Genomic DNA, 129,917 nt, shown 5'->3' with positions numbered 1-129,917 from the left:
CTCCCACATGGCCTGTGTCTCCCATGTGGCCTGTGTCTCCCACATGGCCTTTGTCTCCACATGACCTGTGTCTCCCATATTTCCTCCTCTCCTGCATGGCTTCGTCTCCCACCCTGCTTGGGCAGGCCATCCTGGGTCAGGGCTGAGGACCTCGCCCCCTGCTGTGGTGCCCGGCTGGGAGGTGGCAGCACTGGGGAGACGGATCTCACGCGCGTGGACTGCGACGTGTAGCTCTTTCTCCCGTGCTGCTGGGGGCTGCACCTGCTCTGCTCTGGAGTTCCAAAACAAGGGATTCAGGCAGCTCCCCCGGATTCGGTAGCTGTTCTGGGGGAGGGACTGAGTCCTCTCCTGTCCCCTCCCCACTTGAGTTTTAACGTATAAATGAAGTCACATTACAACACTAAAGGTCTTAGTGGGCCAGATGAGGCACATCCAGGCCTAGCCCAGTTGTGGACTGGGTCGTGAGGAGGACGGCGGGGGGATGGCACTCAGTGGGGACGGCAGGAGAACCACAGGCCTGTGCCCTGCCCTGCTGGGGCCAGTGTTTGGTGTTGTAGGGTCAGGATGAGGGGAAGGACTGGCTCCGAGGGCCCTGGGGGTGGGTGGGCTGCAGCCCCTGAGCCGTGGGGAGGGTCTCTAGGCAGCGGGGTGGCCGGCAGGATGCCCAGGGTGAGGGTGGGGCTTTCTGAGGGGCGGAGGGTCCTGTACTCAGGCAGAAAGGTCAGATAAAGCAGATGCTGTTTTTAAATTAAAACTTTGTACTGAGTGTCATCCCGTGTTATCTGTTGCAACGTGGCTGCACGTTGCCCCGCAGTGCAGTGGCTGGAGTAAGTGACCAGGCAGCCACTGCTTCGGGGTCTCTGGGGCGCCGCCGTGGGTGGGCCAGGCCTCAGGGGCTTCCTGTTGGTTGGAGCCCCCCAAGCTCCTGCCAAATGGGCCCCTCCCCCTAGCAGCTGCATCACCTTGGGGGGGGTACAGGGGGGCAGGTGTGCCAGCAGGACAGAAGAGATGACCTCCGTGACTTGGTCCCAGCAGTAGCAGAAGAGTCACTGGGTCCAGCCCACAGCCTGGCAGGGGTTACCCCAGGGTAAGCACCTGGGCGGGTGTCATTGGGGCACCGCTGGATACGGCCTCCCTCTGCCACCCCCGGCCCCCTCTGCCATGCACCTACCCGCCCATACCTACCCACTCCTACGCTGCATACCTACCCCCCACCCCTGCATCTCAGGGTCTCAGGACAAGGCGTCCGCAGGGCAGAGGTCAAGAGGTTGGCAGGGCGGAGGTCAAGGGGTCGGCAGGGCGGAGGTCAAGGGGTCGGCAGGGCAGAGGTCAAGAGGTCAGCAGGGCTGGTCCTCTGGAGGCTCCAGGGGGAGTGCGTTTCCCCCCTCTTCAGGCTTCTGGAGCTTTCCTTGACCTGTGGCCCCGTCCCCGCCATGGAGCAGCAGCATCTTCCCTTCCCTGGCCGGCCTGACGCCTCTCTTCTGACGCCTGCCTCCCTCTGAAAGACCTCGCGACCACGGAGGGCCACAGGTGATGATGACCATTCCCATTTCAGAGGCCTTCATCCCTCACCTGCTACAAGGTGGCCCGGCCGCAGACTGGGCACGACCTGCCCGTCTTTGCCTTCCGTGGTCACTGAGAGGCAATGGGGTTGGTGTGTGTTGCGCAGGGACAGCAGCGGTGGTTAGCGGCTGCCCCTGGGGGTGGAAGGTGGGACCGCCTGTGGGGTGGGCAGGGCTGGGCAGAGGGCACGGCTCTGGCGAAGGCCACAGGCCGCAGGAGCGAGGCTCTGGCCGGGGCGGAGACCCAGGAAGACCCTGGGAAGGCCGGGTTCTGTGGAAGCAGCCAGGGAGGGCCCTGAGAGCCCTGCTGGCCCCGCCCCCTGATGTCCCCTCCCCTCTCCTGCTGGCCCCGCCCCTACTGGCCCCTCCCTTCCCCTGCTGGCCCTGCCCCCTGCTGGCCCCTCCCTTCTCCTGCTGGCCCCACCCCTCCCCTGCTGGCCCCTCCCCTCCCCTGTTGGCCCTGCCCCTCCCCTGCTGGCCCCTCCCCTCCCCTGCTGGCCCTGCCCCTCCCCTGCTGGCCCCTCCCCTCCCCTGTTGGCCCTGTCCCTCCCCTGTTGGCCCCCCTCCCCTGCTGGCCCAGCCCCCTCCCTGCTGGCCCCACTCCTCCCTGCTGGCCCCACCCTTCCCCTGCTGGCCCCACCCCTCCCCTGCTGGCCCCACCCCTCCCTGCTGGCCCTGCCCCACTGCTAGCAGCAGAGTCCGCTGGGGGAGGGGGCAGCGGGGCAGGGCACAGCCTTGGTGGTGGACCTCCAGGCCTGCTGGGCGGCCACAGAGGGGCTCTGCCATCATGGGTCTGGCCCATGTGCTGTGGACCCCTCCACCGTGGCCCCTCCAGCAGTGTCATTGACCTCGGGCTGCAGCAGGGACTTCTCTCAGGAGTTGGTTCTAGGGAAGCAGACCCCAATCCCTTTGACTGCTAGTGTCGACGATGGATCCTTGGGTGCAGGAGCCAAGGATGGAAATGGGAGTGGTACCGCTCAGTATTGCCCCTGGTGATCCACTAGGAAAATTTTTGCTTCCTGTCCCTGCAACTGTGAACTCTGCTGGTCTACAGCTCTTAGTTCCAGAGGGAGGAGGGCTCCTACCAGGAGAAACAACAATGATTCCTTTGAACTGGAATCTAAAACTGCCAGCTGGTCACTTGAGGCTCCTCATGCCTCTGAATCAACACACAGGGAAGGGGGAACTACTGTACCGGCTGGGGTGATCGATCCAAGGGTAATAAGACTTCTACTACCTAATGGAGGTAAAGGAGGGTTTCCCTGGAATACAGGAGATCCTCTAGGGCATCTGGTAGTGCTACCATACCCTGTGATTAGAGTCAATGGGAAACTGCAACAACCCAATCCAGGCAGGACTCCCAATGGCCCAGAAACGTCAGGAGTGAAGGTCTGGGTCACCCCACCAGGCGAGGAGCCTGGTCAGCTGCAGAGCTTGCCGAGGGCGTGAGGAAACGGAAAGGGTAGTGGAGGAGGGTGGTGGTGGGTATGGGCCTCGCCCACGTGGCCAGTTGCATAAATGAGGACTGTGATGCAGCTACAGGGAGTTCGTCCTTGTTCTCTTACCGATGTGTGCGTGTGTGTTTATACACGTATAGTAGATAAAAGGCAAACATTTGTTCTTCCCTATCTTATCCTATTATCTAAGGTGTGTTAACTCTGTGTCATAGTATTTAAGTTACAGGATGTCAAATTAAGAGTGGCCTGTCACCCATGGACTTGCATTCTCTTTCTGAGGGAAGGGTTATTGTTTCCTGTTGATTGCCGGACACCTGAGTTATGTTAGGCAAAAGTATGACTGTTGCTGTTTTTATTTAGAGGTTATGTATGATGAGATGTGTGTGGGTGCCAAGTTGACAAGGGGCAGACTGTGATGGCTAAAGTTCATGTGTCAACTTGGGTAAGTTTTGGTGCCCAGTTGTTTGGCCAAGCAAGCAAGCACTGTCCTGATTGTCACTATGAGGGTATTTTGTGGACTTGCGTGTGTGGCTGATTGCATCTACAACCAACAGAGGAGATTGCCTTCAGCTATCAGGAGGTCTCATCCAGTCAGTTGAAGAGAACTAATGATTTTAGCAGTCAGAAAGAAGAATTTCTATTTCTACTTCTGCTAGCTTCTCCTGGGGCATTCATCCAAACTTTCTTCTGAGTTCCCAACTCGCAGCCTGCCCTGTGGAATTCAGACCTGCAATCGCCCACAGTCCCTTGGGCCAATTCCTTTAACAAATCTCTTGGTTCTGTTTCCCTGCTGAGCCCTGATAGAGCCACCTCTCCCCAGCCCCCAGCAACCACTATCTGCCCCCCATTTCTGAGATGTTGCCATTTCAGAAATGTTCTGTAGATGGAATCACACAGCTGCTGCTTCTTAGGACTGGCTTTTTCTGCCCGCCTAATCCCTGGGGATTCACCTGGGCTGTCGTGTGAAGCAGGCACCTGCGTGTGTTTGCCCATTGAGAGGCACCCAGCCGGGGTCCTGGGGTGGCCCCGAGGGCTGAGGTGGCCCAGGCGGGAGAGGACACCAGTCGGAGGACGGCATGAGTGCGGGTGTGGTGCCGCCGAGGGGCCCTGGGCCCGCTGGGCAGGGGGCACCTGCTGGAGTCTCTGCACCTGCACAGCCAAGTGGGGGCACGTGGTGGCCAAGGCTTGGCCAGGGTGGGACTGAAATGAGGGACTAGTGAGGTGCTCCCTCCAGGGCAGCCTTGAGTCCATTCGACAGGACCCCCGTCCTGTGTCCCGGCCTCCTTCCTGCTCTCTGGCACAGGGTTGCGTGGCTGGGAGTGGGGGTCCTTGGCTTGGGAAGGGATGCCCCCCATCGTGGTCTCACACCCTTCCAGGTGCCAGGAGGGCTGCAGGTCAAGGTCGGGCCTTGCCGTGCAGCCTCCCACACCCAGCTCTGGCCTGGCCCCTGTGGTGCAAGCTGCAGGCTGGCAGCTCCGGGCCTCCTCTGGTGGAGCGTGTGGGGCCGTCTGCTGCTTCCACCCCCTGCCTCGCTTTGCCCTAGTGGCCTGTCTGCTCCGGGATGACAGCTGCCCGTCTGAGGGGTGTTGGCTCCTCCAGGAGGCCTTTGGGGAAGCCCAGGGACCCGTGGATTAGGTTAGCTTTTGTTTCCCAGCTGGTCAGCCCTGCGTTCAGTCCTCTTCCCCAGGGGCCAGTCCGCTCCTTGGTGCAGCGCGAGCCGAGTCTGCCCCCGCAGGTGGGGGTCTGCGGGCGGGGTCTGCGGGTGGGGCTGCACGGGTGAAGCGGGAGGACGAGCCCCCCCCCCACCGCGTGTGCGCTGAGGGCGCCACCGGGACGCTGTCCAGCTGAGGCTGTGGCCATGCATGGGCGCCCAGACCCACCCCCCGCCGGGTGCCTGCTCACTGAACCCGTGGCGCCCTCGCTGTCTATGCGGGTGAGGTCTCCTGCAGTGCCCGCTCAAGCCAGCGCGTCAGCCTGCCCTTTCGGGTCGGGCACTTCACTCAGCATCAGCCTTCAGGGCTCATCCTGCTGTTGCAGGTACCAGAACATTCCTACACTGATGAGCCCCGTGTTCACACCGCGCTGTGTTCATCTTGGATGGACGTGTGGGCTGCCCCATCTTCGGATTACTGTGCAAAAAGCTGCTGTGAACGCTGGCACACAAGTGTCTTTTCAGTTTTGCTCAGCATATACCTCTGCATGGAACTGCCAGGTCGTATGTTAATTCTAACTTGATTTTTTGAGGCACTGACACTGCTTTCCATACGGGCTGCACTGTTTTACGTCCGGTCCATAATGTAGGACTGTTTCAGTTTCTTTGCATCCCCTCCAGCTCTTGTTCTGATATTTAAATAGCCCTTCTGGTGGGTGCGAGGTGGCATCTCATTGTGGTTTTGGTTTGCTTTTCCCTAGTGGCTAATAATATTGAGCATCTTTTCATGTGCTATCGGCCATTTGTACATCTTTTCAAAAATGTCTGTTCAGGTCCCTGACCCTTTTTTTTTTTTTTTACTGTATACCACAATTTATTACAATCCTTTCTTCCGAGGCTTTCAACTGGAACTGAAAACACAATTACTGATTAAATTAGATGGCAGGAGGTATCATTTTCCAAATGGAACCCTAGTGATCTGAGTTATTGCAGTTTCTTAAATTTCTCACTGTCGCCCAGAAGGGATTAGTCAGTTGGGATTCATAATATGCATTTGTTCTTTTTTTTTCAATCTATTAAATTTATTCTAACATTTGTTCCCTCTATTATTTATTTATTTTTAATCCATGTTTTACTCATCTGTCCATACCATAGATAGAAGGAACATCAGACACAAGGTTTTCACAACCACACAGTCACATTGTGAAAACTATATCATTATACAGTCATCTAAGAGACATGGCTACTGGAACACAGCTCCACATTTTCAGGCAGTTCCCTCCAGCCTCTCCATAATATCTTGACTAACAAGGTGATATCTATTTAATGTGTAAGAATAACCTCCAGGATAACCTCTTAACTCTGTTTGAAATCTTTCAGCCACTGACACTTTATTTTGTCTCATTTCTCTCTTTCCCCTTTCGGTCAAGAAGGTTTTCTCAGTCCCTTGGTGCTGAGTCCCAGTTCATTCTAGGATTTCTGTCCCATGTTGCCAGGAAAGTCCACACCCCTGGGAGTCATGTCCACATAGAGAGGGGGAGGGCAGTGAGTTTGCTTGTCGAGTTGGCTGAGAGAGAGGCCACATCTGAGCAACAAAAGCGGTTCTCTGGGGGTGACTCTTAGGCCTAATTTTAAGTAGACTTAGCCTATCCTTTGTGGGGTTAAGTTTCATATGAATAAACCCTAACTAAGATTGGGGGCTCATACTATAGCTTTGGTTGTCCACACTGCTTGTGAGAATATCAAGAATTCTCTACTTGGGGAAGTTGAATTTTCCCCCTTTCTCACCATTCCCCCAAGGGGAATTTGCAAATACTTTTTTATTCACTGTTCAAATCCTTCTGGGATTTATCGAGGCATCACTCTGGACAAACCTACAAAATCTCATGCTCTGCTCAAGGTTCCATGTACTTATGGTATTCAATTAAGCTGTCCACGTAAGTTATATTAGGAAATGCACTAGGCAAATTATAAATTTATACCAAATATTTTTTGCTTTAGTCTCACACATAGGTTAAAGTTTTAAAATATTAATTACCATCTATTTTCAACACCCTGCATTATTGACATTCGTTTGTTCTTCCTCATGCAAAACATTTTAAAATTTGTACATTTAGTCACTATCATTATACACTCTAGGCACTCCTAGATTATACCATCTCAGTCTTTATCATCTATCTTTCTTTCTGATTTCATTTGTGCCCCCAGGCCTCCTCCCTCTATCATTCTCACATGTAGCTTCATTCAGTGTACTAACATTATTGTATTACAGTTAGGTAGTATTGTGCTATCCATTTCTGAATTTTTACAATCAGTCTTGTTGCACAATCTGTATCCCTTCAGCTCCAATTACCCAATATCTACCCTATTTCTATCTCCTGATGATCTCTGTTCTTAGCTGAAATTATCCAAGTTCATTCACTAATGTCAGTTCTTATCAGTGAGACCATACAGTATTTGTCCTCTCGTTTCTGGCTAATCTCACTCAGCATAATGTCCTTAAGGTCCATCCATGTTGTTACATACTTCGTAACTTTATTCTGTCTTACAGCTGCATAGTATTCCATCGTATATATATACTACAGCATGTTTAGCCACTCTTCTGCTGATTTGGGCTGTTTCCATCTCTTGGCAATTGTAAATAATGCTGCTGTAAACATTGGTGTGCAAATGTCCGTTTGTGTCCTTGCCCTCAAGTCCTCTGAGTAGATACCTAGCAATGGTATGGCCGGGTCATCTGGCAATTCTATACTTAGCTTCCTGAGGAACCGCCAAACTACCTTCCACAGTAGTTGTACCATTTAACGTTCCCACCAACAGTGGATAAGTGTGCTTCTTTCTGCACATCCTCTCCAGTATTGTTGTTTTCTGTTTTATTGATAATGGCCATTCTGGTGGGTGTGAGATGATATCTCATTGTGGTTTTGATTTGCATTTCCCTAATAGCCAGGGAAGTTGAGCATCTTTTCATGTGCCTTTTGGCAATTTGTATTTCCTCCTCTGAGAAGTGTCTGTTCATGTCTTTTGCCCATTTTGTAATTGGGTTGTCTGTCTTTTTGTTGTTGAGTCAAACAATCACTTTATATATTCTGGATACTAGACCTTTATCTGATATATGGTTTTCAATATTGTGTCCCATTGTGTAGGCTGTCTTTTTACTTTCTTGACAAAGTTCTTTGATGCACAAAAGTGTTTAATTTTGAGGAGTTCCCAGTTCTTTATATCTTCAGTGCTCGGGCTTTGGGTGTAAGGTCTAGGAAACTGCCTCCTATTATAAGATTAATAAGCTATTTCCCTACATTTTCATCTAACAGTTTTATAGTCTTAGAGCTAATGTTTAGATCTTTGATCCATCTTGAGTTAATTTTTGTATAGGGTGTGAGATATGGATCCTCTTTCATTCTTTTCCATGTGGATATCCAGTTCTCTAGGCACCATTTATTGAAGAGACTGTTCTGTCCCAGGTGAGTTGGCTTGACTGCCTTATCAAAGATCAATTGTCCATAGATGAGAGGGTCTATATCTGACCCATTTTTAAACTGGGTTTTTGTCTTTTTGTGTTGAGTTGTAACACTTCTTTACACAGTCTGGATATTAAGCCCTTATCAGATGTTTGATTTGCAACTGTTTTCTCCCATTCTGTAGTTTGACTTTTCACCTTCTTGGTAATGTCCTTTGATGCATAAATCATTTATTTATTTTTCTGTTGTGATGATATTTATTTAGATTCACACACCATGCGATCCATTTGAAGTAAGAAATAAGGATGATAGTATCATCACATCATTCTGCCTTCATCACCACAGTAATTTTTGGAACATTTCCATCATTTGCCAAATGAAAAACAGAACCTGAAATTTCCTATAAAACTTATATCCCCCATTCTTGATCCCTAGTCATGGTGTGGTATATTTGCTACGGTTGATGAAAGAGTATTAAGATACTACTGTTAATCACACTCTGGAGTTTGTAATAGGAGAAATTTTCCCATATACCACTCTATTATTAACTGCTTGCAATACTGTCATGCATCTGTTCTAGAAAAAGTATTTTTCCAAAGGTTTACTTCATTGTAAATCATTTTTTATTTTTAGTATTTTTATTGATATCTTCATGCACATAAATTCCACCCAGAGTATGCAATCAACTCCTCACAATGAATTATTTATTTTTAAGTGGCTTTCTCTTTTGGAAAATCTCAGATTTGCAGGAAACTCCCAAAGACAGCACCGAGAGCTGCCAGTCGTTACCCTCTTCCCCCGGCCGGCGCCTGTGGCTGAGGCCCGACTTTGCTGTCCCAGCAGCCACTGCCTCACTCGGTGTGACTGTGGGCAATGAAAACGGCCATGGAGGCTGGCGAAGGGGCTCAGGCCCAGCACGCCAGGGGTCCCGCATGGCTGCTGGTCCAGCCTCCCCGACTGTGGGTCCTCCGTTTTAGAAGCCGCCCCGCGAGGGCGAGGTGGGCCCTGCCTCCTTCGGCAGAAGTACCCCAGGAATAATCGGGTCCGAACGAGGAGCTGGAGGTCACCACTGGGTCTGGATGCTAGCGCCGACCCGGTCCTCTTTGCGCCCTGAGCGGGTCCTGAGAGTGCAGAGACGAGCTGTGCTCTTTTGCGTCACAGAGCACCGTGGCTCATGGTCAGGGGTCGGGATGAAGTGGCAGGTCATGGTCCAGCGTGCTCCCTTTGGTGCTCCCCTCACTGCTCCCTAGCATGCTCCCCGCAGTGCTCCCCTCACTGCTCCCCAACTTACTCCCCAGCATGGGCTCCCCGGACCCCAGGATGGCCCATCCTCAGGAGGAATGGGGTAGCAGCCCCCACTCTGTGGAGGATCTCAGATCGCACCCACTGCCTGGGTGCCATGTGACTTTAGCAGCAGCTCCTTCCCTTTCCAGCTGGGTCTGGAGGCAGCGCCGTCGGGGTGAGTGGGGTGCCAAGTGGCCTGCTGTGGGCCCTTCCAGGAGCTGGTGCGGGCTGGGGTGGCCACCCACCCATAGGGCTCCCCTGGAGTCACGGTGCCTGCCCCCCACCCCCGGCACCGTCTCTGCACAGGGAGTCAGCTCTGTGGCACACCTGGAGCACAGAACTTAGAGCCAGGCCAGCCCCACCTGGTTCTCACCTGGAATCCCCCCAGCTCCCCTTGTTCCCCCCGACCCCCCGTCTGTTCTCTACCTGCTCTTCCTAAAGCACATGTCTGCCATCTCACACCCTCTGGCTTCCAGCTTCCGTGGCTCCCAGTGCCCTCAGGATGTTGTCTTCTGCGTGGTCTCCTGGGGCCTCCGTGGCCCTGGGTTATGGTGTGTCCATATGCTGCCCTCAGCCCCCCAAGCCCACCACATGCTGCTATGCACACCCTGTCCCTCAGGCTGGAGCACCCCTCCCGCTGCCCCGACTCCCCCTTCTGGGGGCGAGTTCCCGCAGGTGCCTGAAGTCCTCGGGGGCTGTGCCTGGAGATGTCCTGGCCCCTCTGCTGGGTTCCCCGCATGAGCCCTGTGCCCACGCGATGGTGAGCCCTGAGGGGCTGGGACTGCCGTGTGTCCACAGTGGTGTCCTCGGGGTGCACAGTGAAGCCACATGGCAGGGCAGGCAGCCCAGGGGTGCTTGCCTGGAGGGTGCGTGGCTTGGGCCACACCACTTCCTTGAGCCTCGGTTTCCACACGTCTGCACTGGGGCTGATGGATGTGGTGCTGCTGTGGGCAGCAGGTGCAGGGGTAGGAGTGAGCGAGCACATGGCACGGTGTGTTGTGAGCTGGAGACAAGAGGCTCCACTCCTGCCCTGGTGCCCGGGACTGAGTGGGCTGGTGGGAGCTGCAGAGGAGGGGGGCCTGCAGGGAGGGAGCGCTGCCACAGGGGCTTGGCCTGCAATGGGCCTTGGAGCAGGAGCGGCCAGAGTGACCAGGGCATCCATGGTCTAGGGAGTGGTGGGGGAAATGGGGGCTGCTCTGTCCGCACCCAATGAGCCAACGGGCTGCCCGCCTGGGCCAGGCCTGCCATCCTTACCCCCAAGTGGGGCTGCAGTGGAATCTGCAGGAACCATCTGGGGAGGCTTCTACATGCTGCAGTGCCAGGCCGCACCCAGGCCACTGCCATGAGGCCCTCTGGGAAGGGACCTGGGGTCCACTTTGGAAAGCTTCCTCGGGGACTCTAAAGTGTGCACAGGCTCGAGAACCTGTTGTCAGTAGGTCTCTGTAGACTGGTTTTGCTGGGTGTGCTGGTCTGAGCGGATGATGCACCCTAGGAAAGCCGAGTTGTTTGTTTGTTTGTATGTAAGTATGTATATATGTATGTATGTATTTTTGCATGGGCAGGCACCAGGAATCGAACCCCGGTCTCCAGCACAGCAGGCAAGAACTCTGCCACTGAGCCTCCATTGCCCACCCAAAACCGAATTTTAATCCTGACCCACCTCCTGGAGGCAGTCGTTTCTGTTAATCCCTAGTCAGCGTCGTAGGTTGGAGACTTGATTAGATCATCTCCATGGAGATGTGACGCACCTGATTGTGGGTACCAACCTTTGATTACAGGGAGGTGTGACTCCACCCATTTCAGGAGGGTCTTGATTAGTTTACTGGAATCCTTTAAAAGAGGAAACATTTTGGAGAGAATGACAGAGCTTCAGAGCCACAAGAACCACAGAGCCCAGGCAGCCAGAGACCTCTGGAAATAAAAGAATTAAAACGCCCTGGGGGAGCTTCACAAAACAGGAGGCCTGGTGAGAAAGCCAGCAGATGTCACCATGTGCGCCATGTGCCTTTTCAGCTGGGAGAGAAACCCTGAACATCATCAGCCTTTCTTGAGTGAAGGTAACCTCTGTTGGTGCCTCAATTTGGATAGTTCTATAGCCTTGCTTTAATTTGGACAATTTCACAGACTTAGAACTGTAAACGTGCAGCATAATAAACCCCACCTTGTGAAGCCATCAGTTTCTGGGGTACCATACCCCGGCAGTTAGCAACCAGAATACGGGGCTGTATGGGGACCTGCAGGCACCCCAGGGCCCAGGAGGGCTGCTCAGTAGAAATCCTCTCCTTCCTCACCCTCCTCAACAAAAACCCAAACCAGGAGCAACAAAGCACTTCTTAAAATGGCTTTGTTATTTGTGAAAGTAACACGTGCATACGGCAGAAGTCTCAGTACAGGTGTGTGCGCAGTGTGAGGAGCACGTCCTTCAAGGGGCTGGCTGAGACCCCAGACCACCAGCTCTGCAAATTATCTCAGTAAAGGCATCACAGGTCACGCGTGTCTGGGTGTGAGCTCACAGCATCTCCCGTGTCTGGGTGTGGGCTCTCCTGGGAAGGTATCCCTGAGGGCTGCTCCTGCTGCTCCCTCTGCCTGGCTGAACCTCTGGGGCTGCCTCACCTGGGACCCCTGGCTGGAGGGCACCAGCGCAGGCAGGGGGCTGAGGGTGCTGTGGCATCCAGGTGCGCTGATCTTACTTTCTTCTCAGGCAGAGATGAGCTTCCTGTTTGCGTCCTGAGACTCGGTTCCAGCTGTGATGGCTATTTCTGTTTTTTTCCCCCCCCCCTGGAAATCCTTTCACAGCTAAGAAAATGCACGGACACACCTAATCTGTAGAAATGCATTAGAATTCCAGGGAAATCTAAAATAATGAATCAGGCGAGATAGTAGTAGGAAAGCAAGGGAAAAGTTGAGGCTTGTCAATTTGGGCATGACTTTTGGAATAAAAAGATATTAGGGGACCCCAGATTCAGAAAGTGTCAGCATTTTTCTGTTGAGGTCATTTTTTAAAAACTTGATTGGATAGTTTTCATACAGACTGATTTCTACTAACTGAACACATCTCTTTACCCTCACCCAGACCCAGGGAGAAGCAGACGGCCTGGTGCTCCCTTCCAGGTGCTGCCCTCCAGGCGCTCCCTTGCAGGTGCTCCCCCTCCCCTCCAGGCGCTCCCTTCCAGGTGCTCCCTTCCAGGTACTCCCCTCCAGGTACTCCCCTTCAGGCGCTCCCCTCCAGGCACTCCCCGCCAGGTTCCCTTCCAGGTACTTCCCCTCAGGCGCTCCCCTCCGGGTACTCCCCATCCAGGTACTCCCCTTCAGGCGCTTCCCTCCGGGTACTCCCCTCCAGGTACTCCCCTTCAGGCGGTCCCCTCCAGGTTCCCTTCCAGGTACTCCCCTTCAGGCACTCCCCTCCAGGCACTCCCCTCCGGGCTCCCTTCCAGGCACTCCCCTCCAGGTACTCCCCTTCAGGCGCTCCCCTCCAGGTTCCCTTCCAGGCACTGCCTTCCAGGTGCTCCCCTCCAGGTACTCCCCTCCAGGTATTCCCCTCCAGGTACTCCCCTTCAGGCACTCCTCTCCAGGCGTTCCCTTCCAGGCGCTCCCCTCTGGGTACTCCCCTCCAGGCTCCCTTCCAGGTGCTCCCCTTCAGGCGCTCCCCTCCGGGTACTCCCCTCCAGGCACTCCCCTCCTGGCACTCCTCGCCCGGTGCCCCCTACCAGGTGCTGCCCCACCGGGCTGGTATCGCCCTGACATTTGCTGACTTCTCACTTGATCCATGGGTGTGGGTGGTGTCTACCTGCAGGTCCCCGGTCAGACCTGCACCCCTGGGAGGTGCTGCTGGCCGCAGGCACTGTGGGTCCCTGTTCTCTGGCCGTGCAGTGTTGACCAGGACCTCTTCGTGGAGACTGACATCCACACCTGGCCGTTCGCTCAGGGGCAGCAGAGATGTGATGCAGAGTTAATCTGACAGATGGCTGAGGTCGCTGACGTCCTGAGGGCCACAGGCGCATGGACTGCTGGGGACCCCTAGGCTGCTTTCTTCTTCTAGGGCCTCAGCCAGGGGCTACAGGGGGCCACACGGGGATGTCGTGTGGCCAGAGCCCAGTGGCAGCTGCCAAGGCCCCTTGCAGGGAAAGGAGCTCTCCCGATGCCTTTCATGGCCGCTGACCACTCTGACGAGAGGGAGGCTTGTTACCAGTCCCTCTCCTGCTCTCCCCATGGGCGTCTGACAGGTGACTGTCAAAGCAAGAGGTTTCAAACAGTGAAACAGAGATCTGGTTGGCAGAAGGGTTTGGTTTGGCCTAACCTAGGCTTTAAACTGTTTTCATGTTGAGACAACTGGGTAACCATCTGGAAAAAATAAAGTGAGATCCATCCCTCACACTGTACACCTGGAACAATTCCAAGATTCCAGATGGAACAAAGATTTAAATGCATAAGATGGATCTATAGAAGTAGGGAAAAATACTGGTGAATAATACAGAATGTAGAGGCCATAAAAGATAACTGGTTATATATGAAAAATTAAATCTCTGCCTGGCAAAAGCAAGCAAAGCAAGTAAGCAAACAAAACATCTCCAAACAAAACAACAAAATGCTAAGCCAATTCAGAAGACAAATGGAAATAAAAAGAAAAGGACAAATGGCTCACAACTTGTATCACAGAGGGATTATCTCCCTCATATAGAAACAGCTCCTACAACCAGATGAGGGGAAAACTAATAGAAAATGGGCAAAGGATATGAATAGACATTTCACAGAAAAGGAAATGCAAAAGACATGAAAAAATACTCAGACTTGTATACCAATAAAGTATAAAATTAATACTGATTTTGAGATTTTTTTTTCTTATCAAGCTAGCAAAAATTGAGAACTTCAACCAAGTGTTGGTGGAATTTCAAAGAAACAGGCATTGTTATGCACTGATTTTGAGTGTAAACTGGTGAATTCCTTATGTTCAATCTGGCAGTCCATGTCAAGATGAGAAATGCACAAGCCCGTGGACCCAATAATTCCACCTCTGGGCGTGGAACCCCGTTTACATGCACCCAGAGAAACGACGGGCACAGGTCCTGCACACTGCACTCGGCAGTCGTAAAAGCCGAATCCACGTGCCCATCGATGTGGGACTGGTTCAACCATAACACAGGCATACGATGCAGCACTACAAAGTTGTAAGTATTAAGAGTTCTTTAGGAATTGGTGTGGAAATATTGCCAAGATATGAAAACCAAAGTGCAGAAAAATGGACATGGTATGCTACTAATTGTGTAAAAAAAGGCATTAAAATTCTCTGGAAGGCTAAACAAGTATTTGGGAACAGTGAATATGTGTTTTGGTTGGGAGGTAGACTTTTTATGTTTATCTTTTTATACTTTTCATTTGTTAAAAATTTCAATTAAAATAAGTTGTCAGAATTTAAAACCTTTGAGACTTCATGTAAAGAAGTTTGTCTTGAAAACTGGAATCCCTCGCAATACTGGGCCCAGGTTCCTGCAGGGCCCGAGCTCCAGCTGTCACTGTGGAGGGCCCATGTGCCCTCCAGTTTCTTTTTTGTATCCAAATTCACTGATTTATGTCACCTGCCTGCCCCCTGTGAGCACCTGCATTGGAGACTCTAAACCCAGAGGCTCATCCAACCAGGGGAGATTAGTCCAAGGATGCAGGTGTAGGAAGAAGGCGGCTGGACCTCAGCTTTCATGGGGGAACAACAGCAGCTGCAATGGTTCCCCGAGTTTACACTGTTCATTCAAGCAACCCACAGTCTAGCTAGTATCTCTGTGCCCCGATTCCAGATCCCCTGGGGCTGGGGTGGGGTGGGGTGTGCGCTTTCTAAGGCTCTCCTAGTGGGGTGACTGACAACAAGCAGCAAAGAGATTGCAAGGGAAGGAGACTTCAGACCAACATCCTTTGTGAATTTAGATACAAAAATCCTCCACAAAATATTTGAAAACTGAATCTAGTATCATTTAAAAAGGATTATATATCATAACAAAGTAGGATCTCTCCTAGGAATGCAAGGTTGGCTTAACATCCAAAAAACAATGTAGAATACCGTATTAATAAAGGGCAAAAGCCACGTGATTATCTCAGTAGATGCAGGAAAAAAGCGTGTGACCGACCCAACATCCACTCACTGTGAAAACTCTCACGTTAACGGTGAGGAAGGTGTTCTCAGTGGTCAGGCAGACGACAGAGGTGTTACTTACAGGGATTGCCAAGGTCCTTGCTGACCCAGCACCTGCAGGCATCGAGGAATCCACCCCATACACCCACCTTAAAGCAAAATCCCACTGTAGATTCACCAGTGATCACCGAGGGGTGCGTTTCAACCCTGCAAGCGGACGGGGTGTCCTGCCAGGTGTGCTTCGGGCTACACAGGAGGCCGTCTGAGGAAGCAGTTAAGGGGACAGACACACCTGGGCAGGATGAACGATCCAGAGGTCACCTCTCCCCGGAAGATCAAACCAGCTAAGCCCCCCCCTGGGAGGGGTCCCTAACTGGACCTTCCAGGGCGAGTCCCTTGCTGTGCAACCTCAGGCTTGGCCTGTGAAGGCAGAGACATGCAGGTGGCCAAGCAACCAAGGCCCTCTCTCCTTCTGCTGAACACGGCAAGCCTGTGTTCGCTTGTGGGTCTCTTTAAAACACTGGTTTGCAGTCGTGGCTGAAGCTGGGATCAGCTGGCAATGCCCCAGGCCTTACAACACCCCCTCCCTGGGGGTGCGGCTGAGGCTAATGGCACTCGTTTTTAAGGCTCCCCGAGGGGTTTCAATGTGCAGCCGGGTCTGGGAATTGTTGCTTTCAAAGACTACCAGACAAGAGACTTTCAAGGAATTGCTACATTTCTGCCGTTGAACTTGTTTATCTTTCACATCCTGCACGTGGTTCCACTTGAAGAGTGTAGTGCCCTCAATGCCCATCCGTGCCTTCCTAAGGTATCTTCTCTGGGGTGAGTTGAACTGAGTCCATCCCAGGTCCACAGGTAGGTACCGGGTGGTCTGAGTTGGTCAGGGAGACCCCAGACGTGGTGCCTGGCAGAGGCAGCTCTGGCCTGGCCTCAGCTACAAGGGCCAGTTCAGGAATGGTCCAGCTGGCCCGGCACTCGGAGCTCTTGCTCAACAGTGAGGGAAGGGAAGCACCCTATTAACACCATGGTGCCTGCCCAGGATGCAGGTGACAACCATGTGGGTGGAAGGCAGAATCAGAGCCCTTGTCCATGCGGTCGAGCAGCCTGCCCTCCCTGCCTTACCCACGCGCAGCCAGCTACCCCAACGTCCCCTTTATGAAGCCTAGGCTGAGCTGGGTTTCTTACAAGTGGATGTAAAAGGGGCCTAAGGCCTTGTAAAGCAAGGTGGGTCCTCACTGATGGGCAGATGTTTTCCTGAGCTCACGCTGCGCTGGAGCCTAAGCTGCCGTGCGCTAAGCTATCAATCCACCTGCCTCTTGCTTGAGCCAAGGAGGAAGTCTCATTTGGTGCTCGGATGCCCTGAACACCACTCTAATTTTCTTTTTTCACAGAACAGGTCTCAGACTCAGCCCTCAGCAGGCAATAATAGGCAGCAAAATTTAGTAAAGTTTGTTAATGGTTATCTTCTACAAATGGCAAATTATAGTGGTTTTCCTTTTTTTGCAGTGAAAGTTTTCCTTTTATAAAAAGGGGAGTTGAAACCTACTAAGCAAATGATACAATCGGTGGGTAGATGTGGCACAAATCCTGAAGATGGCTGTGTGAACGAGCTTCGTTTGGAAACGTGAAAGTACAATGTTTTGGTCTGAGACCAGGGCTCATGGCTTTGCATTCACGGTAGTTTTCCTCACCTTTAGCCAAGGCGAGAGGATGCACGGTGGAGTCATCAGTAACAGTGGCTATGGAATCTCAAGTCAGCCTTTCCTCTTGCCGTCTGGGATCTTGGACGAGGCACTTGGCATCTCCAAGCCTTCGCGCATGCACCTTAAGCCTAAATTCCTTTAGGAGTTCCTTTAGGGGGGTAGGATACCGCAGGACTGCTTTGAGACATCTTGGAATCCAGTGCTCTATAACTAATCTCAGGAGCTACATTTCAGTGATGTTCTGAAAATACTTGAGTGTAATGATGTTTTCACGATGTGCCTCGAGCTTTAGAAGTTTTTAGGAACAATATTGCACTCAAAAAGAGGGTGTAGTCCCTTGCCTGAAGCCTCCTCTATTAAGGACAGAGCTTGTGCAGCTCCTTTCTCCAGAGGTGATGATGTAGCTTTGCTGACACACTGAGTGGCAACATGCAAGGCATGCAGCTGTCTCCTCCTCCTCCTTGGGTGACTCCAAGGCAGGGTTTAACTTTTAATTCCTAGACTCCCAGATGGCTGCTTCACAGATGTCACATTCTGCTCATCTAGATGACAGCCGGTATAGTGCTTACATCAAGTACATTGGAAAAACCCTTTTATTTCCAGTAGGAAGCTTGCTGCCTGTTTGGTCAGTTTTCAAAAGGTGGCCAATTTGCTTAAGATATTTTGTTTCCATGGTAGTGACAGACATCAGCAAAGGAACAGCATAGTCAAAACCACTACTTTAGGTTTCAATGGCCTTGCACCTTTTTTTTTTTTATGAGGCCAGATGGTGCCCTGGGGTGGGTCTGCATCAGAGCCACAGGACACTGGACTCAAAAGCACACACACACATAACAAAAAACCTCATTTCAGTAGTGCAGAAGAATCTTTCCGTAATTCCCTTCATAGAGTATCTGTCCTGGAGATGACTGTGGTTCTGTCCTCCTCTTAGTTGGAGCACAATGAAATCATGACTTAACGGATCTTCTGGGGATAATTTTGACTACATGCAACTTTCACTCTATATGCAGTCTTTCAAACATAATTTCCACCTAAACTGCAAGTTTATTATACTCTAGTTTTAGTGAATATTCAAGCTATACTATTATTTAAAATGGTTAAGTTTCTGGAGAGCAGCAGGTTGAAAAGAATTACAAAATGGTGACCCTCCATTGGTGCAAGTTTGAATCCATTTTCAACCAACCTAGAAGCTATTGATAGAAATACCTTTACAAAGACAAGTTTCCTTGTCTCACCTACGTTGTATTTCTAAATTACCTCTTGGTGACCAAGTGATGTTTGAATGTTGTTTCAAAATGCAGGAAGTGTCTTCATCTTGTTTCCAGTCTTCTGGGAGTTTATCGGTTTGAGATGTTCCTATATGAAGGTGACACAGGTGAAACATGCCTGCAGTTGGTACCAGCCCAATGAGCAGGCTGGGGTTAGAAATAAGGGTTGCGATGGGTAGAAAAAGCCGTTGCCTATAGCAGGGGCAGAAGACTAACTCAATGCTCTGTAAGACCCATATATTCAATATGCAATACTGAATTTCTTCAAGCAGAAGAGATTTTCTGTCACTCAGACTTTAGTGGAATAGAATCCCGTGGAGATGACTTCTGGGTCCCATTTTGAGAGTTCAAAGGTGATGGTCTGAGGTCAAGGTTGAGGAACAATACTACTCAGGTTTAATCCCTTCTACTGTAGTATTTTAGAGCATTTATTTTTCAGTCTTTCATGGATCTCAGGAGTTTTTTAATCTGGCACGTTTTATTTCTGAAGTGGCGTGCATCTTTCCAAATGGGCAGGCACTTGGACCAGACAGAAACACAAATGTAGGGCAATAAAAAGGGGCAGATCCTTTTCTTTTTCTTGGATCTTAAGAGGTGACAAACAGCTGTTTGAGAAAAAGATGTTTCCCTTTACCTCTCAATGACAGGAGCTGAAGACGGGGGGAGATGTTTCTGTGCTAAAAAGGAAAAGAAACCACAGTACTAGCCAGGCTGGCTCTGGAATCCATTGCCACAAGAACATGTGAAAGGCAAAAAGAAACGCTCTCTGGAAAAAGTAATTATACTTTGTCATGTTAGAACCAAGATCTACAGAACTGCTCAGTCTACAGTTAGACATTCTCCAATTAGAAGGTGGCAAATTGCCACAGCTTTTAAGTGATTTCCAGATTATTCCAAAAGCAAAGAGTAGCAACAACATTCTTTTAAAATGGCTTTTATTGAGACACTTTTAGGGCTTTCGCAACATTTCCAGTTGGGAATCTCTTATATTTCCAACTCTTAAATGGCTTAACCCTTTTTTGAATGTCAAAAAAGCACATTCCTGCCACCTTAGCAAAGTGGTGAGGAAGTGTACTCATGTGTCTCTGCTCAAATACCCAACCAGGAATGTACTGTAACCCTGCTACTTTGCACAAGTCTTATTAGCCCTCCATGGAGGAATTCTAAATGCCGAAGCTAAGCTTTTCCTACCTGACATAATTAAAGGCAGAGTAAACAATGTGAGATGGTTTAAATTGAGCTATTACTATCATAAAGCAAGAGAAACAGACCTCTCAATGCCATAGTTTTTTCCTTACTTGGTAATATGTAACATCTTAATATGGGGACATCCTGTCCCCCCAAATCAGCTGATCTCCATAGAATTTATATTCTACCTGTATAAGACTTAAAATAGCTCCATGTGAGTCCCAGGTACCCTAAAGATTCTAGTCTATTCTATGCACTTTCTCTTGTTTTGTTTCTGAGATGTGTAACTTAATATTTTAGGGGAAATTGGTGAGACCTGTACTTTCAGGTAACAAGCATTAACAGGTCTTCTGGAAAGGGTCTTATATATTGAAATCTACCACCTCAGAATTCTTTGGGGCAGTGTCCCTGAGAGGTGACTCATCATCCTCTGCATGGATTATAGCATCCCACTGTTATCAGAATTGCTGAAAATGATGGCCCAACTCTTCCTTCTTATTATTTCCTGCTCTTTGGTACTAGTTGCTCTTGGGAATCCATGGAGTAAATACACCATCTCCTTCCATCTTGAAAACCTTCAAATGTATGCCCTCCAAAGCCTCTTTTTATTAATAGCAAGATGGTCAAGAGAGTTATAACAAAGGCAGTGAGTGGTTGCCTAATTTTGTACAATTGTCCCATTAGGTAAAAACTAACATTTACTTCATTTAGAGGAAAGAACACCAGGGTATTAAGATTCTGCTGGCAAATTAATGCTAACTTATGTTTACATCCTTTGAACATTGAGACATTTACATATATAACCAGGCAGACTCTTCTCCTGAACAAAAGAGGAACGGAAAAACTCAAGAATGTCTTATTTAGCAGTTTGGTGATAGACCAAAAGAATTCCTAAACAGGTGCCTTGAGAGAAAGCACTTTTTCTGCAAATGGCAGGTCTTGCTTTTGCACAAGTTTCTTTGTAGAATGGCTTCCAAAGAGAGCCATGACATCAGATGGACACACAGGACTATCATATGCAATAAGGCAAATATTTACATTAAGCACAATACAGCGATTTATTTAGATGCTTAAAATGAATACAAAGGGAAATAAAGATCACAAAATTATACATACTACAACAGTGTGTCATATATTAGATGGTATAAATGAATCACCAGGTGGTGTTTAACTAAAGATCAAACTAAATATTCCAAACGCAGCATTTGCTGAAGGTTTGCTGCTTTAACACAACACACTTTTATACAGATTTAAAAGGTGTCAAAATTAGTAGCTGCAAAGTCAATTCTTGCATGTGATTTTAGCTTAAAAGATTTCAGAAAACAGAATCTGAAATACCAGTTTGTTTTTGTCAGCTGTAACGTCAAGGATATTCAGAACAAGAAAAATTCTATAATACAGGAGAGTCCAGATATATATTTTACGTGGCTGGCCTCTGTTGCAAGATTGTACAAGGTTATGTGCAAAAACTAAGTCTGTCCAAAAGTCCATACTAGCGCAGTTTCAAGCTTTTGCTAGGTAAAACTAGATATAGCGTTTCTTACACAGCAAGGGCAACACTAAAAAAAGAAAGAAACCTATGATGGATACACAATAACGATATCATAAGCATCACTTGAATAGGTCTAAAAGACTGTACAAATATACATTTCAACTATTCAGAATGAATACATGAAAAAAAAAAATCAGTTTTCCCAAAGTCTACTATACAGATTGAACCGGTAGCTTGGATGTTGGCCCTATACTACCAAGTGAGAGGGTAACGGTTCTCAAAGACATCCAACCAAACATTTACAGAGGGAAAGAAATGCTGAAAAGGCAGATAAAATAAACCTCTGCTTTTCCTTGTGTGCGTTTGTGAGCCACCAGCTTATTGGTTTTTCACATTTAGTTACTGTGTTTGTTACGACAAGTTCTGAAGCAGTATCAATGTGTCACATACTTAGAAATAACCACTGGGCTTGCAGTGGCCACATGTCCACACAAGTCTTACGACCCAGCGCTCAAAAGGCGGTACCAGTTAAGGATATAGCTTTGCAGTCACATGAAAGGAGAAAAAGAGTTCCAGGCTGTGGCATGTCACCAGTGCTGGGGAGCCTGGACCTTATGCCTGCTGACTGCTCAGCTTGACTCCAGTTAAGCTGCCGTGCATTGGTTCAGCTACCCCATCAGTCATGTTGTCAAAATGCTCCCCATCTTCACTGTCAATTGTGCTATTCTGCCACTCAATCTGTGGGGTGGCTAAGCGCTCATCATTTTCAGATGCATTTTTCCACTGTGACTGGTCCTTTGACCAAAACCCTTCAACTTTTCCATAGGAACTATTCTTCCATTTCAACTGCTCTCTGTTACCTTGCCTGGTAGCCTTTTTTTTGGCAGCTGGCTTACTGCTCCTTGCATCTTCACTCTGGGAAGACTCATCAGACCAGGTTCCTGGTTTCATTTCGCACGTATTATCCTCAAAGTCTGATACTTGCTGGGAACCAGGCCCACTCTCAGATGGAGAAGCACCATCTTTCCATTCAACAACATCATCTTGGCCAACATCACTATCTGAAGCATCATGCATTAGTTTGGTTGGTTCCTCAGTCAAATGAATAGCTTCATATTTTGAACCATCCTCCTTTTTTTGGTCTAATTTCTCCTCAGGTTCTAAAGCATCCTCAGGTTCTAAAGCATCCTCAGGAACTACCTTCGGTCTGTGTTCCTCTGGGTTATCATTAGGGATTTTAGGCTCAACTTCAAAAACAGGGTCAAAAGGGCTACCACTTTCATTGGATTCTTCTTCCAAATTTTCAAAACCGTCTGAGGAACTGTCATCTTCCTTCCCAAGGTTAAGCTTTTTGTCAGAAGTTTTGCTAGCGTTGACTCTGGAATCCTTCTCATCATGATTTTCAAATAGCCATTCAGCATCAAAATCCATCTCGTGCTTGACTTTATTTAATTCTTTCATGTTGAAGCCCAGCAACACACCAGGCTTGTACTTTTCACAATCTCGGACACACTTCTTCCTTTTGTTACTAAAATGAGAAGCAATGTCACTCTTCCACAACCATAAACTGGCTGCCAGTTTCTCAATTTCTCTCCTGGTGGGATAGGGCTGTTTGTTGAAATACTTTGTTAGAAAGCTTTTCCTGGCTTCATAGGAATCATCTTCATGACCCTTGGGGTCTAAAGCTAAAACAACAGGCTCTTCAGGCTTCTCTTCAAAGAAGGTAGGTGAATCATTATCATCATCTAACTTTCGCTTTTTCAGTAGAGGAAATTCCACTTGCTCATAAGTGCGCTTCACAGGTGCCAGACCTGGGGACTGATTAAGCCGAGAGGGTGCATTTGTCTTATCCTGGCCATTTTGGGTCTTTCCAACACCCCTGCAGTGAACCAGGTGCAGTGTGATAGTCGAGGCGGTCATGTTGCTGGTATACACACCAAGGCAATGGATGCATTTGTAGGTCAGCTTTTTCTCAACTGGATGAACCGTCTGGATAACTTGGTGTCTCTCGCGTAAATGATGTGCAAGTGCATCAGATATGGGTCCTTTTAGGATTGAAAAGCAAAGAGGGCAAAGGGTTTTCCCAACATCTTTTTTATAGGGCACTGCAGCTTGAGGTGAACTTTTAACAGGGATATCGGCCTTCTCTTGGACTTTTGGTTGTGGCTTTGAAGGGACTGGAGGATTATTTTGGGCATGGTAAGCTACAGATTCAGCTGGGGCATCTCTTAGGTTGTATGTGGTTACAAGGAGATGGATGTTAGTGTGACTACCCTGCTGCAATGTCAAATCAAAACTCAAAGTAGAATCTGTCTTAGGTCCCATCTCTTCATCAATGTGAACCATTCGCATGTGTGCTGCCATCTTTTCCACATCGTTGAAAGTTGAACGGCAGTATGGACAAGAGAGACCGTGAATTAACATGTGGTTAAGTAGGGTATCTGTAGGCAAATAGCGATTACAGTAGAGGCATTTGCTAGTAAAATTGTGTATTTTCATAATATAGTTGGCTACTGCTGGGACCTTCTCAGCTTTGTGTTCTTTTTCGAAATGTACACTATAGACATTTTCAGGAAAAAGCTCATTACAGATTGTACATATTTTCCACTTTTGGGTTGAAGAAGTATTGATTGGGGGAGGGCCTGTGGCAGCTGCAGGTTTGGAACTGGACTGACTTAATACTCTGGATGCTTGTGACTGGGAGAGGGAAGGAGACTTCAATTGGCCTGATGAGAGTGAAGAGGCGTTAGCAGACTGAAGTGAGTATCGTGCTGGTGCCTGAGACCTCTGCTCTGACCCAAGCCCATACGATCTTCCGTTTCCACTTGGAAGTAACTGCTTCACAGACTGAGACTGCTGAGGGATGGAAACTGGTGCATTGCCACCTAGACCCAGTCTCATTGACTGACTAACACCATAGCCCTGGCCTACAGATTTGACTCCATAGTTGTTCTGCTGTAGGTGAACACTGGACATCATGTTGACTCCTGTAGAATTTAAATTAGGCTTTGGTATTGAGAGTCGATTCACCATCTGCTGGGATGGTAAAGACCGGACATTTCCAGAAGCCAGGGAACCAATTCTTGGTGGGAGTCCCATGCCCTTCTTCTCTTGAGGTTTGGGAGCAATTAGCATCAAGGGTTTGGATCGGGGGACCACCACATTTGTGTGCCCAATCATGGCAGTGACCTGATAGCCTATGCGCTCGTGGTCTTCGATGACATGTTGTACCAAAGCTTCATAGGACTTCGGCATGAAAAGGCATCGCTTGCAGTGAATACTGCCCTCCTCCCGGGCATTTGAGCCTAAAGGGACTGCACCGTTGAGTGATTTTTCACCTGCCTTTGCTATGTAAGGTGCTGCCACATGTTGAAAATGTTCCCTGTAAATGTGCTTCCTAACTATTTCATAAAGAGGATCACGGTAAGTGCACTTTTTACAGTAATAAACAGCTTGCTCTACACTGTCAGCCTGCTTAGGTTTAAGGCCATCGTTTTTGTTTTTATCTTTGAAAGTGCTGAGGCTGCTACTTGGTGCGCTGGCATTTGGAGCATGAAATATTTTAATGTGTGTTTCCAAAGTCTTTTTGTCTGCATTGAAGGTACAGTAGGGACAATTAAGGAGAATCCTATTTTCAAAGTCTTCACTATGGACATTCCGGAAATGACTTTTGTAGGCAGAGAAAAATTTTGAGGAAAATGGACAAGCACTGCAGCAGAACGGTTTTGTCCGATAGTCCTAAAGAAAACACAAAAATTGGAATCAGAATGCCACTTCAGATAGGAAAATAACAGGTTCTAGATTTTTTCCCCAATTGCAGAATGCTAGTTCTAGAGCTGAATCTCTGTAATGCATTGATTTCAGTATATGCATTTTTTGCAGTAGAATAAACTTATGAAAATGGAAACTGTTTTAAATACTCTTTATTTAGGTTCCACAATGTAAAACAAAACTCAAAGCTAAAATTTCCCCTAATATTGAGAAAAGATGAGAGTCACATTTGTTGATTGGCCTTAGACAAAACAAAGACAAATGGCTTCAAGATAAAGGTTTTACAGTTAGAAATGACAAGAATAATCTATGTGAAATCATTTTCACTCATTGAATCAAGGAGTTGCTAAAGGCTTCAGAGATTCACTATATAAAGAGAACTCAGGGCCCAGACTGTTTTAGTGCAGTCAGACAGTTATAAAGATACAACATGATACAACCATCTTATCCTTACTGTGGAAAAAAAAATGCATAGAAAAAGCACATCTTCAAAATCTCAAATATTTTTTCTATGCTGAAAGTACAGTGTAGTATCATTCACATTTCACTGCTGATGAAGAAACCACTGGTTTATAAAGTTGGCTTTCTTCTAGAAGCCTTGCTGTTCTTTCTCAAACAAGAACAGCTTCAAAACAACTCACGAAGGGACAGCTGCTTCGAATTAAGAAGTTAAATAAAAATTCCCTACAGGACTGCAAGGAATGCATGGTGTTAAAAAGCTAATAATACATTCACAAGGATGACTTCCCAAAAACCTACAACCTCCAGATGGATTCCTAGACCAGGTAAGTCCTGAAATGCAGAGGGGCCAGCGTCTCCAGAATGTGAACTAGTTCCATCCCCCTACTCCAATATTATCTACAACTTCTTCCAACATGAAAAAGTTAGAATGGCATAGCCCAGATACCCCTAAAGAGTGGGAGAAAGATCAAAGGAGATGGTGGAGTTACACAGAGAAGGTAGGGTTTAACAAATGAGTTTGACTGCTGAAATATTATATTGATATCTTTTTTAGTCTCCAGTGTCTTGGAGCAGCTAGAATTGTGGAATTGTAACCCATACCAAACTCTGAAATCTGCTCTACAACTAATTGTTGCAGTGTGCTTTGAATTTTGTTTTGTATATTTTTCACACACACACACAAAAGTCAACTGTGATGATAAATGCACAGCTATATGATGATACTATGAGCCACTGATTGTACACTTTGATTACATGGTATGTGAATATCAATAAAACTGCACTACAATAAAAAAAGCTAATGCACTGTAGAATATATCAGTACTCTATACCAGCAATTATGTTCTTTAACACTTAAGCAGTCGAGTCCTTTGAAGAGAAATGAAACATGCTTGGAGAATTATATTCCACCCTCCCAAAACCCTCTTTGTTTTCAGGTACTGGTTTACCAAAATTAAACATTCTGCTTTTCCTTAAAGTTTAGCCTTTCTTTAGTGTTAGGATACGAAGCTCTGGAATTCTTAAAACCAAATTAACTAAATGATATGTCACACTGGAAAGCTTTCATTTTAAAATTACTGGCCAATATCTTTTTTAACTTTATGGAGTACTAATAAGAAAGAGCTAGATGTACTAACCTAATTGGCAGGGAATTAAATAGATGAAGAGACCATCACTTCTCCCCATGGTAAAGAGACCCCACCTATAACTTCCTCTGACTATTTAAATGTAAGTAAGTTGCAATTCTCTGCCATTTGCCATCCTTGAGTCACCTCCACCCACCCCCCTCCTGTGGGGAATTAGAACCTCTCAATAGAGGTAGGGTGCCATCCACACAGAAAAGTAAGAAAGGCTTAAAATGGAAGGAAGAATGTTTTTCCTCTCTCTAAAAAAGCAAGGCTGGCAACATATAGAATAACAGAAAAAAAATAGCAGATCCTGGATAAATAAAATAATTGGAGAGAAATTCTAAAAATGGAAGAGCCAAAGAACTTTCGGAATAGAGGGGGAATGCTGATGTACAATGGGCTTCAGAACTTTTAAGTAGCAAAACTTCCTCTTGAAGTTTCAGTCTAATGACAAAAAATTCAAAGTTTTTTCTACCTTTTCATATCATTTAGGAAAATATGAAATACGCAGTTTTGCCACTTTAGGCTGTTGGCTACAAACACTGCCTCACTATGAAAGGCCTAGAGCTGGAAAGGGGGTATACCAAGAAGGCTGCCATCTGGGTTAGTCTCCTGTGCCACTTACCTGATTTTTTGTAAGTGAAGGGTCCCACAGTCCTACATCCTCCCAAGTAGTGTTTTTCAAATAAAAGTCATTAGGTTCAAACTGTTTAAAATCCTAGAAAATAGTGAAAGAAGTTTACAAAAGCATAGTGTTGTCCAACCTGACCTATAAATCCTATCACTTAACTAGGGTTGGGGAGGGGCACAGGAAAACCAACCCCATTAGAAACTAAACTAGGAGTGAAAAGGCTTTTAGGAAATATAAAAAAAGGCACGTGAAAATTGCATTGAACATTTTATTTCAACCCAGCACTCCCTTGATGATCAGCCAGGAATCTAAGGAAACCACTGGAAGTTCTAATTAAGTAAAAAATTCAGCCACATATCAGTATCAAAGCATGTTTCATCAGGTACCATAACTTATCAGCCACAGTACAGGAACGTAGTACGAAATAGCAATATTTGCATATATGATTAGAGACACGATATCCCAGTTCTGTGCAAAAAAAGAAAAAAAAAAGTTTTTGAATTTTTTTTTTGGTGGGGCTGAGGGGGATTGAGTTGACAGGAAGAAAACCCAGGGTTTCTGAACCTCAGACGGAGACAAAACAAACTCTTCAAAGAAAGTAACAGTATGACATTAAATTTATACACGCTTATATAAAAATTTAATTTCCCACCCCTCCCCAGGTTAGGAAGTTAAGAAGTCTTAGAGTAAAATTTCTCCTGCTTGGAAAGGGTTCACAGTCCAGTGTGGACCACTGCACTGGCTATTCCTACAGGGCTTTATGGCACAGAACAAACATAAAGAAGCTAGAAAAAAGTTTTGTAAAGTCCAATCTGTTATACATGGAGAAGATGATGGATCAATAAAGCCCAGAAGTGCTCAAATCCTAAAGAAAGAAACAACAGGCACCCAGACAACAGGAACTCAAGAACCAGAACATTCCAGCACATCAGAATGAAGACAGGCCCTGGGCCGTGACAGCCCCTACCGCCTGCTCAGTTGTACAAGCTAGACCTATTTCTTTACCCATTCCTTCATCTGTAAAATGGATACAAGAATTCCTATACCCCTCCAGAAGCTGTTTCAGGATTAGATTTAGAGACCTAGTAGGATGCCTGACACACCTTAGTTGCTTTCGCTTTGGGATGCAAAGATAAAAAGTCCCATTAAAAGGTAACAAGTTAGGATAACTGAAAAGTTTTGGTCAGGCTAATGCTGTGGGTTAGAATTCAGAATACACCTAAAATTAACTATGTTGGTTGCCAATAGAAAGAAATGGATCAGAGACTGAGACATGTTAAAATTAAAAAAACAACATGCTACTTACTTCTATATGTTCTTTACAGTATTCCAACCCAATGTCACTAAGTATTTTTTTCACAGTTTTCCGGGCTTTTCTTAAACTGCCAAGATTGTTGACAGGAAGTTGGAACATAGTTTCTATTGGAAAAAAAAAGGTTAAGTCAAGTCAAAGCATTTACAACTTGTAATATTTACTAATTCCACTGATGGCAGGATCACAAACCCTGGCCCAGTCTGACAAAAAACGTGGGCAGATATCCTTATCTAGTATTTTGTGAATTCTTAAAGCAGGCAGGCAAAACAAGTACTCTCAAATCTTTTCTGTTTTTTAACAGGAAATTTTTAAACTTTTTCTTTTATCGTAACAGGAAATTTTATGCTACAGATTGACTGAGTCTAAATAATCCGCACATTTCTGGTGATGAGACATACAAAAAATCAATTCAGCAATGAAATAAAAGTTGAGAACTGGGGAAATAATACTCGCCAATTATTTTTAAATTCTAAGTGTGAGTGCTCTTCTCCTTGTGATGCTGAACCTCTGAAAATAGAAAAATGCTCACCAAAACAGCACCATTACCACAGAATTTGAGGTGCCAGGGAAAAGAGGTTTTCATTGTCTTAGTATGGTCCTGCATATTGTTACTGTATTTTTAAGGAAACACCCTTAAAGTTTCCATACACTCCCGAACTGAAGACACTAATGGGTCTATTCTCCCCCAAAACAGTACCACACCTGAACAAGGGCACTCGCTTATGGCCATGGAATGAAGGCTGAGGCAGGAAAGCTGAGCACTCGGTATCATAGAAAATGGTAACAACTATTATAAACTTTATTAAAACAAAAATTAGAGTGATCCTTTTGAAAAATGAATAGCCTAAAATTTTAAGGAAATTGAAAAACTGTTTAAAGGGCCTAATACGTTAAAACAGTAATTTCAATCCATTCTCCAAAGTTCTTTAAAAACAAAGGTTTGTATTTAAGGAAATACAATTAGTAAAACTTGGGCAGCTATGAATGCGTATAGTCTCCAATGTGACCAATAAGTGCTTCCTATAAAAATATGGTTTAAGAACTGTAGTATATACTTTAATCATCTAAATACAAAACAATTTTGTAGAACATAGAGCAGTTCTAAAATCCACCCCCCACCCCAAAAACAGAGGCAGAAATAAAAGTCAAAGCCCTAGGAATTAAAGTTTAATATATACAAGCCTGGTTTTCTAATTGTTAGCCTACACCACTACCATCTGTGAACTGCAATCACAAAGTTAACTAATTCAACTGACCAAACACAGTAAAATCTCAGCTTACTTCATTCATTATTCCAATCCAAAAACCAAAGCCAAGTATGAAATGTAAGAGGGAGAAATAAAAGAATGAAGCCTACTAAAGCAAGCATACCTTCTGAAAATTCTGAATTTTCATTTTATTTATTTATTTTGCATAGGCAGGAACCAGGAATTGAACCTGGGTTTTCAGCATGGCAGGTGAGAACTCTGCCTGCTGAGAGCCACCGTGGCCTGCCGTTTATTTTATTTTTTGAGATCTTAGAAGTCTCAAAATATCATAACTGAAATACCAAAGTTTAATAGGGCCAAAAGAGATGAATTCCATTGAAAAAGTTATGAGCCTTGTTGTACTCAAGACTTGGAAAGCAGCTATGAGGCGTGACCAGTGTCCTCTGACATGCCGACAACTTGCATAGTTAAGCCAACAGCAGGCTTAGAGATCATTTTTGATATAAAAGGCCAAATCCATTATTATTCTTTGTGAAAATTTTATTTCTAAATCGTTTTAAAACATCTTTTTGATAGTTAAAAACCAAAAATTCCATTATCAGTTACTTAATAACTTCCCACAAGCCACCAGAGAACCATCTGACAGAAAATGTTTCAGAAACAGAAGAGTGCTGTTACAGGCTGGTCCTGGAGAGGACAGGCATCAGAAAGAATGTCCACAGACACTGAAGCCTGAGAAGAGGCAATGTGCTTTCCTGTGCATTTCACAAACTCCCTGTGGGCCATATTCAGTAGCTCTTTTGGAACTTCCCGAGTTAATCCTGCTTCGCTTCAGAAGCAGAGATGGATCCGGAAGACTGCTGTTAGTGGGTTTCCCTGCCTGCTGGATAAACAGCTCAACAGCTCGGCAAAACACACACGCAAAGATCTGGAAATGTAGTCCACCACTGAGGCCACCAGACCGCAGGACATACAAGGGAGTCACAGACAGTCAGGATAAAGGAAAACCCATTTTCCTATGAAAAACACCAGGAATTCTAATGCCCACCCACAACTAGCAAAGGCATTTTATCAAGACCTCAGACAAAGTAACTCTCTGAATGCAAGAGAGGCTCCTAATTTAGCTACCCATAGTTCTGAAAAAGGGAGTATGCTCACAAGGGAAGTTAGGTACAAGAAATTCAAAATTTGCAAAAAGTGGTATATTTCACCTGAAGAATCAGTTTCTTGAGTTTACTTTTGTTAGGCTGAATTAAACAGTTTCATACATAAAATGACACTGCTTATTAGGAAATGCCGCACAAAAATGATTCTTTGTTCTATGCTTAGCTACTAGAGGTCACTGTTTACACTGAAAGACATGGTTCTGAGTTAAGATTATAACTGTCACCAAAAGCAGATTCTGACATTTCTACATGACCACGGGAATTCTTTAATTCCCCACTGATGGAGGGGGACCTGCATGCATTTGCTTATGGGGGCCACTTCCGAGATTCTGACCATTTCGAGCCAGAATAACATTCATATGTGCGTTCACACAAAGATTCTTTGATTTAAATCAAACACTTTTCTTTTCTCAACAGATAAAACAGGTGCCCAATACAGGAATGTAAGTAGAGGCCCACTTCTACTTCTATCCTCCAGCCATGAAGCTCTGCTCCAGGAGGGGCCAGTTATCTAGCTCTTGTGTATACTTCTTGTGCTCTTCTATGCCTATAATAAGGTGAAGATTTATTGAAAGAAAGTCTTGACTGAACTCTATCATTCATCTTAGAATTACTATGGGTGGTATAAAAAAGGAACTCAAGGGAAGCTTTTCCAGCCTGCTGCTTGCTGTTCAGAAAAAAGTAACTCAAGCCAGCAGCTAGCTCCAGGGTTCATGAATGTTACCTGTTTGATTGTTTAAAAACTTTTACAAGAATTATTCCTGGTCTCCACCCCACCCTCTAAACCCCCTTGCATTTGAAATCCAGACAAGAGGCCCTTACCTAAAGTGACTGAGTGAGGAGGGGTGAGAACAGAACAAATAAGAAATTGATTCTGCTTGAGATATAAGGATCTTTCCTCACTTTTGAGTGGAAAGGAAGCTAAAAATAAAATATTAACAATCATTACTCTTAGGAAGGAAAATGCTTAACATAACATCAAAGAACAGCCCTAGAGATGGACTTAAAGTATTGTAAAGGATTGGGGCTTACTTTCTCCCCAAATTTGTCCTTCGGTGGCTTTGCCTTGCTTCTTTAGCCTCCTTGGCTAACAGGTTGGTCATTTTTACCAGGTCAGCATCATTATCTCAACACGAAGGAGAGTGCCCTTCAGCCAAACCTTGAACTTCTTAGCTCATAGCATAAAAAAGGCAAAATTATCATTTTCATAGGAAATGAAGGATAACTGTGCCAGTGTTCATCTGCTCAATCATTCTGAGCACCTGCACTCTGCAAGTCACTGTGCTACAGAGGGACAGAGATGAGCAAGGCCCAATTCTTTCATCACTTCTAGAGCAAAAAGGTACCTGGTCAGTAAAAGGTCATGTGTTTTTTTTGCCTGCTTAGTTTCCTCTTGGAACTGCCCCGGCTGCAACTGGTATGCTGTCAGGAGGCCCCTCTTCATGACAGCAGAGTGTACCTGACTCAGGTTAATCAGTCAGAGTACTCTATGTCTTCAGACACTGTGGTTAGTACAGGGTTGGACAGGCGACCTGAGTAAGGATAACATGATGCTGGAAAAGGAGTCGGTGGAGCTGCCCCTTCGAGAGCAGAGAGACGTAAAGAGCCTGGGAACTCTGCTTAAGGTCCTCAGTCCCGCTGTGCCTGATGGATGCCTCTGGAGACATTTTAGACACACAACCAACCACAAGATCATTTTTCCTCAAGCACTTCGGTTCAAGTCATTTGCAACCAAAAGTTTTGGCAGACCCACTCAGCAATGGTGACATAAAGGAAGCGAACAGCTGAGAGGATGGGGAATTTTATGCTAAATAATTACACTTGTGAATTGGGTCTAGTAGGAAGAATGAGTTTGCCAGGAAGAGTTAGTTATTCTAAAGGATGCTTTTGCCCCTGGTTTCATTAATCAACCCACCAACCAATTAATCAGTAAAAGAAAAACAAAACACTACATTTGAGTGAAACGTTTTCTAAATTCTGAAAGAATCTGGGGAAAGCTCATGACCTATTAAGGATATGGCCAGCAATTCCAAGTGTTTCATTCACAAAGATAACTAGCTTTTGGTAAGCATATGCCATCTGATGAACTAGACTTAAACCATCAATTTTTGAGAATGATCTAAGTTTATTGTTGATGACTTATCTACACTCTTTCCTCCCAATTTTTGCAAAATACAGTCACACCTACTGATCAGGGCCCAAACATGAAAAAATGTTTTGCTAATCCTGGCCAAACTTTTTCTCATGTACTTTCTCAGAAAGCAAGAGTCAGATGGTTGAAATAAAAATCTGAGATCTGTAGTCCTAGGCTACAACTGTATTCAATATGAATATAGACTGATCAAATACATGCCCCGCCCCACCCCAAAGCAAAAACACTCCTTTATTCTAAGGACTGAGATGGTAAGTAAAGGCAGAAAAGAACCGATCTCATGAAGAAATAACCTATCTGCAGGCTGAATCAGAATGGGAAGTGGAGGGATGATGGTACAACAGTAATGATTATGAACTTCATTTAAGCAGAGAGGTCATGAACTGAGAACCTTAATTATAATTATTTATGAAACAATAGCTCTTACAAAAGCCCTGGAGCTAGTCAGCTGGTATACTGAGGCTCTTCAGGGTTAGGAAGATGGAAGGGTTGTCTATGGATGGCCATACCAGATCAAGGACAGCACACATAGTCCTTGCTTTTACAGGTAGAAGAAAAGCAGAAAAGCATTTACTTAAACAAGGGGCAGTAAAACTGTGCTACCGGAAAGCTGGGGGTGGGGGTGGGATAAAAAAACCAACCTTGAAACTTTATTTTTTTGGCATGGACAGGGTCCAGGAATCGAACTCAGGTCTCTGGCATGGCAGGTGAGAATTCTGCCACTGAGCCACCGTTGCACTGCCCCCAACCTTAAAACTTTTGACTAGACACTGATAAAACAAGAGAAAAAAGGTCTCCAAATCAAAGACTGCAGGTGTAGATCCAGCATGTCATTTTTCCAAGATCTAAATCTTCAGATTTTTATATGCATTATCATCTGACATTTCATAAATTCCTAATAAGAGCATACATCACTAATATAACATGTCACACAAAAAACCAGTAAATAGGATAGTGTGTCCTACTTTCCAAGTATACTTTTTTTTTTTTTGGCATGGGCTCAGGGAAATGAACCCGGGTCTCCAGCATGGTAGTTGAGAATTCTGCCACCGCACTACTCTCCATCAAACACAAGTATAACCCTGCTCCTCTCTAACATTTGGGAGCTAAAATCTGAACATATACCCGAGCGACTAAAATTGTATCAGGCTAGTGAACTATTAACCTACTTAAAAGACATACATTTCCAACACCACAGAGTTAGACAGTGACGGCTACTTCTTCCTGGCAACATCTAAACATAAGCTGCTAGGTTTAAACCATTCATTTTCAAAACCCTCACCACCCCTTTTAAAGCAGTGAAACCCTTAATTCTTGCTTCCAAAGGAATATGGGGTGAAGCCCAATATATAAAAATGACAAAAAGTGGCTATGCTTAGGTTAAAAGAGAGAGAGAGGTACCCTTGAAATCTCGAAATCACCAGTCTAAACTAAGACCAAGATGCAAATTTATGCTATGGTGGTATCTACTGAAATGTAGAATGTAGATTCTGGGACTCTTGGACAATCAAACAAAGCACAAAATTAGATGGCCATACCAAAATTCCAATAAAGAGTTTACTAAAAATCTCTCCTAAATGAAAGTATGGTCTGACCAGAATATGAAGTCACAGGAACCCCCAGGAAACCTAAGGATCAGAACATAAAGTTTATATCTCAGTGTTATCTTTATAACATTTCTATATTAAAGATGTAAAAAAAATAGTTTCTCTGGGAATATCTTTTACTCAGGGAGAAAAAAAAAGGCTGGAAATGATGTCACTACTACTGAAGAAAATGGCAGCTGTATTTTCTAAGTTAACAAAAATCAGGAGAACATTCCTGGTAATATCATCAACCCAACTTAATACGTAAGGAATTCAGACACTAATGTTTAGCCCTTGACATTTAACTCAAAATACAGTACTCTAGACTTCTGAAGTGTTTTTACACCACCAATCTAATTAAAGAATGTTAGGTTATGCTGGCAATTTTCTAAGTAGGACAAGGCACCTTAAGAAGATTCTCATGAAAAGAATCTAAGTGTCAGTCAGTTACTTCACTGCTACTTGTGACTACAGGTTTTCTTTTTTTTTTCCAACAGTGCCATGATGATTAACTTCTCCATACCTCTGGATCACTGTCATTAAGAAAGAGATCTTGTGATGACTCTGTAGAAACATTTAGGACCTGCTAAGCTCAAAAGTATTTGGGCAGAAAACATCATCCACTCCTACCTTCGCCCCAGCAACATACTTAATACCTGTCTATTTCACTCATGGAGTGAAACTGTGGGTATTGTAAAACGTGCCCCCACCCCCCTTAAATAACCAGTAATCCCTTATCTTTGGTCATTATTCTGGGATCTGCATCCAAGTGGATGTAAAATATTATTTGCTGTAACGGTGTCACTAAAGTCTTAGAGTAAAATAAAGTCAGCTGTGGCTGTATGTTGATTGGTTTTTAGTAACAAACATTAAAAAAAAAAAGTTAAAAAAAAATCAGTTGTAAACAGATTTACATATTTATATTTTTTAAAAAATGAATCTCTCCTAAAAGCTTAGGTAAAAGACCTTTTAGATGCCAGAAGCCCTTCACAGAAAGCAGCTCTACTGTCTCCTTTTCACTCCCAAATACAGAGAACAAACAATCATCAGGGCAGGCCTGGGCAGAAGACTCTTCTGGATTAGGAAGTGTAATTATGCAGCCTGATAGAGGTAAGAAAAGGAAGCTTTGTCTCCTCTCTTTCTAAACACACTGGAAAATGTGTTGAGGGTATTCGGAAAATGAAGAAGATCAGAAAGATAAACCACTTTGCAAATGACGACATGTTTTCACTAAGCTAAATTTGAACAATCAACATCAATTATAGCTTAGGATAGTCTTATTAGAATACTGTTAATGAAGACAAAGAATCAAGCAGAAAATGTAACAAATTTCTGTTTTCTTTCATACTTAACTATTAGGTGTCAAATAATACTTTTACTGTTCTCCCAATGTGATAATAAAATAAACCCAATTAATATAATAAAGCTTCAATTACAAAATTACTTCCACATAAGGAAAAAAATTTTTCTCTAAATTTTTAACCACATCAATTAAATTCCTTGTAATTAAGCCTTCATAACTATTTATTTAATAGGTAACTTGAATTTATGCAAGGCAAAAAAAGTATATTTATTTAAATATAGCATCCTGTACCAAAATGTTGGTCACAGAAATACTTTTTGCCACTTTTCTATTAATGATGTGAATCCCTTCTACAAACAAGCCTGATGTAAGAGACTCCCTACCTCTGTCTAACCATCTTGAGCTGTAGGGGCACAGAACCCCTGGCAGCAGTTCATCCACACAAGTTTACTCTTTACAACCCCTAGTTCAGCTACCATAAATTGAATTCCTTTGCCAAAAGGTTTTAAGACATGTCTTCCCTCCCAAGATTTCCTCCTCCTCCAAGTTAATCCATTCTTTTCACCACCACAGGCTAGTCTCTAGATGGGCTGGGATGACGGGGCACAATCAGGAGAAAGTAAAATGGGATAACTTCTTTAATTTCAGATATTTTTTTAAATTAATGCTCCTGAAGAGTGCATTTGTATTGAGGGCAGCCACTTGATATTACCTATACTCAACTAAAACATTTTTAAAAAACAGAATATGTGTGTTTTCAGTATTAGCCAGTTTATCTGGTAGGAAAATAAAATGACTTTTTAATTAATTCACCTCTCCTTAGAAGAAAGTAACCACCCACCAGGCTTTTAGTCCCTTCTCCTTCAGCAGGCATTATCATTCTGATTCTAAAACGAAAAAGAACAAACATCCTGTACAGATCTTAGGAGAGACAGAATACTGAGAGTCATATTCTTAACCACAATATAAACTGCAATCAGGTAGGAAAGAGCAGCACCTTGAGTCACGAAAATAATCTAGGGGTAGCCTAATCTAAATTTTTCTAATCTGAGAGATTAGCAGCTGAGATGAAACAACTGCCTAAGGATGATGAGCACATCAGTAGCAGCACCGAGTCTCAGGGCCACACCTCCAGATCTAGGTAGGACGCAGTTCTCCTTCCATTAGAGGAAGTAACAATCTCTGACATGAAAAAACAAACAGCAGCATTTATATATATACATCTGAGTCAGAAAGAGCCAGAACTCTGATACCCAAGGTTGAAATGACCTTAAAAAGCCTGGCCAAACCAGCTCAAGTGGTGATAGAGAGATGAAGAATAAACACACATCCCAGGTCAGATGTTCTACCACATCAGAAACAAGAATTCAACTCAGAATTTGTGCCCTAAAGCGCTCTTACCCTCAACGAGCATGCCAACAGTCACTAGTCACATCTAAAGAATATCTTTCTATCCAAGTTGTAATTGCAATATCTTGCAAAATGAAATCTACACTCTAGTATCCGTAATAATATAGCTTTACTTTTATCATCTCCCCATTGTTTGTAACATTCTAAGTATGTTCTTCTGAAAAACTGCTTGGGAAAGCAAAGGCTTTGATGATTTTTCTTTTTTTCCTGGAATGTAAGAAGCTATCTGGCTGTCAACCTCTAGGCTCTTCCAGATGACAGTCCTTTTGCTTTTATTATAAAAAGCAATTAGGAAAGGAAAACATTACGCCTGCACGAAAACTCGTACATGCCCATTCATAGTGTTATTCTCAATAGCCAGTAACTGGAAACAACCCAAATATCCATCAATTGATGAATGGATGAACAAAATGTGGTACATACCCATACAATGGAATATTATTCGACCATAAAAAGGAATGATAATGGAACATGGGTGAATTTTGAAAAAAATTATGCTAAGTGAAAGAAGCAAGACACAAAAGGCCACATTATTGCATGATTTCATGTCCAGAACAGGCAAATCTACAGACAGAAAGGAGGTTTGTGATTCCTAAGGTGTGTGTGTCGGGAGGGGGAGGGGGAGGAATTGAAGGGGAAAATGGTAAGTGAATGCTAATGGATAGGGCTTTTGGGGGCAGTGAAAATGTTCTAAAATTGATTGTGGGGATGGCTGCACAAACTCTAGATATACTAAAAAATACTGAATTATACACTTTACAAGGTGAAAAGAAATGTAGCATGCAATTTTTATCTCAATGAAGCTGTTACCAAAACTAAAGCAAATAAAAACAAGCAATGAGGCCCAGTATAAAACTATAAAACATGGATAAGGTAAAGAACAAATGTAATTCATATAATTTTACCCGAAGACAAGACAACTGTGAGCACCAGGTATATTCACCCTTCCAGATCTTATGCACACACGAAATGGAATTATTCTATATAGTTCAGTGTTTACTCATGCAGTTAAGTTCATCAATTTAGCTACAAAATTTTACGAGGATTCTTGAAGGGGGAGGGGAAAAAGTAAAGATAAAGAAGAGTTCCACAAAATTCAGTGAACAGATTTAAAGAACTGTGCTTTCCAATAAGGACACTAGCCACATGGCTACTGAGCACTTGAAATGTGGCTAGTTTGCACTGAGATATGCTTTAAGTATAAAATACACTCTAGATTCAAGACAATACAAAAAAATTATGAAAAGTATGCCATAAATACCTTTAAAAATAGCAATTACATGTTGAAACAACAATACTCTGTATATCCTGGGTTAAATAAAGTGTGTCACTAAATTTAATTTCACTTCTTTTCCCTTTTTAAAATATTGTTACTGGAAAGTTTAAGGCAGCAGTACTGAATATAGAGCAAGATAAGGCTGACTTGAAATTTTATCAGCAGGGTAGTCTAGGTTCAAAATCTGAGGCATTTATGATTGATGGGAGGGTCTCTTTGCCAAAATTATGAATATGGAGTATCTGTTAAGATTCCCTGTTTCCATACCACATTAGACACTACTAAATGAGTGACACTAGGCTAGTAATAGAAGCTGGTGTTACCACCAGCTTTTTTAAGTACCAACATGTTAAGTACTTAATAAAAAAAAAAGCTTAGAGAATCCATTTTCCTGGCAGATCTGCTCTGCTCCAAGAGGGCAATAGTGCAATGGATCACTTTTGGCAATGTCAAAGGCCCGGACTCACTCTGTCTTATCTAACAGATGTAATCCAGTTGGGATTACATCAACAAAGAAGTTCAACTATTTTTTACTTTTCAAATTAACAATGATGCTAGAACAGGTGGCAGTACAGAAAGGTCACAGAATCCCCACACGTTAAATTTTCAAATTGCCTTAAATTTTTCAAACAAAAGGGGAGAAATGCAAGGGGAAAATAATTGGAACTTTTGAAAGAAATGGTGGAAACTTTAATTTGAGCACTTTAAGTTTTATCTTCTTTCATGTTAGTGTAGCTCATTAATAACAAATCAAAATCTAATGGTAAATAACCTGGCTCATCACTTTATCAATCACCAAAATTATATTCAGTGTGACTTAAAAGCTCATCACAGGTGATTTCAAGAGATTCAATAAACTATTACTTGAAATTGTAATTGATACACAGCTGGTAAGAGGTTTTTATGTCTTTATATAACAATCACTATGTATCACTTTTCAGCAGAGATCGATTTTCGTGACATCAAGTGATGGACCAAACCCTTAAAGTAAGTAGGACAAAGGTTCCATTTTGCTGTTAAGGACAAAGAAGGTAGGCTCCCTAAAAGTAAGGACCTTGCCTGTCCTTTCCCCTGCTACATCCCGAGCATCTAGATTAGTGTCTGGCACATAGCAGGCATTCAATAAATGTACATCAAATGAACAATCCCTGCCTAGAAAGGGCTTGCAAAGATGACACCCATAAATATTTACAGGCATGTCAGACATGTCAAGAACTTTGAGGCTTAAGGGAGGGCCAGTTCATCGCAGTGTGGGAGGGCAGAAGAGGTTGGAAATCGCTGTTTGGCAAGGTGTACCAAGTCAGGTCAAGCTTCCGCATTCATGCAAAAAAAAGAAAACCTTGCTGGCAGTTTCAGAGGCAGGAAAGCAAGGAGTTCTAAGAACTACTGAAGAGAATCAGAATGGCTACTATGTGAAGCTTCTGAGTAATAATGAGTGGCAAAGTTGGAAACAGGATGAAGGGTCCTGAGCCTGCTACTACGTTTGGTAGGTACCGAAGAGATGCTGCAGGTATTGACACTTCAAGTGCATTAATCTGGCTGTGTTCTGTAGCTTCCTGAAGAAAGGTTTGGAGGAAGGTGCTTAAGTAGAAGAATGAGCATCAGACTCAGCCAGTCTTCAGAATCAGCTAAGGGACCACTCAAGCATTCCAGACTACTCAACCTGGAAAGTCTGTGGAACCACCACTGCACTACATTGGAGGTAGTGAGATACTAGAAGGATAGCAAAAGAAAGGAGAAAAAGAAAGGTTCAAGGGTGAAGCCTATAGTGTAAATCAAAATTTAGTTTTCTGATAAGAAAATTTTCATGGACAAAAATTTACCCAATAACTTCAAACTTCCATATCACAGTAAAGCTTTTCTTTGCTAATAAAGATGCTAAGAGGCAGTGATTACGAATTTGGCCCTAGAGCTGGACAGACTTGTACTTAAATTCTTGCTCTGCCACTTTCTAGCTTTAAGACCCTGAAAGTGTTATCCATTTCCTTATGTATAACCAGAAGGTCACTATCCCACTGTTGAAATGACAGAAGAGGTAAATAAGATGATGCAAGTTAATGCTTAAAGCAGTTATCACCATTACCTCAAATCAAAACTGATACTGAAAAAATCACTTCGAAAATGATGAGTTCACACTAGGGTATTACCTTTTAAGAAGGCTGTACTGTAATCATTCCTCGCAATCACATGTAGTTGCCATAACATCTTTTCCTGTACACATTATAATGTGCATTTGTACTTAAAGATACACACAGTAGTGTTTTTATATAATACTTTAAAGACATTTGTGTGAGCCATTCAAATTAGAGTGAGCATATTCTTAAGTTTACAAGCTCAATGGGCATTTACAATGTTTCCCCTTATGCAACAAAACACCTGCAACTACCCAAAATAAACTTAAATGACTTACAATTACATAGCAACAAAGGTGTGATTTAATTTGCATATATTCATTTAAGAAAATGCATTTTTTTTGGAGACTTCAGACTATAAGCCTAGTACCTAGAACTGGAGACTTCAGACTCTAAGCCTAGTACCTAGAACTGGAAATTGCTATTACTGCGTTACTTATCCTGTTAGAGTATTTAGATTTCAGACAAGAATCCTAGCTATGACCACCAGAATTTCTAGAGCATCAATCGAACCAATGGGTTTCATATTGTACTCTTCAGATCCTTTGAAGATATAAGTGGAGAGGAAGGCAATATTTGACAGACAAGGTGAAAACTGAACTGGGACTGGCCCCTGACTCTACCAATTTTAGATACTAGGGCTCACATTTTATTGGAAAGGGGCAGTAAGATATATATAATATACCTAGATGATTTAGGGAGCATTTCCTAACTCACTTCAATTTACAAGACACACCAACAGGTTCCGGAGACTCATGGGAATGATTCCAGCCTTTTGCTGCTTATACAGGAACTTCACAGACTGAGAGCTGTCTGCTGTCAATACAGGTGGACAACCTAGCTTAAGAAAAATGTGAAAAAGGGAAATAATGAATTTACAAGTGGCCTAAGTAAAGACATCATGTATGTTCATTTATACAAGCCACAGGTCTTTGCATCTAAATGGTGTAATGAATTGTAAGACAAAAAGCAGGTTATTTTCTCACCCCCAACAATAAATTTTTCACATGCTATCAAAATTACTCATAAAAAATTTTATCAGAGTAATGGGGAATACGTTCTTTTTCACCCATCTTGAATAATGGAATAATTCATTTAAAGCATGTTCTCAAGTTTTACCACACATTTTCTAGGATCAAGGTTAAGTCAAAGGCAGTTTTTCAAAAGCACTCTTGCAAGCAGGTTTTACCATTTGATGGCTCAGTCTTTACATTTCCCCCAGGGAAATTTTATTTGTATTTTTCTTGGTTTTAAGCATAACTGATCTTGAACCAGGATTCAGAGCACTTCCTGTGTTAGGCATTTAGGATACTCCCAGTCTCAGCTCACTTCTTTCACAAGGGCAGGAATTCTAACTGCTGACTTAAATTTACAATCTTATTATAAAATTTTAATAAATTCTGCCATATTGACAATGTATAGGTGTTTTTCAAGATATGTCAGGTTTCAAAAGATTACTAACACAAGTGTCACCTGAGTAGCCGGCCGCCTCCTACCAGGAAATGAGAGCTTTACAGATTTCCAAGGGACTACAAATCTTCACAAGCTCTTAAGTGGCATACACAGAGTTCAGAAAAGCAAAGGCAAAAGGAAAAGGCACGTGGGCAAAAGGTAACTGCTCAAAGTAAACTAAAACTTCAGGAAAAGCAAGACGGACCATAAACAAACTTTATTTTTAGACCCCACTTCTAAAGGCACCTTCGTCAGATATTAATTAACTGCCTCCATCACAATTTAGACACACACCTACTTGCTGGGGATGTGGCCAATTTCTTGGGGTCATTAGATGTGTGCTGACATTCAAGCACCAATCACTATGAAGTTATGAACCACTCACGTAAGCCCTCATCAGCCAAACAACACACAGGAGCCCCACAAAGGCCCATGTTACTAGCACAGGGGAACCAGCTCAGACACACTCTGGCTCGCTTCATCATTGTACAAGGTTTAGTACCTTGATTGCTCTATTTGTCAAACAAGGATAGTCCTGACAGAGTTGGGGATGGTTTATAAAGTGCTTGGAAAATAAAAAGAGCAAGCCATCGGTATTCTTTTGTAATACCCGAAAGTCCAGTAAAGGGGTGGAGGGGAGGGCGGTTTACACTTACAGCTGGTCCTTATTAAAGGCATCAGCCAAGTCACAAAGTGACACACAGACACAAACAATCCACAGCTGAGTGACTACAAGTCTATATATACCCTTATTGGAGAAGGTATCAAGATGTGTGGAGATTTCTTTTTTTTTAAACCTAGGGGCTGATGATTTCAAGTTAAATCTTAAAACTTTAAACTGTGGTATATATTCAGAGCAGTCTTCCTTTGGATCAAAACTCTTCTCTGTTTTCCTTATTTTCCAAACCTTTATTTCTAGAACACTGCTTATATTCTTGTGAGGTTTCAGGATTTCTCCAGTGCTACCCTGGAACTAAGCTAGGGATCAAAAATACCAAGGAAGCTTTGGTGTGAGTGCACACCGAAGAGGAAGACAGTGAACTCATATGCGGAGACATGAGGAACACAGAAGTGAAGCAGTAACAAGAATCTTGCATTTTACCAGTTTTCAGAATAAAAATGTACACACCCCCCCCCATTAAAACTGTCATTTGACATGGTTGGATCACACTTATTTAACTTCCTATATATATATACATACATGCTCACATCCTCCACAAAATCAAATATATCCCAAATGAAGAAGCATGATAATAATACATGAGAACCTTTTCTTTCCGGTGAAACAGAATATGGATTCTCATTTAAGCTGACCTCCCAAATGGTAGATATCAAAGTCTGATACATGTAAACCAAAAACCAGGTACAAGGATAACTGAGGCACCGAGAGAGCATACTCATCCTTATTATTTTCTAATGAATAGGATTAGGCAAAAACAAACAAACAAACAAAAATACATGAAGTCACACTTGCAACCAAGACCACTCATGCTGGACAAAACGTGGGTGGCTTATCTTTTAGTGTCTCAATGGTGCCAATGTACACACAAGAAATAGCTTCTTACATTCAAAATATCAAATCAGTCAATCAGCGTGGGGCTTTAGTGCATACCAACTTTAAATTTGAGGTTTCCGAACTAATAATTTATTAAAAGATATAACTGACAGTGATGCACATCAGCAAAAGACAGCATTTGGTCCAGGCTTAATGCCATAAGCTCTTTCAAAACCAGGGGAGGAAAACTTTTTTTGAAGTTTATGCGATGCTAACAGTCATCAAACTGTGAATCTAAATATAATTAAGTTATTTACACAGGGGGAGCAAGCATTTCTTAATGTACATGCCTCTCAGGCAAGAAAATGAAAGTTAAAACTGTCACTCAAATATTTTACCTTCTGGAAGACAAAACAGACTTTATGCCATTCTTTTAAAGTGAAAGTCCTTCTGAAAGTCCAAGTTGAACAAGGAGCTTACTGCACAACACTCTCATGGGCACCTTGGTGTAAACCACAAATCAGCTTCCAATCTCATAAAAAGTTCAAAGCTGTTTTTTCAACTTTGAAAATTTCAATGATATACTTTCATATCATTGATTTTAAAGGATATTTCACTAATATTTAAACAGGTTATTAAAAATATCTATAGTGTTTCATTCTGATTTGTTCTTTTCTGCACTTAAATACACTGTTTCAAACTACATCTCTAATATTTGGACTTAAAGATCATTTCCATCTAAAAAGCCAACTATACACACACATAGCAATTAAGGCAATCAATCTGCTAAGGTCTATTTATAACTCAGGCAGTTTTGTCACTTATCTATCATCTGCAGAAGAGAAAACACACTTGAAATATTTGATCTCTTCTCCTCTATTCAAGTACTGATCCCTACTTTTCCTTTATAACAACTATCTTCCTTATTAAGCTGTAATGTTCACAATTAAATGTGTAGCCAGCATGTGAGAATCATCTTAATCATCAATCCACATACTATACTAATTTTTAAAATATTAAGAATTTTTAAAATAGATTTAAATGGATTTTTAAATAGATTTAAAAAATCTGTAAGTAGCTATAAGGAGGGCAACAATTTAACACACAGTCTACCTCATATACCTATGTTTTCAGTAATCAAACATAAATAAACAAACATGTATAAATGAAAATCAAAAACCATTTTTTACTGGATATGGGTCTCTTGGCTTATTACTTGCAAGTGGTATTGAAAAGCAGTTAAGTTCAACATGCTGAAGTTTTATTTTTAACATAAATAGTCTTGGAACTATTCCCGCACTCTGGTTTGAGAAGAAAAAGAGAAATTTAAGCAAAACAAATTCAGTGTATATGTTTAAAATCAATAATTTCCAGGACAGGGAGGGCTAGGTACCTTCAGAGATTCATTGCCCAATCAACTGCGTTTCTACACAGATATCAGGGTACTGAGAAATAACCATACCAACGATTTCAGGGGCTACAAGAATAAAAATCAAAGGTCTAGTTAGCTCAGTACATTCTAATAAGGTGGCGTTAGGAAAATTTTCAACAAGGGTTGAGATGAAACTGGAATTTTCACTTATAGTTAAACAGAACACCCATTCATTCCCCACACATTCTAGTTAACTGAAGCTTTGTACTGTACTTTAAAAACCCTTACAGTTTACCTACTGTAAATCCCAGCCTTCAAGCCCATTGTTTCACCTTTTTTTTTTCGAGTGTCAAAACCAGGAAACCTTTGAAACTCTGTAGAATACATGCTTTCTAAGAGCTCCAGCAAGTTTTCCTGTAGGGGGAAAATGGCTATTACCACTAAGGACATCAGTTAGCACTTTTATCTTAATTATACTTTGCTAAATCAAACAAAAGCATCTTTGAAACTTTAAACTAAAACATATCTCAAATAAGATGTCTTCAAATTACTAATTTTAAAAAACTTATATATATAATTATATAATAAAGACCAAACACTGGTCAGAATTAAATCTGTTCAACAAATACCAAACAACAGTAAAAACTACAAATATCACCATTTAGATTAAACATTTGGTTCTTGTAACTAGTTAAAAAAAAATTGTAAAAACAATAGTCACAGTCTAATCAAGTAACTGAGACCAAGGGACCTCCTTTCACTCACCAAAATGTTACTTAGTAGCAAATTTCCAATGAGAATTCTTTTACCCCTAACTGGTTAGCTATGTATTGAAGGGCACACCCATTCATTTTCCCATAACTTATCTTGTTGTATCCATATAAAATACTTGTAACAAAGTCTTAAAATAACCTTTAAAAGGTATGAACAACGACTGCCAATCTTTTAGCAAGGACAAGTTCATGGAAAGGCCTGTTTTCATCAAGGAGTCTTTAAGGCTTTTAGAAGCCTAACAACTCTTGAGTTTGGGTCATGAAAATGACATTAAATGAATACTAAAGATACTTTATTCATAAGAGTGCAGAATGCAAATGATTAAAAAAAAAAAAAGCCACTCAGAAGCCCAATGTTGCAACCAGCTCTAAGTGGTTCCTTGAGGCACATGGCTAGGCTGAAATTTTGGAAGCCTTGGCTTTGGTGGTGACCAAGGAGGAAGAATCTCTCTGGTTTCCCTGTTGCTGCACTTCCCACCCTCCAAAATGAATATACCCACCGGTGTGAATTGACAATGTGGTCCAAAAAGCAAGGCAGGAAACGGAGTCCAGATCCTCAAAATGGTAGTACAGGGCATAACCAATAGGCCACCTATCAGTTCAGTACAAAAATACAACCCTGTGCATCATGGTGCAAAAGCTGGGGCCTAGGTTTCGCATTGTGCATCTCACACCTACGGAAATAACAAGATGGGTAAAATCTATAGAAATCAACACACCCTAGAAGGTGTGTGGAAGGCGGGCGCTCACAGAAAACTGGTGTCAATGCTTTTGCAAAGATGGTTGGCAACTGAGATAATGGAGAGCAATTAAGAGTCGAAAGTTGGAAGGAAACAAAATTCTACAATCAACTTGGAGTTTGACAATGAAGAACTCCACATGGGCTTGATGTTAACCAACAAGGCTTTGCAAATCATGACACCCATCCACATGCTTAGGGAAATTACTATCCCGCTAAAATCTAACAACACTGAAGAGCAATTCCAGCTCTCAAAGAGTTGGGAAGATGTGGGCCAGGAAGAGCGGAGAAAACGAGCAATACCCCCAACCCCTTACTCGCAGGTTGAAACCGTCCCTTTCCCACCTGACCTTGGAAAAGACATGGTGGAAGAAGTCCAGCGAAGGGGAAATCCGAGTGCCAGGGGCGTGCCAAGACCAAGTGCGGCCTGCCCGGGGGTCAGCGTTTGGAAAGCGCAGCCCAAGGCCCTAGGCGCCGCTCGAGCCCCGGGACTCGCGCCGGCCCGCCCCGCGGCCTGCAGGGGGCGCCCGGCCGCCCGCCCGGCCGCGCCCGACGCCGACAGCGCGCCCCCTGCAGGCCCGGCGCCGCCCGCGCCCACTCGCCGCGCTGCCTCGGGTGGGGGCTGGTATTTTCTTGGTGGCCATAAACCAGAAGCAACAATGCCAGGTTTGGAAAGAAACTGTATCCAGCTGCCCAGAGGTGTCCTCATTCTTTCCATCTTGGAGGTTCAAGACACAGGCATGAGAAGCATCGAGAACCGGAGCTCGGTGCGTGGGGATGGCCAGCAGTAACAGGGCAAACACAGGAAGCAGCTTGGCTCTTTTTCCCTCCTAAGCCTTTGTCTGAGAAATGGGGTTATGACAAGAACTGCCCAGAGGAACTGATAGCTGCGAGAACCCAAGAAGGCCAGATGTGGGCATGTGTGTGGCTAAGCGGACATCAGGCCTTCAAGCCTGGGGCTCGCACTGGAGGAAGGAGCGAGCGCGCCTTTTCCAGCAGACAGGAATTCAGGCTGGAGGGGGAGGGGAGCAGCGAACACCCCGAGGGAAGAAAGGTGAGGAAGAGGGACCAAGACAACTACTCTCCATTCATTGCATTAAAAAAAATTCCGTGCTCTCTGGCTTTCCGTTTTCTACCCTCTTACTGCAAAGTTCAGGCTCAGGATGCTCGAAAGAGGTCGTGCTGACCAGGTAGTTGGAACTGAAAACCGGGGTGACGGTGGACTCCGTGGTGAGGATGGGAGGGGAGCTGGCGGGCGGGGAGGAAGGGCTGTACAGAGGAGGCCAAGACTTTCGCTCGGTGCCATACATGCTCCCCGCCCCCCAAACCAATGCCCCCTCCCCCAACGGAGGGGGGTGGGCTGGCAGAAGGTTCGCTCCAGGCCTCGGGGTGTGCGTGGGGGGCTCGTTTCGGGGGGAGGTGGGATGGAAGGGATTAACTCCAGGGATGGGAAGCTATCGGTTCCTGCCGGGGGCGGGGTGGGGGGAGATGCCGCTGGCCGCAAAAGCTCTGAGTGACCAGGCTGGCCGCTGATCTCCGCAGGCTCCCGGGGCGGAAAGCGGGGGTCGGGCTGCAGGGGGAGGCGCCTGGGGCCCCGCAGCAGAGCCCGGGTAGCGGTCCGCGGCGGGCCGGGCGGGCCGTCAGCACCGGAGTATGCAAAGGAGCGTGTGTTGGTTGGAGGGCTGGCAATTTAAACAACAATGCGCCCGCGGGGCCGAACTCGGCGGGGCGGAAGGCAGGGCCGGGACGGGCCGCGCGCGGCGCCGGGGCTTACCTTGACTCGGCCTCGAGGCGCGCGCGGGGCCGGCGTGCTCGGGGGCCGGACGGCGGCGGCGGCGGCGGCGGGCGGATGGCGGCGGCACGGCGGTGGCGGCGGAGAGGGCGCGCCCGGGGCCTCGTCGCGCTCCGGCTCGGCGGCTTCGGCGGGCTCCGGCTCGCGCCGCGGCCGCGGCTGCTGCCGGGGGGCGCGGCGGGCGCAGCAGAGCGGCGGGCGGCGGCGGCGCGAGCGGCTCCCTCCAGTCTCCGCGCGGGCGGCGGCAGCGTCGTCGAGCGGTGCAGACAAAGGAGGGGCGGAGGGAGGAGACGGAGGGTGTGGGCAGAGGCGGCTTCACCGGCGCGGGCGGGCGGGCGGCGGCGGCCGCGCTCCTCTCGCTCCTCAGCGGCGGGGACCGAGAGAGGGAGCTGTGTCGGAGACGCCAAAATCCCCCTTAGCGCTGCCCGCGGGAGGGGGAGGGGGCACAAGATGGCGGCGGCCGGGGGGGGCGGGAGTTCAGCGCATGGATCCCGGCGGGCGGCGGAGGGGAGACCGGGCCGGCCGAGGCGGCGGCGGCAACAGGCGGGGGAGGGGGCTGATCCCGCGTCTCCCCTCAGCAAACAATACAAGCGCCTCGGAGCGACTCCCCGAACCTGCCCTAGCCAAAATGGCGGCCGAGAAAGAGCGGAAGTGACGTAAGCGCCTCATTAGCATAAGAGGACTCATTGTCCAGCCAGGTGGGGGGGCAGTGGGGGACAGTGCCCCTTCCCCCCGCGTCCCCCAGGGAGAGCTCTCTAACTCCCACCTGTGCGTGCACCTAACTTTTTCGGTGGGAGGGTGGCACCACAGCCTCCCACACCCCCGCCTGAGGGGAATTATATAATGCCACTGAGGGGCAGCTCTCGCGAGAAGCAGAGGGATTTGCCATCGGCCCACTAGGAGGCGCCGCGGATAATGGCCGCAGTGCGTTTGCAGGGCCCGTGTGCAGGCCGCAGCGCCGGCGGCGGAGGCAGAAGCAGCACGCCGCAGCACGCGGCACTCGAGTCAGGTGGCCGTGCTGGGGATCCCTGCGCGGGCCCAGTGGGCCTGGACTACATGTGGGGAGGGGCACGCGGGCGACCCGGCGGCTCCACGTGCTCGGGGCCCAGCGCAGGCCGGCCAGGGGCAGGGGCAGCGCCGGCTTCGCACGCCGGCCCCTGCCCGCTGGGTCTTCCAGGCGTCTTGCTGCTCTGGGGTAGGACGTTCTTCAGGTCCCAGTGCGGGCTCTTCTATCCGCCTGAGGAAAGCAAGTGGGAAGCCCGGTGTTCGAGGCCTAAGGCCGACACGCGCTGTAGCGGGCCCTACAGGGTGCAAAGGCCACACTGTGTGGTCCTAGGGCCAGTGTGGGCAGCCCAAGCAGCGCTGGACTCCTGCAAGCCGAGGCCAGTCCCAACCAACACACTATCGCCTGGACTGTGGACCTGCATCTGAGAATATATAATTGGGTAGACACTGAAAAGTGAAAAATGGCGACGGGGAAGGATGAGTCTATTTTCTTAGTATGTACTCCGTATACAGACTCGTCTTTTGATTATTTCTCTAAGTTTCAAGTTAAAAACATTTGAAACCATACCTTCAAACCCTATCTCAAAACGAGCCAATTGAAAATGAAATGTAGTTACATATAGAGCAATGTCTTAAGATTTTGCTTAACTGGTTTAACAAAATGTCTTTCATCCAACAGTATTCCATTAATTTCTGTAACTGATAAAATACATCTCTAAAAACCAAACCAGTATTTCAAGGGAAAACAATAGCAGAAAAAAAGTTGGACAAAAACTATCATATGTGGGGCAAAACATTTGATTCTGAGGAATAAGAATGAAGAATCTAATTAGCTGTTGCAGAAGACATGCAAAGGTTAATATAAGCAAAATAATTTTATCTTAAAAGTTCAGTTTTCCTAAAATATACTTAAGATTTTATATTGTGATAATGCAAATATGAAGGGAAAACATCTGTATTTCATCCTTTGCCTCATTTATGAACCAAAAAGGGATGTTCGATTCAGATACAACGTTTAAAAAGATTTTTAAAAGTCATCAGATTTACTAAAAAAATGCATCTGAACAGCCCAGATTCTTTTCTAAATGATTTCCAAATGGTGAAAATTGTCACTGCTCACTTTCTTCTCATTAAATTCCAATAGTGATAGTGTTGTAATAATTGTGGGAATAAGAACTAAAAGATGAGGTTCTCTACTATGGGTTCTCTAAGGTATTTACTTAAACTCTGCTTCACATATTTGACACAAACCTAACTCTGGATTTAGGCTAATGAGAATAGGTTCTGAACAGAGTAGCCCAAAAATTCAGAATATTTACATTTCTATTACCTTAGCTTAAAACTAATAGTTCACATCATCCACTGATGAATTTTCTAGTTATTATTAGTGAAATCCCAATGAGAGAAGTCACATCCCCAAGAAAGGTGGGGCCAGTTGCACAGCCCTGCCCATTAATGGGATGTGTACCCTGGATTCAGCTATTGGAAGGGGGAATATAATGACACCAAATGTTTTATATTCATACTCTGGCATTCATTTCTGGTAGGAACTATTTGAGAGAAATGCAAATGAAAAATCAAACTTTAAATTTCTTCAAGCAGCCAAATTAAGATGGGAAAAGGCAGTAATTAGGAATAGTGTTCATTAAACAGGATTACTACATAACTCAGACACCTCTTCTATTTACTTGCAAAGAAAAGTCAACTTGATCTTAAGCTTTTTTGTTCAAAGTATGTAGTACCCAAATTTTAAAAGGTACATGATCCAAAAGGTGGCTATTATTAAAAATTCATTAACCTTTTAAAAAAAATACCTACCTTTAGAGAAGGTGAATAAACAACATTTGTGCTAGATTTATTATACAAGTTAACCTGCATTTTAACTGGCAGAATACCCTTCTGAATGGAAAATAAAGCTGTCAGGAAGGGACTTATGTCATATGAGTAATGATGTATATTTTGGTGAGGGTATTAAAATAATATGAAAACAAATATTTTGAGAAAAAAATCTTCATAAAAAAATTACCAAAACAGCTAACTTTATGCCTCAAGCTCTTCAGTATTTACTGACAGAGGTTGCTGCTTCTATTAGAAGAGGAAAAAAAGAAAAAAAGAAAAAAAAAAAAAAAAAAACTATGCAATGAACTGCCAGGCTATTTTCAATTCACAGAATATATATTTTAAATACACTTGCTCTAACAGAGGAAATACTTTATCATGGCAGCAGCTGCAAAGACCAAAACCTTAAAATTTTGCTCTAAATGTTTTAACTCATTTAAGACATTTGAGATACATTTTTAAGGACAGGGCAGAGGTATGTTTCTTCCCCCAATTCATACAGGAAACAGCCATATATATTTTATGAATATAATTACTGACATTCCTACTTCTGACATATATTAGATACAAAGAGCTACGGATCCAGCTTTTATAAAGAATATTTCAAAATCATCCTAATATAAGAAATTTGGTATTCACATACTCTAATGAAAGTAGCAATAATTTTGTGCAAAAAATCATACATTTATTTATAGATCTCAGTACAGCAAAATAAAAAAGAAATTGAGGAAAGAGTTCATTTTTCTAATTTAAAATATAAAATGGGAGTTTCTTCAGAAAAAAAGATTTACATGAAATTTACCTTACCTTACAGTTTATGCTCTAAGAGTACATTTTATAAAAATCAGCAACCAGCCTTCTTTTATGTTTAAATTGAAATGAACATAAGTGTAAATGAGTAACTTTCTTTTAAGTAGTAGCAAAAAGAGTCAATAATCCTTTCAAGAAAGAGACTATTTCGTTTCCTCCCAACTTGGATTCACCATAAACACGATCCACAAATGATATCGGAACCTAGTTAAAAAACAGATACATTAAAGTCAATCTTCAAAAAAAGTGGAGAGGCAGAGAAGCACCTAGACAATAGAAACAGCATTAGTCCTACAAAGAAAGTCCTTCAAGTACATTCAGATATAGGGGAGTCTTACAGCAACTGTGTGTACCTCCAAGATTTCAAAATTAGCCATATATTTAATACCTAAACACAGGTCACATGAACCAAATCTGTAACTCTGAAAAGCACCTGTCCTGAACATTAAGTTGGTTTACTCATGTTTCAGGCTGCATTTCAAGGAAAAATTATACCCTTTTACTTCATTCTTTAAGTTACCAGTTAAATTCAGCCCTTTAGCATTATGTTAAAAATCTTAAATATCATGTATCTAATATTTAATATCTAAATTAATACAGATACTCTTCTTCCCCCCAACTGTGTCTATAATTCCAAGTAATTTTTATATGTTCACAGGAAGTGGGCATGTGTAACTCATTATTCATTTTAAAGTAGGTGGCTGTTGGCTATGACAATGAAAATTAATGAAGAGACTCGTCCCACTAATTCTGGCTAGTCAGAACAAAGGGCCAGAATGGACAAGGTATCAGCAACTTTTAGTTATGTAAAATAAATGGTGCCTTCAGTTAATGATTTAAACTTTATATGTCAAAAGTGATCCAAATTTTTAGCCTTGAGAATTGGACATTCTAAACAAGTAGAAGCCTCTCATGTTAGTTTAGTAGCATGAAAGTTAAACTTACATTATAAAGTCTAAACTTGAGTGTTTCTTTATTAGGAATACAACATACTATTCACCATCCATCCCATACCTCGCCAACTGTATAATTCATCTGTCTTGCCCGAACAATCATCTCCATCTGGAAGACATACCCCTTAGAAACACATTTTTCTATTAATTTCTGTAGAACTTCCTTTCGGTATAATCTGTAAGAAATTAAAATAATGTATGAATAAAAATTCACTGGAAATTGTAGAGCCTAAAACTTTCACTAGCAGTTTGTGTATAAAAATTTCTCAGTCAATGATTGTGATATACTTGTCAAAAAAGTCATTAAATATTTGCTAAATAATGTAGAAAATGAATTCTCAATACCTTTTGGAAAATCTTTCTATTATATTATAAAAATCATTTTGAAGAACTTTCATTATTTTAGTTTATAAATTTTCTTAAAATTTACTTTTCAAGTTGCAAAAGAAGAAAATGTTCCAAAACACCATAGCAGTAGAGTTGACAGAAGATGTGGAAGTGACAATATAAACTAGATGCCAAGAAAGAACCTAGTAATTAACAAGATTTTCCTCATCAGCTGAGCTTGGCGATAGGCATGTATAATCGGTGAATGCACAGCCTAACTTTAGATGGACTGCAGCCAAACAGATCTTGCGGGTTTACAAATAAGAGGACCTAGAAGTCTAAGGGCTGTGGACCAGCCCAATCATGTCCTTCAGTCAATAGCACGGAACTCTGTTTTCAGAGTTACCAAGGTCAGAAAATGATCAGTCTCTGAGTAGAGAGGCAGCAATTTCTTTTAGGAAAGCAAGCAGAGGCAGTTTGGGGCAACTCTGTTCCTTTCAACAGTTAAGGTGGGTTGGATCTATGGTGCCTTAGGGTTTAAGCTGTAACCTGTTATTTCCTCAGGGTTCCTCTAAGGTTACTTTACCAGCTGGCTCTGCAAGCTCTTAAGTGGGGATAAGACCACAGCACAGTGTGTGCACTCCTTTACCCAAACAGGTTTCATAAGGATTCAAAATAAAGTAAGGAGACTCTGTTGGCTCTAACAGTTACTCAGTAACAAACACTCTTTGGACAATGTACTGTTTCTGGTACCTCTACATACCTTGGAGTTGTAGCAGTGAATGAGAAACTAAATAAAGATAATATTAATATCAGATGGTGTTAAGTGGGGAAAGGAAGGTGGGTCTGTGGGGTGGGTAAGACTAGAATAGTGAAGGCCCAATATTTTAGCATTACCTTTAAAACTGGGATTGGGCTGTGAATTTTTTCCTCAACTTTAAGAAGTCATTTTACTCCCCTTAAGACTCACTTTCCAAGACATTTATTTCTCCTCACTGTGCCCTACAGCTAATCAGGTAAAATTATATACATGAAGCCATATGACCCAAAAATAAATGGAACTAGGACCAGGTAGTCTTTGCTTTACATCACAATGCATTCTTTTGGGATTCCATTTCTTATTTTGTTAAATAACATGCTTCCTAAATATAGGAAATTTAATAGTAAGTTGAACCTTGCCGCTTATACTTAAGTCACTATCCTTTTGAGGAGACAAGAGCTTTCCACTATTTTGAATAACAGTCAAATTTAACAGGCTCACTTTTACTTGTGTGTGGCTGCTTTGCCATCTGAATAGGACACAGCCACATCACCCCCTCATGACATGAAACCCAGAACTCCCAGGTCATCTTCACCCGCCTTTGAGTCCCCACATGGCTCTATGGACACCCTCACCCCACTGCTCTCCATGCTGTGTTTTTCTCCACAGCATAACCCCCATAAGATACTGCCTATACTTGACGAAGCTGTGGGTCTCACGCCACTGGAACGTGTGAACTCCGTGAGGACAAGGACTTCTGACTCTTGTTCAATGCGTAGCACCCAGTAGATACTCAAAATGAGGGACAAGATGCACTGCTTTATAAAGGCGAGGCGGCCCCCTCTGATGAGGTCAATAGGGAAACCAGGCCAAAGACAAGAACCCCTCCTCCATAAGGAGTGGATCTCCATTCAGAACAATCACACCCTCGGCCTGTAAACCCACATGGACATTCCCTCTGCACAGATATTTTGTGAGTGCCACGATTCTTTCACTGTTGCTATGTAGCAATCAGAGATCTTAATCAGATAACTAATTCCTGTGCCTTGAAGGGATTTATGGGCCCCTACCTTTTATATACCAAATTCTGCTTTCTAGTCAATTTTCAGTTTAACTCTAGAGAGGCTTCACTTTCATTTTGATATTTAATTTGTGATGGCTTCTCTCCATACTTGCTAACCTCTCTCCCTATCGCTGAACGAATGCTGTTCAATAGACTTGCAATTACACTAGAGGTACTAGTTAATCTTTTTTGTTGTTGTTAACTCTGACACTTAAGGACCTAGATTTTCCTGTTTTAAATGAAGGACCTAAGAATTAACATTAAATGGAATAAAGCATATATCAGGTAATGTAAATCATTAACCAAAGCATGATGGGACGTTAGAGTAAATGAACAGACATTTGTAGTTTTAGAGATTAAAAAATAATAATAAAATAAAAATCTAGCAACCTCAGTCTTTAGTCATTTGACATGGCCATACAAAGCAATTCATCTACTGAGGTCTTAAAAAAAGAGACAACAAACACAAACAAACATTAAAAAAAACACCCAGGGACCTAGAACAGCAGGCTTTGGTCCTTTTTTTTTGATATCTGGAAAACAAGGGAACTGAAAAAGGTCTATATAAACATTACTTTAAACTTGTCCGCAGACGATGCAGACCCCCCCCCCCGCCCCCCAGGGACTGAGCACTGATGATAACACCCAACCTGAGCCCTGCCTTCAATGCGCCTTAAAAAAGTCTTTCTCCCTAAGATGATGCTTAGAATTCAGTCAGCTTTCTGGAAAAAAAAAAAAAAAAGAAAAAAAAGAAAAAAGACTCAGGAAAAAAAAGGGTAGAAATGTAAAGATTTCTTTGAAATAGCCACTACAAAGCAAAAGAATTTAGGCAAGAAGTTGTAAATAACAGAAAATATAAAAATAAGAATTCTCACTGTACCTGAAGCTTCCTGTCAAATCAGATGCTCCCGGTCTCAGCAAAATCTGAGTTATAAAATTGGCTCCACGGCTGCCAAGGAAAATAATCAAATCGTCTTTCAAAATATAGTTTATAAAACAGAGAAACATATGCAAACATACGTACTGAAAATACCACACTAATTTCACAAAAATGTTAGTTCACTAGCACAAAGAAATTTTTAGTCAATGAAAGGAAATCTAATACTTTTCATGTTTTCAGAGAACACAGGGAATTTTATTCTTTGAAAAGTGAAATTTGGAGAGGCCCCATAAAGCAACAGTTTCTCCAACTTTAGGTAAGTACTAAAGTAGATTTTTAAAAACCCCTAATCATATTTACCAACAATCATTATTTAGAAATACGAAGATCTATGAAACAGCAAACAGGGATTTGGCAATGTATTTCCTTTTCAGATTCCAATAAAAGAACAAAAGGATTGTTTTCAACTAGGTAATAGGTTAAGTCTGCATAAAATTTTTTTTTCTTTAAAGAAGTAGAGGAAGAATGTTCAGCGTTTTGGAGAATCTCTGGAAAATGACTTCAGACTCATTCCATGATTTTAGATTATGTTTTAAACGCAACTATCAATCAGTTACAAGCTACAGGTGACTAATAGCTCTTACTAACATTTCAAAAATACATCTAAGAGCCTAGAGAACATGACTTATGTATTGCAGCTACTTTAGCATCCTCAGATTCTTTTCTGGGGCAATCTGGAGAGAACAGCTTCTTTACAAAGGAAAGATTTTCTTTATGCACATAAGCACAGGGTTACGCAGATGACACACACAGCCATAACACTGGAATAATGGGTAAAGAAAATACACTTCCTCTTTAATTTGCTTGTAATAGCTACAATAAAAATTCTAAGACTCTTTTCCCCTCTGCCCACTCTGAATAGGATTAAGCAAAAGAATGAAAAAAATATATATATATACACACACATATGAAATTTGTACAGCTATTCATGTTTAAATTTTTAAATTGGGGTCCCTTAATTAAAACTGGAGTCAGACAGACTGCGTTCAAGTCTAGAAGTTTAACTCGAAGGCAGTACATACTCTAATAACTCATTAACAGCTAAGTGTTAATGTGACCCTGACTTGGCTTTCCTAATTTTAATTAATAGCTGAAAGACCAACTTCAGAGAGGTCTCAGAGATCATTCATTCATTGGTCTCAATTATGGTTGCACAGTAAAATTATCTAGGGGCCCTTGTGAAAAATTCTGATGTTTCTGACCTACCTCTGGAGAGTCTGATTCAACTGGTTGGGGGTGGGGTGGGGGAGCAATTATGTGCAAATTTTCTCCCTACATGATTCCAACATGTAAGCTGGGGTTGAAAACCTCTGTTTTATCCAATTCCTTCATTTCACTGAAGAAGCTATTGAGACTCTTAAAAGTTTTAAACGACTTGCCCAAAGTACCACATTTAAGATGCAAGAGATAAGGGTTACTTAGCAGAATCTTCAACAGAAGGAAATGGGTAGTAAGCATATTAATATTAGTAAGGATTCCTGTAAGTGTTATCCATTATAGACCCCATCTTCTCAACAACTCTGACAAGCAGATACAACAGATATTAAATATGATAAATTTTCTACAGGTATTCCCATTAAGAGGTGGGTTCTACTTTCTCACCCCTCAATTATACAGGCTTTCTCTGACTAAAGAATGGATGCTGTGCAAGACCCAGAGCCAGGCCTTAGGAGGCCCTGCAGCTTCTGCCTTTGTCCTCTAAGACGCTGCCCTGAGGGCCACATGTAAAGAAGCCTGTACAGCCGTCTGGAAGATGACAAGACACATGCAGGTCTGAGATGGCTCAGCCACCAAGCAGCACCAATGGCCAGATTATGCCTGATGCCATTGTGGAGCCCAGCCCAGCCCACCCTGCAGCTGCATGGAGCTCATGAAAGAGCCCAAGGGAAGCCATCAGAGGAACCACCAGTCAACCCACAGGAGCACCAGAAATAAATCAATGTTGCTTTAAGTCACTGAGCCTTAGGGTGGTTTGCTATGTAATAATGGGTAACCAAAACAGTAGATTTTATTTCCATCTTATGATGAAGAAAGTGAAAATTAGAAAAATACATGCAAGCTGACACAGGTAAATGACAACTAGGATTTGAACCCAAGCATGTCTGTCTGACTCAAAAGCCCCACTATTTTATGCTGCTTGCTAATATATGAAATCCATCCAATTTACTTAAAATGATAAAAATGTAAACATGGTGAGGCTAAATAAACCAGACTCAAAAGGATAAATACTGTATGATCTTACTGATATGAAATAATCAGAATAAGCGAACTCACAGAACAGCCTCTAGAATAAGGTTAGAGGGGACAGCGTGGGATAGGGAATAGGGAGGAGAGCTTAAAACATACAGTTTCTGTGTGGAATGATGGAAATGTTTTGGTTATGGTGGTGGTGATGGAAGTACAACACTGTGAATGTAATTGACAGCACTGAAATACATATTTGAATGCAGTTAAGAGGGCAAATGTTGTATATATATGGTAATAGAACAAAACATTTTTAAAAAAATTCATGGAATATATAGTTAGTACAATTACAGAAATGTGCTTTCATCAGTTGGAACATATTTCTCATACCAATGCATGGTGTTAATAAGAGGGTGGTATATGGGAATTGTTTTTTACACGATTGTATTTTACACATGACTGTTCTGTAAACCCACAACTTCTCTAATACTATAAATGAACAGTTCACTTAAATCAAAACTAAAGATCTGGTAGATAATTTCTGCTGAACTAGACCATTTCTGACAAGGGTCCAAAGGTTGATGCTGATTTTTCCTTAATGTAAAATATACAAAATAAAATACTCTAATCATAAGAAAAAAACTGTAAGAAGCTACATGGGAATATTTATTTTACTGGAAGTTATGATTTGGTCCCACAATTCCCAAGGCAGCACGGTAATTTAATCCAAATATTTTTTATCAACATATACGTAGTAGTTACACTAAAAAATCAAGAAATGATGGCACAAGTATTTACCTGATTATTTTTCTCTTCAGATCCCAGCCATATACACCTCCATTTCCTTTGTAACGAGTTCCAGATACAATGTCAAAATTAGCCTCCTTCTGCTTCCTGTAGGAAAAATTAGCTGTCAATTAGAAAAAGCTATTAAACTTTGAATGGTTATTTTTCATGACCCATACAGAGAATTTTTAAGACCAGAACAGAACACAATGCCAAGAAGATGAACTTTACTCCTGAAAGATTTTCTTTCAAAGCAGGGTTTTTAACCCACACACATATATATTTATATATATTTTAAATATTTTTACTGAGAAATAACCACACACATACAGTTCAACCATATACAATCAATGGCTCACAATATCATCACAGTTGTGTATTCTTTATCGTGATCATTTTTGGAACATCTGTATCACTCCAGAAAAAGAAATAAATAGGAAAAAAAAAAAAGAAAACAAAAGAACTCATACATCCCACCCTATACACCTCTTCCTTCTCATTAATCCACAGTATTTCAATCTACACAATTTTAACCCTCCACTCCCCCATTATTTATTTATTTTCTATCCTTATTATTTTTTTTATTCATCTGTCCATACCCTGGACAAAAGGAGCATCAGACACAAGGTTTCCACAATCACACAGTCACACTGTAAAAGCTATAGTTATACAGTTTTCTTCAGGAATGTAGGCTACTAGAGCACAGCTCAACAGTTTCAGGTTCTTCCCTCCAACCACTCTAATACACCATAAACTGAAAAGGGATATCTATGTATGGCATAAGAATAACCTCCAGGATAACCTCTCGACTCTGCTGAAATCCCTCAGCCACTGACACTTTATTTTGACTCATTTCTCTCTTCTCCCTTTTGATCAAGAAGGGTTTCTCAATCCCACGATGCCGGGTCCTGCTCATCCTCAAGAGACAGTAAACCTGACTCTTCTTCTCTTAATTTTTAGAATTACAAAATAGCACTATCTGCTGATTGCACCACATAAAACCACCCTAAAACGTTTTTTTACATGGGCAGGCACTGGGAAACAAACCCAGGTCTCCGGCATGGCAAGTGAGAATTCTGCCACTGAGCCACCATTGCACCACCCTAAAATTTATTTTTTATTTACATTTTCCCAATTCTGTTCCTTCCCCTCTGAAGGAGACAATGCTAACAGATTGGTATCCCTCCAGACCTTTCTCTTTGCTTAAAGATCGTTAATCAAAGACACACATATCGCTAGAGATTTTTGGTTGGTTTCACAAAATTGGGATGCAAAAAAGCATTATATTGCAACTTGCTTTTTATCAGTTAACAACACATATCATGCCCATTTTCTACCATCTCCATGTTATTGCTCTAAAACATTTTCATTTTTGACAAACCTTTGGGTAATAAAATAGTAACACACGGTTACTTCTGTTTACATTTCTTGACTACATCCCAAGTCAACGTCTCTTCTACTTATTAGCCAATTGGACTTCCTCTACACAGGGCCTGTATAATATCTCTTACCCATTTCCTGCTCCACTGGCTCCATTTCCTCACCAGATAAAAGTGGTCTGAGTACTAGAGAAATAATCCCCTAACTATGATTCTGGTTCAAAAAAAAACACAAAAAACGGTGAACCAGCTAGTGTTCTCCGGTAACTTTATGCAGAGATGAAAAAAATGAAGTTAACCAGTAGGGAACAGGGAAAAGGCACTCCAGACAAAGGTAACAGAGACCTCTGCATGAACAAAGAAATGGAAGTATGCCTATGGTGTAGTAAGCAAAGGGGCAGGGACACAAGATGAGTTCAGAAAGGGTTCCAAGGGCCAGATCACATAGAGCCTAGAAGGGTAAGGGAAGGAGTCTGGATTTTTTCCCATGTGTAATGAACAGGAACTCTCTGGAGTATTCTCAACAGGGAAGTGACATGATCTGAGTTTGTTTTTGGATATTTACTTTAGATTTAGAACAATTTTCAGGTTCTTATTCCAAGGGCATTTTGTAGTCTCTTGAATATAAGAATATATTCTGCAAATAATACAATTTGTATCTTTTACTAATATTTACACAAAGTTCTCACCTTATTACATTACTTAAAACTTACATGTTGAATGATAGCTGGCATTCTTATTCTAATTAATTTATTAGAAACACGTCTGCATTTCAGCATTTAGTAAGATCTTTATGTTAGGACTGGGTCATCTTTAGCATATTTAAGTGGTTTCTCTCTATTTCTACTTTAAAGTTTGTATGAGAAACAGCTACTCAATTTTATCAACTATCTTTTATAGCATTTAGACTTAATCATGCTGCTTTGCTAATGTGATAAATGAATTATGTTGATGGATTCCTGATGAACCACACTGCATTCCAGGAATAACCCTACTTGCTTTATGGTGTGTTACGACGCAGGACTTAATTCCACCTAATAGCAAAGACTACCATTGTTTTCTGTGGTGTGGAAGAATTCAGAACACAGAAATGATCTGATCTGTTCCAAAGGGCACCTACAAACATGCAGTCACGTATCTAAGTTTAGTTCTATGTTGGTTATATGTTTTATAAAAACCTTAAAATAGCATACGTAGCTTTAATTAGTGAATGAAAAATGCAAATAAGTCTAAAACCAATATCAAATGAATGGTTTGATATTGAATACTTCTTTCAAGTATTTAGAAAAATACCTACCTAATGAATTCAGGAATAAATTTTGGCTGAAATTTAGAAAGAATAAACAGAATGTCAGTAAAATAGGCTAAAACTTTCATAGTTTAACTAATAAAGAAATATGCTACTTACATGGTGTGAGAGATCAGCATCCATAATAATTATGTAATTTCCTGTAGCATGCTTCATTCCATGTATATATGCAGTTCCTAAATACAAAAGCATTTATTTTCATTAAGGAAAATTACCAAAAACATTTACATATACATTTGAATTGGGAGGATACTGTTTAGCACCTGAAAAAGTATATTAGTCCTTAAGGGTGATATTAATAAATTGGCATTCTTCATCTTAAGTATATATAGTTCACACCTATTACATACATGAACAACAAGGTAGCTGACCTCCCACCCCCAATTTGGACGCTGATTCAACAGAAAAGAAAATATTGCGGTTTAGCAAGGAAATGGTGTAAAAGTCTTGGATTATATAAAAATGATTACATTCCCAAGGTTTTATTTATTTATTTATATATTTTTTACATGGGCAGGCACCGGTAATCGAACCTGGGTCTTCTGGAATGGCAGGCAAGCATTCTTGCCTGCTGAGCCACCGTGGCCCACCCTCCCAAGGTTTTAAACAAAACATCTTTATGTGGGCACTTCCTAAGTGTCTACCTACACTTCTCTGAGCACAGACTTACATGTCCTGCTTTCTATTTGATATCTCTACTTAGATATTTCAGAAATCTCATACACAATATATTCCAAAAATCAATTCCTGATTTCCCACCTTTAAAGAGGTCACCTCTCTCAGGAAATGGCACTACCAACTATCAGCTCACTCCATCCATAAGTCTAGGAATGAACCTTGATTTCCTGCCTTTACCTCCTATTTCTAACGTATAATTAAGTCCTACGGATTCCGTATCCAAACTGGCTCTGCTTTCAACTTCACCTTCATCCCAACCATCATCCTCTGAAACCTGGATGACTACCTATCCAAAATCTCCTGGCTTCTACCTTTCCCAACACTCCATGCCCTTTTCCATAAAAGCTACCCAGAAGAGTGGTCTTTACACTAATTCTGGTACACTAAAAGTCTTGCTCTGGTATTTGGGGTCAAAGGTGCAGCCAATAGTTACTTTGCCAATTTCATGCTTAAAGGTCCCTGAGAAACCTGGCAGGTGGAGGTAACTGGTCAGAAGCAGTTACCTGACTGGTTTGGGGCCTGCTGCATTCTCCAGTCCCAAACCACCAGAGTATCTTACTATCAGACTAAACCCTTTCAACTTCTTTTGTTAAAAAGTGACTATCCAGAGCTTTTTTGCACAAATCACTGACTGATCAGTAAATCTTAGCTGCTTTCATGGCAGTTCTCAGTAATTACAATCCTAAATTACTCTGTGGATTGAGATATTCCAAACATTTTGATGATGCCAGAAAGCTGACAGTCTTCAGGATAACCGATATCTATTTTTAAGAACTGTGCTTTCTCCAAGCTCCCCCAATTTTTCATTTAAATCATATAAACTGTGACCAACAGTAAAAACGGAGGCATTCAGATTATCATCTTAGAATTACTATCTAAAGTGGCATGTTGGCCCAAGATGTTTGTCTTGAGGTCCCTATGTGTTCTGAACTGCATGAACTACACTGACAGGGTCTCTTGTCACCTGGCTTCCAAACAGTTTAGGCCAATAGGAGGTATGGGGGAAGACAGAAGAGAGAGAGAAAAGGAATGGTTCAAGTGTCCCCTGCTTACTCTGCCTTCCAGCAGTGGCTGGGTGTATCACAGGGATCAGCTCCTGCCAGGTTTCCCCTACTCGATTCTTCTAGCTACTCTGGGCAGCCCTGGGTCCTGTGCTCTGGAAACACTACTTCTTCCCACTGTTGCTGCATCTTTAGGGGTGGGAGCAGCCCACAGCTGTTACTAATCTGAGTAATCTCACTATTCCATTTGGCTTCTCAGCAATTCCTTTATCTGTGTAACTACATTCCCAATATCAAATTCCCTGTAGTGAAAAGTCTTAACAGTGGTTTCTATTTTCCTGAGTCGGCCATGACTGATATAGGCAGTCTAAGTTAAACCATTCAAATGTCATTAAGAACATTTACAAACCATCACAGTACATTACTATATTTTGGCCCCATTTTAAACTGGGAAAATACACATTGGTTAAACTTACTGAGGGAAGCAGGAGGTATGAGGGATGATAGGTTCTACCTACCTAGTCCCAACTTTTTCTCTCGTGGTCTTAAAAGCTGTAAGAATAAGAAACAACATTTTACCTAAAAAACACACACACACAAAACTGAACTACTTTTGATTTTTTCATGTAAATGTAACTGAAATATTATTCACAGAAATGTAACTGAATTTATTCGACATTAAAAAAAAAACAGGATAGTTAACACTTCTTGCCAAGGTAATAAAAGCATTTGTTAATAGACCAAATAAGTTTAAGAGAGCTTTTGAGAAAAAGCAATATCCTTTCACCCCAACACAATAAAATTTTTAAATCTTTTTTCTAATGCCACTCATCATACTTTAAACAATATACTTTATATGTATTACTTTATTTGTCAACTTAAACAATATCCCTCAATTCCTTCCTCTGAAAACTGAGATTTAACTCACTTATTCTATACCTTCTCCGAATATTCAATAGCCATGTTTGTTTTGTCAATTTCTTTTGTGATTTCAAATGTTTATACCACCTTGCTTCTATTAACTTAGCATCTGGTCTTTACGCTTGGATGATCTCACGTCATTCTCTCCTGGCTCAATGATAATTAGGGTAAAATTCTAAAAACGAAGGTTGAATTCTCTCTTTTCTTACAATTTGTCAATTACTTTCTATATTTTTTACTTCACAGTTGGACCCTGACTTTGGTGAGCTTTTTCCTTTTTGGCTAAAAAGGCAGAGGGCTCATGACCACCCATTTCATCCCCTTCTGCATTTGCCAGCATATATAAACAGGTTGCCCCAGACTGCAAATCTCTGAACAAGATAATATCAGCTCAATTAAACTAGGACAGATTAATTTTCTGCCACATGCAAAGTTTTCAGGAATAACAATGATAGATAAAATATATTCCTTCCTATAGCTATGCAGAGAAACAGATGTTCATGCAGTTATCTACAATTACAATTTATTGAACAAAATACAAAAAGTTAAGTCAAATCAAAGAGTTTTTATTGATTTTGTGGCTGAAAATCATCAACTGACTGAAAAGTTACTGATAAAATACTGACCTGTTGGGTACCTGCCCTGTAAGAGCAAAAATTTTAAAGTTTATGAGGTTTTCTATAATCTTATGTTTAAGTTGGAAAAATCTTCCTTTTTAAAAAATAATTAGGGATAACTTTGTTACTTATGACACAGAATATTCAAAGGTTTGTATAAAAAATATCAAACAATATGTAAAGTATGCAGGAAGCGTTTTCGTTAAGGAAAAAGAGAGTAGTCTTTCCCCTAAAGTAAAATAACTGATTGCCGCAGAATGAGAAACAGAAATGTGTAGGACAAAATAGATGGATATAGAAAGTTATAGAAACCTTGTCGAAAGTGAATTTTATTGGCTGTGGTTAAGGCTGGCTAAGATTTTATAGTTTTATAAGATTTTTAATAATCTTATCAGATGTATCTTCATGCAAAGCAAGAATTTGGTTTTCACTCTGTTAAAATGACAATGCTTCCTTGGATGTTTGTTCGCTCTTGGCAAGAAACTATAAAAGGTTTTTAATCATCTGAGTAATCTGCCTAGATGACAAAGATTCTATGTCTTATCAGACTAATGTACTTATTGATAAGTATGTTGATCATCTCCTTTCTTATTGTTTAGACAATGCCTCACATTAAAAAAAAAAGTCTTTTTCTAAAATCATGTTAACTCTTCTATTTACTTTCAAACTTTTATGTCACCTTGATTAAATAAAGAACTCCCTCAAAAAGTTTAAACAACATTGCATATGACAGATAACCATGAAACAGTTACAAGAATGAGGTAATCTACTGATAGGAAAGATTGCCAAGATATACTACAAAAGTGTAAGAACGACACAGTAAGATTACCTTGCTGTGCTGGTTTGAAAGGAAGTATGCCCCTAAGAAAAGCCATGTTTTGATATAAATCCCATTTCATAAAGGTAGAATAATCCCTATTCAATACTGTATATTTGAAACTGTAATGAGATCATCTCCCTGGTTGATGTGATTTAGTCAAGAGTGGTTGTTAAACTGGATTAGGGGATGACATGTCTCCACCCATTTGAGTGGGTCTTGATTGGTTTACTGGAGTCCTATAAAAGAGGAAATATTTTGGAGAATGAGAGATTCAAGAGAGCAATACTACGAAGCAGAGAGTTCACCAGCCAGGGGCCTTTGGATAATGAAGAAGGAAAATGCCTCCCGGGGAGCTTCATGAAACAGAAGCCAGGAGAGGAAGCTAGCAGATGATGCCATATTCGCCATATGCCCTTCCAGCCAAGAGAAAAGCCCTGTATTCGCCATGTGCCTTCTCACTTGAAAGAGAAACCCTGAACTTCATTGGCCTTCTTGAACCAAGGTATCTTTCCCTGGATGCCTTAGATTGGACATTTCTATAGACTTGTTTTAATTGGAACTTTTTCTCGGCCTTAGAACTGTAAACTTGCAGTTCATTAAATTCCCCCCTTTAAAAGCCATTCCGTTTCTGGTATATTGCATTCCAGCAGCTAGCAAACTAGAACAATGACACAGTAAGATTACCTTGATGTTTAGAACGAAGAACCACCACCACATTACCTAATTGTACAGATGGAGAGGAGACGCATACACTTACACACAGAAAAAGGTTCGAGGGAGCATACACCAAACAGGTGACCTGGGTCTCTCCTGGGGCAGGACTGGGAAGAGGGTCAGGAATGCTCATCAAAGGCAAGTTCAGCTTTGCTGTAACATTTACATCTTCCAAGAATATACTGGTGCATTTCTAACATAATAAAGCACTTCAGATTGTCTCTACTTAATGTTCTTAACTTTTTCCCCTTTCTCCTACTTTCTGCCTCCTCGCGGCACTCTGCCTGCCTGTTTCTATGTGAGGTAGGGGGCCTTGCTGCCCTACTGATTTGCTGTGGGATCCTGGGAATGTCAAGGGCACAGCAGACCTGACCTCACAGGGTAGTCACATGGAATTAGCAGGGAATTCATGCAGAGCTGGGAAGACTGACTGGCACATGGTATGCTTACCATAACTGCTTATAAAATAGTATAATTTGATAAAAACTTTATTTTGTAATAAAACAGTCACTGACTACCTTGAGAAAAAAGACACCATAGAAAATATTCCAAAAATAGGTAAGTGGATGTACTTAAAAACAGAATCAAGATTACATACTACGTATACTGTTTTACAAACTGCTTTATAAAAATTTTTAATTGTAAAATGCAGTATATATACACAAAGCAAAGAAAGAAAAAGCAATAATTTTCAAAGCACATTTCAACAAGTAGTTACAGTACAGATCCAAGAGTCTGTCACGGGCTACCACTCCACCATCTCAGATCTTAAACCTTAAGAAACCTTAAGAGATTCTCAGTTTGAGCCCTAGGTGTTCTTAAAAAATCAAATGGAGTGATGTTGATTGGGATTTAGCAAACCATGGCAATTAGCACTATCTAATTGAAGCTTACATAAGAGTAACCTCCAGAATAGCCTCTTGACTCCATTAGATCTCTCTTAGCCACTGATGCCTAGCCATATTACACTTCTTTTCCCCTTTTTGGTCAGGAAGGTGTCATTGATCCCACAATGCCAGGGCCAGACTCACCCCCGGGAGTCATGCCCCACGCTGTCATGGAGACTTTCATCCCTGAATGGCTTGTAGCATGGAGGAGGAAGGGCAACTATTTTCCTTGCAGAGTTGGGCTTAGAGAGAGAGAGGCCACATCTGAGCAACAAAGAAGCTTCTTGGAAGCAACTCTAAGACCTCATTATGGGTAGTCTTAGCTTCTCCCCTACAGAAATAAGTTTTGTAAGGGAGAACCTCAAAATGAAGGGCTTGCCTATTTTCTTGGGCATCCCCAATGGCTGAGGGGGTATATGGGGTTTCCCAGATGGGAGAGTTTAATAGTTCCACAGAATATATTTATTTTTCCCTTAGAACCCTCAAGGGACTCTACCAATATGGAATTACAAGGCCTCATTCCTGTTTCGGATTCCAGGAGTTTAAATTGTTTAAATGAGCTCTCCCGACAGGTTGACTGAGATTGTTTTACAGAAAATTTAGGTTCTAGACATAATAAACCTCTCTGCCTTTGGTCTCATACAGTAGAGTAGCTCTAGAGTAGGTACACGATCATTCTTTACCTTGCATTTAGTTTACCTTAAAGCCAGCCAGACTGGCTTTGTTTTAAACTTTAAATGAGGCCCAATCTCTTTTTCGACTACTTGAACTGTTATTATATATAGCTATGCTAACTTTCAGGTCTGCAGCTCCATTTCTGGCTCTTAGGTGTCACACAGTTACTCAAAGTTCTAGGGAAATAGAAGCTGATACACATATAGCTAAGTGTCTCATTATCTAGAAATACATTTACAATATCAGGCTAAATGTGGCTGCTATAAGGGTTTACAATCTAGACTCCCACTACTCTTCTAAGTGTTTTTTGAAAGAGACCTTAGCATATTTGTTCTCTTGTTTATAAGCTGCTTTTTATACTGAGCACATCAGAGAGGAATATTGCTGAGAGTCATGAGAAGCGCCAGAAAAAATCATCAACTTATATTAGGATGAACAGTATTTGAGTGGACCCAATTATTATACTTTAAAACACCAGGTATGTTTGCTTGAATAAAAGGAAAAAAGAAAAATTTTCAACTATGAAAGGCTAATTGTACCCTCTTCCTATTGTGAAATTCTTCCCTTATCAGTGAGGTTCAAAATTTTTTCATGTTTACTGGCATCTATGCTAAATATTTTATCTGAGGTATTCTAAAATGTTTCAATAATAATTTTCCCCCATCTTCTCCCCCACTAAATATATTTGTCACTTAAAAGCAAGGAACTGCATTACTGGCAAGACCTCACATTGTTAAAAAAAAAATTTTTGTTTTATGAACTGTCTGCTCTTGTACACGTGATTGATGTGCTGGTTTGAAAGGATCATGTGCCCTAGAAAAGCCATGCTTTAATCCTGATCCAATCTTGTGGAAGCAACCATTTCTTTTAATCCCTATTCAATAACATAGGTTCGAATCTTTGGATTAGATTCTCTCCAGGGAGATGTGACACCCCAATTGTGGGTCTTAACTTTTTGATTAGAAGGAGATGTGACTCCACCCATTCCAGGTGGTCTTGATTACTTTATTGGAATCCCTTAAAACAGGAAGCATTTTTTGGAAAACAGCTTCAGAGCCATGAAAGCTGCAAAGCCCAAACAGCCAGAGACCTTTGGAAATGAAGAAGAAGCCCCTGGGGGAGCATCATGAAACAAGAAGCCTGGAGAGAAAGCTAGCGAAACTCAGAACTTCATCGGCTTTTCACGAGTGAAGATAACCTCTTGTTACTGCCTTAATTTGGACATTTTTATAGACTTGCTTTAATTGGGGCATTTTCACAGCCTTAGAACTGTAAACTTGCAACTTAATAAATTCCCCCTTTTAAAAGCCGTTCCATTTCTAGTATATTGCATTCCGGCAGCTAGCAAGCTAGAACAATTGGGGTGCTCATCTCTGTTAGAGATGATATTTTGGTATTTTGGGGTGGATAGAAGTTTAATCTCTCAATCTCAATAAACAGGTTTGACATTTTATAATGAAGGGTGGGCCACGGTGGCTCAGCAGGCAGAGTGCTCGCCTGCCATGTCAGAGGACCTGGGTTCGATTCCCGGTGCCTGCCCATGTTAAAAAAAAAAAAAAAGATAATAATAATGAAGATGTGCTTATTTTTATCAGAACAATTTTAAAAGTACTAAACTGTAAATTAATGTCTAAATATAGGTGACTTTATCTGATTTCAAGTTGCAGGTTGAAGGAACCCCCACAGACCAAATATGGTAGAAGCATCCAACATACATAGGCTGAAGAATCTTGGACCACTTCCCATAGCTACTGTTAACAGTTCAGAATACCTGTTTCCAATTTTGTTCTTCAGTCTCATCTCTGCCAAAGGAGAGTGACAAGAGATTCAAAAGTTCAATGGGAAAACCTAAAGTGCTCTAAGGGGCATCATATATCACCTAAAAACAGTCACACTCCTGAGGTACACGCTGTCAGTGGCAGGCAGAATCCTCAGCTGTGAATACGCAGAGAAAGGAAGATTAAGAAAGACACACAGTCCCTGTCAATTCAGTATCATGTTTTAATTCCTCCCTTTGGGAGATATCTGCAGAATCAGAGTTCATACACAGATTCACAATTTCCTGTAAAATTACCGCTGACCCAACATATCAAAAATATGGAAAACTTCAAGCACAATGAAAATGCACCTCAAGTCTATAAGGTATTTCCTACCTATTCAGTTCCTACACAAACAGATAAGAATTTAACCATTGTTCATTTCTTTCCCCTACATAAATCTTTCCCCTAAATAAATTTATACAATCCATATGATACAAAAACCTTCATATAACTTACAATTTTGTCTGACCCATAGATCTTCTCCAACTGTTCAGCAACTTCCCTTGTTCCATCTGGGCTTCCATCATCTATGATTATAATTTCATAGTTGATTCCACTAAAATAAACAAAATTTAATTTATTCTCAAAAAATAACAATGCAAAATGACTAATTTCTCACCAGCATAAGTAAAAGTTTATTGCTATATTTAGCCATCTAAGGAAACATTCAATGAACAAATGACTAGGAGTTGCCAAATATTTAGTACTTTGTCTCTAAACCCAATATGTTGCTGGAAAATACTAGTATAAAAATCCGAAGATACTAAAATATTCTCATACTGAAAACATTATCTTTAATTAAAAAATATATGTGTAGGGGAGTATAGGAAAACTCTACTTTCTGCATGATTTTTCTGTAAATCTACAAATCCTCTAATAAAAAATTTTATAGATCACATAGAGATAGAATGTCATATGAAATTTTATTTATCTACTCTCTGGGAATAGAGACTGAATTGTAGAACCGTAATATAAAATCTTAAGTTATATAAGATATTCCAAAAATACTTTAAGAAGGCAACCAAATGGATTGATTAGTTCTAAATGATGATTCTTTTAAATTCAATTCCAAATATAAATAATTTCAAATATATTTATTTAATAAATGTGACTTAATTTTGCTTAAAAAAAAAACCACAAAAGCCCAGGTTAGACTGATGCCACCATTTTTTTTTTTAGCACAGGCAGGTACCAGGAATCGAAATTGGGTCTCCTGCATGGCAGGCGAGTACTCTGTCACTACACCACCATCATCTGCCCTGATCCCACCATCTTTTAAGCCACTGTTTCATACAGGCATGCCTATTGTCCCATAGCCTCTAATGAAAAACCACAACAGCAGAATTACAAAATATTTCCTAGAACTACAGAATAAATGTTTCTTTCCAGTAATTTCACATGATAATTTCTATTCTAAAAACTCCTAGCCAACACAGTATTGATGGAGAACTACTACATGGATGAATACATGATCACCATCATTTTTTTTTATATTAAAAGAATAGACATTCTTTTTTGTTAACTTTATCGAGACAGCTGAGGGAAAAGAAAAAGGAGGGACAGCCAACCCCCACCCCAACACAACAATCTGTTTCTTTTCAGTCTGGTTTTAAGAAACATATACAAGAAAATCAATCAGGCAACATCACCTTTCCGCTGCACCTTAAATTTGAACCCAGTGTGTACATGCCAAAACAGATTATGAGTCTAGCAGAGACCTCTTACAGAAAGACATATACTCCATAAACAAAATGGAGTCATTCATACGCAGATTTACCCCCCACGGTCAACATAAAAAAAGTTCACCCTACCTAATGGTGAGGCAGCTTAAAGAAATCAAACTGAGCTGATTTAGATAATATGACCGCATCTGAAATAAAGTTGTCTTTATTCCATTTTGATTAAAAAAAAAAACCCACCCATAAACCATTAAAAAGATAAATTACACTAAATAAAACTTCTAAAATTGAGCAAAAATACATACTATAAACGCAGGAAACAAATTACAACAAGATCAATTACATAACAGTTAATTTCCCTAATTTGGAAAGAACATATACAAACCAAACTAAAAAGATAAATGAAACAGAAAAAGAGAAAGACGTAAAAAGAAACTTTTGAGGGGCCACGTAGGTAAGGACTCAAAGAAATGCAAATTAAAAGCAGCATAATTTTTTTTTTACCAATTAGCATTTCCAAAAATACAAATTTAATAATGCTGAAACTGGCTGGTTGGTGGGGAAACAGGCATTCTCTTAAGATTGCTTGAACAACAAACTGATACCATCTTTTTCGATAGAAATTTGGCATTAACTGTAAGTTTTAAGCACCTCTTTGTTGACCCAGCAATTCGACGCGAGGACTTTGCTCCTGGGATACTAGCATACCATGCAAACGTTCACTAACATTCATTTAATAAAGAATGAATAAAGGGCTCACTATGTGTTAAGCACTTTCGTAAGCACTGGATATACGGTGTGAACAAGGTCCTTATTCTCATCTGTAAAGCAAAGGCCAAAACAGAAAACAAACTCTGGAAACAATGTGTCCAATGAGACGACCCCCTCAAAAAAATTACATCGCAGTTATATGGACTATTATCCGAATTCCAAGATAACCTGTTAAGCCTGTATGTGCATATAGAAGATCTTCAACGACGAATACAGCCCGACCCCTTCTGCGTAACCCTAAAACACATCCGAACTCCAAAACCACCACATTCCCTAGTTTTAAGAACCACATCAAAATCCACCCGTGATCAACGCAGAAACTTCTCTGCTTTCTCCTCTAAGAAAGGGTGTCCCGCCCCGCAGCAGCTCCCCAACCCACGCAGACCAAGCCTCGTCCTTACAATCAGCGCTCGGCAGCGGGCGGGCTCCAGCCGCGGCCCCAACCGCCCGGACCGAGCGACGTCAGTCACTTTTAAGAAAAAGGCGGGCGGGGGGCGGCGGTGTAAAATAAAGATCAAAGACAGAAATAAGAACCCGGGACGCGGACACAGCTAGACGAGCGTCCACCTCAGTTTCCCTCCCAGGGTGGCCTCCGCCCCGTAGGAGCCAAGCCGAAGCCGGGCAGGGCCGCCTGGCGCTGCCAACGGCCGACAGCCAGGCCGGGAGGCCAGCTCATCCCGGTCCTCGGGAGAGCGGCCGGGCGCTACCTCTCCGAGAAGCTTTTCACCAACAGCCACACGATAAGCGGCAAGTTCTCGCGCTCGTTGTAGGTGGGCAAAAGCACCGAATACTTGTCCTGCCGCGCGGCGAGCCCCCCCGACTCCCGCCGAGGCGCGAGAGGAGAACGACTGCCCTCCGTGGCGGCCATGACGGAACTGCGCAAGACGTCAGCGGCGGATGACGTCAACCCTACGCGAGAAGACGGCGGGGTGGACTGTACCAAATCGGGGAGGGTCGATCTATGTAGTTGGAGTTCTGGTTCTCATAAGGCTCTCTGTATGGCACCAATTAAAAAGTAAATATTTAAGAATCTTTACAGTGTAACCTAAAGTCTAATTCAGGCAATATATATGTTAACCCCTTTATTTCCAAGCTCCATGAAGCCCTTTGGTTTATTCCAGTCGCCAGGCGGAGGGAAGCCGGAAACGGAAATATCTACCCAACATCCGGAAAAAGCCGGCATGGCCGCTCAGGCTGAGGTCGTCGCTTTGCGGGCTGAAGTCGCCCAGCGTGAGGAAGAGCTGAGTTTCCTGAAGCAGAAACTGGCAGCGGCTCTTTTAGCGGAGCAGGAACCAGAGCCAGAACGGTTTATTCCCGTGTCGCCGCTACCCCCGAAGGCCGTTCTGTCCCGAGACGAGATTCTGCGCTACAGCCGGCAGCTAGTGCTCCCTGAGCTGGGCGTGCAGGGGCAGCTGCGGCTGGCGGCCGCGTCCGTGTTAATCGTGGGCTGTGGTGGGCTTGGCTGCCCTCTGGCGCAGTACCTGGCAGCTGCAGGCGTCGGCCGCCTTGGCTTGGTGGACTACGACGTAGTGGAAATAAGCAACCTGGCCCGCCAAGTGCTGCATGGCGAGGCACTGGCCGGCCAAGCCAAGGCCTTTTCGGCCGCCGCCTCGCTGCGTCGCCTCAACTCGGCGGTGGAGTGCGTGCCCTACGCTCAGCCCCTAACGCCACACACGGCGCTAGACCTCGTACGCCGCTATGACGTGGTGGCTGACTGCTCGGACAACGTGCCCACTCGCTACTTGGTTAACGACGCATGTGTGTTGGCCGGCCGACCTCTCGTGTCAGCCAGCGCTCTGCGCTTCGAGGGCCAAATCACAGTCTACCATTACGATGGCGGCCCTTGCTATCGCTGCATCTTCCCCCAGCCGCCCCCAGCGGAGACGGTAACCAACTGCGCGGATGGCGGGGTACTCGGTGTTGTAACCGGAGTGCTGGGCTGCCTGCAGGCACTAGAAGTGCTGAAGATCGCTGCAGGTCTGGGCCCCTCTTACAGTGGCAGCCTGTTGCTGTTCGATGCCCTCGGAGGGCATTTCCGCTGTATTAAGCTGCGGAACCGCAGGCCCGACTGTGCAGCGTGCGGGGACCGGCCCACTGTGACTAACCTGCAGGACTACGAAGCCTTCTGTGGCTCTTCAGCCACCGATAAGTGCTTTTCTCTGCAGTTGCTCAGCCCAGAGGAGCGCGTTTCTGTCACCGACTATAAGCGGTTTCTGGATTCTGGGACACCCCACGTGCTGCTGGATGTCAGGCCTCAGGTGGAGGTGGACATCTGTCGTTTGCCTCATGCCCTGCCCATCCCTTTGAAACATCTGGAACGGAGAGATGCAGAGAGCCTGAAACTCTTAGGAACAGCAATCCGGGAAGGGAAGCAGGGCACACAAGAAGGGGAAGTGGTCTCCGTTTATGTAATTTGTAAACTGGGAAATGACTCTCAGAAAGCTGTGAAGATCCTGCAGTCTTTAACAGCAGCCCAAGAGTTAGACTCTGTTGCAGTTCAGGATGTTGCCGGGGGTCTCATGGCATGGGCTACCAAAATTGATGGCACATTTCCTCAGTACTGAGGGGCTGGTGAATCTGACCTGAAAATGTTGTAGATTGTTATATTACCTTAAAGATAAGTTTTAAATAAATAAAGATAACTTTATTTGCATTTTTCCCAGCAGTGTAGGGAAGAGTCTGGGATTTTACATTATCTGTTAATGTGTGTACTCCTTTTTATAATGGGCTTTTTGAATGTAATGGCTTGTGACACTTTTTTGAGAACTGTCTTGATTTTATCACTCAGAGGATGTCTTGAAACTGACTTGTAATGTAAGGGACAGGATTTTGTGTTTTAACCTGTAGAGTATTTACTTGCCTGCTTCCCTCCCCCCACCCCCCCACCACCTCTCACAATCAAAAAATTCTCTGGAGCTTTTTATGCCTGAAATTGACGTGTAGTAGACTTAATCTTACCAAATCCATCACAGTTGATATATTTAAGGGCAGGTTTTTTTTTTCTTTATTTGTGCATACCGTTTTTTGAATAAGGCACTCTGTGGGCTGGTTTTTACTTCAAATGATATGTCCTATAGAAGTGTTTTACTATGTAAGTTTTAATTATCTGGGAGGTGGTCATTCTGTCAGTTTCCATTATAAATTGCTAGAATTTTATTAAAGTTGGAGTCAGGGTCCTCGTGTTATACACATAAGATTTAACATTTTCTGACCTGTGTATTGTAATTTGATTTGTTTCAGAATCTTTAAGTCCAAGTTCCAGCCTCCACCATAAACTCCCACCCTTCTGTTTTGCCATTTCTACTTTAATTTCTCCCATTCCAGCATGTTACAGTGGGGTAAAATTTAGGTGTTTTTGTTTGTTTTACTAAACCTTTTCATGAAATGGCGGGTAGTTTGTCCTACTTCTAATTCATACAACAAAATTAGAAATAGAAATCTGGTGTGAGTACATGTCAGTAGTAAATTAAAGAGCACATACCTTGTCAAAAGGGAGCATTTGATTATGGCATGTAGGGTTGTAATTAGTGGTGGTGGGTTTTGAAGAGAAGGGAAAAATCACAGATGTTAGGAAATCTTTGTAGCTCTGGCAACAAATTTTTTTAACTTTTTTATTGTATAGTATAACATATATACAAAACAAATAAAAAAGCAGTAGTTTTCAAAGCACTCTTCAGTAAGTAGTTAACAGGACAGATCCCAGAGTTTGTCATGGGCTACCATATGTTCCTCTCAGATTTTTCCTTCTAGCTGCTCCAGAATATAGGAGGCTTAAATATTTTTAAATTTTTTTTGTATGAACAGACTCTGGGAATCAAACCTGGGTCTCCAGAATGGCAGGTGACAATTCTGCCACTGAGCCACCATTGCACTGCCCTGGCAACACATTTTTAAAAGTTTAAAAACACTGTAGGTTGGACAAAACCCCCTGTAAGCTGCATTTACCCTGCTGTTCACCACTTTGCCATCTCATATGGACTCTTGTTTTATTATAAATGGATAGGATTGTTCAACAGTCCACTTCAAAATTAGCATAGTCATCACGTTTTAACTGGAGAACATATTGTAATTCATTCTTTAGTCGGATATGCTTAAGATTTCAGCTGCCTGCGCCTATTGGGGAGATTGAGCCCTTGTGACTGGCCTTCCTCAGGAGCTGTGGAAATCAGACCTGGAAGGAAGAGCACATCGTTTCTCACATTGATTTTGATGTATATCAGAAAGTAATTTAGTAGACGGATGTAGGAATTATTTCATATTATAAAATGTGATGTCCTAAAGTTAGGCAGTTTTAGTAGGTCCCGCTGACCTTGTCATTGGGGATGGGTAACAGAAGCTTACTCAGATTAAGTGGGGAGTGATACAAGGTGCTTTTCAGAGTTTTGGGTCAGACTCAAAGACTATACTTCTAGGAACGGTCCAAAACTGCACAGGAGTGACATCGTGCGGAGACCCAGTTGCTGTGCTGCCCCATCAAGCACTAAGGGAACGGCCATCACAGCTCACTAACGTCATTTCCCTGGCAGCCCACTGCTCTCTCAGAAAGCCCAAGATTTCAGCCACAGCCCATGTGGGGAAAGCGGGGAGATGAGACCTGCAAAGTCGCTCTACATTGCTCTCTTCTCAGTCTCGTGACTGTGAGTCAGAACCTAGTTTCGTGGGTAATCGGAGCTGCAAGGGAGGCTGGGGATTTGAGCTCTGGAGACAGGACCCAACATGGGATTTTTCCCAGTTAGGAATTTTCAAAAGATGAGTTCCAAACAATGTGCAAATACCTACTACACTACCCAAATCCCTTTTATTTGAAGTTCTGTTTTCTCTGGGGATTGTGATGAGGTTTTTATATTTAGAAGAAATTTGGGCTTGGTATAAAAAATTTTATTTTAAATTTTACAAACATCAAGTGTCTTTACAGTACTGGTTACTTAAGTTCTGGGATAGAGATTAATGAGCGAGCTCCTGTTATCATAGCATTGACATTTAAATGGAGGGAGACAAATCAACAAATGAATTAGTGCTGAGTGTCATACAAGCAATGAAACTATGATGTATTAGGGTGGGAGGTAGGAGCTATTTTCAATAGGGTGATTAGGGGAGGCCTCTTAGGAAATGATATTAAATCTGAAACCTCAATGGTGAGAAAGAGCCAGTTAGTGAAGATCTGGGAGAAACCTAAGTGTAAAGGTCCTAAGGTAAATAGACTTGAGATGTTCCAAAAAACTGAAAAGGCAATTGGGTTGTGAAGAATTGGGACAGAGTGAAAAAAAGTGAGTTTGGAGAGAGGAAAGTATTTCATATTATAAAATGTGATGTGCTAAAGTTAGGCAATTTTAGTAGGTCCCACCGCCCTTGTCATTGGGGATGGGCAAGACTGTAGGTTGTAGCTCTTGAGAGGTTTTTATTCCGAGTAAATAGCAGCTAACATTTGTTGAGCACTCTGATTTGGGATTTTGAACCCAAGTGGTCTAGATTGAAGAGTCAGTACCCTAAGATAAAACTTGGTATTGTTTTGTTTTCATTGTTGGAAAAAACAGTCTATACCCTGATAAACACAATGGAAAGGGCTTGTTTTTCAGATATAATAGAAATGTACCTAATATGTTTTGGTATGCAGATTTCTCTCTAGGAAAGTTTCCTATAGTCAAATCCTTAGGAGCTGTGCTGGTTTGAAGCTATTATGCACCCCAGAAAAGCCTAATTCTTTACTTCTCATTCAGTATTGCTGGGTGGGATCTTTTTTTTTATTGTTTCCATGGAGATGTGGCCCACCCAATTGGTGGTGGTACCTTTTGATTAGGTAGTTTTCATGGAGATGTGTGCTCCACCCATTCAAGGTGGAGCCCTTTAAGAGGGAACCATTTTGGAAAAAAGTTGCAGAACCAACAGAGCCCACACAGCCAGAGACCTTTGGAGATGCATAACGGAAATGCCACCAGGGAAACCATTGAAGAAACCTGGAGAGAAAGCTAGCAGATGTCACTGAGTGCCTTTCTAGCTGAGAGAGAACTCCACAATGTCATTGGCCTTCTTGAGCCAAGATGTATTTCCCTGGATGCTTTAGAAAAAGGCAGTGAGTCTGAGGGTGTTTCCTTGGGAGAGGAGGGTTGTGGTTTTTGTTTTTTTTGTTGCTGTTGCTTATTTTGCTGTTCCCTCCCACAGCTGTAGAGGGTCCTATCAGAGCCTGAGGCTAGGTACCTGCCCCATTGGCTTTACCCAGGGAAAGGTTTCTTTGCTTTTATAAGTCACACCTCAGGGTTCCATATGTAACATGAGATAGCATTGTCTATATAATAGTAAAAATAAGTCAGTTGAAATCTTACACCTGCCTGAAGTTTCAGGAAAAATCTGGAATCAGATTGGAAAATTAGGAAAGCTATTCCTGTGGAGGAGTGGGGCAAGTATTCTGCAAATAAAATGGTGAAAGGAGTTAGACTGCACCTTCCTTAAACTACCATTTCCAAAGTACTCAAGGATATGAGAAAAAGGGTTAGACCAGCCCAGGATTTGCATGTTAAAATAGGATAGATGCATGTAGTTTACTATGAAGTACTATGTATAGACACTGACTGGTTTCTAATCTGTAATTCAGTTATTCAGAATTTTTAAAAATGTATAAATTCTGAATTGTGTAGCTGTTTTGTGCATGACTTTTGTTGCCATTTATTGGACAGGTGCTGAGGGTAAGGAAAGAGAAAAGCTTTATATCTTAATATCTCCCTTCTTTATGGCTTCTTGCTTTAAATGATGGCATAGATGGAAGATATTTTGGGCATAATTTTTTTTTTTTTTTTTTTTTGGCACAGGCAGGCTCCAGGAATTGAACCCGGATCTCTGTCATAGCAGGTGAGAATTCTGCCACTGAGCCACCCGTTGCACCGCCCGGGGAATAATTTTTAGTCAGCAGTATTCTCCTTACCCAGTGCTTCCAGAGAGACAGAGGCTATAAACAAATCAGAGTTCAACAGAAGTTGAGATGAGCTGTAGTAGTTGACGCTTAAGTACAATAAAACTCCCAATCAAGACTTGCTAAGTGTAAGCGTGTCTTTACAGCTTTGACTTAGTTCCCAGCTAAAGCAGACACCCCAACAAACTCCCTGCTCCCTCTGTCTCTCTCCTGCTGGGCCTGGAAATGTCAGGCGCGCCTTTCTTAGCTCTCCCCGCGGTTGCTGAAGGACCTACACTTCCACACCGCTTCCACCTTCAAATACACTTCAGATCATTTCCACTTCTCTCTCTACTGCTGTCACCCTCGCCGAGCCGTTGTCTCTCAGTCCAACTGTAGTAGCATTTTAGGATCACGTACAGTAGCATTAGTTGCACCACCGAGTGAGGTAACTTCAGCTAAGTTGTGGCCCAACTGGATGAGGATGGGTCTTATTCCTGCTACTGGACTCTTATAAGCAGAATGAAATTCAGACGCAGAAAAAGCCACACAGGGGGCAGCCAGAAGATGGGAGTCAAAGGAACCCTGAGGCCAAGAGATGCTGCATGTGCACTGCCGTGTGACAGAAAAGCTAAAAGCCAAGGATGGCTGGCAGCCTGCCCCAGAACGCCGCGCTCCTCAGGGACAAAGTTTTGCTTTGTTGATGCTTTGATTTGTAACTTCTCCTTGCCTCAAAACCATGAGCCAATAAGGCCCATTGTTTAAGTCAACTGCTTGTGTGGTTTTGCTTCGGCAATAAGGAAACTAAAAGAACAGGCACTGGGAATTAGGTATTTGGGGGCCCTAATTCTGCCTACCACACTACACTGTGTTTTTTTGAATTGTGTTTGTCTTGGCTATGACAAAGGTAAATTCTTTAGAACCCATCTGTTTTCATGTCCTTTTAAAGCCTTCCTCAGATATTCTTGGAAACCCTGATCTCTTCTTCCTTCCATAACACTTACTGGTCCGGCCACATCTTGTCACATAATCATATAGTGCCTGGTTTAGTTTATAAGCTGCCAGAATGCAATATACCAGAAAGGGAACGGCTTTATAAAAAAGGAATTTATGAAGTTGCAAGTTTACAGTTCTAAGGCTGTGAAAATTTCCAAATTTAGGCACCCACAAAAGGCAACCACCACTCGAGAAAGGCTGATGCCTCCGGAACAGCTCTGTCAGCTGGGAAGGCACATGGCCACGTGGCTAGCTTTCTCTCCCGGCTTCATGAGGCTCCCCCAGGGGGCGATTTCGTTCTGTATCTCCATAGGTTTCTGGCTGTGTGGGCTCTCAAGCTTTTTCCCATGTGGTTCCCTCTTAAAGGACTCCACGAGGTGACCCCCGCTTGAATGGGTGGAGACACATGTCCATGGAAACCACCTAATTAAAAGATCCTGCCCACAATTGGGTGGTGCCTGTCTCCATGGAATTGGGTGGAGCCCATCTCCATGGAAACAGCTGTATCAAAAGATCCCAGCAGTACCGAATCAGGACGGAAGAGCATGGCTTTTCTTGAGTACACAGCAGTTTCAAACCAGCACAGTACTCTCGGTGGTTTTTGCTAATCTGCACATGCATTTTGTGTTTCTATCATTTCCTCAGTGAGATTGTAAGTTTCTGAGGAAATTCATGCCTCATTTGTATCCCCCAAGCATCCAACAAGTATTTAAGGTACGTAAGTAGCAGACTTTGAGGGAGGGAAGTCCAGTGGAGGAACTGTTGGAGTCCTTTCAGTTAAATCTGACCTCTGTTGCTCTCCCAGGCAGTTGGTGCTGCCTGCTTTTTCTTTCCGGTGTGTGGATCATACTTTCCTGTTACTCTGCATGCCTCATAATGTTCTGCTGGTGACTGGACATTTTAGATGGGCATTGTAGCAGCCCTGTTCCTGCTTCATGGCAGCGTCTGTTGTCATTTGCTTGTCTGGTTTCTTGCTCACTGGCTGGGTTATGCTGGTGCAGTCTGGTTCCCTGCACTGTGTTGAACCTCTGATACCCCTCTTCAGGAGGTGCAGCTTTGGGGGTGTCCCTCTCCCCCTGAGAGGACAGCAGTTTGGGCCGACACTTTCTCTTTACTGCCCCCAGCTGGTAAACTTGGGTTTCAACAATGCCCTGGGGCATCAGTTGTGGTTCAAACCAGTTCCATCACATTGTGGCTCCTTTGAAGAAATCGTGTGAGACCTGTACCATGCAGCTGTCTTACTCCCTGGTTCTCTCCTGCAAACTGCTGGGCTTCTAGTCTAGGCTGTGCCCCCCAAAATCCAACTGCCTTTCCCCACGACTGCCACGCTCTTGGGTGTGCTCTCAGGTTTGAACCTCACTGCTGCGAATGAAGCCAGTTCTTCTGGGAAGCCATTAGGAGCTCTCTATTTTATGGCCTGTTTTACCAAGCCAGGCAAAATCTCTGGGTCATACCCGGGAGAGTATAAATATAGAATAAATTCCTAGAAATGGAATTGTGTCAAGGAATGCATTCAGTTTTAATCTTAAAGAGGCACAGCCAAATTCCCTTTCAAAGAGGAGGCATTAATGTATTGCAGCATGCCCTTGTCAGCATTGTCTGTTCGAACTTTTTGCTCTTTACCAATCTGAGGATAAAACAAATAATCTCATTGTGCTAATCTGCATTTTTAAAATTATGAGTGAGCTTGAGTAGTTTTTGTATGCTTAAAAACCTTTTCAGTTTTTTGTTTTAATTGCCTTTTCTTAACTAATTTTTGTACCAAGTTGCATGTTCTCATTCTTACTGCTGTGTATGATTGAGGAGAAACACTTAAGACAAAACCTGTCTGAATTCCTCAGGAAAGAGTTTTTATTTATTCATTCTGCAGACATTAATTGAAAGTCTCCAGTGTAGCGGGCACTGGGTGAGTGCTGGGGAGAGGGCAACTAGGGCCTGGGACTGCCTTCCGGGTGCTCATGTCTCATTTGGCAACTTTATACGTGTCATTTACAGAGCCCTTTCGACCCACGTTATTTCATTTAAGGCTTCAGCTCTGTGAGACTCAGAGCCTGGCTTCTGCTCACGTGCTCCTTCCCAACTAGAGATTCCCCTGAAGCAGCTCAAAGTGGAACCCTCCTGGCCTCAACGAGCTGTCTCGTGTCCCTGGATTGCATTTTAGAGAAGATCCCAGTGTAGACTGGGTGACTTTCAGCTGTTCCTGAGTATTTTGTTTGTCTTGACCATCATCAAAAAACCGTTTTCTCTGGAGCCGTGGCAGGACATTGTGTGCGCAGTGAAGTGCCGGTGGGTACAGCTTGTGCCTGGGTGGCCCTCGTCATCACCAGCCTCGCCTCCTCCAGTCTGGTCTCTTTCACAACAGACAGTTGGAGTCATAATACCTGGGGCAGCTGGGCTATTAGCTAAGTGCAGACATTTCTGACACGCATTTGGTCCAATGAACAGGCATGCGCAGAACATTTTACAGTCCACTGTGTACATGTTTATAATTTAGCACTTGAACTTCCCAATTTGAAAACGAATGTTTCAAGGGAACTGAAAGCCAGATACGTGATATTGCATTTCTCTTAGCCAATTAGAGAAAAGTATGTATTTTTCTAATGAATTTTAGAGTTAGAAATATTTTAAGTGCTCAGTAGAAACAAAGACAAGCAGATTTTGTGATTAGTGTTTAAAGAAATATACATTGGCTTAGCAGCCCTGATGCTGTTAGAGGGAGAGCATGGGGTTTGCAGTGCCCCATCGGCCCAGCCACACGCTTTCCCACTGCCATCTGCTCTGCATTTGTCCAGAGGGTGTCATGTCCTCCTAACGTGCCTCTGTTACCCACTTTCCAGATGAGGACGCTGACCCGGAGAGGTTAGGGACCCTGCCCAGGCCTCCCAGCTGCTCGGCACAAAGCTGGGCTCACACCAGGCAGCCTGACCCGTCGTCTCCGTGCTCAGCACCTCGGAGCTGCCTCCTCCCACCCCGCCTTTGGTCCCAACTATTGCTTTTCAGATAATTAGCTTTCCTTGGGTAGATTCAGCATCTCCTAGGACAGGCAGTTATACTTAAAAAAACAAACAACTCTCTTATTGGGAATAATTTAAAACTTTCAGAAAGTCGCAAATATAAAAAAGAAAATATGAGGAACACCCATATGGCCTTTATCCAGTTTACCTTTCATAAGGTAAAGCCATGCAAATGGATTAACCATGTGTGTCATCTGTGGGTGTGTGGTGTGTGTGGGGGTGTGTGTGTGGTATAGTATTTCTCCTGAACCATTTGGGGGTAAGTTGCATACCTCATGGCCCTTTGTCCCTTATACTTCAGTGTGTATTTCTTAAGAAGAGGGATGTTCTCTTAAATGACCGCAGGACAGTTGCCACTATATCAGGCTCCACGACCCGCTCTTCCCATCTGGGTTTGCTCGGGTGGCAGCCCTGTCTTCTCATAAGGTGTGTGCTCCACCAGCATCGGTTCAGCCCAGGCACTGCACGGGTTGCTCATATCCCTTTCGCCTCTGTTCTTTCCTTTATGACATTGGCGTTTCTGAAGAATACCGTCCACAACCCCTCCCAATAGAACAGCCTCATTTTGTGTTTGCCTGGCATTGGCTGTTTGGTGGAGGTTGCAGGTTGGGGCCAGCTACTGCAGAGGTGGTGTTGGGGCTGTCGCAGGTGTGAGACCTAAAGGCACAGGTAGCACATGCAGTCACACATCCAGCTCCTCTTCAAATTCCCCCCTAGATATGGCATCCACTGATGCCTCCTCCATCTTACTGTGATGGCTGCAAAATGATGGTTTTCCATCTCTAGTCCTCCCTCCTCATTTCCCAGTCGGCCCTCAACATTCTCCTGTAAACGAGACCTCTCTCTCTCATTCCTCAATGAATCAATAAAGTATCAGTTAATATGGACTCATTAACCCTTCTTTTTTCAATGGTCTATAATTCATTACTGCACTTCATTATTTTGGTGGTCACATTGTTTCAGTTTCAGCTAGTGGACATATCTCCAACCTCCTCTTCCTGCCCCCCTGCCCCAAGCACTTCCTTCTTTCTGGCATAATAAGATGTTTCAGGCCCATCTTGTCCTTCCATTGTCTCAGCTGTGGAATCAGCCATTTCTCAGATGAGCTCTGTTCTAGTCTGCTAGCTGCTGGAATGCAATATACCAGAAACAGAATGGCTTTTAAAAAGGGGAATTTAATAAGTTGCTAGTTTACAGTTCTAAGGCTGAGAAGATGTCCCAATTAAAACAAGTCTATAGAAATGTCCAATCTAAGGCATCCAGGGAAAGATACCTTGATTCAAGAAGGCCAATAAAGTTCAGGGTTTCTTTCTCAAGTGAGAAGGCACATGGCGAACACGACATCATCTGGTAGCTTTCTCTCCTGGATTCCTGTTTCATGAAGCTCCCTGGGAGGTGTCTTCCTTCTTCATTTCCAAAGTGCTGCCTGACGGACTCTCTGCTTCATGGTGCTGCAGCATTCTCTGCTCTCTCCGAATCGCTTTCATTCTCCAAAATGTTTCCTCTTTTATAGGATTCCAGAGCTTATCAAGACCCACCCAAATGGGTGTCGTCACCTAATCCAGCTCGACAATCACTCTTGATTAAATCACATCTCCAGGGAGATGATCTGATTATAGTCTCAAACATACAGTATTGAATAGGGATTATTCTGCCTTTATGAAATGGGATTTTGATTAAAACATGGCTTTTCTAAGAGACGTACATCCTTTCAAACCAGCACAAGCTCTTTCAGTGGGAAATGGTATTATAGACAAAGGTCTGGGTGCGAGATGTGCTCATTGCTGAGGATAGGCCTTTGCTTTGGGCCCTGTCAGTGGCCAGACCTAGGAAATGTGCTCAGGTTTATACACACACATACACACGTGCTTGTACATGCGTACATGTATGCATGCGGACAGCAGCAAACACATGCATCTATGAGTGCATATTTCCGATTGTAGTCAGGGCAACAGAGACAATGAGATCGGGGTGGAACAGAGTGGGACGGCATGGCGTTCTTCTGGGCTGGATGACCACAGAGAGCTGAACCCCTGAGTTGGTGGACACTCACTCACAAGTGGCAAGCCTTGGGGAAAAGCTTATTAGGGAAGATATTTTCCGACTCACTCGGCAGGCCCCTCTGGCAGAGACTAAGGAGGAAGAAACACACTGGAGGGCCCGGGACAGCAGTTCCTTGGAGCACTTGTTCAGGGGAGGGCCTGGGACAGCAGTTCCTTGGAGCACTTGTTCAGGGGAGGGCCTGGGACAGCAGTTCCTTGGAGCACTTGTTCAGGGGAGGGCCTGGGACAGCAGTTCCTTGGAGCACTTGTTCAGGGGAGGGCCTGGGACAGCAGTTCCTTGGAGCACTTGTTCAGGGGAGGGCCTGGGACAGCAGTTCCTTGGAGCACTTGTTCAGGGGAGGGCCTGGGACAGCAGTTCCTTGGAGCACTTGTTCAGGGGAGGGCCTGGGACAGCAGTTCCTTGGAGCACTTGTTCAGGGGAGGGCCTGGGACAGCAGTTCCTTGGAGCACTTGTTCAGGGGAGGGCCTGGGACAGCAGTTCCTTGGGGAGGGCCTGGGACAGCAGTTCCTTGGAGCACTTGTTCAGGGGAGGGCCTGGGACAGCAGTTCCTTGGAGCACTTGTTCAGGGAAGGGCCTGGGACAGCAGTTCCTTGGAGCACTTGTTCAGGGGAGGGCCTGGGACAGCAGTTCCTTGGAGCACTTGTTCAGGGGACCAAGTGGAAGCGGAAGCCCTGGAATCCTCATTACAAATAACTCAAAACATCTGCGGGGTCCAGGTGAGCCCCAGTGGCCAGTGGTTCCTTTTGCTGACGGGGCATCTCCGGGAGTTCCGATGGCATCAAGTGGCCTGGAAACACCAACAACAAGTCATTCGCTTGCACAAGGAGTCATGGGCCAGCTGGCCAGGCCCTCGCTGCCCGGAGCAGACCCCACAGTCAGGTGCTTTGCACCAGCACTGCCCGGCGAACCCCCATTTAGCTGCTGGGACAACGCCACGGCCCTGGAACCAACCCTTTCCAGGTTGTGGTGTTAGCGACTCCTACATGTATTAAAGTTGCATAAAAAGGAAAGCAAGACAAGGCTGAACACAGGCTCGGAGTCGCCTTGGATGAGCGGGAGGCAGGAGGGACCGTCGTCCAGTCAGGTGTGTGTCATTGTGCAAGCCCCGTTTTCGTCTGCTCACGGGTTGGTGGCTAACATTACATTATTAAAGATAACTCACTAAATACATAGAAGCAGACCAGGCGTGAGAACATGCCACAAGCCAAAAATGACAATCCAATTATGCACACCTGAAACCCAAAGAAAAAGAGAAAAAGGAAAGAAAAAGTCTGTTGAATTTGGCCACCTGAAAGTATTAATCCGTTGGGTCAAGATGTCAGATTTGCTGTGTGCTTTGCTCATGGAAAAGACTGCCCAATGGGTGACACTCACTGCCCTCACTGGCGCAGCCCCCACTGTTGCGTGGCCCCTCACTGCTCCCCTTCGATCAGTCCAACCGGAAGCTTGCCTTTTTTTTTTTAAGACGTTTGCCTTTTATTCTCGCTCCTTCTTCCAAACAGTTATGTAGAAGGGTTCATTGGGACATTTAAGTAAGAGAGTTTATGGAAAAGTTCTCTGGTGCATTTAATTCCTCCCCAGGTGTGCACATCGTTTCCTCGAGTGACCGTTCTTCCCAGAGAACCAGGCCCCCTGTCTGCAGACCTGGCCTCCCAAAGGCCCGAGGCCCCGTTCATTTGCTTCTGCAGATTGGGGCTGGAACCTGGGTCCTTACAGGTAGAGGTCACATGACAGAGAAGTCACTTAGGTCACATCAAAGGAAGCACAAGGATCCCTCAAGGAGATGGGGTGGGAGTCTGGGACGCAGGTACAGAGCCTGCAGCCGGGCATGGCTGTGCCGGCAGCCGCGCTGGGCGCCGGGGAGTTTATGCCGACAAGGGCTGCGGTGCAGTCTGTACCTCACCAAAGGACCTCTCTGGCTGCTCAGTGGAGAAGAGCGTCACAGGGCAAGGCTGAAAGCGGTGACAGCACGGCACTGCAGGCGTCGGGGTGAGAGGGCAGGTGACCCGGTGTCTTCATTCCCTCTTACAGCTGTAGCAGGTGACCAGCGACTTAGAGGCCTAAACACACAGTTATTTTCTTTAGTTCCGGAGGTCAGAAGTCCCAGAATGGAGGTCAGCAGGGCTGTGCCCCTGCTGGAGTCACCGGGGGAGGACCCCTTCCAGCTCCGCGGCCCTCCTGCAGCCTTGCAGCCCCTCCCACATCTGCAGCGCCAGCAGAGGGGTATCCTCAGGTCTCCAGGCCTCGCTCTCCTTTTCTCTCACTTTCTGGCCTCTGCTTCCATTGTCACATCTCCTTCCCTGATTTTCACTCTCCTCCCTCCTTATAAGGCCCCTTGTGGTTACATTGCCTCTGGATAATCCAGGGAATCTCCTATCTCAGGAAGCTTGATTGACTCCCACTGCAAAGGCCATTCCCACGTGGGGAATGTGCACAGGTCTGGGGATCAGCCGTGAAGTCCACCTGGGCCGTTCGTCAGCTGCCCACAGCGGGTCCGGAGTGGAGGGTGGAGAGGACAGAAGGGCCCACTGCTGACGGGTCCTGGAGGCAGCACACGGGGCTGGAGGGGGCAGGGGTGGGAGGGCCAAGAATGGCCTGGGGCTGGGGCTGAGCCCCAGAAGTGACTAGGCAGGGCTGTGCTGGCCCTGGGGTCGGAGGAGTGGGAGACAGTGAGGGGTGGTGGCGCTTGCCCCTGGCCTTTCCATGTACCTAATTCCGTTTTCTTGTTCCTAGAGTGCAAGGTTCAGAATTGGAGCAGCACCAAGCAGGACTGCTATAAGGTCCTAATGGGGACTGTGGATCTCGCCACAGACACCCCCACCCGCAGGGCAGCCACCCGACAGCGCGCCTTCTTCCTTCCCTCCTGCAGACGGAGGCAGTTCCCTCCATGGGAGCCCAGAGCGATAACTGGGGCTGCTGAGAGAAGCCCCTACCGTGTCAAAAACTGACTGATGAGTCCCACACCTAGTGGGACGGTGCACAGGCCACGTGGTGAATGATGCACCTCACAGGCCGAACGCACACTTGTCCCAGCTGCCAGACCAAGGAACAGCCCCTGGGCCGCTGCCCCTGCTGCCCGGCAGCCCAGCCCAGCTCCTGACAGCCCGGACACCCAGCACTGGGCACACACCTCTGGATGCATTGTCCTCTGTAATTCCCAAGATTTTTCCCCAGTGGGAAATGGGGGTGGGGAGAAAGCCGTGTTTAATTTTCCTCCCCTAGGTAGGTGGACCATGGGCAGATAGTGTGGGGCCCTGGGCACACAGGCCAGACCTGGCCATGGCCAGGCCAGAGCACCAAGGGCTGCCCAGCAAGGGCCAAGCTGCAGGGGCTACAACCAGCCCTTCCGTTGTGGGAATCATCATGTCACTCCATGGAGCACCAATGTGCTGTGTCCCATGAGTGGACTTCCCTAAGAGGAATGTGGGGGCCTCTGAGGGGGAGGTCTCCGAGGGGGGGCTTCCAAGGGGGGGCCCTGCCTTGCAGTGTGTCCTCTGCCTCCAATGTGTATAGCTGGCTCCTAGGTGAGAACACCCCCCAAGTGAGATTCCTCCCAGGTGAGAATACCCTCCCAGGTGAGAACACACCTAGGTGAGAATGCTCCCCCTAGATGAGAACGCCCCCCCAGGTAAGAATCCCCTCCCAAGTGAGAACCCCCCCAGGTGAGTACCCCTCCTGGTGAGAAACCCCCAGGTGAGAACAACCCCCAGGTGAGAACACCCCCCCAGGTGAGAATGCCCCTCTAGGTGAGAACTCCCCCAGGTGAGAATACCCCCCAGGTGAGAACCCCTCCCAGGTGAGAATGCCCCCTAGATGAGAATGCCCTCCACCAGTGAGAACAGCCTCCTAGGTGAGAACCCCCTTCCAGGTAAGGCCCCCTCCCAGGTGAGAACCCCCCCAGATGAGAAACCCCCCCCCAGGTGGGAACCTGTCCTAGGTGAGAATGCCCTCCTGTGCCAGGGTCCGGATCTCTGCTGCCCACCTGGCCTCTCCCAGCCTGCCCCACACTCCCTGTGTGGGGTCACCATTTTTGAGGGCTTATTTCTGCCCCAGCACTTTACACGTTATCTTTTACGCCTCAGACCTGCCTAAAGATGGGGGGATCATGTTGTCCCCGTTTCCCACTTAAGGAAACCGAGGCCCCAGTGGGCTCACTGAGTTCCCCAAGCTGCTCACCTCTGGCTGTCTTGGCTCAGCAAACTGTGCTGAGGGTGCTGGCAGCGCCCCACCCACCCTTATCCTCCTCCAGCCCCGCCCCGTGCTCGCCGGGCAGCAGCCCCTGCAGAGAGTAGGAGGTCGGGGACACCGGCGCATGGCGAGACACGGGCCAGCGGCCTCGTGGGGATGTTTACGCCAGCCGGTCCATCAGGTCCAAACCCCACAGAGGCCCTCCCATGGCTGCTGCCAGCTGCGCTGGATGTTCCCCCCCTGACCTGCGGTCCCTGCAGAGTGGTGGAGAGGAAAAATGAGAAAATTGACAAGGACGCTGATCCCACAGCCACTTCTTTGAGAGTAGTCTGAATATAAAATGATTGCAAGGCCTGTCATAGACTGCAACATTGATATATTTTCCAGAAATGTCCAGAAACTATACTCCAGGAATCAGATTTCTAGAAATGACCCCCCTTCTGTTTGGGCCATGTAAGTGAAGTGGGTGGATTTTTGGCTATCAAATGATTTTTCTTGGAAAACGACACAAGAAAAGTCATCTTGATATGAACTTTAAGAGTGAACCCATAGTTTGCGATGACCTAACTTTTATGAAACAAACTTACTTTTTTAGTTTTTTATTTTCAAATAATTATAGATTTGCAGGAAAATGTACTGGGAGTCCCGTGCCACCTTGGCTGCCCTGCAGCCTCGCTGAGCTTGGATTCTGAACTGCGGCTGCGTGTTCTCGGCTTCCCTGATGGGTGTGAACCCACCATAAGGCCTCTTCCAGGTGCTCTTCCAGTTAGGGCCTGGCCCCCGGGAGCATCTGGGCTCTGTGCTGGATGCAGATAAACAGCAAATAATGTTTTAGAATGAGCATGTCCCGTGCAACCTTTGAATATCTGAAATGTGAATGGAACCAGGCATCTTGAACCCTGATTTGCTAAATCTTGCGGCCCCTGCAACCCCAGAAGATTCCCCTGTGTGACTGAGGTTGAGAACCCCTGGTTTGGGGGACATGCCTCTCCAGGGAAGCCTGAGGGCTGGGAAATAAGTGTCTGCTTCCCGTATTCCAGAGAGAGGGTCTCTCGACTCAGTCCTTCCTTGCCTTCTTGAACCCTATTATCTTGAATCCTACTGCACTGATTGGCTCAGAAATGTGCCCAAATATATTCGGGAAAAATACATTCATTAAATAAACAGCAAGGCAACTCCAAACTACACCCTGGAAATTAATTGCGCATTTAATTTCCAATCTCAAATTATGTCTAGCTCTGTTGTTTACTATGGTTCATCAGGGGTTCAGTAATGAGATTAAATTTAATCCAATAATAAAAGCTAACAGTATATTCCCCTCACATTTGAGAACAAAATCTTTTTATTGTAGTCCCTGGGACAAATTAATGTCTAATGATCCCTTGGAACTGAAAGCACAAGTAAACGGCAGCCCAAAGGAACTAAAGGCTGACCGCAAGTCCCCTTGCCTTTATGTCCTTTGTCCTTCATTTGGACATTTTCATGACCTTAGAACTGTAAGTGTAAGTCCCCATTGAAAAAGCCAACCCATTTTTGGTATATTGCATTCCAGCAGCTTTAGCAAACCAAGCGAGGGGTCAGCAACCTCACGCTCAAGGTGAGCGTCCCTAACTTCTTACCTGCTCAGGGTCTGCCTTGTGGCATCTCGCACCACTGCCAGGACAGTAGGGGCCACCGCTGCGGGTGGAGCCGTTTCCCTGGGAGAAGGTCGAGTTCCTTCAGGACCTCGGGTAGAATTAATCTCGCTGTACCCCTCTTTAGAAGGTTCAGAGATGGGCCACGCAGACAGAATCAGCAGCGCCAGCCTCTCTGCTTTAACATTCTGTAAGGAGGCCAATTCCAGCCCTAAGCAGCCCCCCACAAGGAGACCCCCCCAACCCACTTCCTGGTGTAATTCAGGCCTGCATCACTGCCAAAGATAAGAGCAAGAGACAGCATTGGCGCCAGCTTCGCCAGGGTGCCAGTCAGGCCTGTGTTGAGTGTCCAGAGGCCACAACTTGTGAGCGTAAATCCAAGCGGGCCAGGGGTTAGCAGGCTTATCCCACACAGGGCCAGAGTGAATGTTTTAGGCTGGTGGGTCATATGGTCACTGTTGCAACTACTACTTCCTGAAAGCAGCCACAGATGCTGGTTAGACAAAGGCGTGACTGGGTGTCCGTAAAACTTTGCTGACGAAAACCAGCAGTAGGGCTGCAGGTTGCTGACCCCTCGCTTGGTTTGCTAAAGCTGCTGGAATGCAGTATACCAAAAATGGGCTGGCTTTTTCAATGGGGACTTACACTTACACTTCTAAGGTCATGAAAATGTCCAAATGAAGGCATCAACAGGATGATATCCTCTCAAAAGGCTGCCAGCACTGGGACACCTCGGTCACATGTGAAGGCACATGGCCGGAGTCTGCTGTTCATTCTCTCCGGGTTTTGTTGCTTTCAGCTTCTGATGGCCTCCTCTCTCAGCTCCCGTGGGTCCTCTCTCAGCTTTTCCAGGGCTTTTCTGAGCTTTCTGGGATTTTTCTGTCTTTTATCCACTCATAAAGGACTCTGGTAAAAGGGTTAAACCCACTTGGATGGACTGGGTCACAGCTCCATTGAAGGGACCCAAAGGTGCCACCCCAATAGGCCTGCACCCACAGGGAAGGATTGAAAGAACGTGCTTTTTTCTGGGGTACAGAAGAGCAGCAAACTAACGCATCTCTGAACTGGGAGTACCTTCCTGTTCTAGTTTGCCAGCTGCCGGAATGTAACACACCAGAGACGGATTGGCTTTTAATAAAAGGAGATTTATTTTGTTAGCTCTTCAGAGGAAACTCAGCTAACCTTCCACTGAGGTTCTTTCTTATGTGGAAAGACTCAAAGTGATCTCTGCTGACCTTCTCTCCAGGCCTCTGGGTTCCAACAACTTTCCCCGGGGTGATTCCTTTCTGCATCTCCAAAGGCCTGGGTTGAGCTGCGTGTGCTGAGATGAGGAATGCCGAGCTGCTTGGGCTGTGCTACATTGAGTCTCTCATTTAAGCACCAGCCAATTAAGTCAAACGTCATTTATTGCAGCAGGCACGCCTCCAAGCTGACTGCAGATGTAATCAGCAACAGATGAGGTTCATGTACCATTCACTCATGTCCACAGCAACAGAACTAGGTGCCTTCACCTGGCCAAGTTGACACCTGAATCTAACTACCACACTTCCCACCAAAAGGCTACTTTCAGCCCTAGGCATTCCCCATATCTGGAGGGAAAGCCCATTTATTATGCCTCCTCCTCCGAGGAGCATTTGAGGTGTTTCTAGCTTTTTTGTGAAATGAGGGTCTTGTTTAAGGTCTTTTCCTTCCTATCCAAAACATTTTTATAGCAAATGAAGACCCAGTTGTGCCTGCTGTGCCCCAGCTCCCCTCTGGATGTTTCACGCTTACTCAATCTTTGAGGAAATCCAAGGGCAGAGAAATTAGCTTCCCAGGTCTACATGGCAGAAAGTGTAGTGACTGGATGAGAATTCTGGAGTCTGAGCTGGCACAGGCCTCCTGATGCCCCTGTCCTTCTGGGGGCTCCATGGGCCATACCTGTGTCCCTGTGGTCATGCGCGTGTCTCTGTGGTCATGGGTGTGTCTCTGTGGTCATGGGTGTATCTCTGTGATCATGCATGTGTCTCTGTGGTCATGGGTGTGTCCTGTGGTCATGCGTGTGTCCCTGTGGCCATGGGTGTGGCTCTGTGGTCATGGGTGTGTCTCTGTGGTCATGTGTGTATCACCGTGGTCATGCATGTGTCTCTGTGGACATGCGTGTGTCTCTGTGGTCATGGGTGTGTCTCTGTGGTCATGTGTGTGTCTCTGTGGTCATGGGTGTGTCTCTGTGGTCATGAGTGTGTCCTGTGGTCATGCGTGTATCTCTGTGGTCATGTGTGTGTCTCTGTGGTCATGGGTGTGTCCTGTGGCCATGCATGTGTCCCTGTGGCCATGGGTGTGTCTCTGTGGTCATGCATGTGTCTCTGTGGTCATGGGTGTGTCTCTGTGGTCCTGGGTGTGTCTCTGTGGTCATGAGTGTGTCCTGTGGTCATGTGTGTGTCTCTGTGGCCCTGGGTGTGTCTCTGTGGTCATGGGTGTGTCTCTGTGGTCATGAGTGTGTCCTATGGTCATGCGTGTGTCTCTGTGGCCATGCATGTGTCTCTGTGGCCATGGGTGTGTCTCTGTGGTCATGGGTGTGTCCTGTGGTCATGCATGTGTCCCTGTGGCCATGGGTGTGTCTCTGTGGTCATGCATGTGTCTCTGTGGTCAAGGGTGTGTCCTGTGGCCATGCATGTGTCCCTGTGGCCATGGGTGTGTCTCTGTGATCATGCGTGTGTCTCTGTGGTCATGCGTGTGTCTCTGTGTTCCTGGGTGTGTCTCTGTGGTCATGAGTGTGTCCTGTGGTCATGAGTGTGTCCTGTGGTCATGTGTGTGTCTCTGTGGTCATGTGTGTGTCTCTGTGGTCCTGGGTGTGTCTCTGTGGTCATGGGTGTGTCCTGTGGTCATGGGTGTGTCTCTGTGGTCATGAGTGTGTCCTGTGGTCATGCGTGTGTCTCTGTGGCCATGCATGTGTCTCTGTGGTCATGGGTGTGTCCTGTGGTCATGCATGTGTCCCTGTGGCCATGGGTGTGTCTCTGTGGTCATGCGTGTGTCTCTGTGGTCATGTGCGTATCTCTGTGTTCATGGCTGTGTCTCTGTGGTCATGCGTGTGTCTCTGTGGCCATGCGTGTGCCTCTGTGGTCCTGGGTGTGTCTCTGTGGTCATGGGTGTGTCCTGTGGTCATGCATGTGTCCTGTGGTCATGCGTGTGTCTCTGTGGTCATGCATGTGTCCTGTAGTCATGCGTGTATCTCTGTGGTCATGGGTTTGATCTCTCTTGGCCACTGATGCCTAGCCATATTACACTTCTTTTCCCCTTTTTGGTCAGGAAGGTGTCATTGATCCCACAATGCCAGGGCCAGACTCATCTACGGGAGTCATGCCCCACGCTGTCATGGAGACTTTCACCCCTGAATGGCTTGTAGCATGGAGGAGGAAAGGCAACTATTTTCCTTGCAGAATTGTCTTAGAGAGAGAGAGGCCACATCTGAGCAACAAAGAAGCTTCTTGGAAGCAACTCTAAGACCTCATTATGGGTAGTCTTAGCTTCTCCCCTACAGAAATAAGTTTCTTAAGGGCGAACCTCAAAACAAAGAGCTTGCCTATTTTCTTGGGAGTCTCCGGTGGTTGAGGGGGTACTTGGGGTTTCCCAGATGGGAGAGTTTAATAGTTTCATGGATATATTTATTTTTCCCTTAGGACCCTCAAGGACTCTACTAATACATTTTAATCGTCAGCCACTATAATCTAAGATGTATTCTGGTATTATATTCAGCTGTATAAAATCACAAAGCCTCATTCCCATTCTGGACTCCAGGAGTTTTGGTTGTTTGAACGAGCTCCCCAGACAGGTTGATTTAGATTGTGTGTTACAGAAAATTCAGGTTCTAGGCATAATAAACCTCTCTACCTTTGGTCTCATATGGTAGCTGAAGGTCTAGAGTATATACACTATCATCTTTTACCCTGCATTTTAATTTACTTTAGATCCAGCCAGATTGGCTTCATTTTAAACTCTAACTGGGGCCTGATCTCTTTTTTCTGTTACTTTAACTGTTATTGTATATAGCTATGCTACCTTTCAGGTCTGTAGCTCCATTTCTGGCTCTTAGGTGTCACAGAGTTACTGATATTTAAAGGAAAATACCAGCTGATTCACATATAGCTGAGTGTCTCATAATCCAGAAATACATTTATAGTTTCAGACCAAGCATGGCTGCTGCAAGGGTTTACAATCTGGGCTCCCATTTTCTTAGAAGATTTTATGAGAGAGACCTTAGCATTTCTGTTCTTTCGTTTCTGGCTTATTTTGCACAACACAAGGTTTATTCTGTCATTGCGTGCCTCTCAACATCCTTCCTTTTATTTATATGCCGTATTCCATCGTATAAATGTATCACAGTTCACAGTTCACCATTCTGCTTCTCAGTCATTGGACACTTTGGCTCCCTCTATCCATTGGGCATCATGGATAATGTCCAAAATAAACAAACCACGTCTTACAGCATTGCTTGGTTGTACAATTAGCAACACTCTCAATTTTAGACAATTTTCATTGGTCCATAGTGACAAAGAACCAGCAAACACAGTGTCATCAACTATCAGATCAAAACTCCCCTTACCACGTGTCCCCCTCCCCCAGTTAGTTGCCCCTGGTGTTAGTGTGGCCCTGGTGATGTCTTCCTAGAACTATTGGCTGCAGCACACATTTCTAGTTTTCCTCCTGTGCCTCCACTATTGACTCTCTGTCCACTATTGAACTTTTGAAGCAGTTCATGTGAGAACTTATTTATAAGTGTAGATTTAACCAGCAGGATGCAGAGCCCTTTCAATCACGTTCATGACATGTTACTTATAACTCTGCTAATTATGTACCCTCAGTTCTACCCGTTCCCTTGCATTTAGGCTCAACCTCTCTGGATAGCCTTTCCCCATCTCTTGCGTCTGTGTGCCTCTAGGTCCCCTATATTCCACAGTGTCACCTCTGCGAGGACCATTACCAGAGTCCTAACAGAGAAATCACAGTGTCTGTCCTTCGTGTCTGGCTTACTTCACTCAGCACTACGTCCTCGAGCTTCGTCCACATTGTCGTGCGCTGCGGGACCCCATTTTGTCTGCAGTCAATTATCCCATCGTATGTGTGTACCACATTGGATGGGCACTCAGACTGTTTCCATCTTTTGGCAATTGTGTATAGTGCCACTGTTAACATCAGTGTGTAAATGTCGGATAGCAGATGGCAGCGCCCAGGGGAGTGGATGGCCTGCAGCACCCGCGCTGGCAGATCTGCTGCCTGCTGTCCCCGACAGGTCCGCCACTCGGGGCGCCTGGTTGCGGTGGACAGCCAGGTGGCCGCTCCCAGCACCTGGGGATGCAGCTCTTGGCAGTGGACGGCTGGGCAGGGCTGCTGGGGAAGGTCTTTCCAGCCGGCAGCTGGGGCAGCTAGAGCCGGAGGTTGGTCAGCTCCCTGGTCTGCCGTGGTCACGCCCGATCAGATCACGCCCCCCACTATCCCTATCCAACCCCCCACTCTCTCCTCCCCAAGAAGCTCTGAAGACTCTCGTCAATCACTCACCACGCCCGCCCCACCCAGGACGGCAGTCCGGTCTTTCTCTTCCTGTCCCCTGTCTCGTTCACAGAGCAGGGGTGAATGCACCCCACCCCACTCCACCATCCTACTGGGACTCCCGATGGTTTTATAGCTTCAAAAGACGGGCAGATTCAGGGTGTACAGCACAGTGGCTCTAGACGATGTGATTAGGGGGGATTTAATCTTCGGGCTGGCGCGGATTGAGGACGTGCTTAGTCACAGAGTGTCTGTGAGGAAGTGGCGCCTTGCTATGGTGATGGGCGTGGTTTTCGCTATAGCATAGCGGTATAGGTCACTTACAAAGTTTAAGTAAGTGCCAGGCAGGCACAAGATACAGGCCATACAACCATTATCAGAGATCGAGGCAGCTGGATTACAGTTCAGAGATTGCAGGTATTTCCATCTGTTGACTCTAATATACCAATAATTAAAAAAGAGGATATAACGATGCATAATCACAATCATCCCTTGAGTACTAACTTCTCGGCTACACTTCGGTCTCTGATTTCTAGACCCCCTTTCGGAAGCGCACCTGGTTAGGTCAGGCCCACCCACGCCAACCTCCCTTTTGGTGAACTCAGTTGATTAGGGTCTTATTTATATCTGCAACAAACCACTTTGCCATGCAATGTAACATACCACGGGTGTGACCCCTTCACAGCCATAAGCTTTGCCCTCACTCAAGGAGAATCACCTTAGAATTCTGCCAACACTATTTTACCCATAAATATCTTTTCAACGTAAGGTTTCTCTTAAAAGGCAGTAACCGCCTCCTCTGTGCCTAGTGCGGCCATGGCTTGTGGGCCCAAGAAGTGTCTGGAGCACAAGGTAGACTGGTGGGCTCACGCCGCGCCCCCACAGGCCCCGAAGCCGAGGATGTCCTCCTCTCGTCTTCTTAAGGAATGGACTTAGTGGCCCTGACAGGAGGGGAGGCCACTGGCGATTCACAGCCACGGCCGGCCAGGCCCGGGCTGTAACGGCTTCCCCAGGTGGACAGATGCATCAGCACCAGCCGGGACACTGCCTGCTGTCCTCATACCGCGCCACGGGTGAGGGAGCCCCGAGGAGCCCCGAGGAGCCCCGAGGAGGCCAGCCGGTGCCCGCCGCACCACACCCCCCCAGCTGGTGGGAAGGCGACCGGTTTCGCTACGCCCAACACTGCAGCCCGTGGGTGGCGGCAGGGTGCTGACCTGGGAGGGGCCGCGGTGTCCCCAGCCGGGGCGGCCCGCCGCTTCCGTGGTGGCTCAGGCGAAAGCTCTCAGCAACGGCAACAAGCCCCGGCTTTCTCTTCCTGAGGAGGGGCACCCGCCACCCAGTTCCCGAAGACAGGAAGAGGCTGGCAGCGGAGCAGAGGGGGGTCTTCAGGTGACAGGGACAGAGAGCACTCTGTGGCTAATTAAAAATCATAGAGTGTGGAAAGAAAGCCGTGACCACAATAGCCTTATTGCACCTCAAGAACAATAATTCTTTAAAGTCATTATATATCCAATGTTCAAAATTATTTGTTTAAATCAGAAGTTAAATATCGTCGACACATTCCGGTTGGTTGACATGTCACTTCTGTGTCTTTTAGTCTTTCCTCCACCTTCTCTTGTCTTCCCGCTGGCGGCATGTTTGCTGGGGAAGCTGGGCCGTGTGTTTTGTGTGGTTTCCCACAAGCTGCACTTTGTAGCCCTGTGTGGTAGTTAGCACGTTCCTCCGCCCTTTGTTTCTCCAGTGGATTGGTAGTTTTATCAGATTCAGGACCGACTGTATTTTTTGCACCATCGCAAAGAGGACAGTGCTGCTGCATTTCTTCCTGTGATGTCAGCAGCCCTTGATGGGCTAACCCTCCCCCTGACCCTTGACGGGCTGCTAATAGGGGAGGCAGGTTTTCCTCCTCCAGTTTTCGACTGCTCCTGCTCTGATGGAAGGAGCTCATACTTTTCAAACCAGGGCTGTTCCTCCTCAATTTTCTGATCAAATCTCATTCCCAGACATTTGCCCTCTTAGCAAAATCTAAGAATCAGTTTTCTACCTCCACTTAAAAAGGTTTGGCATATTACCTTTCCGGTAACAATTCTGTTCCTTTTAAATTTGTTTGTTAGTAAAATCGACCACCCTTCAGTGGGTGAAACTACAATATCTAAAATCCTGGTTACAGCGTATGTTACCGGTAACCCCAGCAGACCGTGGAGAGCCCAAACTAGCCGTTTGAGTCAGGGGTTCCTCCTCTGTCTCAAAAGCGTTTGATGCTAGCCAAGTGGGCAGCATCTACCTGAGCCTAGGAGAAACCATTTTAAGCCAGACCCTCTGAAGCACTATTGAGAATCCCCTCACCCTCCTGCTCCCAGATGGCCCGACTTCCTCTGTCCCCTGCTTCCTGCCCGGGGGACCACCCGGAAGTGCCCAGGCTCAGGGCCCCGGTGTCTGCTGCAGCCGTTCAATCTGAACCGCTGTGGGGAGGCTGACAGCTGACAGGCCTGCAGCCCTCCCCTGCTCTGGCACCTCCCTTTTGATTTAAAACTGACCTGAACCAGCACTCGCTGATGCTGGGGGTTGGGGGGGGGCAGTGGCGATGGGCTGTGGGAAATGCTTGCCTCCAGGCCATAACGGGGCGGGGCAGCTGGCGTCTGAAGGGAGACGTCAGGTTTTGAGAGGCCCTTTTGGTTCCCACCTCTTTATTTATTGCGATTCTTCCCCAAAGAGCTGGGGCATTAATTAGCAGCACCCCATCAAGCGCCTCTTTTGTGTTTTGGGGGATTCAGGGCTCGCCCTGGGCCTTCAATCCTGTGGGTACGAGGGCTTGGCCTCTCCTGCAACCTGTTTTTTGCAGACCCACACTGAACTTTTCTCTTTTGCTTGGAAATTGCTAGAATGGAGCCGTTTCCCCAGTGCAAAACTGGCTTGTTTTTTTGACAAGATCTTTTTGTTCAGCTCACTCATCTTCCCTCACCCCTCCTCCTCAAACCCCTGAAAATGGCACCTCCCTCCTTTCAGGTGTGGGGACCCCAAATCTCGGACTCATTCTCGACGACTCTCTCCTCTGCTTCCCACATCCCATCTTGTCATCAAACCCTGTTGGCTGAACCTTCAATGTCTCTCCAGAGCCCCCACGGGTCTCCAGCTCCCCTGGTCCAAGCCGCCAGGCCACCTCCCTGGGGCCCCTGCTCCGGCCACACCTGCTCTCCCTCAGGGCCAGGGGCCCTTCCACACCTCGGTGGGGCCCAGTCCCCCTCTGCTAACCCCTCCCCATGCCCGTCTCCCTTGTCTGCCCTCTCCCTGGCTCAGGCCTGCTCTGCAGTCCCTTGAGGCAGCGGCCGCCACCTCAGGGCCTTTGCATGGCCATTCCTTCTGCCTGGCCCAGTGTCACTCTCGGGGGGGCCTCTCCCTAATCTAATTTAAAATTGCACCTCTGCTCCCACTTCTCTGCTCCGCTTTTGTCCATGTTGTGTCACCGTCCGACACACGGTATGTTTTTCCCTTGTTTACCATCTGCCATTGCCACTAAAATGCCAGCTGAATGAGGACAGAGACTTTTACCTGACTTGTCCCTTAGCACCTGGCACACAGTAGGTGCTCAGTAAATACCTGTCCAATGAACGACTGCATCACTCTGGCAACTCACATGGTCTCAATAAAGGATCGGAATATTTGGCAGCCCTTGTAAAAGGAAATCTCATGTCCAGAGCAGGTCCCCACTTTGCCCACAGCACTCAGCAACTGTAAAAGCTCCCACGTGAGTGGCAGAAAGAGCGAGCAATCTGCCACGCTGCATCGTGAGTGAAGAGTGCCCCGGTTGTGTGTGGATATGTTCTGTGAAAACGTCAGCGGGAACGAGTCCGACAGGCCAGGGGCCTGCCCAGGAGCTGACGCTTGAGCTGATCTGATGGCTCCACGACCCCAGGCCACACCAGCAACCAGGGGCGTGGAGGGGGCAGCCCAGGACCCAGCGGGGATGACTGGCTCCACTGCAGAACTGACCCAGCTCAAGCAGCCAGGTGGCCTCAGGGACACTGCTATCCACCTTTCCGAGCTGCCTGGAGTGTAAAGCGCCGACCACGTCGATTAGCTCCAAAGCCACTGTTGGCCATCAGCTAGGGATGGCGTGCTGGGGGAGCCGAGGCTGCCTTCCCTGGGAGCTGCCATTGGGAGATAATAGGTGAGCAGGTAAGGAAGGAAAGGTGACTTACTGAGGCTGTCCGGAAGGAAACAAAGCAGGACACAGGGCAGAGGGAGCGGCTAGGGGTCGCGTCGGGACAGCCAGAGAACCCACAGAGCCCTGCGGGGAACACGCCTGCGGCAGGATAAATGGGCCCGTGTGGCTGGAGCAGGTTGCAGGGAGGGCGGGGCAGGACGAGGCAGGTCAGGGTGAGAAATTCTAAAACAGACCGAGGACCAAACAACATGGTGTGGAAAGAGCAGCCAACGCGGCCCAGGAGAGCTCTTTCCTGTGCGATTCGGGAGGCCCTGCCTGGCAGGAAGCGCTCCTTGAGGTCTTTCCCCGCAGGACCCCCAGCGAGGATGGGGCTGTCCCAGCGCAGAGCCGGCTGGGAGAGGCGCCTGTGGGCTGGGGGGCCCAGAACTGCGAGGTGGGGTCGGCGGGTAGGGGGACGCGCCTGGCAGGTGGGGGATTCGCCCAGCGGGTGGGGGACTTGCTCGGCAGGTGGGGGACTAGCCCAGCAGGTGGGGAACTTGCCCAGTGGGTGGGGGCTTGCTCGGTGGGTGGGGGACTCGCCCGGCAGGTGGGCACTCAGGCGGCCTTTGCGGGTTGTTGACTGTGGACACGGAAGAACACGTGTTCCTGGCGCCCCACTGCAGGCTGGCTCCAGGCCAGGCAATCTCTGGTGCGCCGCGCACCCGGCCGCTGCGGGATTCCGGGCCTGCGGGACGCCGCTGCGGCCAGGAGGGGGCGCCCGCGCCCCGCAAACGTTCTCATCGCTTGGCCTCTGCGTTAGAAAAGTAGCATTTCTAAGTCAACTTGTGGTTGGAATGACACCTCATTCTCATTTTTGGCAATAATAAGACTAATGAAATACGTGTAATATAAAATATATTAAAATATTTATAAAATAGAAACTATTATTTATTTTGTTTTATCTTATTTTATTCTAATATACATTAGAATAATTGCGCAGCAACCACATTAACAGCAAGATTTTATACAGCACCTGCTTTGAGTCAAGGACTGTTCTAGTAGATACAGCAGCTTTAGAGGGAAGCTCTTATCATGCTGCTTTCCAGATGAGGAAACTGAGGCAGAGGTTAAAGGATTTGTCCCGAGTTCCCTGTGGCAAGGGGTGGAGGTGGGACTGGAACGAGGCTCCATGCTGCCCTTCACTGCCTCTATACTGATCAAAACACCGCAGGCTTGTGACCCCAGGTGTGAGAGCCATCCTCACAGGTGAGGACCTGGCATTCCCCGGATGCGTGCAGGTGCAGGGTTTGTGACCCCAGGTGTGACAGCCATCCTCGCAGGTGAGGCACCTGGCATTCCCCAGGTGCCTGCAAGTGCAGGGCTTGGAGCCAAGGCTGGGAGTGGGAGGGGCTAGGGATTCTGAGACTAGTAATGAGCCAGGACCCTGCTCTGGGGAGGGGCTGGGACCCGGGGAGGGAGGTGGGCGGCTCCCAGCAGTGCACAGACCCAGGAGGGGCTGGAGCAGGTCCCTGCTCAGGGCTCTGAGCAGACCGCTGGGTTTCAGGGAGAGAGACCACCCACGGTGGAGGGTCAGGGCGAGAGCCCCACGTGTCTGTCCCCCAGGAAGGGCTGCCCTTGGAGCCCCACCAGGCTCTGGGGGTGGTTGTGGCATCATCGTTGCCCTGACAACCACAAATACTGGCCACTCACCTTTGGGCAGAAAGAGCAGCCACTGTCCTTGCCCAGGCTGGATGCCAGCTGGTCCTGGGCCCGAGCCACGGGGTGGTGAGGCAGGGGCAAAGCTGCCCAGCGCTGGGCGGCCTCTCCAGCCTCAGTTTCCCTGTCTGTAAAAGGAGGGTTGAACTGGAAGGCCTCTGAGCTCGCTCAGCTTTCACTCTGCTTTTCCGAATTGACCCCACGAGGGATTCCCGTCTCTCCGCAGACAAGAATCTGAGTTATGGAAGCTCTGTCCAAAGTTTGCATCAGCGTCTGCCGCAGGCTTCGGGATTTGGTGCCTTGCCCTATCACAAGTGGACAGGGCCAGCATGTGAGATGGGCTGCAGGGGACACGGGGCCGTGGTCCGGGAGCTCGGCTCGGGGTCTTCCCTCCACAGGGCGGCTGTGTTCCCTGACCCCACGCTGAGGACCTTGGGGGGAATTCTGGGCAGGGCAGACCCTGAACCTGAACTTTCTTCTTCTTTGAGTACTTACATTATTTATCATGTATTTTACTGCCAGATGTAATGAGAGTCTCCTGAATAAGCTGCAGATTTATTTATGCTTTCCAAATGGAACTTTTTACAAAGAAAGTTTGAATGTTGTTTCAAAACAACCTCAAGCAATACCAAGAGATAAAGAGCAAAAAGTCCCTCCCCAGGCCCGTCCCAGCACCTCGCGTCTCTTTCCAAGGGGCACTGCTGTGGACGTGTCCCACCGCTGCCATGGGGAGGCCGGCTTGGCTGGCAGCAGGTGTGTGGACACCACTCCTCAGGCTGGGCGGCTGGGTCTGCCTGAGACGCAGGTGCTGCCTCTTGCCTCACCCAGGAGGGCTTGGCCCCCGCTGCCCACGGGACGCCCTGCAGGAAGGAAGGCTGCGCGGAGCTGCAAGGGGGGTGTGGCTCTGTCCCCGGCCAGCCGTGTGGCCTTGGAGAAGCCACTCATCTCTCAGGCTCCGTTTCTGCCCCTGGAGGTGAGCAACACCTGCAGCCTTATGAGGGATTAGGGGAGACCGTGTGTGTGGGCACAATGAGATAACCTGTATGAGAGAATACTTGTAAATGAAAGCACTCACCATCGCCTACTTAGGTGCTGCCCCTTTCTATAAAAGATCCAAGGTGGCAGTGAAGGCTAATAGAATAGCTGTACTTTTTGTAACAATAGGGTCAGTTAGATGATAGAAAGTGAAAGGAGCAGTTATGTGGATAGACTGCCATGTGATGTATCTACTTTGCCACTGAGCTTCCTGGTAGCCAGGGTGCAAAGGGAGCACTTGGAAATGGAGTAGGAACTGGCCAGTGTATCAGCCAGAATGCATTTGGCTACAAGTAATGGAGAGCACAACTTCAGTGGCCTAAGAATATTTATTTTACTTAACAGGAAGTTGGGAGGTAGGTGGCCAGGGTTGTTGTGGTGGCTCATCATCCTTAGCTTGGTGCCTCACAGACACAAGGTAGCTGCTGTGTCACCAGGCATCACATCTTTTCAGGACAGCATACAAACAGGAAGGCAGGGAATGGGGCAAAACGCCTTCTTCTGGCTCAGTTTTCTATTTAATAGGTAAGAAACACCCAGAGTCCCTCCATACAAGAGACACACACACTGTCTCTCTCTCTGTCTCTTTCTATTGTTTTAATTTTCTTATTAGCACTTATCTAACATACCAAGAATTGTACTTATGTGTTTTGCTTTTAGTGTAATTTCTCCACTAGAATATACTCTCCATGATGTCAAGGATTTGTGTCTGTTTTATTCACTGCTGTAAAATGTTTACAGCAGTGATTCAGGCATACAATAGGTGCCAAACAAATGTTTTTTGAATGGGTGGCCACTACTAGAGGTAATGGTGCTAACTAACCATGAAGCATTACCTTGTGTTAGGGCGGGGTGTTTTAACTGGGGGTTCAGAGCTGGAATTATGAGAGTACTCGAACTTGGATTGAAATTAAATCCCACTTTTAGTTCACTAACCTCTAAATGAAATTTAACGTTTTCTTTCCCCGTGACAACAAACCTCAGAAGCACTAGCACTGACTGTTACTTTGGCACTAATAAAATCCCAGATATTTTCATATCCTGCTACAGCTGTAGAGAGATCTTAAAATATCATTTACGCTCCTCAGTATCCCCCCATCTCTGATAGTTGCCAGATCCTATATCTTGTTAATTAACGGTTAATACAGCTGCACATCTATTATTGTTATTTTTGTGCGCTGTGTGGTGGGGTCACAGCTCCTTCTTCTTCCACGTGACTGTTCCGCTGTTGCAGTTGTTGAATATTTTGGGGGGTTGGAGGGAAGTGCATATGGGCTGGGAATCAAACCCAGGTCTCCTGCATGGAAGGCGAGAACCACCCTGGCACATCTATTATTGAATCTTCAGTTTGTTTTAAAAGATATTTCCATACCCCAGGTTCAGTTCCCAGTGCCTGCCCATGCAAAAAAAAAAAAAAAAAAAGATATTTCCATACCAGTATTTCAGTACCGCGCTTCCTCTGTAGTAGCGTGCAGTTCATTGCATGCACGTCAAGCCGCTGCTGCAAGCAGTTTCCCCGTGGCCTCCAACTGTGCTTTGATGCTATGCAGCGTTGCAAAACCAAGGCTCAGAAAGGAAATGTGGCCAAGGTCCCATTGCTAGGCGGTCAGAACGGGGAAGTGAGCCAGGCGCTGGAGCTCGGGCTCCCCCGGCACGTCACAGTCGTGTAAATGTCGGGGTGAGTGGCTGAGCCCAAGGCAGGCCTGGACCCGGGACCCCATGAGGGCCTGCAGCCTTCAGGGCTCAATAGGACAGCAGCCAGCTAGTGCTGTCACCTCCAGGGATGGGGCGAGGACTTGGGTGCAGCCCTGGCCTCTCCCTGGCCATCCCCGGGCAGCTGCTGGGTGGACCCCATCCCAGGTGCATGTGCCTGGGAGGCAAGGAGGCCAGGAAAGTGAGTTCCCAGGTGGGCAGCAGGCTCGGCACACAAAGCGGGGGAGGTACCCAGCCAGACCCTAACTAGTTCACTTCAAACCCAAGATCGAGCTCTGCCGGCTTGGGGGTGAGGTGGGATGTGAAACTTTCCGGGAACCTGCACATGGCAGGTGATTTACTGCAATACTGCATGAAGGCTCTCTATGAGCCAAGTAATATTTTAAGCACTTGGCTGAAACTTCTATTACCCTCTGAGAGAGGTGCTATCAATAGCATGCCCATTTTCCAGATGAGGAAACTAAGGCTTAAAAGGGGACACGGTTGTCACCCGGGAAGGGCCTGTCTGGCGTTTGCTGCTCCTTCTCTCCCGGCCTTTGCCGCTTTCAGCTTCTGGCTTCAGGGGCCTCCTCTCAGTTCTTCTGGGGCTATTTCTGTGAGCTTCTTATAATGCCATCGCCAGCTTCTGGACGTGTTTCATCCTCTCATAAAGGTCTCCACTAGAGCATTAAACCCACCTTGCATGGCTGGGTCTCGATTGAAAAAGCCTACCCTGAAGGCCCCCCTCCCCCAGCGGTGTTCACCCACAGGGGTGCACTGGAAGAGCCGGGCTTTTCCTGGGGGGCACACAGCCCCAAACTGCCACCGTCCCCCAGCAGAAGCTCAGCGCCCTGCTCCAGCCCCTCCTGCCCCAGCAGTGTGGGTTACACCAGAGCTTCACAAACTTCACTGCGCACACAGCCCCTCAGGGCTCTTGTTAAGGCACAGGCTCTGGCCCCACCGGTCTGTGCCTGCAATGGGGCCTGAGAATCTGCATTCCAACAAGCTTGCCACGAGGGCAGGAGCTGCTGGCCCAGGGACACGCACGCTGTCTGGAAACAAGCCCCGTTCAACCACAGCTGCGGGAGCAGGGCCACCCCGGAGGCACGCGCCCTCCCCTCTGTTGGACGCCAGCTGCTGGGCACATTTCTGTTAAAACCAGACCCCTCCTGGGACGCACCCCTCACAGGTACTGTTGATTTGCTCTGCTTCTCCATTATTTGGTCCCTTGAAACCATGTGGCTGCATTTCGTGTTTTTCTCTCCTCCTTTCTCATGCCTTTATCTCACTTACTTCTCAGTGCACAGCAGCCTGGGTCAACGCGCAAATGAAAGACATTTCCAGGGAAGATGAGTGATCCTGCTGCGCTGCCCCCTGGGAATAGAGGACGGAAAAGATTTTACCCCCTCTCTCTTCTCCTGAGCCCCAGAGGAAGGTTTGTCCAAGTTGCCAAAAGGGTCGGCTGTGGCATTTGGGCTTCTAGGAATGCTGGTGGAGGGGCAGGGGATTCCGCGGTGGGTCTCCTACCCCTCTTCTGCTGCTTTAGCCAGTAGTGTTGGGTTTTCTGCTACTGGAAGCACAGAATCCTGCCTGATGGGACATCCATTCTCACCTCTACAAAAGGGCTCTCAGAAAACACTGAATGTTCCCCTTTCCTGCCTGCTCTCATTTAATCCTTCCCCCGGCCCCTCCCCCGCCCTTGGAAGAAGGCATGATCACCATTGACATTTGCAGATGGGGAGGAGAGTATGCCCAGAGACGCTCAGGAACTTGCTCAAGGCCATCAGCTAAGGAGTTGTGGAGCCGGGACCCGCGAGGGCCAGCTCAGCCCCACCCCATCTCAGCCCAGGAGCGTGCCCGGCCTCAGTCATGCTGGCTGCGGGGGGACACGGGCACAGTCTGGGTTGTACAGCAGCGCCATCTCCCCAAGATTCATTACCCAATTGCTAATGAAAAGGGTTCCAAACTGGTTCTGCCAAGTCTGTTGTAATGAAGTGTGAAAATGCATCCGTAATCAGCAGCAGGCGCTGTGTAGGCAAATGAGAAATGTGTGAAAAGCCCTTGGAGTGTTTTTAAAAATCAGGCTAAAGCGCACCTCTGCGTTCTTGTGTATTCTATTAATTCTATTAATTTATCAGACCCTTCTCATTGTTACATTTGAGTTCTTGTGGAATAATTCACAATAATAATGATAACAAATATTTAATGAGCACTTACTGTGTGCCAGATTCTGTTCTAGGTGCTTGTGCTGGTTTGAAAGGAAGTATGCCCCCTAAGAAAAGCCATGTTTTAATATAAATCGTATTTCATAAAGGTAGAATAATCTCTATTCAATACTGTATATTTGAAACTGTAATGAGATCATCTCCCTGGTTGATGTGATTTAGTCAAGAATGGTTGTTAAACTGGATTAGGGGATGACATGTCTCCACCCATTTGAGTGGGTCTTGATTAGTTTCTGAAGTCCTATAAAAGAGGAAACATTTTGGAGAATGAGAGATTCAGAGAGATTCAGAGAGAGCAGAGAATGCTGCAGCACCATGAAACAGAGAGTCTACCAACCAGTGACCATTGGAGATGAAGAAGGAAGACGCCTCCCAGGGAGCTTCATGAAACAGGAAGCCAGGAGACAAAGCTAGCAGATGATGCCATGTTCACCATGTGCCCTTCCAGCTCAGAGAGAAGCCCTGACTGTGTTCGCCATGTGCTTTCTCACTTGAGAGAGAAACCCTGAACTTCATTGGCCTTCTTGAACCAAGGTATCTTTTCCTGGATGCCTTTGATTGGACATTTCTTTAGACTTGTTTTAATTGGGACATTTTCTTGGCCTTAGAACTGTAAACTAGCAACTCATTAAATTCCCCTTTTTAAAAGCCATTCCGTTTCTGGTATATTGCATTCCAGTAGCTAGCAAACTAGAACAGTGCTTTACATTTTTTATTTCATTTAAAGCTCATGTCACCCCAGTAGGGTGGATGTTACTGTTTCTTTTTCACAGAGGAGGAACTAGAGGTTCAGAGAGGTTCAGTTCGTGGCTTAGGGGCACAAAGCACGGCAGTGGCTTCTCAAGGAATCAAAGTCTCTGGTTCCAAAGCCCGAGCTCCTTCTGTCTGTCTGGGACTCCCGGCGTTTCCTGCTGCTGCTGGCATTGTCCCGTACAAGAGCGCATCCTATTCAGTGTGGCTCTAGTGAGAGAAATTATGTGGATTGACTCTTCTATAGGCCCATGTGCATGGTTGGTTGAAGTACTGAGTCTCGCTTTAGGACACTCTTATTGCTAAGAGCATCCTAATAGGCAAAAAAAAAAAAAAAAAAAAAAAATTGGTATTAAAGTGCCCAGGCCCTCCCTGGGCTCCTCACTCAGATTCAGGTACTTATCAGTCAGCTGAAATGATAGAAACCCAGCCCCTCCTGGTTAAGTGGAAAGGGAATTTGCTGGATCACATAAATGAAAGGTCCAGGGAAAGGGCCTCAGGCCCTGCTGGGTCCAGGAGCTCATCATTAACATCAGAACCTGGTTTCTCTCTCTTCATTCTTTGTGTTAGGCCTGGACTACAGGACCCCTTTCCCCCATGATGTGACCTACCTCTGGCAAATATCTCAAATGGCTCTCTCACCCTAGCCTGTACCTTTTCACGCTCTAGCAACTGCTCTCTTATAGTAACCCCCCTTACTCAACCTCACACTCCAGCAGAGAAAATTATAACCCTGCAGGTTTCAGGCAGCGCTTAAATTTTAACTTGACCAGTAAAGCACTGTCAACTCCTAATTTAACCCCCTAATTCTGAAAGCTAGACAATAGAAATTTACCTAACCCTTGTCCCCAACCCTCCCCCTCAACCTCAAACCATAAAAACCCTCTCCCCTGCCACCTCGGTGCAGCCATTTCTCTCTTGAAACACTTCCCCGGGCAGCTCTGTTTCTCCCGCCTCGCTCCTGGTGTTTGCCTTTCCCCTTGGTTAGGTTTCCTCAGGCTCCACACAGTGATAAGATGGTAGCACCAGTTCCCATCTCTATACCTCTCGAGGAACAGAGGCTCTTGGCCGGTAAGGTCTGTAGAAGCCCCAACTTTCATTTTGAGCAGAGCAGCTTAGGTCACGCCCCATGTGAACCAGTCACAGAGGCCAGAGGAGTGCCATGCCGCAGCTGGCTGGGCCAGGCCATGTGCCCCCACCTGCAGGCGAGGGAAGCCATGGGGTCCGAGGCACAGGAAGGAAAACTGGTTAGGTCTAGACTTGGTTTATATAGCAAAACACAACAAAAAACCCAAAGTAGCAATGCCTTAAACAAGTCAGAATTTATTCTGTGCTCCCCTAAAACAGTCCTAGAGGAAGGAATGTGGGGCTACAGAATCCCAAAGTGTCCTCAAGGACCCAGGCTCCATGTTTTTGTTCCACTATCCTCAGCACCTGGTTTATAACCTTATGGCCACCTCGTGCCAAGAGGGCTGTTGGACATCCAGCAGTCACATCCATGTTCCAGGAACAGGAAGTGTGGAAAGGCCATCTCCTCCCTTTGAAGGAGCCTTTTTTCAAAGTCCCCTGGAAGATGTGGCCTGCCTCTTGCTGGCCAGAACTTACTCATCTGCCACAGCCAGCTGCAAGGGGGGCTGGGAATAAGTCGTCACTCTCAGTGGCAGCATGCTGGGGTAAAGCTGGGGCTCCGTTACTAAGGAGGAAGGGGCCCGACCACTAGGATTTCCGTCCCAAGGGCCACTGTCAGATGCTGGGGGATGGGTGCAGGCGAGGCCAAGTGAAAGGGGCCACGAAAGTTAGTGTCTCGTCGGGGTCTAATATCTCTTCCTCCGAGAATGGATTTGGTGGAAAGAGCTCTGGGTTAGAGGACAAAAGATCTGGTGGCTAATTCCAGCTCTGCACCTATCTGGTGGCATGGTTGTGTATACTTTGCTTTGCCAGTGGTGCCTCAGTTTCCCTAACCGTCAAGTGCGGATAGTAATCACATCAGCTGGGCATGCTTCCGGCTGCCTGTGGCAAATGGCCTGATGAACAGGAAGATTTGTCCTGGTTTCCCCAGGACTTTTCCGGGGTTGGAAATTCTTGCATCCCTGGAATCCTTTCAGGCCTGGGGAAACCAGTGCAGTTGATCCCCTAATGAGCAGTGATGCAAATCCCAAGGTCTCTGCACCCTTCTGACCCCCCTCCCTAACCTGTTGCGTTTCCTTCCCCCAGCCTGCCGCCGGGTCACGAGCCTGAGCCCCCACCTCCTGCACCTGCGCTTAGAAGCAGAGCCTGAGCCGTGGGTTCGGCCACAGGTTATTTCCCGAGGGAGGGCCGCAGGGCAGGGCCAGGAGCTCAGCCTGGGTGTGGCCACAGCCCAGCGGACCTTCAGCCTGTCCCCGCATTACAGCACTCCAGGACTTGCCCCTGGCACCACTGGCTGAAAGCCGTCCTGGGGGGATGGGGGGACCTCCCCTGCAGCCCTGGATGCTGTGTCTCCCTTCAGCCAAAGGAAATCCTCTGGAGAGGAGGCAGCCATGAGCTGAGAAGGGACAGGGGATGTCCTAACCCACTCCTTACCTCAGTCAACAGTGAACTGGCGGAGTGGGGGAAGGGGGAGCACGAGCTCTCTGTTCCCGGGGAGGGGGTACCTAGAAACTCCAGCCGACCCCCTCCTGGGTCTCACTGGCCAGGCCTGGGTCCCGCACCCCAACCGATCATCGGCAAATGTCGGTGACCCTGGGACTGGGCGCTGTAAACCCTGAGCCCTGTAAACCCTGAGCCCACGGGGCCTTGATGGGGGGCACAGTGCATTGACGCAGATGACTGGTGTGTCCGTGGGCAGCAGGGCTGTCCTGCCCACACAGCGGCCGTGACTTCCCCTCTGGATGTGTCCTGTCCTTGCAGGCCACCCGCACCCTCCGCCCCACCTGCCCGGAAGTCTGGGACTGCCAGCTCTGCCTTGGGTGAGGGCCCAGCGGGAACCCAGAACCCTCGGTGTACAGGGATTTGCTCTCAGCTCGGCCGAAAGCCACACACAGGCCAGCAGCTGCCCCGGGGGGTCAGGGCTCCGCGCAGGGCCACGGGAGGAGGCAGCGCTGCACGTGCGCCCGCGGCCCGCCCTGCTCACCTGCCATGCCAATTACGGCAACTGCAAAAGACTCCTGAGCGCCTGAAGTGATGCAGTCCCTATTTACCCGTCTCTGTGGAGAAACATCCTCCGTCCATTCAGCAGCAATTCTGGGCACCTAGTAAATGGACTGGTGCTGCAGAGAACTATTTTAGGGACTTCTCTTTTGGGTCCCAGGCACAGAGCAACAAGCATGGTGCCAGGTAAAAGCGATCGAGACTCATGACGTCGCCCTACTGGGGGCATTTTTTATTTATTTTTTAAGCAAGGCCATCTGGTGGCTTTACATTTATTTCAACAAAATAAGCCTGGGTTTTTACAGGTCATTTGGGTAAACAGCACGTTCTTTTTAGAAAAGAAAGAAGAAATCTTCCAGGCTCTATTTTGTGGTTGTAAACTTGAGTCTTACCGCAACTTTTCACACATTTAACTCAAAAGAAAGGGATGCTGACGGGCAGAACCCAGGTCGGGGCTGCTGTAGGTGGTCTGGGGGCTCTGCCTGCCTCGTGGACGCTGCACGGGCAACATCCGGTGCAGAGCTCGGTGGCTTCATGCCCGGATGTGGCTGAGCGTGGACGGTGCAGCCTGCGTGGGCCGCAGGTGTGGGCGCCGCTGCGCGCGCTCAGTGCCAGGCCTGGCTCAGCACGGCCATGAGCAAATGAACCGGCCGCGGGCGGGTGGGAAGGATAGAGAAGCAGGGGCCCAAGGTGCTGGAGCGTGGCCTTTGGTAAAGGTCAGGGGTCCCCCAAGGCCCCTCCGTCTGCGGGATCTGAGCGGGGCGGAGAGTGGCAGGGGGCCTGGCGTGGAGCCCGGATGCGCACTGACCGCGGCAGGGGCCGGGCAGCGGCGAGGCGGGCGGGGCGTCCTGGGCCCCTGAGCAGAGGCTGAGCAGGGCCCCAGGGTCCCCAGCGTGGTGCCAGGAGGCCGGGAGGAGCCCCTGCGGCCATCCAGGCAGGCACAGAGGTGGGGGCGGCAGGACGGTGGCGGAGGTGGGGGGGAGGGCAAGGACGCTGCAGCCAGGAAGGTCTAACCTGACAGAAATTTCTTCTCTTTTGCCACCTTCCTTCCTGTTCCTACTGCCCGAGGGCTTGGCCCCCCGCACCCCTCACCCTGCATGTGGAAACCTTCTCCACCCTCCGGGGAGGGACTGGGCCACTGTGGCTGGGTTTTTGTTCCTGGCGCTCGGATGGGGGCCCTGGAAACGCAGGTGTGAAGAGAGTCCTCACCTTCCCGTCCGGGCTTCTTCCCGGGGAGGCGCCTCTGGGTCTCTGCGCCGGCCGGGCCCCCACCTGGACCACGGCTCTCTGGGGGAGTCGCATGACCGTTCCCCTGGCCTGGGTCTCTGCCAGGGCAGCTGTCCATTCCCTCCCCGAGCCACGGCTGTCGGGGTCGCTGTCTTCGATGCACGTGGGCCCCGTGTCCATCACGTTGTCTCTGCAGCGCTGCCTGGCCACGTCACGTATCGGGATGGGCTCGGGTGACGTGAGGTCAAGTCGTGCAAATGCAGGACTGGGCGCTGTCTTTATATAACATTCTGGTATTTTGTTCCTTGTGGGGTTTTTGCATCATTTTTGACTTTTAAAAATACTGCATGAAAATTGATTTATTTCGATTACTGAGATTTTTGGTGTTCCCTTAAAGTCTGTGCTCACCAGTATATGCACAGAGGAGTAAGGAAAAAAAGAAGACAAAAAATAAATGCATAGTGGGGGGAGGGGGTATGGGGTGTTTTAGGTATTCTCATCTTTTATTCTTATTTTTTCTTTGGAATAATGAAAATATTCAAAACTCGACTGTGATGATGACTGCACTATATGATGCACTATATGATGATCCTGTGAACTGCTGACTGTAAAATCTGGAGGATTATATGGTATATGAATATATGGTATCTCTCAGTAGAACTGCATTAAAAGAGCCTGTGCTCAACGTGAGTGCCTTGCTCTCGTCCCGGCCCCATTCAGAGGTGGGACCTGGGAATCTGAATTGGTGGTTGAGCCGTTCCCCACCCCCTCCCTGCCCTGAGCCATGTGGAAGTGCCAAGCTAGGTCAGGGCTGGGGACAGCCAGGCCACCTGGAGAGTGGAGCGGCGTGGATGGCGTTTCCCTGAGTGGGTTTCATGCAGCACCCCATCCCCATGGGGCGGCTCCACCCCCACTCTCAACCACGTCCAGAGCCGCTGCGTTTCCAGGTGTTTCCAGGGTCTAGCAGCTCCGAGGAGGTGGGGCAGGACATGCCCTCAGGCCGGCGTCTGGGGCTCGGAGGCTCCTGGCATTCAGTGATGCTGCTTCCCCTCGGCCCCACCCCAGCCCTCAGGTCTTGCGTGGCAGGGGGGAGCAGCCCCGTCCTGGGGAAGGACCCACTCAGAGCCCCCTGCCCCCACCCTGGGTGTCAAGGCCCCACTTGGTGCCGTGGGTCCGCCCATCTGGTATTGTCAGTTGCCCCTATCTCGAGGGACCCTGGACGGTGGCGAGGCCACCCCATACATCTACGGCATTCACCGCGCTAGGAGGGGAGCTGATTAGTCGGCAAACTTACTTTGCATGAGTCACTGGAAGCAGGTGTCAGGGGAGTCTTTAACAAGGCCCTCGTGACTGGGATGATATTTCCACTCTGATCGCGTGTGTGCTGTGCTGAGACCACGGCAGCTTCGGGGGGGGGAGGGCGAGAGGTGGGGGCAGACAGAGCTCGGTGGTGCATGCAGGACCCTGCACCGTGGAGGCTGCACGTCACAGCAGACACCCCTCCCCTCTGGCCTCTTTCCTGTTTCTCCCCCTCCTCCTCTTCCATCCATCCAACAAACGACTGCCGAGCACCTACGGCTGCAGGCCTGAGCCAGGCACCGGCTCAGCGGGGCCTCTGTGTCCTTCACGTGGCGCTGACTCCCCGTGTAGGGAAACGATGGAAAAATATGTGCGGTGATTTCAGAGGCTGCAGCGCTGAGGAGGGAACTGGGGTGGGGAAGGGGGCAGTGGTGGCTCCTGTTGGCCAGTGGGGTCCTTCTCCCCTGAGTGCCTCCACTCAAGGTGGGGGGGTGCAGGCGGTGGGGTCCCCCACCCACTCCTGGGGCCACCCAGGAAGCAGGGCACAGCCTCCTGAGGCATCAGCTGCACTCTGGGCCTAGAACTGGGTTCAAGTAAATAATTTAAAATATTAAAATAAGCCTGGTATAGAATGAAAAATTCACCCTGTTTTTAAACATAAAATGTAATGGTTTCATCTTTGCAGTCAGCAACACTTGATAGGTTTCAGCTGTGGGGAATGCTTGGGGGCAAAGCTTGGGGAATGGTGCAGAGTGCAGGGGAGGCTGGTGCAGGGCAGAGGCAGCAGGAGGCCCCCTGGTGCAGAGGCGGGGAGGGGGCGGAAAGCAGGAGGCCCCCTGGTGCAGCAGAGAGAGGCAGCAGGAGGCGCCTGGACTGAGTTGGGGGAGGCAGCAGGAGGTCCCCTGGTGCGGTGGGGGGCGGGGGAGGCAGGAGGCCCCCTGGTGTAGAGGGATAGGCAGCAGAAGGCCCCCTGGTGCGGGGGAGAGAGGCAGCAGGAGGCCCCTGGGCTGAGTTGGGGGAAGCAGCAGGAGGTCCCCTGGTGCTGGGGGGGGGGAAGCAAGAGGCCCCCTGGTGTAGAGGGATAGGCAGCAAAAGGCCCCCTGGTGCGGGGGAGAGAGGCAGCAGGAGGCTTCCTGGTGCAAAGAGGGGGAAGCAGGAGGCCCTCTGCTGCAGGGCGTAGGTGGGGTGGGGGAGGCAGCAGGAGGCCCCCGGTGCAGGGGGTGCGCCTCCACCAGCCGCTTCCTCCAGGCCCTTCTCTTTCCCTTCCCCTCCAAGTCCAGCAGGCCCCCCGAGCCCCTCCATTCCCCTTCCGCGGGTTTTTCTCCCTTTCTGATCAGTTTCCCTTCACTGGCGGGAGCCATCCTGTGACAGACGTGTAGCTGCTGTGTGTATTTGTGCCCCAGGCGGCTCCACGAGCTCGTCATCCCTGCAGTACTATGTACACGGTGGCCGCGCGGAGGGCGGGCATGTCCCCTTGCGCCTCGGCCCCCTTGCCCCGCCGGGGCTCCCGGGGGACGCGGCAGCTTCCCGCAGCTGCCCGGCTCAATGGCTGTCCCTGCGGCCCGAGGATGCGCTGCCGAACAAGAGGTCGCTGTCCTGGGACAGGCCGCTGAGCTGCGACTTGGTCTTGAGAAGGAACTGGGCGCGCCGGAAGGTCGCGCGCTCCTGCTCCTTGAGCTCCAGGTAAGCGCGCGAGAAGGTGTGGAAGATGGAGGTGACCGGGAAGGCCATGAGCAGGATGCCGCTGAGTATGCTGCTGAGCGCCACCACCTGGCCCGGCATGCTCCTGGGCACCATGTCGCCGTAGCCCACGGTGGTCATGGTGATGACCGCCCACCAGTAGCAGGCGGGGATGCTGGTGAACTCCGGGCCGCCGGCCATCTCGTTCTCCACCACGTAGAGCAGCGGCGCGAAGAGCGCCACTGCCACGCACAGGAACAGCAGCAGCAGCCCGAACTCGCGCGCGCAGCGCCGCGCTGTGAGCCCGAGCGTCCGCAGCCCCAGAGAGTGGCGCGCCAGGCGCACCACGGACAGGATGCGCAGCGCCCGCAGCACGCGCAGTACCAGCCCCACCTGGTCCAGGTAGGAGCCGCCCGCCGCTCCCCGCACCAGCAGCGCCGCGTAGTAGGGCAGGATGGCGGCCGCGTCAACGAGCGTCAGCGGGCTGCGCAGGAAGGCCAGCTTCCGGGGCGCCTGCACCAGCCGCAGCACGAACTCCAGGGAGAACCAGCCCACGCACACCGACTCCACGACGAACACGCTGCGGCACATCTGGGAACACTGGCCCTGCAGAGGGGACAGCGCGCATGCATGGGCAGGGCTCCCCTCCCCAGCTCTCCTGCAGGCCTCCTGCGCTGCCCGCCTAGCACCTCACCTGCCACCCTAGGAAACCATCGGCTCTTCCTTCAAATCCAGGATGGCGCGCGCTGCCCCTGCCCTGGCCCGCACCGCTGCCCTCCCCCGCCTGCGCAGCCGCCTTGCCTCCTCCCTGGGCCCCTGCCCAGCTGGCTTTCCCCGTCCACTCCCCCTCCAGCAGCCAGCCTTGTCCTGCTCAGCACCCTGCACGCTCCCCACCTCAGTCGGAGTCTAGCTCACCAGCCCCCCAGCCTTCCATCCCCTCTCCAACCTCCTCACTTCCCCTGCCCCCTACCTGCTGTGGCCTCACCCCCACCCTACACTTCTCTTCTCATACACCCACCTCACCCCCACCTCCCCTTCCCCCAGGTCGTTGCTTCACATGTCAGCTTCTCCTTGAGGCCTTTTGTGATCCCTTGTTTAAAAAGTGCCCCCCTTCCCTTTTTGGGCACCTCACTCCCCTTACCCTGCTGTTTTGTTTGTAGCACTCATAATTTTTTCATATGCTTCATAGTTTGCATATTGACCACTTATTTCTGTCCACCCCCATAGGCCAGGCCAGCTGTATGGGTGGTTTCTGCTGGGACCCCAGTGCCCAGCACAGGCCCTGCATACAGCAGGTGCTCAATAAGAGAGCTGTTAGTGGGACACATGGGGAAGAAGCGCAATGGAGCTAGCAGGGCTTGCAAACTCCAAGGCCTGCGGGGCAGTGGGTCGGGTGGGGCGGTCCCCCCCAAACCTAGGCTTAAGGCTGCCTTTCTGAATTTTCCAAGAGCGGCTGGGGATCCTGGATTTTTCATGTTGGTGACTAATTTGAGACAGAAAATGCTCCGTGACCACTCAAACTGTATCTGTGTGCTGGGTTAGGTGCGTGGGTCGCCAGCCCTTCTCTGGTCTGGAATAACCGGACCGCTGGCCAGGTGCAGTGGTGCTGGAGCGCCTTCTCAGGACCTCCAGCAGAGAGGGAAGGAATGAATGGTTCTGCCTGGGGGCAGTTTGCAGGCTCTTGGATGCAGCTGGGTTCTAAGGGTCCTGTGCCCCTAGGTCTCTCTCCTGGAAAGGTTAGAAACTGGAGAGGAGCTCATTCCTGGTTGGGCTTTAAGGTCATGGACCTCTGGGGCAGAAAGCTGCCTCCTCTGGGAAGCCTTCCGGGAATGCACCTGAGTACCCCAGCTCTATTGGTGGGCCTCCCTCAGAGTCCCTCAGAGTGGGCCCCCTACTCATGGTCCCTGGGAGGAGGAGCTTCTCCCCTCCGCCCCCCCCCCCCCCCCGGACTTGATGCTCCTTGAGGCTGGAACTTGTCCTGGCCCCTCTGCACCTCCTGGGCAGCCTGCATACAGCAAGTGCTTGAATGTGCACAGAGGGGGCCAAATGAAACCGAGTCACACCAGCCACCAAAATGAAGGTGAAGAACAGGATGTTCACCGACACATGAAAAAAGGCCAGGTATTACTTTAAAAAAAAAAGTGTCAGATGTTGAATAAAACATCGGCTTTATTAATATTTTCCTGAGAAAATCAGGATCGCAGATATTACAGCAAAGGAGAAATCTACACTAAAGGCAGGTCTTCCCCATTAGGTCTCAGGTGGGGTGTGTTTCTGTTCTTTTGGTAGGGGCTGTCAGTACCTTCCAGGTGCTGACCCAGTTACCTTCCCCGGACTCACCCACAGAGTCCTTCCTGCCTGTAAGGTCAGCCTGCTCACAGCCCTGGGACAGGTGAGACCAAAGCCCAGAGACCTTAAGTCACTTGCCCAAGGTCACAGAGCTAGAGTGGGCAAAATGGGATTTGAAATAAGGCAGCCTGGCCCAGCCCGGCCCTCTTCACTGCATCGTATGCTTAGCAAAGCTCACTTTACTGGTTGCCTGATGTTTTGTTGTTGTTGTTTAACACCTGCTTTTAAAATTCAGTGTATCAAAAGAATGCCTGAACCCTCTGTGGGTTATAAATCAGGCGACTATTGCTCCTTCCTCTGAAATATATGTATGTGGAAATGTTCTCCCGTGGCGAGTATTCCTGGTGTTAAATTGGAGCGAGCCCATGAAACACAGCAAGGCCGGCCCCAGTGCCGCTTGGTCCCTGCCGGCAGGCAGGACACCAAGGCTTGGTTCCCACCATCACACCTTCCCCCCCAGCACCTGTGTGACTCGCATCTGCTGGAGGCCTTTCTGTCTTTCTTGGAACTTGCTTCTAAATCACCCATGTGTGGGGAAGGGGCTGCTGGACCCGGTCTCCTAAATAAGGATGCAGACTGGGGAGCGTGTGCCGTGGACTCAGCTCCCACCAGGAGCTACCGGGCCAGCCCGAGGACCCAACCTTACCGTCTGCTTTTTTAAAAGAAGCTGGGAGTTTGCATCTTTATATGAAAAACACCTTTCTTTTATCTGCTGGCAGTGAAGTCAAGAAGTCTAGGGAACAGTGTGTGAGCCAGTCGCACACCCATGGGGCTGTCTGTGCTTCCAATGCCCACGGACAATCCGGACTTGGATGTTTAAGAATACGGACTTTGGACTAGGACCTGGACAGCCGCCGCGCCTCAGTGTCCTCACCTGTCGGTGGGAGTGAGCGCCGGCCCCACGGTTCCCAGCTCCTGCGTGCTGCCCTGCGGCCTTAGACCTGGGCACAGTCTGCGCCCCTGGCTTGGATCAGGTGCTTTCTGTGCGATCGCTCATCTAACACAGAGAAGTCCTCGCCATTTGGGGGTACACGCACAGGCGTCTACTCAGGCCCTGGACAGTCTTACCGAGAGAGCTTTATCACAAAACCGTGAGGAAGGCTGCGAAGGGCCTGGAGTGGGTGAAATAAACCTTCAATGATGTACTGAGCCCACTGTTCACGCATTCCTTCCTTCAGCAAGCAGTGGCCAAGGGCCCTATCTGTGCTGGGCTCTGGGGTCACAGAGAGAACCTAGACGGGCCTAGCCTTTGACCCCTGGAGCTGACATTCTGCCGGGAAGGCACACACATGTACAGACAATGTCATGCCTGGAAACGCTCCTGGGCCAGTGCAGTCAGGGCAGGCTTCCTGGAGGAGGTTGTCACAGCCTCCTGGGTGAAGGGGTCCCAGACAGCTGCTCCACCTCCCGTCCTCAGACCCCGCCCCGACGACGGCCCACTCGGCCTTACCTGCTCCTCCTCCTCCCGCAGGCTGGGCAGCGTGCTGACCGACAGGTTGACGGCGGTGACGGTGACAAAGAGCACCGAGAGGCCGGCGAACACCTTGCCCGGCAGCCCGGAGTGCGGCCTCTCTACCATGTCGCGCAGCCTGCGCATGCAGCGGCCCTCAGCCGGGCCGCGGCTGTCGTCGGTCTCGCTGTCGGGCGTGGCGATCTCGTCCTCCCGCTCGACCGTCTCGGCGAACTCCTCGAGCTTCTGCAGGTAGCGGCGCTTGCAGCAGCCGTCCAGGCGGTCCTCGGCGACGCCCCAGTAGAGCAGCTCCTCGCGAAAGGACAGGGCGCACATCTCACGCAGCAACCGCAGCTTGCCCGCCCGCAGGAAGGTCAGGATGGTACCAAAGGCGCCCGGGTTGCGGTCGAAGAAGAACTCGTTGCAGGTCACGTCGTAGTCGTCGCACACGCTGAGGATGTCGTCGAAGCTGGTGCAGGCCTTGAGCTGGCCCAGCCGCGTCAGCGGGAACTCGTCCAGTGTGGTCCAGGGCAGCGCGTACTTCATGCCCCCCACGTTGATGATGATCTGCCGCCGCCGGTCCTCGGGCGGCCCCCCCGGGCCCGGCGCGTCCCGCAGCCGCTGCGCGCGCCGGTAGAAGGCGCCCTTGAGCGCGCGGCTCGGCGGGAGGAGGCCGGGCGGGAACGCAGAGGCCGAGGCGCAGCTCAGCGCGCTGGTGTCGAAGTCCGAGTTGTCTCCCGGGAAGCGCGTCATCGTGAGCCTGCGCCTCCGCCGCGGGCCTGGGGAAGGAGGGGACGTGCCCTTGATGGCCGCACCTGCCGCCGCCGCCGCCGCCGCCCCCTGCCACACCCACCTCGTTTAGGGGAGCTGCCCGGGTGGGGGACCCCGACACGCGGCCCACACCCTCCCTCAGCACCGCTGGGGGCCGCACCTAACTTACATCAGCCGCACCAGGCAGCGCGCTTGGACAGCGTAGAGAGGCAGCCCGAGTGGCCGCGGCGCGCAGGGCCTGGTGTCACGGTGACCAGCTCTGACTCGGGCCACGCGGCCTGGATGGTCTCTTCATCTGTGAAATGGGCTCACCACGTGCCCCTAGGATTCCTGAGAGGAGTAAATGTCTCGTGTATGTAAAAACATGCAATACAATGACTGGATTGCAGCAAGCACTTAATAATCATTGTCCATTGTTACTGCTAATCTTAAAGGATACCCCGTGTTCCTGCCATAATAAAAACAGCATGCAAAGAAAACCCAATAATCAAAACAGCACCACGAAGGCTCACGGATCAGCTACATCAGCTGGAGAGAGGCGTGAGCTGGCACACAAACCTGCCCCTCAACCTGGGCACACCCCTCCCCCAGGAAGCCCTCCTGGCTCTTCCAGTGGCACTGAGGGCCCCTTCCCTCCGCGCTGGTCCATCTGTCTTCACTGCACTTACCTTCCTGTTTTAGACCACTGGGTGCCAGCCTGGCTCCATCAGACTGCTCGCTCCGAGCGGGCAAGAACTGAATATTATTCCCTCTCTGAAGCCCTGGTGCTTGGCAGTGTAGGAGCTCAAAAAAGTGCTCGCTGACTGGGCAAGGGTGCTGTGGATGAGGCCGATGTGCTCAGGGCACTTGTGGGAGCTGGGATCAAATACCAGCCGCGTGCCTGCCTCCCTGCCCTTCAAAGCTAAGGCTCGGCGTTAGAATGCGATCGCTCACTCACACAGAGCTCGCATGCTGAATCTGGTTCACAAATGTTTTGCTAGGTTTAAAGAACATTTTGAAAATTGAGATGTTTCATGTGAAAATTTATATCCTTGGCTTCTTTGGAAAAAAGAAGAATATCTGGCAACACTCAGCCCAAACTCCAGCTGACAGACAGCTGCCCCCTTAAGGCGGGCATGCTTCAATCCACTGCAGTCCCCACCGCCCCTCTTGTCTCCCTAACACCCACCCTACTTCACTCACGTGTTTCCTTCCTGGTCCCTGTAGGCCTTGGAGAACGAGATCCCTGGTTTATAGTGATAGACGCTCTTCGGAATTAAGTTGATGGATAGAAAGTAGCAACAGTCTAATCCTCTGCTTTGTCATCACTCTCCCTCCCCCGTGGAAGCAAGGGCCACTGGCAGAGCCTAGCAGAGTTTCAAATGCAAGCCCATTTCTAATGCCTGAGTGTCAGTGCCATGCACATGTTCAGGGAAAACACACAACGCATGAAAGAGCAACACGTTTTAAAAGGACCCAGGGAGGTTCACATTTCACAGAGGTTCCTAGCAGGAACTCTTGAAAAAAAAAATCGCCACTCCGTTTATCTTTAGGGAAAGTTACAGTTTCACAGATCGGGTTCTGGAAAACTAGGGTACACCTGTGTTTGAAATAAAAATGATTTGATTTTGAAGTGTTTTTAACTTCACATAAAATTGGAGACTTTCTTGAGGCAATGCTGCCAGGTTCCCTTGGAGGTGTGAGAATAATCCTTTTTAAGCACTTCACATTAGTGACACTGCTTTTCAGCTCTGATGCTTTCTCTTTGCCACCAAAGACAAGAGTAGAAATCACATTCTGTTTGGCAAGAGTGGTGATGGAAGCAGAGGAACTTTCCTCTTCTCCCTGGGCCCCCAAGGGCCTTGTGAACCCCGAAAGCTGTAACCACCTCTTCCCTCTCAGAACTGCTCGTTTCAACCATCCCTCTTCCCCTCCAGCAGAAAGCTTTCCGATTAGTCATTCCTCGTTTCTCTCTGTCATGCTCTCCTGTCGCAGCAGATTGGAGTGAACAGAAAGACCGCAACTCTGCAAGCACTGCCCCTTCCAAGCTCGCCTGCCCCAAGCGGGCACGCCTGGGTGGGCACGTCTGGGTGGGCACGCCTGGCCAAGGCCCAGGTGGTTCATGTGGGGCCTGGTTCCGTGGGTGACGTTCAGAAGTCAAACTTGTGGAAAATCACACGACGTCACCCAGCCTGCCAGCCCCATGGTGCCTGCCTCTGTCATAAGGGATTTTCTTTTTATTAGAGAGGTTGTGGGTTTATAGAACAGTCATGCCTACATTATAGGATTCGCACCAACCACCCTATTATCGCCACTTTGCATTGGTGTGGAACATCTGTCACAATGAATGAGAGCACATTTTATAACTGTACTATCCACCACAGTCCATGGTCTAACTCAATTCAGGGTTCCCTGCTTGTGCAGTGCACTTCTGCGGCCCTTATCACATACAGAACCTAACATTCCCCTTTAACCACATTCAGGTCTCTAACTTAGTGCTGTTCAGTGTGTCCCCAAAGCTGTGCCACCATCGCCACCACCCAACAGGAACCCCGTGCACCGAAGTCTGACCCACCCTGTCCTGCCCTCCCCCGGTCCCCACCATCCCGTCCTAGATGCCGTGCCACCAGTTTGCTTGTTCGCATTGCTTCAGGGCAGCACAGAGGGTTTAACGGCCACTGGGGGGGGGGGGGGGTCTCAGGGTGCCCAGGAAGAGGAAGCCGTTTGAGAAAGGGGGGAGCTGTCGTTCAGCCACCCACCCATCTGTCCATCCCGTGAGCAGTTCCTGGACTGCATGTGTGTGGGGCTCTGTGCTAGGACTGGTGGCGCAGCAGTGGACAAGACTGAGCCAGCCCCTGCCCTAGGGAGCCGGCCTTCTAGTATGTGTGTGGGGGCAGAGTCAGCAAATGAGCACCAATAATCTCTGCTGACAGTGACAGTGAGCAGGAGAGACCAGTGGATGGACGGAGATGACTAGGGTGGGGCGGGAAAACACTGGCTGGAGGGGTCAGGGAGGGCTCCTCGGAGAAGGTGGCACGGGGCTGCGCTGAGCAAAGAGAGGAACAGCAAGAGGATGTTCCCTGACCTGGGAACAGCCTGGATGGTCAAAGGCCGAAGAGCAGAGCAGGAGCGCAGCCGGGACAGACGGAGCGAGGGCCGGTGGGGCTGGGGCGGCACTGGCCTCACCTCTGTGGGACAGGAAGCGGGTGGCCACAGGGCGGGGCTGAGAGCTGATCTCGTCGCTCATGTTAGGCTGACAGCAGAGCAGACGCGGTGCGTCGAGGGACTGTGAAGAACTTCAGAGGAAGAGCCGAGGGCTGGGACGTGGGGCTGGGGAGGCCCAAGCAGGAGGAAGTGCCCTGGGCTCTGGGCTGATGGAGCCAGGAGAGGCCAAGGCAGGGGCAGGGGCAGGGAGAGAGGCCGGGGCATGGCATCTTGATGAGGGGGCCCCAGGAACTGTCAGCATTGTCTGGTCTAGACATGGGCCCGGATTTTAGGGGCACTTTTAGATGATCTCAAGAAGCATACGGCTGTTTTCCAGAGTCTTCTTCTTTTAGGAAAGACCTGGCAGGGCTGGTGGGGCAGGAAGAGCCAAGTAGAGGTCTCAGGAAGCTGCCGAGTTGGCACAGCGGAGGCAGGAATCAGGGCTGACGGGGGGGTCCCCAGATGCGCCGGCACCCCAATCCCAGAACCCGTGCCTATGTTAGTTCACACAGCAGGAGGAAACAGGGATGCAGAGGGCACTGAGGCTGCCTGCCGGCCGGCATGGACCCTGAATTGTGCAGCTGGCCGAGGTGGTTCGAGGGCACCCAGGGGTGAAGGAGGAGGACAGGGGGAGTGTCAGTGGCATGGAACAGGAAGGACCCACAGTCGGAGGATGCGGCCAGGAGCCCAGGCACGTGGCAGCCTCTGGAAGCTGGAGAAGGCGAGGCAGTGGATTCTCCCTGGGGTCTCCAAAAGGAACCAGCCCACCCACACCTGGCATTGGCCCCTGTCAGACCTAGTTCTGATCTGGGAAAACTGTAAGTAATAGCACCAAGTTGTAAGCAGCTTAGTTTGTGTACTAGGAAATGAACTTGGGGGTGCTGAGAGAAAGCTAGTCCTGCTCCCAGTGGGTCAACACGCTGGCCACCCCAAGCTGGGCCGGAGTCCCCCGCAGGGACTCCGACGGTTAAAGGTGGGTAAGAACAACTCATCTGTTCAAGGCGGGTGCAGCGGCCCCTGCCTTCTCGAGTGTTTGTGAAGATGAAGGCAGAGGGGATGCTTCGGCAGGCGCCGGACGTGCAGCTGCCCTCAGCTCAGGGCGCCCCCGTGGGCCCAGCCCCCTCCCCCGCATGCTGCCTTTCCTGCTGCGTGCCTGTTCCCTGCAGGGACAGCGGCCAAGAGGGGCTCAGGGCGACCAGGGAGGCTCCTGCCTCCGGCCCAGCTGTGGGTGCAGAGGCTGTGGCAAATACCGCCGCTAACAAAGATGGGCACCGCAGCCCTGGACTCAGGGTCTGCTTCTGGGGAAACTGACTGACAAGAGGGCCGGTGCGCGAGAACACGAGGCCAGTGCTGCCCGTGCAGCTGGGGGCAACCAGGGGCAGCTGGGGGCAGCTGGAGGTAGCCCGGGGCAGCTGGGGGCAGCTGGGAGCAGCTGGGGGCAGCTGAGGGCAGCCGGGGGCAGCTGAGGGCAGCCGGGGGCCCCGCTGTCCATCCCTGGAAGCAGGTGGTGGTGGATGTGGGCCATGGAACCCTGTGCAAGAACCAGAGGCCATGAAGCAGAGGTGCATGCCGCACGCGGTCACAGCTTAAAGGACCCGGGGCTGAGTGAGGAGAAAGACCCTAGCAGCAGGGTGCCATGCTAGTATGTAAAGTGATGCCACCCTCACAGGCAGGACAGGGGCCAGGATGGGATGGAATGAAGGGAAGGATGGCCAGACGGCCAGAGGCCAGGCCCAGGACACAGCGCGGCCACCCGAGTGCCGAGCTTCACCCAGCATAGATAACGAAGGGGAGGGCACAAAACGCCAACACCGCCCGCTTCTTGACCACTGCATGGTTTCCATGGGGACGGGGACTCCTGCCCTGCCCAACCCCAAGGCGGCCACAAACTTTCCCTGGAACCAGGGGATTTCACTGTAAATCCAGGAGAGAGAAAAGGGAGGCCCCTGGGGGCTGCTGTGGCTTTGACAGGGACGCCCCCTGCCTTCTGTACCCTGCCCAACTTCTCAACCTTCTCAGGGCTTCTAGAAAGTTCTTTGGACCTGCCTTGGGAGCTTCGCTGGAGGAGCCAAAACCTTCTGCTTGGTCGAGTTCCCCTCTATGAGCCCCTGGGCCTGCGACGCCCCTCCCCGGGACTGCCGGCCAAGCTACCCTGGGGTGAGCAGACCTTTCCAAAAGATGCAAAGAGCTCCAAGGAGCAGCCTGGCATGAGGCCCTTCTGGAAATAGGGTAGAGGTGGAGAGGGGGCCACAGCTGTCACCACGGCGCCTGCCAGGAGGCCTGGACCTGCCAGTCCTGAGCTCTCACCTACCCGCAAAGTAGGGGTGACAACGCCTGGGGGGCTCCCCCTGCGGCAGGTGTGACGGTTGACCTCCCATCCTCAGGCCACGTCCACCACGACAAGAAGCGCTCCAGGAACCGAGGTGCAGAGTCCCAAGTGCTACCACACCTCTCGGTCTCTCTCCAGGGTCTCGACAAAACCCTGCCCCCCCAGGGCCTGCTCTTCCACCTTGTGCCCATCTCTCCACCAGTGGGAGGGGGAGTTCAGAGAGAGCCCCAAACGCAGAGCCACAGTGGACGGCCACCGCCTCCCGCCGTTGCCTGGCGGGTCCTGCCCTAACGGCTCCGTTCCACAGACGGGAAAGTGAGGCTGAGACCCGTGATGAAGTGAGGCCACCAACTCTGTGGGGGCTCTGCCACCCCCACGCAGCCAGGGACTGGGTCTCTAGTCTCCCTTTCCATTGGCAAGCTTTTTGGGTCTTTGGGGCTGGAGAAAGCAGTTAGGGTCTCATTGTTGGAAGGAGATACCTCTATTCCTATTTCCCAAGAGCAGAGCAAGAAATCTGCAAACCCCATCATATTTTTAGACTCTGAGTTGCACTCTGGCCTCTTCCCAGAAGAGCCCCCCGTGGAAGTCAGAGATGGTGATGGGTGTGGGAGCTGGGGCCTGGTGCCCGGCTAGCATTGCCCGCTGTGCCGCCCGTGGCAACCACTTAGCTTCTCTGTGCCTGAGCGTCCTGGGCCCTAAGCCGGGTGACCACCATGGCCTCGGGCAGCTGCTGAGCTGTGTCCAGCACGCGGGGAGCTGAGGGTGTGTGCTGGGGGGGCGTCCACATAGCAAGTTGCACCTCCCCAGTGGAGGAATGTGGAGAGCAAACACCTCCTGCACGGCTGCACTTCAGGCCTGGCGTGGAGGCAAGTCGCTCACCTTGGCTGGGCCTCAGTTTCTCCGTAGACAGAGTAACGCTCTCCCCAAAAGGTGCCCAAGCCCTAATCCCTGGAACCTGTGCATGTTCACATGGCAAAAGGGACTCAGCTGGGATGCACTTAGGGGGGTGGAGGCGGAGGTAGGAGCGATGTTGGGCCAGGAGGCCCCCCCCCCCCAAGCCTCCAGAAAGGAAGAACCACCGACAACCAGATCTTTAACGCTCTGGGGCCGTGACAGCAGCGGCTTTGTGGCACTGATTCTGGGGTGCCGTATGTAACCCCAATGCAGCTGTCCAAAGAGAAGCAGCACTTCTGCAGCCACTTAGGCTCTGCCTTCTTTCCCTGCTGCTCCCTCACTTGGCGGGCGTCGGGACCCCCAGTCTCCCGCCTGCCCGGCTGGGCTGACTCAGACGCCGCGTTAATCCCCAGTTAAAATGCTCATCAAAAATGACCCCACCACTAGCGCAGGCCAGGGCTGGGCACACTGATCTGGTGGTCACTACCCCCATGTGGGAACCCGTCTTTCTGGCCACACCGGACCTCAGCCCTGTGTCCTGGGAGCTTGAGCCCGGCTAGGCCCTTCCTTTTCCTTCCCACCCCCAAGTGGGACACTGTGCCTGAGTGTCACCATGGTAAAAGGACAGAGGCTGCCTCTGAGCTGCCACATTCTGCTGCTGGCAAGAGAACACCCGGCGCACATTCGCCTCCTACCAGGACGTGTTCTGGGGCAGGGGCCAGAAGGTCCTTTCCCTAGCTGCTTTGCCGCAGGTTGGATTTTGAGACGAGTTTCAACGTGGGGCGGGGGGGGAGTGGGGACCTAGGGATACACACAGTTCCTCAGCCCTTTTTGGGTAGTAAGCTCTAAGGCTGTAGGCTCCAGGGTACGTGTGGCCGGGCAGCAGGGGGCGAGGGGGAGGGAGGAGTGGGGAGGGAGGAGGGAGGGAGGAGGGGAGAGGAAGGGAGGAGGGACGGAGTTAAGAGAGGAGGAGGGAGGAAGGAGGGAGGGTAGAGGGAGGAGGGAGAGAGATAAGAGAGGGAAGGAGGGGGAGGAGAGTAGGAAGAGAAGGGAGGGAGGACAGTCGATGGAGGAGGGAGGGAGGGCATAAGAGAGAGGGAGGAGGGTGGAGGGAGGAGGGAGGGAGGGAGAAGGTGGAGGGAGGAAGGAAGGAGGGAGGAGGGTAGAGGGAGGAGGGAGAGAGGAGGGTAAAGGGAGAAGGGAGGGAGGTAGATAAGAGAGATGGAGGAGGGAGGAGGGAGGAAGGAAGGAGGAGGGAGGGTAGAGGGGGAGGGAGGTAAGAGAGGGAGAAGGGTTGAGGGAGGAGGGAGAGAGGAGGGTAGACAGAGGAGGGAGGGAGGTAAGAGAGATGGAGGAGGGTAGAGGTAGGAGGGAGGGAGGGAGGTAAGAGAGGGAGGAAGGTAGAGGGAGGGAAGAGGGAGGGAGGGAGGAGGGAGGAAGGAGGGTAGAGAGAGGGAGGAAGGAGGGTAGAGGGAGGGAGGGAGGAGGGAGGAGGGAGGAAGGAGGGTAGAGGGAGGGAGGGAGGAGGAGGAGGGCTGCACCTGGGGAGTAAGTCACCGTACAGCTGGGGAGCAGTCGCTGGCAAGATCAGGTCCTATCTGTTGCCATGTACTTTATGTTCTGATTGGTTAATCACATTCAGTCTGCTAAATAATAAAACAGCCAACAGTGACTGAGTCTGCAGCTAGACTCTTTCTAACTGTACTTAAGGGGCTTCCGCAGCAGCCATTTCCCACGAAGGGCAACATCTCTGGGTTCAGTGAGAGTGTCCCCAGACTCCTGCCCCTCTGGCCACTGGAAGTGTGGACTCCGCATCATGTAGCACCCATCCAAGGTGCCGTTTGGGGCCTCACAGGCACATCCCCCCGCTGCAGTCTGAGCCCCCTGGTCCACATCTAAGCAGCATCCCTGTGCTCTTGTGCTCATGCTGGTGCAGGGAATCTAAACTTGCAGTGGACAGGAGCTTGGCTCCAGGCGGGCCCAAGTCAGGCTCCAGGCGCTCCAGCCCGCACAGAGGAGCCAAGGCTGTCTCGTTTCCAGCACACTCACGGCTCCCTGCGGGTTTCGAGCGTGTCCCACGACAGACATTGTTCCACCGGCTGCGTTGGCTTAGAAGCAACAGAGAAGGCTCCCCTGGGCCTGTCGAGATACTGTGCAAGTGCCTTTGCAGAGCTCCTCGCAGGCCTGGGAGCCCCACCCAGGAGAGTCGCGCCATGGCCTCACGCCCCAGCCCACCCTGCCCTGGGCTCCAGGAGACAGGCTGCTGGTGCAGGTCCCCACTGCGATTCCTACCGCAGCCATGTGTGTGGTTATAAAATCGGCTCTAGTGAACAAACTGGGCTTCCTCTCCACCATGAATCAGAGCGTTTCCTGCTTCCTGCACTCACCTCGCCCTGCACTTACCACAGGGTGTCAGAGAGGGGGGCTGTCTTACTCACCTTGGCACCCAGCGCCCTTCAAGTGCTTAAGGAAGCGCCTACTGAGTGGACGACAAACCCACTGCTGCGAGCGTGCGTCCATCAGCCACGTAAGATCTGTGTTTCTTAACCTTTCTGCTGTGCATTATCACCTCCCCTAAGGAGACTTTTTGGATATTTTTTCCCTGTCCAAGAATCAATTCCCCCACATCCCCTTGACGATGCATTAGCTGAACAGAGAATGACCAGCTGGCAACCTGTGACTTTCTGCTCATACATGCCTGGGTGGACATCTGGCCACCCACCAGGCTGTGACCTCCTCAAGGAGGGGCTGCTCCACTTCTGTCTTTCCAGCCTCCATAAATGTTGGTTGAATGAATGAAAGAATGAATGTTGAGCTTTTCAAGGTGAGCTGCACATAGTAGGTGCTCAATCAACCTCTGCCCACTCCATGAATAGATGGATGAACTTCTCCCTTGTCCCTCACCATTCAAAGACTCTAGCCCACCTGGGCTCAGCCCTTCCCCGGTAGGAAGAACCTTACCCAGGTAGGTTCTCCCTAGGCTGAGGGGAACCATGGCTCCTGCCAGCAAACACGGCTCGTGTCAGCGAACACGCGATAAGCCGGGCTGGCGGGCGCTCCATTCAGTGCCCAGGGAAAGAACGAATGGGGGACAGACGCAGCCCCAACCCTTCCTCCTTCTACCGGCCCCCCACCCCCGGCCCTCCGCCCTGGCCGGTGGCTAGGATGCCCCCTCTCCGCCCGGGCCTCCCTCCTCGCCAGGGTCCAAGTCCACGCCACGCAGCGGGGCGTGAGGGCGCGGGGCGAGGCTGCGGCGCGCAAAGTTCCCACCTCAAGTTCCCGGCGCCGCGTCCCGTTGGAGTTGGCCAAGCCGCCGCCTCGGTCCCCGCGGCGGCCGCGGGGCCCGGGGCGAGGACGCAGACGGGCCGGAAGCCGTCCGGGCGCCCGCGCACCTCCCGCAGCCGCGGCCGGGCTTGGGCGCCCGGGCTCGGCTCGGCTCGGCTCCCGCCCGCCGCCCG

General features: G+C 47.4%; 4 protein-coding genes and 1 long non-coding RNA gene across 8 annotated transcripts; 2 read left to right on the top strand and 3 right to left on the bottom strand.

Moving 5' to 3' along the window:
• Positions 1-20,725: 20,725 nt before the first annotated feature.
• On the bottom strand, positions 20,726-52,108 carry ADNP (activity dependent neuroprotector homeobox). 4 transcript variants are annotated; one of them, XM_077166647.1, is made up of 4 exons: positions 51,998-52,108; positions 28,482-28,594; positions 27,170-27,262; positions 20,726-24,922 (listed from the first exon to the last, which is right to left on the bottom strand). In XM_077166647.1, the coding sequence occupies exons 2-4, from the start codon at positions 28,587-28,589 to the stop codon at positions 21,797-21,799; spliced, it is 3,327 nt and encodes a 1,108-aa protein (XP_077022762.1). In that variant the 5' UTR covers positions 28,590-28,594; positions 51,998-52,108; the 3' UTR covers positions 20,726-21,796. The 4 variants fall into 4 exon arrangements, with proteins under 4 accessions (XP_077022762.1, XP_077022753.1, XP_077022740.1 ...); XM_077166638.1 differs by lacking the exon at positions 51,998-52,108 and adding an exon at positions 48,329-48,378; XM_077166625.1 differs by lacking the exon at positions 51,998-52,108 and adding an exon at positions 46,316-47,026.
• On the bottom strand, positions 51,541-73,181 carry DPM1 (dolichyl-phosphate mannosyltransferase subunit 1, catalytic). The gene is made up of 9 exons (XM_077166671.1): positions 72,992-73,181; positions 70,291-70,390; positions 63,899-63,932; positions 61,801-61,877; positions 61,690-61,715; positions 59,026-59,121; positions 55,984-56,052; positions 53,015-53,129; positions 51,541-52,204 (listed from the first exon to the last, which is right to left on the bottom strand). Exons 1-9 carry the CDS (start codon positions 73,150-73,152, stop codon positions 52,100-52,102), a joined length of 783 nt encoding a protein of 260 aa, XP_077022786.1. The 5' UTR covers positions 73,153-73,181; the 3' UTR covers positions 51,541-52,099.
• A 248-nt stretch (positions 73,182-73,429) lies between these two features.
• MOCS3 (molybdenum cofactor synthesis 3) lies at positions 73,430-76,099 on the top strand. The gene has a single exon (XM_077166658.1). The coding sequence runs from the start codon at positions 73,466-73,468 to the stop codon at positions 74,846-74,848; it is 1,383 nt and encodes a 460-aa protein (XP_077022773.1). The 5' UTR covers positions 73,430-73,465; the 3' UTR covers positions 74,849-76,099.
• Positions 76,100-102,441: 26,342 nt separating this feature from the next.
• LOC143683119 (uncharacterized) lies at positions 102,442-107,487 on the top strand. The gene is made up of 4 exons (XR_013175411.1): positions 102,442-102,777; positions 103,275-103,419; positions 106,474-106,608; positions 106,883-107,487. It is a non-coding gene; the product is annotated as an uncharacterized LOC143683119 (long non-coding RNA).
• A 7,829-nt stretch (positions 107,488-115,316) lies between these two features.
• Positions 115,317-120,373, bottom strand: KCNG1 (potassium voltage-gated channel modifier subfamily G member 1). The gene is made up of 3 exons (XM_077159373.1): positions 120,223-120,373; positions 119,283-120,061; positions 115,317-116,089 (listed from the first exon to the last, which is right to left on the bottom strand). The coding sequence occupies exons 2-3, from the start codon at positions 120,033-120,035 to the stop codon at positions 115,346-115,348; spliced, it is 1,497 nt and encodes a 498-aa protein (XP_077015488.1). The 5' UTR covers positions 120,036-120,061; positions 120,223-120,373; the 3' UTR covers positions 115,317-115,345.
• Between the last annotated feature and the right edge of the window lie 9,544 nt (positions 120,374-129,917).

Source organism: Tamandua tetradactyla, chromosome 1 (genome assembly GCF_023851605.1).
Source record: "Tamandua tetradactyla isolate mTamTet1 chromosome 1, mTamTet1.pri, whole genome shotgun sequence".
Taxonomy (NCBI): Eukaryota; Metazoa; Chordata; class Mammalia; order Pilosa; family Myrmecophagidae; genus Tamandua; species Tamandua tetradactyla.
This window is presented reverse-complemented; position numbering and strand designations above follow the sequence as displayed.

Coding starts and splice junctions, on each gene's coding strand:
- ADNP (XM_077166647.1), bottom strand. CDS start 28,589: ATGTTCCAACTTCCTGTCAACAATCTTGGCAGTTTAAGAAAAGCCCGG. Junction 27,263..28,481: donor ACTGTAAAGAACATATAGAA/GTAAGTAGCATG, acceptor ACTATTTTCTAG/GATTTTAAACAGTTTGAACC. Junction 24,923..27,169: donor CTTCACTTACAAAAAATCAG/GTAAGTGGCACA, acceptor TGTTTTCTTTAG/GACTATCGGACAAAACCGTT.
- DPM1 (XM_077166671.1), bottom strand. CDS start 73,152: ATGGCCGCCACGGAGGGCAGTCGTTCTCCTCTCGCGCCTCGGCGGGAG. Junction 70,391..72,991: donor GTGAAAAGCTTCTCGGAGAG/GTAGCGCCCGGC, acceptor TGTTTATTTTAG/TGGAATCAACTATGAAATTA. Junction 53,130..55,983: donor GATTTGACAGGAAGCTTCAG/GTACAGTGAGAA, acceptor AATTTCTTACAG/ATTATACCGAAAGGAAGTTC.
- MOCS3 (XM_077166658.1), top strand. CDS start 73,466: ATGGCCGCTCAGGCTGAGGTCGTCGCTTTGCGGGCTGAAGTCGCCCAG.
- KCNG1 (XM_077159373.1), bottom strand. CDS start 120,035: ATGACGCGCTTCCCGGGAGACAACTCGGACTTCGACACCAGCGCGCTG. Junction 116,090..119,282: donor TGCGGGAGGAGGAGGAGCAG/GTAAGGCCGAGT, acceptor TCCCCTCTGCAG/GGCCAGTGTTCCCAGATGTG.